This window comes from Ostrea edulis, chromosome 9 (genome assembly GCF_947568905.1).
Source record: "Ostrea edulis chromosome 9, xbOstEdul1.1, whole genome shotgun sequence".
Taxonomy (NCBI): domain Eukaryota; kingdom Metazoa; phylum Mollusca; class Bivalvia; order Ostreida; family Ostreidae; genus Ostrea; species Ostrea edulis.
This window is the reverse complement of record NC_079172.1, coordinates 38,598,070-38,742,248: the sequence shown is the minus strand read 5'-3', so window position 1 is coordinate 38,742,248 and position 144,179 is coordinate 38,598,070. Positions and strand designations below refer to the sequence as shown.

The 144,179-nt window shown below is 35.0% G+C and overlaps 2 protein-coding genes and 5 long non-coding RNA genes across 8 annotated transcripts in view; 2 read left to right on the top strand and 5 right to left on the bottom strand.

Annotated features, from left to right (window-relative positions):
• Nucleotides 1-8,180, top strand: part of LOC125658404 (uncharacterized) — a 12,520-nt gene extending 4,340 nt beyond the window's left edge. Inside the window, exons 2-8 of the mRNA XM_056150731.1 lie at nt 1,695-1,736; nt 2,878-2,925; nt 4,522-5,552; nt 5,637-6,029; nt 6,138-6,549; nt 6,631-6,801; nt 7,078-8,180. Of these exons, the coding sequence (XP_056006706.1) occupies nt 1,695-1,736; nt 2,878-2,925; nt 4,522-5,552; nt 5,637-6,029; nt 6,138-6,549; nt 6,631-6,801; nt 7,078-8,180 (3,200 nt within the window). The remainder of the gene's footprint in view (nt 1-1,694; nt 1,737-2,877; nt 2,926-4,521; nt 5,553-5,636; nt 6,030-6,137; nt 6,550-6,630; nt 6,802-7,077) is intronic.
• A 21,220-nt stretch (nt 8,181-29,400) lies between these two features.
• Nucleotides 29,401-42,461, bottom strand: LOC130050134 (uncharacterized). The gene is made up of 3 exons (XR_008798551.1): nt 42,221-42,461; nt 29,638-29,724; nt 29,401-29,445 (listed from the first exon to the last, which is right to left on the bottom strand). It is a non-coding gene; the product is annotated as an uncharacterized LOC130050134 (long non-coding RNA).
• An 8,845-nt stretch (nt 42,462-51,306) lies between these two features.
• Nucleotides 51,307-113,891, top strand: LOC130050130 (uncharacterized). Of its 2 annotated transcripts, XM_056149148.1 has the most exons (8): nt 51,307-51,460; nt 54,334-54,963; nt 58,056-58,097; nt 60,637-60,678; nt 67,208-67,249; nt 73,997-74,038; nt 77,179-77,226; nt 110,479-113,891. In XM_056149148.1, exons 2-8 carry the CDS (start codon nt 54,345-54,347, stop codon nt 113,460-113,462), a joined length of 3,819 nt encoding a protein of 1,272 aa, XP_056005123.1. In that variant the 5' UTR covers nt 51,307-51,460; nt 54,334-54,344; the 3' UTR covers nt 113,463-113,891. The 2 variants fall into 2 exon arrangements, with proteins under 2 accessions (XP_056005123.1, XP_056005124.1); XM_056149149.1 differs by lacking the exon at nt 73,997-74,038.
• LOC130050135 (uncharacterized) lies at nt 81,346-81,970 on the bottom strand. The gene is made up of 2 exons (XR_008798552.1): nt 81,927-81,970; nt 81,346-81,757 (listed from the first exon to the last, which is right to left on the bottom strand). It is a non-coding gene; the product is annotated as an uncharacterized LOC130050135 (long non-coding RNA).
• Nucleotides 83,509-84,846, bottom strand: LOC130050132 (uncharacterized). The gene is made up of 2 exons (XR_008798547.1): nt 84,658-84,846; nt 83,509-83,593 (listed from the first exon to the last, which is right to left on the bottom strand). It is a non-coding gene; the product is annotated as an uncharacterized LOC130050132 (long non-coding RNA).
• LOC130046649 (uncharacterized) lies at nt 89,028-95,718 on the bottom strand. The gene is made up of 4 exons (XR_008798550.1): nt 95,320-95,718; nt 91,809-91,892; nt 91,143-91,199; nt 89,028-89,181 (listed from the first exon to the last, which is right to left on the bottom strand). It is a non-coding gene; the product is annotated as an uncharacterized LOC130046649 (long non-coding RNA).
• A 22,789-nt stretch (nt 113,892-136,680) lies between the features above and the next one.
• LOC130050133 (uncharacterized) lies at nt 136,681-137,935 on the bottom strand. The gene is made up of 2 exons (XR_008798549.1): nt 137,622-137,935; nt 136,681-137,331 (listed from the first exon to the last, which is right to left on the bottom strand). It is a non-coding gene; the product is annotated as an uncharacterized LOC130050133 (long non-coding RNA).
• Nucleotides 137,936-144,179: the final 6,244 nt, after the last annotated feature.

The following is a 144,179-nucleotide window of genomic DNA, read 5'->3' as shown; positions in this document are numbered from 1 at the left end:
TATTTTAAGAAGCGGTTAAGCCTATAGATCAATTGAAGCCATTTTGTATCACATCTTTTCTTGGCCTCATTATCCCGGCTTAATTTTTTTGTCGTCCAATCAAAGGCCTAGATTTTTCTCTGCAGTAGCTGGGCATACTTACACTGTAAATGTTTGTATGTTGATAAGATGTACAGAATATACTTCTATGTTTGTATGTTGTACAGTATATACTTATATGTTTGTATGTTATACAGTGTATACTTATATGTTTGCATGTTGTACATTGTATACTTATATGATTGTATGTTGTACAGTATATATACTTATATGATTGTATGTTGTACAGTGTATACTTATATGTTTGTATGTTGTACAGTGTATACTTATATGTTTGTATGTTGTACAGTGTATACTTATATGTTTCTGTGTTGTACAGTATATATATACTTATATGTTTGTATGTTGTACAGTATATACTTTTATGTTTGTATGTTGTACAGTGTATACTTATATGTTTGTATGATGTGCAGTGTATACTGATATGCTTGTATGTTGTACAGTATATATACTTATATGATTGTATGTTGTACAGTATATACTTATATGATTGTATGTTGTACAGTATATATACTTATATGCTTGTATGTTGTACAGTATATATACTGATATGCTTGTATGTTGTACAGTATATATACTTTTATGTTTGTATGTTGTACATGATATACTTATTATTATATGTTTGTAAGTTGTACAGTATATACTTATATGTTCAGTGATTTTTTGGGGGCCAAAATGTCACCGATATTCGGCTGTTTCCCCTCACTAAAATTAGCTATTTTTTCCCATTTATATATATATGTTTTTCCCAATTTCAAATCTAGGGAAATTAGGCGATTTAAAAAAAAGGTTACCGTATATTGCTGACAAAGTAAATATGTTTTTTTCTTCAGTTTTATTCCCCAAACCACTGTACATGCAAAAGGTTTTGTAAAGAATATGTAAATCAATAGAGGCATCCATATAAGCAGATATGCAGCGAAGTATATAGTTTCCAGATACACATTAAGCCATATTGTTGACAATTTAGTTTGACCGCCATTATATTTAGGGTCAGGCTATTAAGAGGAAGTGGCCAACAGTATAGGGTTTTACTAAAATCTGAAAAATACAAACAGGAGAGACATTCTGGAAACTTGATTATTTAAATAATATTTACAAGATTATGGGTACAAATGCTGGTGAATTAATAATTTATTATTTTCTGTATGAAATTAGACAATAAGTATTTCTTAGAAAAAGTAAATAATATTATATACAAGGTGTGACTTCCAATACATATTTAATGTTAAATAATGATTTCTTTTGTGATTTTAAATCAGATCTGAAATAAACCTCAAACAAAAAAATTGTTATTTGATTATTTTATGCATCTTTACCATTTCAATTTACTATGAATGATTTTTCCCAATTTGAGGAAAATGTCGCTATTTTTCCCATTTCAAAAGCTGAAAGGTAGTTTGAAAAATGAAAAAAATCACTGATGTTTGTATGTTGATAAGATGTACAATATATAATTTGGAATGAGAAAAGTACTACACTTTATATATTTTTAAAACAGTGAGAATGTTTTAACTTTATAGTGAATTTAGAAAGATCAGTGGCACCCCAGACTACTTGTTTCTTTGTAATTATTTGTCATCATGTCTTTACAGGGAGGATAGAAGACACATCAGAGAGAGTGGAGAAATTGGATGGTACAGTATATAACTTTATGTTTGTTGTTAAACTAAACACTGAATATACACATCATACACTAAAATTAATGGCACCATTATTATCTGATCCAACATATCAAACGTCATGATGTCTGGACTAATTCATTGTAATTAACGATCAACAGCACAACAACCATATCTTCCCCAGTTAACTTTCTGTTAATAATCCATATCTTGTATTTGTGTCAAAGAATTCAATAAGTGAAGAAAAAGTCATTATTTACTCTCAATTCATTCTCTTATTCTTAGCTTTTACGTACATAAAGGTGATTTCAAGGTCACAGAATAGCTTTCAAATTACCGTTGAGCATACCATGAATTTAAAAACTGGAGATCTTAGACAATATCAAAATAAACAAAATATGAACATCAGACAGCCATGCTCATGTTTGTATATAGCTTAAAGCTTCTTAGCAGTACCGAAAGATGTTGGTTGTTTGTTTTTACATCCTGTGAAGATTTTTTCCCTCATATTGAGACATCACTTTGAAGTACCACAAATGTAGACCTATGCTTAGTGCTTACGGCCATAGCAGTGAGGGTTCTTTATCATGCCAGCACATGACACGACATGAAATCTACATTTTATGTTTATATCTAAAAGACCTGTGATTCTCACTTCTAAATGCCGAGCATTTAAGAAGGAGGAATCACTACCTGTGTTTATGCCTTGGGTTTGATGCAGCTATGACACGAGTGGGGCTCGAACTCGGAACCTCCCAGTTACGAAGCGAAAGCTCTACCACTGAGCTACTACCAGTCCAGCACTGAATGAAATATTAATAATTTATGATGAACTACACAATAAATGAACACCTGACAGTCATGTTCATATACATGTGTAACTTTTAAAAAGCTTTAAAGCTGTACAGAATGAAATATGACATTTTTCCTGAGATACAGAAACTGGACATTGACATTGAACCTACTTAAAGAGTAGAAACATATAATGGACAAGTACTGCACTTTATATTTATACAAACACTCATCTGATATAGTACCTATCAATGTACATGTACTATTTCATTTAGATGATTGGTGTTTATTAAAACATGGCATAAATATGTTTGATAGAATATATTGTGATTTAAGAAAATCAGTATGTTTTTTTTTGTTATAGATAAAATGGAGAAGATAACAAAGTCCCCCATCCCCCCAAATGTGAGAGGTATGTCAATAAAAAAGCAATCATTTACACAGAGCAGTTTATTAGGTCTCCTGATTCATTTAGGTGACATATTGCAATTAGTCTGCGGCGGCCGTCGTGCCTTAACAATTGAACATTTTAATTGAAATGCATAGTTTTGTAGAGCAGGAAGGCCTTTACCAAAATAGTGTATTTCATGATCCCCAGGGTAGAGGTTCTGACTCTGGGGCAGGGCCACATTAGGTACATGTGTATAGTGTATTTCATGATCCTCGGGGTAGAAGTTCTGACTCTGGGGCAGGGCCACATTAGGTACATGTGTATTTCATGATCCTCGGGGTAGAGGTTCTGACTCTGGGGCAGGGCCACACTAGGTACCTGTGTATATTCATGTAGAAAATGTTTAAATAATTTCTTTAATGATATTGGTAATAGATTGAAAGTAAATGGATATTTAGAAGGAACAGGTAGCCTTTTACCAAAATTTTAAATTTCATGATCCAGGGTTTGGGGTTTTGGTACCAGGGTGAAGCCAAAATGGTCCGTAATTAAATGTGTGTAACATTTCAACAGATTTAACTAATGTTTGACATTCCAATTCTTTTCAAATTTGGTATGAAGCATCTTTGGGACAGGGGGAGGGGGATGAATTACTCCTGCACCTATGGCCTTAGAAGATTGGCAACAATTGACCATTTTCAAAATATATTCTTTACTACTACACATCAGAAAGAAAACTAAATCCGTAGTCATGTAGGTCAGGAAAATCTAGCTCTACCAAATTTGTAAATTTCAAGATCCCTTGGGTAGAGGCTTTAACTCCAGGACAGAGGCAAACTTGGCGTAAGAGTTTATGTTTAAAACATTTAAAATGGATCTTCTTTAATGCAATTGATACAAAAGGAACAGACACCCCTCTACCAAATTTGTAAATTTCATGATTCTATGGTTAGGGATTTTTCTTTCAGGGTGGGGCCACAATGGTCATGTGTGTGTCAACAATTGAACATTTTAAACTTCTTTTAACTACACTTCCAGTCCTTTCCAAATTTGGTGCAAATTGATTATCTTTTGGAGAAAGAGGACGTAAATTGTAAATTTCAGGACCAGGGCAGCACCGCATGACCCTCAGGACGGGGCAAAATCTTCCAAAAATTTATCAATCTCCAAAATCTTTACAACTGCTTATCTGTAAGAAAAACTAAAAGGGCTATTCGTGTAGAGGAGGAAGGCCTCTACATTGTAAATTTCATGATCCTTTGGGTAGAGGTTCCAACTCCAGTGCAGGGGCCAAACCAGAATTTAGATATTTTCCAATTTTATTCAAATTTGGTATACAGGTGTGCTGAGATATTTCAAACTCAAATGTAATTTGTTGTGATTTGTTATCAAAGGTTTTCTTTTTCACAAATTCTCATATGTGATGTAAAACGACAAAAATAAACAAAAACAAGGATATAGTGTTGAAATACGCGTTTATAACACATTATTAATTAGAATTCATTTTCACTGTGGCCTATTGAATGGTAGTCCTATTATAGTATTTTATGTACTTCATTCTAACACATCTAGTGTACATTAATTATCAAATAAAACATTATCAATATGTAATTTCAGAGCAATACGATGTTGATGTTCAGAAATGGAGAGAGGAAGACAAGCTTTACTATGAAACCCACAGCTTTCCATCAGTGATGGAGAAAGTCAGGAACCAACCTTACATAACGTTTGTTGGTGTGCCTGGGTCCGGGAAGTCTGCCACGGCTCACCACATCGCCCTCAAGCTCCAGGAGGAAGGTTACGAGGTTGTACCAACCAGAGACGTCAAGAAGATGGAGGACTATGGTGACCCCAGGAATCCGCAGGTTTTTGTTATTGATGATGTGGTGGGTGTCTTTGGCCTCCAGAAAACTAATTTAGATGTATTGACTAATTATGAACAGAAAATAACGCAGCCTTGCATGGTTAAGTCTAGAACTTTGATGACATGTAGAGAGGCTGTGTTCAATGAGACACTACCTTACAAACCATTCCTTACCAAAGAAGAGGCTGTGATTACGTTACACAGTTCTGATCATGCATTAAATGACAAAGACAAAAAACAGATTCTCAAGAAGTATGGTATAAATGTAGATTTAATGTCGCCTGCATTGCTGACATCAACATCTCGCATGTTTCCTCTTCTCTGTAAATTGTTCTCAAAGGAAACAAAATTCAAAGCTCTTGGTTCAAAGTTTTTTTTTAATCCAGTCCCATGTATCATTGATGAACTTGATGATATGCAAAGACATAACAAGCTGAATTATGCAACACTTGTTTTGTGTATGCTAAATGAAAACAGCCTCTCAAAATACATTTTAAGGGATAGAAAAAATGAACATTTCATGAAATTCAATATGAAAAGTGACACTTTGGAAAATTGTGAATTAGAAAGTCATACTAATACATTCAAATTTGTGAAAGCCATGTCAGCAATGGAGGGGACATACATGAAACAGTGTGGTGTACAATACACATTTATACATGACTCCATGTTTGAAATCTGTGCTTATCACTATGGCAAACAGTTTCCTGACCAAATGTTACTGTATATGAGTAGTAGTTATATTGCTAATCATGTCAAACCACAGACAAGTGAATCAGGTATTGTTAACAAAATGAAAGTGAAACATAGTGATTCTCAATCTAGTAAGGGGGGTAAGAGTAGTGATGATAATGATGTAAAAAAGAAGGAGAGCAATGATAAAAACAATGAGAGGGAGGAATCGTCTGATCTGTGTATAAGGTTACATGAGGATCAGTACCCACTGTTAGCAGAGAGATTGTACAGAGATATACAGAACATGAAGTTGTATGATGTTTTCAGGAATCAGGTTTTAAAACAACCCCAGGTGTGTCAGGCTTTTATTGGTGTGTTAGAGACAAAGTCATATACAGAATTAAAATCCGTATTTCTGTCCAGTGACGGAGAGGTAGATAAGATAGCAATTAAAGGACAGCGTGTGGAGAAGGAGGGGAATGAGTGGGAGAGACAGGTGGTGCTGGTGGATCAGAGGAAGAAACAAGATGATAAGGAGGAAAAATTATTGTATGAATACACACACAATGTGAGGGTGATCAGCTGGGTGATTTACTATGGACACTATCAGATAATAGAGTACATAGTACAACAGACAGAACAACACAATGAAATAAGTGAATTATTTAGGATTACATGAAATTCTCCACATCAGTCTAAATCTGGGATAGATACATGTAATAAACGGGAAAGTGAAATCAATAGGCTAGTAAAAGAGTGTAGATTACTTGTATTGAGTTGTTATAGTGGTGATGTACAGACAGTCAGAGTTCTGCTTCCCGTCTGTAAGAAAGCAATCAATGGGATAGGTAAGGTCAGTAAAAGTCTTCTTTGGTATTGTTCACCTCTTACTGCAGCATGTGAGGGAGGGCATTTATGTATAGTGAAGGAGCTGCTGGAGGCTGGTGCTGATGTCAAGCTACAGACTAACAATATACTGAAGAATAATACACCACTGACAACTGCATGTGAGAGAGGACATGTGAGTGTGGTGAAGGAGCTGGTAAAGGCGGCGGCTGATGTCAATCTACAGGGTAATTACAGGAATACACCACTGATAGCTGCATGTAAGAGAGGACATGTGAGTGTGGTGAAGGCGGGGGCTGATGTCAATCTACAGAGTAATTACAGGAATACATCACTGATAGCTGCATGTAAGAGAGGACATGTGAGTGTGGTGAAGGAGCTGGTGAAGGCGGGGGCTGATGTCAATCTACAGGGTAATTACAGGAATACATCACTGATAGCTGCATGTAAGAGAGGACATGTGAGTGTGGTGAAGGAGCTGGTGAAGGCGGGGGCTGATGTCAATCTACAGGGTAATTACAGGAATACACCACTGACAGCTGCATGTAAGAGAGGACATGTGAGTGTGGTGAAGGAGCTGGTGAAGGCGGGGGCTGATGTCAATCTACAGGGTAATTACAGGAATACACCACTGATATCTGCATGTAAGAGAGGACATGTGAGTGTGGTGAAGGAGCTGGTGAAGGCGGGGGCTGATGTCAATCTACAGGGTAATTACAGGAATACACCACTGACAGCTGCATGTAATGGAGGACATGTGAGTGTGGTGAAGGAGCTGGTGAAGGCAGGGGCTGATGTCAATCTACAGACTAACAGTATACTGGAAAAAACACCACTGATAACTGCATGTAAGGGAGGGCATGTGAGTGTGGTGAAGGAGCTGGTGAAGGCGGGGGCTGATGTGAATCTACAGGATAGAGAAGGGAATACACCACTGATAGCTGCATGTGAGGGAGGACATGTGAGTGTGGTGAAGGAGCTGGTGAAGGCGGCGGCTGATGTCAATCTACGGAATAAGTACAGTGATACACCACTGATAGCTGCATGTAAGCAAGGACATGCGAGTGTGGTGGAGGAGCTGGTTAAGTCGGGGGCTGATGTCAATCTGCAGAAGAGAGGGCGGAATAGAGAGGGGGATACACCACTGATAGCTACAGTAAGACAGGGTTCTTTATCAACAGTGAAATATCTAGTGCAACATGGAGCTGACTTGGATACTCAGGTTGTTGATATTAATGTGTCAGCAGTATATACAGCATTAATACTGAACAAACCAGATATAGTGAAATATCTCATACAGGAACAAAACAAAATCACTCCAGGTCAGTTTAATGGAAATGCACACCTATTTAACTGTCTGGTGTACATCAGACACGCTGGAGTTAAAACAGACAGTAGGGATGATGTGGTAGTGACAGACAGATCAGTGTGGTGTATGTATAGATGGGGAGATTTGTGGAGGACAATCTTTAAGGGAGACTGTGATGCACTGAGACGTCTGATGTGTCTGGGTCTGGATGTCAATCAGTCGATACAGTTGTATGATATATTCCACAGTAAGTCTGATGTGAGACCTCTGTTGTATACACTGATTAATGAGGAACATATTTATGTTCTTCATAGAATGGAGAAGGTAAGGATGCTGCTGGGGGCAGGGGTGGACGTCAATGTCAGGGTGAGGTATAGTGAGTATGACTCTGTGTTAGACAGGGTGAGGTATAGAAAGTATCACTCTGTGTTAGACAGGGAGGGTGTGTCTGTTCTAGAGAGGACGAGGCGACTGGTGTCTGAGTGCAGTAAGAGTGAATATTCATTGTACAGAGACAGATTGCCAGAGTACAAGAGATTGATGTGTGAGATAAAGGAACATGTCAGAAGACACTCTGTATAGTCCCTGATAGAATTGTAGAGAGATGTTGTTACTGAGTACAAGAGATAAAGAAACATGTCAGAACACACTCTGTATAGTCCCTGATAGAATTGTAGAGAGATGTTGTTAATGAATACACGAGAGAGATGTGTTAGATAAACAAACATGTCAGAATACACTCTGTGTAGTTCCTGATAGAATTGTAGAGAGATGTTGTTACTGAGTACAAGAGAGTGATGTGTGAGACAAAGAAACATGTCAGAAGACACTCTGTATAGTCCCTGATATATACTCAGTAGATGTACTCAGTATAAAACCCGATCAGATTGGCCTTATAAACTGAAACTTAAAGCCAATAGTGGACCAAAACTTAAGGAGGAATGCTACTATAATGAAACAATTTTCAATGTTGTTGCAATTTTCAATGAGATATATTTGTAAGCTGTAAGTCTACACATTAGCTATATGTGTGTTAGTTCGAACAAATGTCGATGATGGGTCACTGTTATAAATATTTTCTGATTTAGTCAGCTTAATTTCTCAAGAAATGGCCAGCACGGTTAGTATCCATTTATGAAATCATTTTGACCAAAGGTTAACTATGTATAAATTATATACAATAGGTGGTGTGTGTTTTATAGTGGCAAATATATATAGATAAGAACACGGGATAGCCAATGCCAGACCAGGTCAAGAGGTCAATTGTTGGAATACATCAGTAATCTAAAAGTAAAATGTAACAATATGCAACACCCAGGATCTTTATCCCCTGGCAGGCATTTTCACCTGTCAGTTCCAGTGGCTGGTCTACGGCACCAAATGTAACAGGAAGGGAGAAGATGCAACGAACGGGGATTCGAACCCGGGTCCCCTGAGTCTCTAGTCAGGTGCTCTACCAACTGAGCTAACTGGCCATCAGCGATCGAATCCGGCTGATCGCTATACAAATAAGGAATTTTGGAAACAGATCAGTGATGCGATTGTGTAAGTAAGTGTAGTGGTCAGCCGGGTTCGATCGCCAGTGGCCAGATAGCTCAGTTGGTAGAGCACACCTGACTACAGATTCAGGGGCATTTTCTCCTTTCCTGTTACATAAGTAAGGAATTTATTTCCAATTTTGGGCCCAGACGGCATACAACGAATACAAAGTCCATATTCATAAATCATAAAAGAGTGATTATCCAGAAGCTAGATAAAGAAATAAAATTTACAAGTTCATGATAAATCAACTTTTCTTAGTAATGAACAGCTATATATGTAATTGGCAAATTTTTCAATAATATTGTTACAGATACATTTTTCTCTATTACACAGGTTTATAAAATTCTTGCACAAAATGTTCATGGACTCTGAATGGTTTTCTAAGGTGTTTGTGTGCTATACAGTCAAACACAAAATGGAATTTACCTTCTACACAGTCATACTTGCAGACAGTACATTTTCTCTCATTTACATGTGTTTGTGTGTAACGTCCAGTTTCAATAACCAAAGAATAAGGACTGATTCTGAAATTTGTGAAACATTGCAAAACATGAGGATTATGAATTGCTGAAAAATATTTTTCTCTACAGAATCTTGTTTCGAATAATGCATAGCTTCTGTGGAAAGTTAGTCAGTGGTATTTATGCCTGGCTAACTCACAACTCGCATTGGTTTTATATTTCTTTTAGGTAAGTCTTGCGCATTACATTCAGATTTATCATATTGAACATAATAAGTGTTGTAAAGATGTTTACAATATATTCTATTATAAATTGTATTTTGTTTATTGTATTAAGAAGTGATTCGTAATTCTATGTTTAATGAATAAAGAGTGACCAGTATTTGTACCTGGCTAACTCACAACTCGCATTGGTTTTACATTTCATTAAGGTGGGGTTTTCATCACTCACCCCATACCTGGATATACGTCAAGGAGGTCAGGGGACATCAGTAAGCAGAGTATTTATGTTTAATAGGGGAAAAAGTCCATGGATGTATAGACGATTCTCATAAAACGAAGGAATTCAATCGGTCCTGGTGAGTGTATATGGCATAACAGACCTAGAGTATCACGATTCTAACATACTCAGGTATCCCTGATATTTGAGGTCCAGTTGTAATCAAGGTTGGAGTCTGTGGTAGTGCTAGCTCTGGGATGGTACACAAGGACATGTGTTAGCGAACTGTGTGATACCTCTCGCTTCTGTCGCCCATCCCAATTCTAATCTATTTATGATAATATTACACCAGAGAAATTTGATGTGGATGAAATGTGGAGTCTAAGCATACAACAATATTTTGAAATAGAAAACTTTCAAACTTACTTATTAGTCCCCTACCGACAAAGTCGAAGGGGACTTTAGGTTTGCGCTCCGTCCGTCTGTCTGTCCGTCCATCAGATCAGTTTTCCGCACTTTTTTTCTCTGTTCTTGCAGACATTTATTTGATATTTGGAACATTGCTTTGCCATAACAAGTTACAGATCAAGTTCGAATTCCGTCTAGGTCCGCTGATTTTTCACATAGTTATGGCCCTTGGACTTAGAAAAATAGCCTGAAATGTCAGTTTTCCGCACTTTTTTTCTCTGGTCTTGCAGATATTGATTTGGTATTTAATACATTGCTTTTCCATAACAAGTTACAAATCAACTTCGAATTTCATCTTGGTCCGTTGATTTTTCATTAAGTTATGGCTCTTGCACTTAAACAAAAATAGCATGAATTGTTAGTTTACATCCGAGTTTCTTATATCTGTAGATATTAAAGAGTACTACACTTATTAAAACTTCTAGCATAGTAATTATTCATGATCACCTACATGTCACAGTTTATTGACATGGTTATTACATATTCCCTGGGATTGTCGTGTTTCGTATACGGGATATAGTGATGGCTGACTGAGTGGAATTCAGTTGTATCTTGTTTTCACTTTCACCACTCGTGTTAAGAGTCCTATTTTTCTTTTTCTCTCGATTTTGTCTTCTCTTTATTTTGTCCAATTACAAAGCATTATGAAAAAGTCGTTGAGCGATGCTTCAATGAACCAATAAAACCGAATAAACACACACACAAAAAAACTACAGTCCAAAAAATTTTAAGACTCTCACGAATGCATAGACGTATATCATTGTAAACTTTTCACATTTTCATCTTCTTTTCCAGAACCACTCGGCCAATTCCAACCACTCTTGGCACAAAGCATTCTTGGATGAAGGGAATTAAGTTTGTTCAAATGATGGGCAATGCTCTTCTCCAAGGGGAGATAATAGTAAAATAGTGAAAATACATTAACGATTTTTAAAACTCTCCTTCTCCAGTTAATTTCAATCAAACTTAGCACAAAGCATCCTTGGGGAATGGGAATTTCAGCTTGTTCAAATGAAGGGGCACATCCTTCTCCTAGGGGAGATAATAGTGAAAATCCATTAACGACTTTTAACATTCTTCTTCTCCAGAACCAGTGGGCCAATTTCAACAAAACTTGGCACAAAGCATCCTTTGGTGAAGGAAATTCAAGTTTGTTCAAATTAAGGGTCACACCCCTTTTCAAGGGGAGATGATAGCGAAATAATGAAAATAGATTGGCAATTTTTAAAAATTGTCTTCCCCAGAAGCACTGGGCTAATTTCAACCAAATTTGACACAAAACATCTATGGGTGAAGGGGATTCAATTTTGTTCAAACAAAGGGACATGCCCCCTTCAAAGGGGAGATAATCACAAAAATAGTGTGGGGTCATTTAAAAATCTTAAGAACAACTGGGTCAAAAGAGCTGAAATTTACACGAAAGCCTCTTGACATAGTGCAGATTCAAGTTTGTTAAAATCATGGCCCACGAGGGTATTGAGTAAGTATATATGTAATATCTTTGAAAGTCTTCTCAAGAACCACTGCGCCAGAAAAGTTTACATTTACATGAAAGCTTCTTAACACAGTGCAGGTTCGAGTTTGTTAAAATCATGACCCCCAGGGAAAGGTTGGGACCACAATGGGGTGTCAATGTTTTACATACAAACATATAGGAGGAAATGTTTTAAAAATCTTCTTCTGAAGAACCACTGGGCCAGGAACGTACAAATCTACATGAAAACTTCCTGACATAGCGCAGATTCAAAATGGTTAAAATCATGATCCCCAGGGGATCAAAGTTTTAATACATACCAAGATATAGAGAAAATCTTTAAACATGTGCCAAGGTGACTCAGGTGAGCGATGTGGCCCATGGACCTCTTGTTTCTAAATCCGCCACTGAATGTGATTGACAATTGGTTATTTCAGACACTGTAATTCATCGTAATTCATCAGAATCGGTCTCGCATACATCTACATAACGAATGTTGAAATGATTCTATCAATCACTCAAGTCTGTCCGCCAGTCCGTTAGCTTTAAACAGGACACTTCTTCTTTAGAACCAAACTCCGGTCAGCTCATTATGTTCCGTTACGTTAAAATTCCAATATCAGTATTCGTAGGGGAAAGGAATTTCAGCTAAACCTGTCTCAATGACATGCTTAAGTAAAGATGATCTAAGTTTGTTTCAATGAAGTGTCAGGCTCCTTTTAAAGTGTAGATAATTAAGAATTAGTAAAAAATTTGTGGCATTTTTAAAAATTGTTTTCAAGAACTACTGGACTAATTTCCAATTAAAACTTGGCACAAATCATTCTTGCATAAAGGGGATTCAATTTTGTTGAAATGAAGGATCAAGCTCCCTCCAAAGGAGAGATAATCAAGAAAAGGGATCATCTAAAACATCTTCTCAAGAACCACTGGGATAAAAAAGTGGCTCCCAGACATAGAGCAGATTCAACTTTGTTCAAATCATGGCCCCATGGGTAGAGTGGGACCAAAATAAGGGATCAATATTTTACTCCTCCTAGGCACCTGATCTCTTCTCTGGTATATCCAGGGCTCCGTGTTTGCCCAACTCTCTATTATGTATTCATTATAGGAGTTATGAGATTGATCACTGTTCGTTATCTTCACTTAATTTTCATGATGACATATCTAGGATAAATCTTTTAAAATCTTCTCAAGAAGAACAGGGTCATGAATATTCATTTCATTATACAAGCATTGCCAGGTAGGAAAAATTCAAATTTGTTCAGATTGTGGTCCCCGGAGGTACCTCTCACAATAGGGGATCAAAATTTTACATTGGAATCTTTTTTCTAAATGACGGCTGGGCATTTGTGTGTGTGCGCGCGTACATCACCAGGTAGTGCCGATTGCAGGGGCGGATCCAGGAATTGCAGTTACGGGGGGCACTTTATGAGGCAGAGGGGTCTGGGGGCACCTTGAGGCCCCAATTGGGTCCAGAGCAAAGCCCTGAGGAGGGCCCAGGGGTCAAAGCCCCCCGTAAGCTCCGGAATTTTACAGATTTTATAGGGCTTGAAATATTTCTCCTATTTAGTCGTTTGTACTATTTTCTATCATTTCTAATAAGGTAAAATTAATAAAAATACGCAAATTTTAAGGGTTTCTGGAACAAAATTAAGTTCTCCCAATACAGTGATGCAAGAAATCAAAAGATTTTGTCATTTTATTTCTCCGGGAGTGGAAGAAATTATTGCTTCTTTTATCGTTTAGTACATTTTTCTAAACAAGATACCCCAATTTACCTTAAATTTGAAAATTTTAGGGGGGGGGGCGCCGGCTTCGCCCCAGCACCCCTTAAATTCGCCACTGGATTGAAGTTTGTTAAGATATTGTAACCCCCAGGGATAGGATGGTGCCAAAATTGTGGATCAAAGTTTCATATGAGAATATGTAGGGAAACATCTTTAAAGAGCGAAGTCATGATTACTCATTAATATATACATGCAAGTATTCCTTGGTAGTGCAGAGTTTTATAGGTTCGAAATGAAAATGTGAAAAATTCATAAATAACTTGATTGTGACTTTTTCCGGAAAATAGTTTTCCCCTATGTAGGTCTTTACTTTCGTTATCTTTAATTGCCCTTTTGTTCCACTTGTGGTCCCCGGGTTAGCGTGAGGCCACGATAGGGAATCAAAATTTACATGTGAATGTTAAGGAAAGATTTTCTCAATAACAACAGGGCCATGAATAAGCATGTTAATTTGAAAACGTGAATATAACGAACAGTGATCAATCTCAATAACATCAGGAAGCATACCCTGGTAGTGCATATTGAAGTTTGTTCAAATGATGACGTTCCCGGGAGTACGATTGAGCCACAGTTGGGAATCAAACTTTGATATGGAAACATCTTTTATAAAATTATTCTCAAGAACGGCAAGACCATGCTTAGTTATATTGATATAGGGCTCACGACTTGTGTGACCGGTCGACAGGGGATGCTTACTCCTCCTAGGTACCTTATCAAACCTCTGGTATACACGGGGGTCGGTGTTTGCCCAACTCTCTATCTGCATATAGCTTATAGGAGTTATGAGATTAATCACTGTTCGCAATCTCCACCTTTCAGACAAGCACATTCCGGTAGTGATTGTTACGGTGGAGCATTACTAGGACATCAAAGTTTTATATTGGAATATATAGGAAATTGATTCTATCAAATTATTTTCAAGATTAGCAGGGTCACACTAAATCATATCAAAATGCAAACGTTCCTAAGTTGTATCAATCCAAGATTTTTTTATGTCCCCGCGACTAATTTAAGAGGGGGGGGGGTGGGGTGCATATTGTTTTTGTCCTCTCTGCCTGTCTGTCTTAAAGAACTTTGTTTTTAACTTATGAATGATGAGAGGAGAGATATGGGTCTCATATTTCATAATTGTTTTCTTTGTGATAAGGGCTTTCTTTTGGTATCAAAATATTTTGCCCATGTGACCTTGGCCTTTGAGTTTGATCTACGTTTAAGAAAATCTAACCTAAACCATATCTCGTGAACTATTGAAGGTAGGGCTTTCATATTTAGTATATATATTTCTTCTGGCAATAAATGTAATTTGATGTCGTATTTGACCTTCTGACATTGCCCCTGGAGTTTTCATATATATTTCATGTTTGCATTCTTTGTGACCATACCTTTTTTCGGTATCAAAGTTTTTGACCTTGTGACTCTGATGTCAGATTTTGAACTACTTTTAATAAAAGTTAACCTAGGCAACATCCTTCAAACTTTGTAAGATTTTTATATGTTGGATATAGATTTCTTATGGAAGGACCTTGAATTTCATACCATGATATTTTTTTTAGCTTGTGACCTTGTATCATGGTTACATGTATGTTGTGACCCTCTGGGATTGAGGCCACAGTATTCGGTCATGCATTTTTTTTTATGGAAATAAAGATTGGATAAAATCTTTTTAAACTCACAACAGCTGAACAACGGCAGGGCTTAGATGACTCATGTGAGGGATGTGGGCCATGGACCTCTTGTTATTAGTTGATAGGACCAGTCACGGTAGCTAAGTGGTAGAGCGTTTGCTTCGTAACCGGGAGGTCACGAGTTCGAGCCCCGCTTGTACCACGGCCGCGTCAAACCTAAGAGGTAAATATAGGGAGTGATTGTTCAATGTTCGGCATTCAGGTGTATATTTGCGGTACTTCGCCTACAACTGGTGACGTCTCAATATGAGTGAACAATTCTCGACGGGATATAAAACAAACAAATAGCAGTTGTATCGAATTGGTGAACTCATTGTTTTCAACACAACTCAGTTGCATTCTTGATGACAATTAATTCACTTACATGATTTATCTTAAGAATGATTTTGAAATTAATCGCTGTTCGTTATTTTCGTCATTTCATTCTTATAAAGGGTTTATTCACCGCAGCAGTGTCAGGTTACTTCGTAAATTTGGTACATGTCCCTTCATAAATCTGTTATTATGTCGCTACATAAGTGTTCATTACTTAGACAAACTGAGACATACATATTATCTAAAGGAAATGTGAAGATAACGAACAATGATCAATCTCATAACTTCTAAAGGAAAGGTGGAGATAACGAACAGTGATCAATCTCATACAAGTTTTACTTATAAAGAAAAGGTGAGGATAACGAACAGTGATCAATCTAATAACTCTTATAAGCAAAGTAAGCATTCCCTTGTAATAAATAGCTTCGGTACAAGTGAAAGATTTAATAAATTGAAATATAAATCAGTTAGATAACAGATATGAACTATGGATTTTGGAGTACAAAATCTGTAGACCCCTACTTTACAGTTTTGCTATTTTAAAGACGATTCATGGCACATTTTATTTTTAGACGTCTTTAACTACAAGAAAGACGCTTTTATTTCTTTTCCCTATCAAGTTTAGATTTTCTATTCAAGATTGGAGTTTGCGTATTTTTCACCTTTGTGCATGCTGCTCTCTGTTTAATTACCCCTTTGTTCTCCCAATCGTTCCATTCGAACAGTTCATGAATTCAAATACAACGTTAACTGTCCATTGGAAGTTATTACGACACTGGAGATTGATTTGGATAATTTGTTATGGATCAACCTCATTCAAACATTAGTTTCGCTTAACGTTGTAGTTCAAGTTGGGGTATTTTGCGGTTCTCTCTATTTTAGTGCAATTTATTAATGCTATTATTTTGATATTTGTCATGAGAAAGCATTTAAAGACAATGAATGCACTAATGCATGTAAATAAAGGGACAGGGGTCATGAACTATTTACGCTTATTGAAAGTTGCCATATTGTTAGGAATAGCTTTTTATCTTAAAGAACTTCTTCCCGCCATCTTTTTGAGTATCCTAACGCTACAGTCGTTCCTCGGAGTTGACCAACATTAATGCGACCATGTCGTGTACGTGTCGGCATCCTCTGCTTTCACTAAGCCTTTATTATATATCATTATCTATGCTTCTCAAAGTATTTTATCTTAACTTTTTCTTGATTATCTTTCCTTTGGAGGGAGTAAGATATTTTGTCATAAATAAGGTCGTCCCTCTTTAATTCAACTTCAAGTAAGGTTAATGATTACTTCATAAACAGTGTCTATCCGGAAATAGCATCTCCTATTACGCACTTTAGCATACATTTCTTGCCCATCTGGTAGAACACCTCAGTGGTGGAGCGTACGCTTCATAACCGGGAAGGTGTGAATTCGATCCTCGCTAGGGCCATGGGCGCATCAAACTTAAGATGTAAAAACGCTCGGCATTCAGAAGTGAGAATAATGGAATTTTATAGTATGATCTTAAAAACGGAACTCCCGGCAGGCGATGGTATGTTAAAGAACCCCCACTGCTACGACCGTAAGCGCTACGCATATGTCGCAATTTGTGGTACTTCACCTACAACTGGTGACGTCTCAATATGAGTGAAAGATTCTCGACGGAACGTAATCAAACCAACAGATATTGTGTAAGTAACCAAATTTAAAAAAAAAAAACATTTGAAGTTCATTTTCAAAGTTGATTTAAATCAGGACTGACAATTCGATTTTTAGATTAGATAGCTAAATGACCTTTTTTCTTATCTTTATTTCAAGTTTGGTTGTCAATCGCAAGACTAGTTCCCAAGAAAAATATATTTCATTTTGGAAGACATTTGAGATCGATTCAGGATTTAGAGGGGCGGGATGAATTCAAGTTAGTATTGACAACGGCTTGAGGTTTACAAGTGCATGCTATTAAAATTAAAATATCTAATTTTTGATAGGGTAATATTTGTGTTTTAGATATACAAATACAAATGAATTTAGATCAATTAAGAAACAGAAACGAGGAAATGGAATTTCATAAAGATTGATAATTTGTCGAGCGCCAATGGGATTCCATATATACTTACAAATTTCCACATATCTATAGCATCCATACGGTGCAGGTTTTACTCCATATAATAATTTTAAAAAAAAAGGGAATTAAATAATACCTAAGAATGAAAGGTGAAGATAACGATCAAAGATCAATCTCATACTCCTATAAGGAATACAAAATAAAGATTTGGGCACACGCGACCCCTGGACATACCAGAGGTGGGGTCAGGTGTCTAGAGATGTATCAGCAGTGGTGACGTCACCATATGAGTGAAATATTCTCGAGAGGGACGTTCAACAATATACAATCAATCAATATTCGCATATCCATCGATACAGAAGCGATAAGTTGTATAACACTGAAAATAGGGTGCCACCCTTCTTTTTTCCATCAATGTTATTTCAAGGTTAAATTCTTTACCTACCAAAGGACCTTGAAAACTAATTAGATCAGACACGAATTGTATAAGCTTGTGATTCTTTACAAAATAAACACTGGCAACTCAAAATTGGTGTTAGGTAGACTAAATTTCCTGTGATATTTTTATCAGGTTGGTCGTTATCGTTATTGAAAATATGTATTTGCTAACACTGGTGTTAGGAGGTATGTGATGGCATTCAATAAAGTAGGGGTATCGGAAATGATTTCCATATCCCCATTATAAACAAATTAGGGGAAGGGCATAGAAAATGTCCCAAGAGGAGTACCCAGTTCCAGACATCATACAAAACTACAGTCTGCTACTTTTGTCAATTTCGATTTATTCCTATGGTTTTGAATTATTTTTTTCTTGCTGTAATTGTGCTACTGGCGAGTGGCGACAAATATCATTATTTTCAAAATTATCAAATGTGCAAATAAGGTGATACTTATTACGCCGTTGATTCCAATGAAATCATAGTTCTCTCCAATTCAAGTTCTCCAAACCCCATCTTTTAGTGTTAAATGCTACAATGCTAAGAGGGGATTAATATGGTGTGGCTTTATGATTCATATGTTTCATAATTGAAAGATGTGCATGCAGATATGGCGCATATCATCAAAATTGCCTTAATTATGAAAACAAACATCCGTAAGTTAAGTGTGAAGAAATTACAGAAGATTGTTTCCAGTTACAAAAGAACGAACAGTTTTTGCAGTCTCACGAATATCACGAGTTTCCTTTTTTCACAGTCTCACGAATGTAACGCAGTTTTTTATTCATAGTCTCGCGAATACTCTGTTCATCTTACTAGAAGTTATTGGAAATGGCAGGTTCCAGGGAGCCAGGAGCTCTCTCTCTCTCTCTCTCTCTCTCTCTCTCTCTCTCTCTGTGTGTGTGTGTGTGTGTGTGTGTGTGTGTTCATGTACATGAAGATACTAAAGTCTTAGATTGTGTTCATGTACATGAAGATACTAAATGCCCTCTTAAAATTTACCTTTCCTCCAATTTCCTGAAATGTTTAACGTAATCAACATATTATAGGCTATTTTGTTAATATCCTATTAACCTCATTTGATTGGGTGTAGTAACATTTTCATATCCATAAGAATGATAGTAGACTAAACCTTTAATGAGGTGTGACACACTTTCAATATCTTTTTTATATAGAAAGTGGGTATTTCGAACAATAAATAAATCCTACAAAGAAACGGATCCCTGAACACACCAGAGATAACGAACAGTGATCAATCTATAAGCAATTAAAAATAGAGAGTTGGGTAAACACGGACACCTGAATATACCAGAGGTACCATAATACGCTCAAGAAAATGCTTACCTAGGGTGTTTTTCTTCAGCAATAATTTGTAGAACTTTTCTTCAGGTAGTATTAGCCATCATCCTTTCTTTGCATAATATAAATAAAAGGTTTTAGCTTAAAACTGTGACAGGACTTAGATAGACAAATCAAGAGTTTTGTGTGTAAAATATTTCCTCAAATGACCAAGTTCAACAATATTCAATATTCAAAATGACAACCAAAAAAATCAAAAATCAAAAACTGTTGAGAATCAAAATCCTTGCACTATGCACACCTTTAAGTTATTTCCAAGTACCATAGCTTCTAAATTCTAAGAGGAATTTTAAGGATAAACCATGTCCTTTATCTAATATAATATTTCCTCAAAATAGACAAAGTTCAGCAACCTGTAATTTTCTTTAAAAATAAAGAAAATCAAAATCCTTGCCACATGCACATCTTTCATACCCATACCAATACTCTGTATCATACGAAGGTTCTCACTTGAAAATTGTGGAAAGAAAAATGAAAGACAAAGGGGGTGCTTACTCCTCGGCATCTGATCCCACCTCTGGTGTGTCCAGGGGTCCGTGTTTGCCCAAGTATCTATTTTGTATTGTTTATGGGATTTATGAGATTGATCACTGTTCGTTATTTTCACCTTTTATCATATACTCTCTATGCAACTTTTCCTAAAATTGCCAAATTCAACAACCTGTAATGTTCTTTATAATTGAAGGAAACAAGAATCCTTGGCGCATGCACATCTTCCATACACAGAAAAAATATTCTGTTAAATAAAGATGGCCCCTAATAGAAAACTGTGGATGAAAAAACTGACAAATCAAGTACTCTCTATGCAATAATTCCTCAAAACTGACTAAGTTCAATAACCTGTAAATTTCTGTTTTAAAAAATCCTGAAGAAAATCAAAATCCTTTCCACATGCACACCTATAAACACTCTGTTAAATAAGAAGGTTCTCACTTGAAAAATCGTGCCAATTTTATTCTATTGATTGATTGTATATTGATTAACGTCACTCTCGAGAATTTTTCACTAATATGAAGACGTCACCATTGTCGGTGAAGGGCTGCAAAATTTAAAGGCCGAGGTTTTCAACCGGTCGGTTTTCCTTAGGTAAGTTTAGTGGGGGCGGGGGTAATTTTAGGTAGGTGTGAAACCCTGAGGGATACATGGTAGCTTGTGTATACCTTCCTGAATACACGGGATGTTATCTACGTTACCTGTACGTTTTCGTAAGATAAATCATACGTGTAGTAATTTTTCTTGTGCAGGTTATTCGAAAAATTGATGAATAATTTAATGAATCAAAGACGTTAAAGCACGATAAACGCACCGCCTACACCAACAGTCGGGACATTCAGATCTTCCAGTAGTTCCCTCAATAGTTGGTCCAGACGAAGAGAGTACTCCATTAGATATAATATATTCTTCCTCGGCATCCCAATCCCAATCATTATATGCAAAAAAGGTCCTTACAGCGGCTAATTTCTCTTCTGATAGAGTTGCAGTAACTTCTGTTGCCATGTTTCGCCGTAAAATGACGCTGGTAAAATTTCAACTAGATATAAACGGGATTTCAATGACGTATTTACTCGTAATTAAAATTTTTGATAATAATACATAAGCACCCGACATTTCCAATGAGAGTCGGTATAGTCTCTTTAGCATAAAATCCATGTCCGTGTAAATTATCTATCGCACCTATTCCTAACCACAGCCCATCATAATTTATTATAATTGATGTAATTGTATTTAATATTTTCTATTCTAGACATCTTATTTTGTGACTTAATTATATGTAATAATTATGTATTACAAAGCCATAATTTTCCTATCAAAACTTTCTTCATCGAGCTGGCATACTACGCGGTAAGCATCAAAAGATTTCACGGACGCCTCGATCGAGAGACGAGGTCGACAAGGTATACACACGGATTAGTAACTAAATGTCCATCAATTTCTAGCATCCAACTGAGGCTAATTTTGTCCTGATTGACAGGGGTTCACAGACCAAGTACATTTGAAGGCGGAGCTTATTTTTTCGGTCTTTAAGCCTATGCTCAGCGCTTACGGCCTTTCAGCAGGGAGGGAACTTAATCGTGCCATACCTGCTGTGACACGGGACCTCGGTTTTTGCGGTCTCACCCGAAGGACCGCCCCATTTAGTTGCCTCTTACGACAAGCAAGGGGGTACTAAGGACCTATTCTATACCAGATCCCCATGGAATTTGAACAGTTTCTAAAATTTAAATTGCATAACATCATTTAAAACTTGTATCCAGTAGTAAATTCATGGCAAAGATTACGATTAGCTTTCTTAGTTTACTTCTTTTTCTTCATTTAAATTGTGATTTGAACGATTTTGACTTTTCTAAATTAATCAAATTACATGCCATTAACATTTTGAACAGAGGATTAAATTTGTGGTGTTTTTTTGTTGTTGTTGTAAGATAAACAGAACGACTACGCTATACATGTATATATTAGCATTATCGATTACATGTATATTTTTTTGTTATAATGAAAGGTGAAGATAACGAACAGTGATCAATCTCACATATCCCATAAGCAATACAAAATAGATAGTTGGGAAAACACGGACCCCTGGAAATACCAGAGACGATCAGGTGCCTAGGAGGAGTAAGCATCCCCTGTCGATCGGTTACACCTGCCACGATCCCTATATCTTAATCAGGTAAACGGAGTTATCCGCAGTCAAAATCAGCGTGCTACGAACGGTCAAACAATAGGTATGAAACACGTCAGACTGCATTTGACCCAAAGATTGTATTGGCAAACTAGATCGTTATAACGACCATAAAATTTACAAAATGTTTACTTTAAACGAGACTGTTGAAACGCCTGTACCATCAACTTGTTTGTGAGTAGCTTGCCCCGATTTAAAAACTGACCATACGCAGAACAAGCACATGCGTATCGAATCAGTTGAGAGATATAAACAATATATGCGGGTGATAATGGAATATTGCTGCATAAATATGGAAAGTTGACGATGGAGAAGCTGAAATCATACTGTTTGTCATTAGGCTGAGTTGTTAGTTTGTCAATAATATCTACGTTTAATAAAATATTTAAGTATGAAACAGAAGTGGACGAATCTGTGGTGTCCTTTATTTCGAGCTCGCAGGGGTACATCGAATCGACATATGAATGAAAATTATAATTGTTAATAGATAAAACGTCGTCGATATATCTATATGTCGTAAAGTGTTGAAAAGTCATAGTTTTTTATGTTGTTGATCTGAGAAAGGTTTTGTGATTTCAAGTTTACTAAAGGTTCTTTAGAATGTTTTAGAATTCACATTTGATTTACACCACTTCTGGCAAATGTAGGAAGTTTGAAGTTTCCCCTTCACAGCTGTTAATATTTTCGTCAGGAGCAAAGATACGGGCTTGGTAGAGCACTTACTGGGTCCAGCGATGTATTTTCGTTTGTAAGGGTTTTTATGTAGTTTAGGAATTCAGTATAGGTACGGTAACTCATATTCATTTGACCCACCGACTGGGATACCATATGTGCCTAAAACTGAAGAATTTCATCTTTTGACAGGGCAGTTGGAGTATAAGTACGATTACCAAAAGTGGAATTAATGCCAAGTTCGTTTAAAATACAGTTGTAATAATGAGCCTTACAAACAAAGACAATGTTGGTACAAGCTTTGTCAGCTGAAACCATAACATATTCCTCATGTAACTTATCTAAATTTTTTTTATCACTTCTGGGTTACCAAACAAAGAAACGTAGATGGTACATGTACGTACTTTTGTTTTAATATGTCTTATGCGGGATTTTAATATTCCTCTTAAACTTTTAATCCATTCTGACAATGCATCAAGTTCTTCTTTTTCATATTTAGTCCATCGTCTGTCATAATCTTCGACAGAATTCATAATAGAGATGAAGTTCTGTCACCAAGTGAAAGACCGAGGTTCTCTGTATTTAGGACCTTTTAGAATAAATGATTTGAAATCCTCATTTTCAACTACATTAATATCACCAGTAATGACATGTCCAGCTGGACTATAGTTGACAGAAGTGAAAAACAGAAAAACGTAGATGGATTACGTATAAGATGGTCTATATCTAGGCACTGCAAAGTTTGTTTATAATTAAAAGTTTGGATGCAATAGTAGAAGTATACTTGTAGGAAACCCTGGGTGGAGACTTGAACTTGAAATAAGTTGGAATACACGACTGAACTTTTTTATGACGAAGAATGTTTCTTATGTTGACGGTATCTATTCCTTTGTTTGTAAATTTGAGCTTAAGGAACTGGTGGCAGGATTTGGAAGGAATATCATCCATGACACGTGGTGGTTTAAAGAGCCTGTGATTGGCAACATCCAAAATCATCGAGTTCAGTCTATATTCAGGTGTTGGAAAATCCAAGTATAGACTAACTGTGGCTTCTTCAAATAGCGTTTGTAAAACTCTCAATGGAACAGAATAAAGTTTTGTACGAATATGATGTGGACCTTATCGTCTGTTGACGTAAGGTAAAAGTGAATCAAACGTGACATCATTTATACTTGGTCTTTTATATGAACGATGTCCATGACTGCGTTTCCGTCTTTGAGTATCAGGAAAGAGTCCCATCATCATTATCATTGCATCCATATGGAATTGCAGTACCTAGAATCCTGATCCAGTGATCTCGTTGTCTACGAAAAGGGGTACTTTTAAAAAATTTTTTTTAGCATTGTCCATTGTACAAATAGAAATTAAGTGCATCAAATTATGTACTTCACCATATATTATATTATAGATCTTTGTATATATTATATTATTATATATATTATATATTATATACATGTATATTATATTATTATTATATATCTTCACCTTGCATACTTTTATAGGTAAGATGTACAATGGATATATAATCACTCATACCAACCATTCATACTCCACTCATACATTTCAAAATTAGCTGAAATTATATCCAAAAAATAATTATTGAGGTTGCTATAATAGTATTAAAAAATATAAATTTATACAAAATATGCAGTAAAAATATATTATTCAGTGGGTTCATATATATTGTTCCACAAATTGAATTGTTTTTTCAAAAAATAATTGATTGGAATTGTAAATAGATATACACCTTTCAATATTGTATTTTATCTTCAAATGGTTCCGAAGACTTAAAATATTTAGAGTTTTACCTTGTAATGAGGTATTGAAAATATACTGTTTAGTATACAAAATAATAAAGTTAATTTTCATTTTGTCTTTAGTAAGTGATAATTCTCCTAAAATAATATTCTTAACATTAAAACCAATCTTTTTTAAGTAGTCCTGTAAATATGCAAACTTAAAGCTCTCCAAAGATACAATACCTCATAACAACTCACAAACATATGTAAAATAGTTTCTGTTTGCTTTTTACACAAGTTACAAACATCTGATGTTTTGATTTGAATGTCTTTGAGATAGTAGCAGACAGGAAGAATTCTGTGAAGAAGTCGATACTGTAGCCACTGTACAGAGGACATTTGAAATATAAAGTGAAGATAACGAACAGTAATCAATCTCATAACTCCTATAAGCAATACAAAATAGATAGTTGGGCAAACATGGACCCCTGGACACACCAGAGATGGGATCAGGTGCCTAGGAGGAGTAAGCATCCCTTGTTGACCGGTCACACCGGCCGTGAGCCCTATATCCTGATCAGGTAAACGGAGTTATCCGCAGTCAAAATTAGTGTGCCAAGAACGGCTTAACAATCGGTATGAAACAGGTCAGACAGCATTTGACTCAATGATAGGTTGTATTGACGAACTAGATCGTTATAACGACCATAGAATTTCCGAAATGCTGACTTCAATCGAGACTGTTGAAACCCCTGTACCATCAATTTGTTTGTCAGTAGCTTACCTCGATTTAAAAACTGACTATATGAATCCCCAAAATTCAAAAGGTTTTTCAAAACAACATTTCCATTAATGGCAAAAAATATATATAACCATGGTTTATCATTAGTAGTTACCAGTCTTTTCATCCAAGAACATTTAAGTGATTTGATGAAGGTATCAATGTTCACCATCTTTAAACTCCCAGAGAGAGGGTCCTGTGTAACTACAAATCATTTTACCTTATCACGCTTTGATTTCCATATAATTAAAAAATCTCTTTACACAACAAAGAAATTTTTTTCTGTATTGAGAGTAGGAAGAAAAGTAAATATATTGTTAAATTTAGGTAAAATAAGAGTTTTCACAACAGTGACTCGACCAATAGGGGTCAATATTCTTCGTTTCCATTGTTGAATTATAGACTTACTGTGTATTGAATACCAAGTAAAGAAAAATTCGTTGATCCCCAATCTAGCTTCCATCTTGGATGGTTAAAGACTTAGTTTGAAATTTTTTAAAGATCCAATCCAAACATTTTTTGTTTTAGAACTGTTTATATTCAACCCAGATAATTTTGAAAAGAAATCTAAAGTATCTAGAGCAGCAAACAATGATAGTCAAGTTCCATAAAGTTACAAAATATTTTTACATAAAACAACACAATATGACACATCATTTATATTTACCCTCTTTCTTTGTTTTCAAAGGTGAATTTTCTGAAATTAAAAAAAATTCTTCCATTATTGTTCTCTGCCATTACTGGCCTCAAAGTGCATATAAATGACACTGCACCTTCCTTACATTATATCCATGCACACTGTAGTCAATGAATATATTTATATAAACAATATATCATATCAAAAACACTATCAGTAAATTATGTTTTTACTACTGAAAATACTTTTTTTCAGATTAAGTCACAAGTAAAAATTATCTTAAACAAATTTCCAATCATATTTTCATAACCAACTCTCAACTTTTACAAATGCAATTGAAATACAATAAAATATGTAACTGAAACTGAAAATTTACTCAGTGTTGTTTTTAACTTTAATTTCTCTTTATCAAAACATTTGACTTTCAAGAAACAATAACATCCACTAAGATAATTTTTCACTTTAATTTTACCCTCTGGGTCATTCAGTACAGGTGCAGGGTTTGCTGAAAAGGTTTAAAATATATAATTGTTAGTGCAAATACTCAACTTCGAGGTTATAAAAATAATTTTGCACTGAATTCGTTTAGAAGATTGAATACATGACCATGCCATGCATTTATATAGATTTTATTACTTTAATTAAATATCACACCTACTTTTTGAAGAAGAGCCTGGTATTTCCAAGGTAATTCTTTTGGCTATTATAAAAATCGAAGATAACAAACAATGGTAAGTATACACATAAAAATTTCTTAAATCCTATACAAGAGGCCCACAGGCCTTATCAGTCACCCGAGTACTAGTGAAAAGTATCACTACTCCCAAGGGCTACATTCTAATGTTCAGCAACAGTATAAAACAAGATGTGTTCTTAAAACTTCAATGCCCTAAAAAAAGCATACACTATAATAGGTGTATTAACATTAAAAGATATGATTACTTTGGACCCATCCTAGAGTCAAAACCCTGGGTTGTAAAATTACCATTTTTTGTACATCCTTTTCTGCTATTCCTAAGTATGCAATTAGACTTTATACAGAATCAGCAAACTTACAGATAAATACTGTATACTAAGTTTAGCCCCACCCTGGGGTCAGAAATCCTACCACCACTGGTATTAAACTGATGTACGTAACTGCAGCTACGTACATCCCAAGATGGCGGAAGAAGAAACAGGTAAATTAGAATAGCGATGTTTTTGTCTTTCAGAAAGCAAAGTGAAATACACTTCACGAAAGAGGATGTCTATTTATATCAATAGTTCACAATTGTACCGAGAGTCCTCATGATACTGTCCCGAATTTGCTGCAATCGGTATTTGAAATACGTAGATTGATGTACGTAACTTTCACAATATGATGTACGTAACTTTCCGATTTGCACATAAAAGATGTACGTAACTCAAAAGATCTCCATTAAACTTTTATTCATTTGTTCATTCAAAAAGCCCAATAGAATGCCTTCATTAATAAAAATCACATGTTAAATAATGCTACCAACATGCCATCAAATCAAACTTTCAATTTAAGCTCTTTTAAGAAAATTTAGGAACATTTCTTTCATATCTTATGATGTAGTACCTATAATACTATAAGTTAAAGAGCAATCAATCAAAAAAATGGCACATAAGAAATATGAAAATTTCGACATGTTACAACACTTATGTATATCATGCATATGCAGACGAGAACGCGTGAAATGATATTAAAATAATATATTGAAGGTAATTAATTGGTATTAGTTGTACTTGGATAAAACAGACTCTGGAGCTCTGAAAATCACATGAAAAATTTTCACGAGAGTTAATTCCAGCAGAGTAATTGAGTCTACGTAGTATTGCAGCAAAAGAATACCAAACAAATCATGTTTGTCAATGTATCCTAAAGAAATACCTGGTAAAAACATCCCTCAAATATCTATGCACATTTTTACCCCCCCCCCCCAATAATAATCAAGAATTACTGAAAATCTACATACCTGAAAAATATAAATTAAACATCTTAAAATCAAGATCTTCTAAGCTTGTGAAACATTCATACAAGTTAATGATAATGATGTAAATTTCTCCTTTAAATGTTTAACCCCTTCAAAATACCAAGAAAACCAACCCCAAAACATCCATTTTACCTACCCCCCCCCCCCCTTCTCCCCCGACAGAAATACAATGGTTTTGTTGGATCTCCAAAAGACACCAAAATTTGTCCTCCCAAGAATAGGCATAGTCTTTAAATTGTACAAAATTTGGAGTAATACCCCCCCCCCCCTTTTTTCCCCTGTGTGCAGCATCTGTTCGTATCAAATATCTCAAGAGGTTATAGAATGAGGGTTTTTTTGGGTTGTTTTTTTTTTTTTTTTTTTATAGCTAATGACATTCTTTCTCTGCCACAAAGTATGTGCATTACTTCTCTTGTTTAGCTGCTTATAAAGCAAGCTTTAGGCATTGTCGAACTACGAGTGAATTGCAGTTACGTACATCATATAGGAAAATTACGTACATCAACCAAAATATCTTAATGAGTTAAGTACATCACGTGTGTTTTTACACAGGAGTTTAACTCGTCCATTCAGGAGAAACAAATGGATTTTACCATTCTGAACGATAAAGCGTAAAGAAATAAACAAACTTGACTAATTAATATCACTGAATAGTTGATAGGATAAGATATAATCTAAATTGAAAAATTACCTGTTTTTTCTTCTGCCATCTTGGGATGTACGTAACTGCAGTTACGTACATCAGTTTAATACCAGTGTACCACGGGGATCATCAAATTTACAATTTTAGAAAAGGACTACCTGCTCTTTCTAAATATCCATTTACTTTTCAATTTAGTATCAATAACAGTCAAGATTAAGTGTTTTACACATAAACACTATATAGTAAGTTTGGCCCCGCCCTGGTGTCAGAACCCCTATCCCGGGGATGAAATTAACAATTTTGGTAGAGGCCTTCCTGCTCTACATCACTATGCATTTAGTTTTTCTTAAACATGTGCGGCTGTAGAGAAGAAGATGTTAGAAAATTGGTCAATTTTGGACAGTTTTTGCCCCGCCTCTAAGGCCCCAGAAATCCTGAAATTTACAATGTATGCCCCCCTTCTTCCAAAGATATTTCATACCAAATTTGAAAAGAATTGGAATGATAGTTATCAAGTAGTTCAAAATGTCTATTGTTCACACCTTTCATAACTGACCATTTTGGCCCCACCCTGATACCAAAACCCCTATCCCTGGGATCATATAATTTACAATTTATACTTGCCCTTGGCCCAAGGACTCAGCATGCCTGAGGAGTTAAGTTTATCCTTGACATCTAAATAGTAAATTGAAGAAAACATAAGAACATAAATGTACATAAATCATTAAGTAAAACGCATATATGCATGGACTCTGCAGTGTTTTCAAGATAAATACATAATAGGTATCAATTTATCAAACTTACATGTAATATAAGTGTGGTATGATATGTGAAATATCAAAAGCACTAAAATATTATCTTTGTTACCATTTCTTTTGCAGACAGCAGCTCCACAGTTTCCACAAAATTTATTTGTGGGAAGCAACCTCTCTCCACAATCCACACAAAACATGACTGTGAAATAAAATCATTACATCATTATATTTCCTTTTAGGAGTGACATGAGATTATTATCATTAATCACCGTTTGCTATCTTCACCTTTTCATACAATATTCAATAAGATTACAATCAACTGTAACTTTAGTCACAAAATGAATGAATATAAAACTCATCAGCCCGACCCTTATGTGATTGTATAATTATAATTGCTGATATGCATTCTGGGCACCTTAAAGGAAGTGAAAATGAAAAAAATATTTGTTGCATAATAAACTTAAAAGACCTCCTGAAACTAAATAGTGTGGCCTGAATCTAATTTGCTTGTTTCTATTACGAGATTTGATCAATTAAACACTCCAAGTTAAAGGTTTATGGAGGTCATCCATTATTTCCCAGTATGCATCTGTGTTCTGACGTAGATGAGACACATTGCTGTTGTTGACTGGGTCACTATTATAGAGCGGAAATTTATGGATTCATATCAGAATTGATGGATAAGGTTTTGGAGCAAAAAGAATTGAAATCAAATCTAATTACAATGCATTAAGAAAAAGAAGAAAACACTCCCACAAAATATCTCCAGCTCCTCCAACTTCTGAACTTACTCAGCAGCACTGGTACTGTTATATTTCAAGATTCCAAATCAATTAATTTTATTAGATTTTAAAATATTTGGAGATAATTAAGGTGACTGTGTCATAAAAGTACTGCAATATAGGCATATAATTTATATATTTTATAATAATTGATGTACATGGACCACAGATAAATTTCGGAGATGCAATTTACATAACGATCTAGTTCGTCAATACAACCTCGCATTGGGTCAAATGCTGTCTGACGTGTTTCATACCGATTGTTAAGCCGTTCTTGGCACACTGATTTGACTGCGGATAACTCCGTTTACCTGATCAGGATATGGGGCTCACGGCGGGTGTGACCAGTCAACAGGGGGTGCTTGCTCCTTCTGGGCGCCTGATCCCACCTCTGGTGTGTCCAGGGGTCCGTGTTTGCCCGGCTGTCTATTTTGTATTGCTTGTGGGAGTTGTGAGATTGATCACTGTTCGTTATCTTCACCTTGCATTTATATTATTTATTTACACTAATAAAAATTACTTATTCGGGATCTGTATCAAAGTCTGAGGTTTCAAGAAATCCTTTATAATTGCAGTGTTCTTTAGGAAATGCTCCCTTAATTTATGTCACAACAAATGAGGGAAAAACTACTTTGACCCCCCCCCCCCCCCCCAAGAGGCGGGGCAGCGTCTGACCTAGTTGATAAACTGTCTGTAGGCCATAAATCTTGATAGCATGCCTGCAACAGAATTGTTACTGTATTCTATCACGTGTGTGTGTGTAATTGGAAATATTTACACACAAATGCCATGTTGTGTTTAGATTTTAATACATTTGAATACAGAAGGTATTTTTCATTTTCGTGTTTTTCTTACTTGTTTAACAAGTTGTTAATTCCAAGTCCTCTGAGACCCTTCCTCTCTGGATACATAAATCCATGGATAAATGTAAGCTGTATTAATTATAACAGGACTTAGACACACCATGTCAAAATATGGGTGTAGAGAACCGCACTTTATGTGTATATCCATGTAATCTGACACAAAATGTTCAAACTCATGACAACAAAGACACGTACCCCTTGAATGTACATAATTCCTCTGTCATTAAAATCAATTGCTGGTAAAGAAGAATTATTCTGAGAAGCAATTTCTTCCTCTGTAACATCAGGTTCAAACTGATATCCCATATTTAATTCACTTTCTGCTGATGACATTTTAACGTTGATGCTTACAATGTGCCAAAAATACACAATGTGTCCTACTAACATCAGTGTTGCCTCTAGTGGATGCTAAGAGATAACCCAGCAGAAAGATAATAATTTTTTCAGTATGGCAGCCCCCAAGGATTGAAAAAATTAGTTAATCTTTATGAAATATCTCTCCCTACTAAAGAAAGCTTCATCTTAATGATTTTAAGAATTCATTATATACATCAAAATGACAAATTTAAACCCTTTGTCACATTTTCATGTTCACTTCCTTTAAAGATATTTTAATCTAGCAAGAACCTAATACTGGAGGTGAACCTAATAATATCCCGATTATTACACACACACACACACAAACAAACAAGTACACATGCACAAACGCCTCTTGAAGAGAAAGAAACAAGTTGTACTCAGTCTGAGTCACAGAGCTCCAGATAAGGTGTGTATCAGCGTAAATACTCATTAAATTTTACCAAATACGCATTAAAGTTTAAAATCAGGCGTACAATTACGCATTCGTGAATGTAAATACGCTTTACACTCCTAAAGTAATGCGTAGAGGTAACTCAATACACAACTGTATAAGCCTACCGGGTAATTATTATACTTCTTTCTTAAATAAACAGGTAGGGTGCGATCGAAAGCAGATGAAAACTTATATCATAAATCGTAAACGATTGATTGGTGGCGCAGAAAATGGTACAGGACAAACGATATATATTTCTTCTGTTAAACTTTCGAAGTTTTTACTGAAATGTCGCTCCTGCAGCATTGTCTCGCTAACTATTTGAAAGTATTTGCAAGAATGGGAGTCGCGCATTTATTTACCGACTTCTGTCACACATGCACTCGTTTTACACAGATGGAGGAAAACCAATTCTTGGTTAACGGTACAAGGTTAGGGGAATCCGGGGAGAGTAATTTGCAGTGAAAACAAGGTGCAAAAATATATATGGGCAGAATTAGGTTCGTCTAAATTTTAAAAAATGCTATAGAAAGTCACAAAAACTTTAGACTTTGAAACTGATATGTTTTGGGTTAAAATGATTTTAGTTTCTCGGTTACAACACTTTAATTTACAATATGACAACTAGTTTTGTTGTTTGTTTGGTGCTTATGAAATTTTTTCAATACTGTACAAACAATCACAGGGGATTCTTATCCATTTTGTTCTCAATTTATATGCTATATATAAATTATATATAGATTGAGAACAAAATGAATAAGAAGACCCTGTGGTACAATAAATGATTGTATGTTTACGGGTGTAAATTCTCTGTAGTTCTTTTTATCATAAAGTCCAAGGGTCTTCATTAACATTGCGATTTTGAAATTTATTGTTGAGGTATTAAATTTTAAAATGCCAGACACACAGTCATATGATATCTGATTATATTTAGACTAAGTTATAAAATTCTGTATTAGTGGCAAACAGTAAATATAATCAGTAAATTAACAAAATACTCTTTTGACTTTTCTGAAAAGCAAAATACTCAATGATTTGAAAATCAGGGGGTAAATACTCTTTGTGGTAAAAAAAATTATCTGGAGCTCTGCTCAGTCTCCAGGATTTTTCATTACATAGTCTCTACCAACTGCGTAGATTTTTGTATATATTAAGACAGGGATTTATCCAGCTTTTACCAGTGTCACTAAGGTACCCATTTCATACTGGGAATTATTGAGTATCAGGGATCAGCTCCCAGGGGGAAGGATTCAGATTACAATATCTTGGAACACATATATAACTGACCAATCTCTGATCATTACCTAAATACATTGAAATACAAGATACTGGTATATTATATATAAAGGATTTCTGTTAACAATTCATATTCAATCATATGTATAGGATATTTCTCCTATTTAAGATATATAAAATATTCAGTTCTTATCAAAAGGAAAAGATACCCTTTACCGATAGTAAACAGAGCTTTGATAAATTCCTGTCTGGTATATATACACACACAAACACACAGTTAGTTCATTAAAAAATCTGCTGTAAAGAGACTCAGTTTCAAAGGTAAATGTATGTCACTTCATACAAACTGAAAGATATTTCTTCAATATGACTGTCGTATCATTCAATATGTTACTGTCGATTCATTAGAATTCGTGGTGGCTCAATTTTCGTGGAATTGGTGGGTACCCCTCACCCACGAATTTACATCCTCAACGAATAAAGACATTCCAAAGTTATCTTTCTAACAAATATAAAAGTCCACGAAATTACGTCCTCACGAACCCGTAAAAATTCAGCAATCCACGAAAATTGGCCCCACGAATTCAAATGATTCTACAGTATATAGTTTCATGTTATATTATATGATCTCTTTATTACTTAATTTGTATATTATGGGTTTACATGATTTTTATTAATGTGTTGTCAAATAAATTTATTATATTCTTTCATTCTAAAACATTACTCGTATTATTTTATACAATATAATTGAACTTCACATCGTCTGATGGTAATTAAATTTAAAGGAAAAAAACTTCATAAGAACATAATTTTAATCAGCACCACCATATTCTAATAGTTACAGTCACTGAATCTGTTCTCTTATATTTCTTTTGAAATTGACTCTGCTTTCATCATACCATGAATACATGTTTATTTTAACTAGTTTTATCCAGTACGCAGACCAATAGTGACAAGTCACCTGAGCGACTCAGGTGACCTAAAAAGTTAGGCTGATTTCAAAATTAGAGTACACAAAATCCATATTCACATCCATGGAAAATGACATTCATTTCACACACCTATAAATACTAAACTATAGAGTATATTATGTAAAACATTAATTTTTTTATCCTAACCATTTCGTTTTAAGTTTATGTTTATAAATTCTGTTCATGTTTTGATATACAGACAATATCAGAAACATCCACAAAGAGAAGCAAAACTGAAATTGTACAATATATTTAATAAAAAACATTGCTTAATTACAAAAACGTATGATCAATTATACGACACTTTGTAACTTAATGAATACATAGATATCCATGACCTGAACTTATTTTAAAATTGGGGAATTGTACATCTACATCCATGTAATACATTTTTAAGCAACTATGTGCCCATAACTTTTTAAAAGAGTTCAGTTATCCTTGATAAATAGTTTCATTATCAATTAAATGTACATATATCCATTGACAAATTTTGTTATACATTACTATTTACTACACACTTCACTAATATATATAGTTATTACTTCTCAATTTACTAGCGATAAACTGGTTCACTTAAACAAACTCTCACAAATGAAATCATCTTAAACAATGATGCGGGCAATAAAGGAACAGTTTCTATGAATTTGTTTTTTGTTTGCAACAATGAGGTTTTTAATAACCTCACAAAAATTTCTTGCACAAAAATAAAACTAAGTTTTATTATTAATTGGTTTTCAGTGGCTTAAATGCAAAATATTTTATCAAATCATTTTATAACTAATAAAAATCATTACATACCATATCTTCAATCTATCCTCTCGATTATGTCTAATACAGTGGGTAACATAAAGGTTTCATTATACTTCATATGTCACAATAAGTCATAAGAGTTGAAACTCTCCTCACTCAATTACAAACGGGTAATTTGTACTCGAGTACATTTGTATGAACCGAAGTCTCCATTACAATTTACCTCTCAACATGGGTGAAAAATTCCCGAGAGGGACGTAAACAATATACATGAGGCCCATGGGCCACATCACTCACCTTGGCCCATATGTAAAGATTTTCCCTATATATATTCAAATGTAATGATCCCCTATTCTGACCCCATCACATCCCCGGGGGCCATGGTGTTAACAAACTTGATTCTGCACTTTATCAGGAAGCTTTCATGTAAATGAAAACTTCTTTGGCCAAGTTATTCTTCAGAAGATTTTCAATAATTTTACCCTCTATATTTTTGCATGTAAAACTTTGATCCCCATTTGTGGCCCCATCCTACCCCCGGGGTCATGATTTGAACAAACTTGAATTTGCACTATGTCAGGAAGTTTTCATGTAAATTTGTATTTTTATAGCCCAGTGCTTCTTAAGAAGATTTTTAAAGATTTTACCTATATATTTGTATGTAAAATGTTGATCCCCTATTGTGGCCCCATCCTACTCTCAGGGGTCATGATTTGAACAAACTTGAATCTGTACTATGCAAGGTGAAGATAACGAACAGAGATCAATCTCATAACTCCTACAAGCAATACAAAATAGATAGTTGGGCAAACACGGACCCCTGGACACACCAGAGGTGGGATCAGGTGCCTAGGAGGAGTAAGCATCCCCTGCTAGCTTTCACGTAAATTTCAACTCTTCTGGCTTAGTTGTTCTTGAGAAGCATTTTTGTAATTATCTTCCCTCTGAAGGGGACATGGCCCTTCATTTGAAGAAACTGGGAAGCCCTTCACCCAAGGATGCTTTTGGCCAAATTTGGTTGAAATTGCCCCGTGGTTCTGGAGAAGTTTAAAATTACAGACAGATGGACAACAGGCGATCAGAAAAGCTCACTTGAGCTTTCAACTCAGGTGAGCTAAAAATGACACAAAGTTCAACAACATGTAAATTTTGTGAAAAAGGTCTATGCACTTTCAAAAAAACATATACACATCTTAAATGCATCCATAACAATTGTATAAAGTTTGAGGAATGCAGTTGATTACACAAAATAGGTACCATGTATTCAAGACATGCATAAAAATGACAAAGTTCAAGTACATGTAAATGTCTGATCACTTTCAAAATGACACAAGCACATCTTCAATGAATAACAATGCCATCTACAAATCTGAAAATGTAGTATACTCTTTGCATAAAATAACACTCTTAATTTGACCCCTACAGACATTTGTTTTACTCCCTACACTGTCAAAAAACTTCACTTTCACTCTTATGTTTACATCAACAAGGGTTTGGACAGATTGCAATCCATCAATCCCAAAAAAGACATTGTCTCCACAAATATTCACAGCAATGGTATATATTACATCCTTTCTCGATTGTGAAGTGTTTGGAAAAATTACAGGAAATTCACAGACATCTGTTAAATCTTCAAGTATCTTAGATTTCAACATACACGCATCCGAGGTAAGAGTAATATTTACAAGTAAGGAACAGTTTTTGGCACCAAACAGAACAACTCCTTTAAATTTCATATCAGAATGAACAGAAAATGACAGTCGGTCACCATTTAACAAGTCACTCTCCCATGTATTATGGGGACTTCTTACATGAAATCTATCTACAACAATATCATTTGTTGAAATACATTTCCTACTAAGGTAAACATTGCCAATGACATTTGATTTGGTTGTTAAAGATGTAAGAAACAGAATAATTTTCATTGCATAGTCATTTTCTAATATGTTCTTGTACACAACATTTTCAATAAAGAAATCAATTGACATTCTGCCAAACCGAATGTAGGGAACTAGTGTTTTCCAACTAGTTTGTCTGTCTTCATTTAAAACCCATGTGTATATATATCGGAAGGGTTTCTCTTCATGAATGCAAATTGTATCTCTCTTTATCAAGAGAATCAAAAGATCTGTTGGAAAGGTGCAGAACAAATCACTATTTCCTCTGATGGACATTATGTTCTCAAAATTGTCATCAACATATGATAAAGCAGCGGTCAAAACACTGGGTACATGAAATACAAAAGACATTTTCAAAATCATAAAAACATTTTCACATGAAATTGAAGACATCAAAAAATCAACACATCTCTCCTTTAAACCAGGAATTATATAGAAATCTGCAGCTTGCAGGATTTCTTTAACATTCTCCAAACAAATCTCTACACGTTTGTACAAATCAGTTATGATGTCCCTAGTAAGTCCTGGATCAAAATCTGCGCAGGTTATCTCAAAGACTTTACCAACACTCCAGTTCTCATTTAATAAAGTTTTAAAATATTCACTGCCTAATATCAATACTAGTCTGTGTGCCTCTACGAAACTTCCATCAGGAAAGGTGATGCGGACATCACAACGTTCTTGATCTTGAAAAGCCTGAATAATTTTTTGACCAAGTCCAGCCATTCTGATAAAAATATAATTTGTTTTCGTTAAAACCAAATGTCTACCCATCTCCCCAATTGAACGTGCTACGAAGTACAACTTCTTCCCCTCAATGTACTGCATGGCATGGAGGAGAATGCATGAGCGGGAACATAGACATTATGAACTACACTTTGTGCACTGACGATATGATATGATACGATATGATATATAAACAACAATCATAATTAAATCAATTAAAGTTATTCATATGAGGAGGGGGAGGGGGGACTGAACCCTGTCTTGATCAGTGATTTTTCAAGGCCCATTTGGGGTCCGAATTTCGGCCCTTTCCCCTCTTAAAAATTGCCAATTTCCCCCCAATTTAGCTTGCATTTTTCCCCTTGATAAAATTATGAAAGGAAAACGTAATTGGAAAAAATAAACATTCGATGTGAATTATATACATAAGACTTAACAAAGAGTTATGGGAATGATGATTTGGATAAAATGGTTGAAAATTTTAGAAGGTTAAAGAGAATTAGATGTGTAAAATAAATGTAATGTTTGATATGATTTTAAAACTTGTTTACGATCAAATTGATTTTTCCCAATTTGACAAATTTCGACAATTTTTCCCAATTCGAAAACCATAGGACCCTTGTAAAAAATGTAGAAAAATCACTGCTTGATGTAATTGTTGTTTCTCATTTAGTACTTCTTAAGGAAAGTCCGTGCTTTTACGTATCCGGTTTTAAATTTTAAACACCGACTAGAAAGTTCCAGTTATAACTTCTTTGTCTGATGTTTGTAGTTTACGAAAACTGTACGAGTCAAATTTAGCATTCAGATGTGAATCTTAGATATATTTACTATGAATTATTAAAGTGTCAAGTCCTCACTAGCTCCAATGGTACAAAGCAATGTAATATCTACACTGATCTCTAAAAGGCTCATAGCTTGCAATCTAAGCCTGAACAAGTTAAAAATCATACATAGGCGTGACCCTCACAGTGGAATTCAAACTGTTTTTAGTGAGTTTGTGTTTGGTTCAAAGAAACCCAGAATTATAAATCCTCAGAAAATCATCAGTAAAGTTGTTGAATATTTGAACTCTTCTTCACAAGTATTTTCAAGATACAAAATTATTTGTACATGAGCTGTACATGTTACACTATATTTATTTTTTCTATAAGTATGAGATAGCATGTAGGTATTGTTATGTATGGTATGATTGATAGCCAAATAAAAAAAGAATGACACACACACCAAAAAAAAATTGTGAGAAAAGGGAAGGGGTGGGGTGCCCCCCCCCCCCTTGTGTTCTAATTGTCTGGTAGGACAAAATTTTCAATATGTTTTACAAGTGTGCAAAGAATAATTGTAAAACTTAAATTTAAAAATGCAGGTTTACGTATTCAAGAGACCATTTTGCAAAATACCTCTGGTCAACTATGGTAAAATATGTTTTTTTTTTGTTAACCTTAGATATAATTCTAAATATTTTTAAAGAAAAACTGGCATGTAAACAATTTAGATTTTGAGAGAATTTTTCAAAATTGCGATATTCTGTGATTTTTTCCTGAAGAATGTGAGCAGATTAAACAGCAATTGTGTATGTTTTCAATTGAATATCTTTAAAAATTCTCTCAGTAAATGAATAGCTATTGGTTTTTATATATTATAGCTTAATATGATGTGCTTTGGTGCATATTTTTAATAAAACATGAGATCATGCATTCTTGTGTTAAAATTTGGCTTTTGCATTTGGGGGTCTATGTACTCTGTAGCACATAGTATAAAAATAAACCCTCAAAGGTATGTCTAATATGGGTATTTTAGTTAGTTTATGAGTTGTTAAAGTTATTTAAATGAAAAAAAAATTTATTGACAGAAATTTCTAATAGTATTTACCTACCTTAAGTTACTATGCAAATATGTCATATGTCGGTCTAAATGCTCCCTAGAACTAATGTTTCCTAGTTGTATTGACATGTTGATTTAAAAATAAAGCTTATTTTTAACCCAAGCACAAGTGGCAATTACGTCCCTCGGCCTCCCACCCCCGCTTGAACACAGTTAGGATTAATGCCGTGTTCCGATATAACGATAGATTTATCAGAGTAATATTTCCACTTAAATCCAACTCGAGAGGGTTGGAGTAATTTTAAATAATATTAGCGAGTGCAGCGAGCCAGCGCTTTGCGCTGGCTCGTACTGCGAGCTCTAATTACTAGAGCTCGGGAAATAATCCGAGCTAAATCTAAACCTCTAACAAGGAAAATTTTTTGACGCCAATCCCAGAAGTCCCTTGTCAAAAATGGCTGAGATCTCGCAAAGTCAAACCTTGGAATATGATTGTGAACTTACGTGGATTATCATCCAAATCTTGTGGCCTCCTAGCTCCAAAATTCAGTGCACCATTAGGAGAAATGTTTAACGAAGTGCAATGTTTATGAAAGGCAGGCTCAAACTCCCCGTCGAGGCCTCATTACGTCACCTACGAATAGACCTCTCCTATGTGACGCACCACAATATACAGATTTGTATATTGTGAGTCCGCGATTATCACGCAGACAAATTACACTAAAGAAGTAGTTCGCAGTTAAAAGTTTGAAGATATTAATATTAAGAGCATTAATATAAAAGTATGGATTTTATTTTAAACATAAAATGATCAAAATATCATTAAAAAGTAGGGAGACTCTGTTCGCATTATTGTGTAAAGTAATGAACTTGATGTTTACGTTCTTGTTTTGAAAGTTATTTACGTTTGACGTTATGTTTTTTCGTCATTCTACAGTGACGTCACAGTATACGCGGCCTAAGAAATCGCTATCCCATAATGCCTAAGTGGAAGAGTTTGGTTTGTGAGCAAACGAACTCTGGTGGAAGTTTGAGGCAGGCTAAGATGATGTGTGACGTCATGTCTACGTTTTGACGTACGTCATAATAAGACTGACAGTGGTGGATCTAAATACGTACTTGTTATTTCCATTTGTAAAAGTCATATTACCGGGACAATATTGAATATACGTTTACAAACATTATAGGCATAGTAATATGGCATCGAATACAAATTGTGTATAATCGACTGCAAACCACAAATCTGATTAAAATACTAAATTCTCAATAGGAATTTATTATTCTAACAAGAAAAAAGGGAGACTAACTTTTATTATCGAACTCTGCTGCATTCATATACTGCTTTCCGAATAGTTTATAAACATATTTTCACTTTTAACACTATCATCTAGCTTTTAGTTTTTAGGTTCTGTTTATTACATTATCATATTTTCCGATAATTTCTTTTATCATCAACTAAAATTAGACGGTTTTCATAGGAATATATAGGAAATAGCACAAATATACAGAACTTCATATCTTTGTAAATAACTGCCTCCGTTGACATTGTGTGCATTTTATGATCAAAAGACAACCTAATGTAAATTATGTTTACTTTTCAGTCACTTTTAAAGTAAATCATCAGATATGACTATGCCACTTTTTTTTCGATTTTGCATGATTCTTATAGAGACTAGTACTTAAATTGTTAGAATATGTGAGGGAGCACAGGTACTGATTTAGTGCTATTTAAAACATTACCAAAAAAATCGATGGAATTCGGTCGGATTGAAAACATTTTTTAAAAATCTTTGGGGTTTTTTTGGACTAAAAATGATGAGTGCTTGAATCCATTTCCTTTTAATATGTTCGGTAATGCAAAGCACGATGACCCCCCCCCCCCCCCCCCCCCATGATAACCAACCATGCCACTTGCTATTAACTACTGAAAAATCATTAATTAATTCTAGTTTTGTGAATTAATCTTAATTAATGTATCCACACAACAACATTGGAGAGGGGCTTAAATCAATGATGTTGCAATTTTATTCAATGATTATATGTGAATGCTAAAATATTTCATCACTGTGTCACAACTAGGATTATGTACAATATTATAAATATTGTTCTAATTTTCTCTTTTGGAACATACCATTGCTACAAGGGGATTATCATATGAATTTCATTTTTTTTTTTAAATTAAATAGGTGCACATGGTGGTGGTGGTGGTGGGGGGGGGGGGGGGGTTAAATTATCATTATATTGAAATGCATTTTATGTTCAAAGGCAGTGCTGTTTAAACCCAATTTTACAAACTTGAAAGGTTTGGGCATTTTTATCATACAATTCGTAACTTGAAAAGATTGAGAATTAAAAAAAAAAAGAAATACGTAGAGACAGTCGACTGCTGAGAGCGTACAGTCCAGAGCAGTGCCGTGCATCAAAGGTTAAGCAAATCATAGTGAAGGCAGTAGAAATAAAATGTATATATAGCATAAAAATATTTCAGTCACATTCATGTACATACATGTATTAATGATTTTTTATATAAAACCCTGAGAGAAAATTCATGTCATAAGTATTTGGCAAATAGATATTGTTTAAATTGAACCTGATCAAAGCATGAACATTACAAAATATGTACATACAAGAAGCTGCGCTCGCTCAAACGGTAGCACCGTCAACATATTATAAAATTATGAGATGAGCGAATTTGGTTTTGACTCGAATTTCCTCGATAGGCACACATACATTATATATATTTTTCTTTCAGAGAGTAGCGTAATGGTTAATCAAATACATTTAAGGCGAAAGCGATGTAGAAACATAATGACTTGATCTATATAACTGGAAGAAAAACACAAACCACCCACCTTGTTATCACAATAACTTCTGAGTCTTCAGTGCAGCGGCATGCAGCATGTGCAGATAGAAGGATGTAATCTAAGTCCTTGAAAATCTTGGCCTAATAAATCTTCATCACCAAAAATCTTGGGTAATAAATCTTGGCGACGCTTGGGAAATCTTGACAGCGTTTTTTTGTTTGAATAATTCCAACATGCAACTTGGCCAGGCCAATCTTGGCGACGCTTGAGAAATCTTGACTGCGTTTGGAAGGCATATATCCTGGCGCAATGCAATCCTGACTTGGCCAGGATTGAAAATCATGACCGACCAGATTATCAATCCTGACTTGGCCATGTTTGAAATCATGACCGACCAGGATTGAATGGTCAGGTTATCCTGACTTGGCCAGGATTGAAAATCATGACCAGGATTGGATGGCCAGGTTATCAATCCTGGCTTGGTTATGTTTGAAATCATGACCGACCAGGTTTGGGTGGCCAGGTGGGGATTGGATGACCATGTTATTGGCCAGGATTGAAATCGTAACCTGACCGGCCAGGATGTGCCCGGATTGAAAATCATGGCTGGTCATGTTTGCAATCCTGACTTGGCCAGGATAACATATCCTGGCCGGCCAGGATTGATTTACAATGAAATATATAGAACATGACCTGGGGGTCCCCTATGACTTTCCATAGCTTACTCCTCCTAGGCACCCATTGGCATGTTCATGAAGCTATCTTAAGACTAAGTGTCTCAAACTGATCGTGTGACAGAACCTCTTAACTTATGATACATTTTAAGAATTGTTTTCACTTTCAGACATTCATTTTCGCTAGCTAAGGGATTTGGTCCACTTCCACGAAAGTGAAAGATGTCTTATTCTACTTAAGAGCAAATATGATGGCTGAATCCACCTCTGTGTTTCCCAGTAGCCCGTGTTTGTAACCTTCCGGTTATGTTAGAGGGGTAGTTGATGTGCAAGATCGGCTCGCAAGAAAAAAGTTTTCTAAATCTACAATTATATTTAGTCTCGCTTAGTACCCAAATTTCTTTTGGATCATCAAAATCGATTTTCAAAACCAACAATGTGAAATGGGACGTGTGAAACTTGACGAGTTTAAAAGATATTCTACAATTTGTTCTGCTGCGTTATGTGACATGTGACCAGTATAGATTCATGGCGGGGGCCTCCGTGACCGAGTGGTGAGACCATCGCAAACAACATCACACGGCCTCTCACCTCTGTCGCCGCGGGTTCGACTCCCGCTCGCGCCGGTAAGTGAGAAAGGTTCCCAATTTACTTTCGGAAGGTCGGTCGTCTATTCCCAGGTACATTTTATCTGGGTTCTCTCTTCCACCAATAAAAACTGGGCGCCACCATATGACTGAAAAATTGTTGGGTATGGCGGAAAACACCAATCAATCATTCATGGTGGAGCTTATCCATTGCCGGTATTTAAGTTACTAGTGTTTCTAACAGTGTGATATTGTAACTTTTTGTAGTATCATATGTAAATTCCTGACCATGACAGAGGCGACAGTTTCAGATTGATTGATTTATTGGGGTTTTACGCCGTTTTGACAATATTTCAGCCATTTTACGGCGGTTAACAAATTCAATTATGTTTGGTTGTGAGTGTTTGAGTTTCCCTGACGGCCCCCAGTGATCCTACTCTTTTCCGAACATCAGGGAATCGATGTTTTGCGTGCCAAGGGGTTTTGATCCTTGACACGGGACACCCTTTAACGTCCCATCCGACGAACATAGGGCAGTTTGAGAGATTTTATCTGAAAGTCATTAACTTATTTACCGGTATGGTAATGTTGATGGTAATCTTGAAAGTACTTGGGACAAAGAAGTTTCGCTCGAGACAATTCATGAACTGCTTGTGCGAATTGATATCAAACTTACAAGATAGAATTAAACAATGTATCATTTGAAAAACGATTAAGTGTGATTGAAGACAAAATGTCTTGTTTAAACAAAGTCACCGAAAATGTGACAAACTTAGAAACCAAAGTGAATGATTTTGATACAGAGATGCACCAAATGCAACAAACTGTGCAAGAATTCAAAAACAGTGCCAGATCGATAAGCGAAATGTTTGATGATGTGTCGTCAAGAGCTAAGAAAGATTTGGACGCCGTCATAAAGAAACATGAAGAAATTGAGAACTCGGTGATTGACTTGAAAAGCAGATCCATGCGAGATAACTTAATCTTTACTGGCATAGCAGAGGGCAGAAACGAAGATTGTGCGGAGGTAAAATTCTGTGCATGTTTATTTTAAAGATATACAAATTAGATCTGTTCTCCTTAACACACAACTTCAAATTCATATTCATGTCTATATTTCACTATGTTTATTTGTTTACCTACATACATACTTGTTTTGATATTTGTCTGTATTGTATCACATGTGCCATTTCCATTGTGGTTTGAGCGAATAAAATGAATGAATGAATGTCCTACTTTCAATATTGTATTCTTTATATGATTGCTGGGCTTGATCACTGTTCGTTATCTTCACTCTTCCGTAATATATACATTAATAAGGTTTACATTTAATTATCTACGTGGTTTTGTTTCGCATTGTAACATAATTTTATTCTTCACAATCAGAATTTAGATCCATGAGAATACCATTAGTATGACTAAACAGTAATTGTTTAAAACACAGTTTTACTTAATGAAAAACTGACAGTAGCGAGCAGAGATCAATGTCATAAACACCCTTTGTGAGTCCTCTACCTTGATCGGGTAAACGGAGAAATCCGTCGTCAAAATCAGCATGTATAGAAAGGTCTTACAACTTGTATGAAACATGCCAGACAACATTCAACCCAATGCAGAAAACATCAATATCATCGGCGTCCAATCTAGTGGTGATTTCTTAGAACGTGCATGCGGCAATGAAAACGTATCATTATTGATTCTGTAGAATGTAAAACTTATATGGTACCAATTTTGATGCACCAGACCCGTAGGAAAGTTCTGAATAAAAAAAAATAAGGTTTGGATATCAATTATAGGTCTTATTTGCTTATATTAATAAGTTGTTTTTTATGATTAGTCGTTTAAAAGTAATGATAAATTTAATACAAATTAAAACGCGAGAGTATGAACTGCGATGCTTCACACCGGCGCAGACATCATCAACCGTTATACTTTCAGTTTTGTCGGATTTCCCAGCCGCTGAAATTGGCGTACCAAATTAACATGTAGAAAGATTCATCCGCGCATTTTATACAACTCTGACACTTTCATGACGACTTGGCTATCATTACAATTGGTATACTAGACATCAAAGGTACAAACATTAGGAAAATAAATATATTTATATTGACAAGATATCTTTCTCATGATATTGCTGATATATCTTTCTCGTGATATTGAAAAGATATCTTTCTCATGATATTGACAAGATATCTTTCTCGTGATATTGCTAAGACATCTTTCTCATGATATTGACAAGATATCTTTCTCATGATAATGACAAGATATCTTTCTCATGATATTGAAAAGATATCTTTCTCAATGATAACGATGACATACATATTTGCATCTATGTCTATTTTGTATTTACACATAAAAAGAAATTTGAAAAAGAAAACGTTACGAAGACTTTTCTCAAGATTCACAAGAGTAGTTTTCAACAAGAATTTTCATATACAAGCTTCTATCTGAGAAGAAAAAATATCTTGCTGTGGTCTTCAATTCGACATTTAGATATATCGACGATGTTTTGTCTATCAAAGTAATTCCATCCTCCTGTGATGTCATCAGATTTTTCAAAATCAATGATTCATTCAGATTTATGCATGATAGGTATATAAATTTTGTTGGAATCTTTTCTGATACGTATTGTAAAAAATCTTGTTAAAATAAACTATTTCAAAAGTCTTTAGGTACTAATGAATAATCTATGATAAGTTTCAAAATATTGAACCCAAGGGCAATAACTGTGTTGTTATTTATCTATTTATCAAGTCTATTATGCGATAGATTTTCTTTATTTTTACGAACATTTTATATATTTTTGTGAAGGTACGGTTTCATGAAATTGTTATGAATGCTATTTCTGTTTGTGTACGTCTCGCATCTTAAAAAGTGGCATTTTATTTGCTAATTTGTTAGTTTTAACTCTAGTGAAGGGAAATAAATACAATTTTTAAACTTGTATCAGATAAAACTGCGAGTATGGAGTTGCCTTAACAACAATAACATTCATTCATATGTCGATTCGATATATCCCTCGTGAGTTCGAGATAAAAGACACCGCAAAGTCGTCCACTTCTGCTTCATACTTCGATATTTTTTTTAAAATAGATATTAACGGAAAACTAACAACTCAGCTTTATGACAAACGGGATGATTTCAGCTTCTCCATCGTCAACTTCCCATATTTATGTAGCAATATTTCATTACCACCTACATATGGTGTTTATAACTTTATATCTCTCAACTGATTCGATACGCAAGAGCTTGCTCTGTGTATGGTCAGTTTTTAAATCGAGGTAAACTACTGACAAACAAGTTGATGGTGCAGGGGTTTCAACAGTCTTGTTTAAATTCAGCATTTCGCAAATTCTATGGTCTCTATAACAATCTAGTTTACCAATACAACCTATCATTGGGTCAAATGCTGTCTGACGTGCTTCATACCGATTAATTTGTTAGACCATTCTTGGCACACTGATTTTGACTACGGATAATTCCGTTTACCTGATACCTAAATGACCTGCCATGGGTGTTTCGTGACCAAACTCATGGTGTTCCTACGATATATCACTGGGACTACTATCTGGTGAACGACCCGCCATACCTCATCTGGTGAGGCATCAGGTGGTCGCCATTTTTGCATAAGGATCCCTTCGTTGGTATAGAAACACCCTCCAACTTTGGCGGCCTCTTCTGGTGGAAGTGCCCTCTTGCTCCGTTGAATAATATCAGGACCCTTATTTTGCTCGGACAGTAGCTGCTCTCTACTCAGGGTGCCCTTCTCCTGGTCTAACTGTATATTGGGACCATCATCGTCACTGGCTTTCAGTGGTGACTCACTGTTATATAGCTGTCTGTTTTCATTTTAACTGCCATCGAGGTCAAACAGGAAAGTGCCACTGAGATGAACCAGCTGTGTTGAGTGGTTGAACATGATCAGACTCGACTTCGTTTCTTCTGGTCATCGATCTAGTAACAGCACAAGCTGGATATAGGTCGTCGTCTTCATCACCGGGCGCGACATTGGAAGTGATTTTCTCACAAACTATAGGATCTGGTATAACTTTGCCACCAGGTAAATCGTTGCCTAGCAACAAGGAAACGCCTTGAACAGGAAGGGTAGGTCGAACACCTACGATAACTGGTCCAGCAAGTAAATCTGATTTCAGATAAATTCTATGTAAGGAAACATCAATGACGCCCAGCTCAACACCCTGTAATAAAACCTACCCACCAGCAAAACATTCTCTAACAACAAAGTCTGTGCAGAACCAGTATCTCTCAAAATCTGAACAGGTTAAACTTCACTAGAGCCATTGGGTGATCAAATCCCTGAGACAAAAAGGGTTTATAATCCTTCATAGAATTAATAGAACTGGACTTTGAACCCTGAACATCAGGAGTGTCAGAACAAAACGAAACAAATTCTTTCCTATCATTTCTAAATGCTGCACAAGCATGTGACTGTGGTTTCTCAATGTCATTTTTTTCTCTTAAGTTTAAAGCATTCATTAATCAGGTGACTTTTTTTTTTCTTACAATAAATACAAGTAGGAAGCGATCCTACACCAGAGGAACCTTCAGAACGTCCTGACCTTGGACTGGACGTAGAACCACTGTGAGGTGGTGACTGGGAACTAGATTGAAACTCTGAAGCACTCTTTTTATCTGAGTCTACACTTTTTGTTGAACTACTAGCTTGAGATTTTGCTACAAATTTTTCTTATGAGAGAGAGTATAAGTATCTGAAATAACTACGGCTTCCTCAAGAGTTCTCACATTCTTATCTTCTAAATGTGTTCTCAAAATTTGATGAACACACTCCTTAAACTCTTCTACTAAGATTTTTGTCTGCACGCTTCGGGTACTAATTCATAAGCTTTTAAGATCGTGACTTTGACCTTGTTATAATCTGCACTATCAGCTATGGAGAGCGCCGAGTAAATATCAGCTGCTTTGCCAATCAGTACACTTTGTAACATAACCGACCAAACATCTCGCGGTCATTTCAAATTTTCTGCAACTTTTTCAAAATGTCGAAAATATTTATACACTGATTTTTCTTCAGATTTCGGAACCAACCTGATATTTTTAGCTGCATCGAATTCATTTCTGACAGGTTTCTGTTGTAATATTAATTTTTCTAATTCAAATTGTTGATCTTTTCCTCTCTCTCAGCTCTTTCATTTTCGCTTTCTCTCTATGGTCTTTCCTTGTCTCGTTCCACTCTTTCCTTTTCTTTTTCTATTCTGTCATTTTATTTTTCACTCTCTGCACGTTCTTCTCTTTCATTTTCTAGATTAATTTCCTCATCTTATATTTTCTGACTTTGTCTTTCTCTTTCTAATTTTAATTTTTCTAATTCTAACTGAAATTCAAATTCCGACATTTTTGCTGATTCAATTGATTGTTCTGGAAAATCGTATGACTAGAAAATATTTCTTCAACAAGTTTTTTAGCGACCGTAACTTTAATACCTTGTTTACTCTCTAACCCGAAGTGTACAGCTAAACTAATCAACTCATCTTTTTTAAGACATCGAACACCAGAATATTTGGCGAGTCAAGAAAATATGTGACCGAAGACATGGTAAATCCTGCTGTCTATGAAATTAAATTATTCAGAAAAAAATAAATTGAAATCTTGAAAAAATGCGATATATTTTTTTTTCTTATCCTGGACGAGAGCTCAATTATGTTATGGATCAGATTGATCGATTGATTAATTATTTTCCGCCACACTCAACAATTTTTCAGTTATCTGGTGGCGCCCAGTTTTTATTGGTGGAAGAGATAACCCAGATACAATGTACCTGGGAAGAGACCACCGACCTTCCAAAAGTAAACTGGAAAACTTTCTCGCTTACCGGCGCGAACGGTATTCGAACCCGCGCCGACATATTTAATTGAGCGCGATGCTCTAACCACTCAGCTCTGTGGTATGGGTCAGAACAAACCCTTGATATAGCGCAGCAGAATTTACAAACAAAAGACAAGCAATTATTAAGATTTATTTACAATTGTGTAACAATAGCAAAATATCAACTTACGGTAGTTGAACACTAAATCCGAACAGAATCTACACACATAAAAATAGTATTCCAAACTTATTGAGATCTATGTCACAAATAAGTGTACAGATGCATACACATACATACATTAAAGGAAGAGGGCGATAGAAAAAAGAGGAGTAGGAAGACAGAAAGACTGGTGGAGATAGACAAAGAGGTGTGGTGAAAGAGAGAGAAAGTAATATGATATCATTTGATATTAGTATGGTATTGGGGTAAAATCAATCATAGCTAGGTTGTGTTGATATAAAAGAGCAAGATCAAAATATAAAGTAAATATAGATAATGATAGGTGTATTTGCCAATTAGAGTCTGTCCAAGAAAAAAAACCCAATGAATACATGGTCATTAGAATTGTTTATGATCTTACTTTTGAAGAGACATAACATAACATAAGTTATGCGTAAGTTGATGACTTTAGAGTGTACTAATTCTCAATCTCAGGAGCATCTGGTGCAAATCTACATAAAATCAATCTCCATCAGTACTTTCAGTACTTTGATTATAGTTATTCCTTTTTGTGAAATTGAGTTTTTTAAGGTGCGTTGTTGTACATGAATTACATCCCTGAATATGTCATACCTTTTCATATAAAACGGGGAGTAATGTAGTGAAACGTGTTTTATATTATATGAATACTCATGTTAAATGACCCTTGAACCTGATCTGTCCTATCCCTAATCCCTGACCTGGAGCTCCAGATCAAACAGCCTTGTCCACCTACACGGTATTGTAGCGGACAGTATAAGGGGGAACATATAAGTACATGTATAGAAGTATAAGTATAAATACTGCCTCACTAGTAAGCTAGCTTTTCTAGTGATTTGGTAGAGTCTCTTTCTTGATCACGTAAGTTCAGCAACGGCAAGAGTGATCAGCAATTGGCTGGGTGACCGCTACACGTTACAAGTTGGTGGCAGCATAGTGATTGGTGTTTCGCGGGAGACCTGTTTCGAGTAGTCTCTTCGGGGCAGTGGGTCTACTATACGAAACCTGTCAAGATTTACCTGTTCTATTTGATGTTGTATGCCCTTTAATTGAAGCCTTAGTAAGGCATCATATGCCTTTAACTGGGTTTATCATTATGTGTAGGCCAGGGGCGGATCAAGGAATTTCGGTTACAGGGCGCACAACTTTATGAGGCAGGGGGTCTGGACTCCTGGATTTTACAGATTTTATAGGGCTTGAAATATGTCTCCTATTTAGTCATTTGTACCATTTTCTATCATCATATTAAGATGAAATTAATAAAATGACGATAATTTTAAGGGTTTTTGGAAATAATTGATTTCTTTCAAGAAATCAAAGATATTGTCATTTATTTCTCCGGGGGTGGAAGAAATTATTGCTTCTTTTATCGTTTAGTACATTTTTCTATACAAGAGATATGGGATTTACCTTAAATTTGACAAAATTTAATGGGGGGGGGGGGGGGGGGGGGCGCCGACTGCCCCCTCTAAATCCGCCACTGTAGGAGGATCCCATCTTCGCAAGCCAAATGTCCAATTCGCTTACTCTCATCTCCAAAGGGAAGATGAGAGTAAGCGAATCGGACACTTGGCTTGCGAAGATGGGCGGATCCAAGAATTTGTGAAAGTGGGGTCTATCACTTGTTCTTTTAGGTGCTTTTCACAACCTCCACCTTACCCCCCCCCCCCCCCCCCCCCAATTTACACCTTTTACTTGCGTACATAGCATTGTGGGGTCTGGAGACAGTATATATATGAAAATGCTTAGTTTATTTACTACTTGGACGCATGATTATTCATGTCTAATGGATAAAGAAGATATCGCCGAAAACAGGTTAACCCGGAACTATTTTTAACACCCACCCGTCAATATTTACCTGGTAACGCGAACGCAGATCAGACAAGGAACTGAGATATATTTGTCGTCGATCAGCACTTTGTGAAGAGCACAGGGAACTGACTGTTTATGACAAAAATACAGTTATCAAAGACGACACAATCAGGTAAATATATTCCTATCAATGAATGAAAAGAGCGAAATACGAATTCTACTTTCGGTTTGATTTTTTTTTTTATTAATGTCCCTTAGTCGATTCGTCCCATTACCGATCCGTCCCTAGACTATCCGTCGACTAGTTAATACGTCCCCTAGTCGATCCGGCCCCCAAAAATAATTACTCTTTTTCCAAGTGCTATTCATCTGCGTATTTCATCTTCATGGTGTGTGTGCCGCTGATATCTTCTGTCATCAGGTAGCCATCCTTTAATATGCTCTATGGTATTTATGGCTTCATTGAGACTAATTAACCTTGATCACTCTTTTCTTTTTCTCTTTATTCCTGTTGGCTCCAGGTGGAGCATAGGGCTGCAACAACACCACGCCCACGGACTCTGTTATGAGCTGCTCTCTTCAGTTGAGTCCACGCCATTCCGGCCGAAGGCTTTCATCAGCACGCGTCATGGTCCTTCCCGTCCAGGCAGTTGTTGGGTTGTAGTTGTCGTTGTTGCAGTTTCTGTAGCCTACTTTTTTTTACGGGGTGGGGTTGCTAGCCCCATGCCCAAACCTCCTCCTTTTTCAGCCGGGCTTGGGACCGTCCTAGGCGGAGTTGAAAACCTTGATCACACGTAATGTATATTAATCTTCTTGAAACTGTTTATCACAACAAATATTTCGCAAGAAAAACATACTTTGCCAAAGCATTTAAGGTATTTCTTCCTCCATATTGAAATAAGCTTTCGGTATTTCCGAAAAAGAAGAGATGTTTTGATATTTGACAGCTTTTTCTAATATCATTATAGGCCTACACACCAAAAATGTGTTGTACTATTCTGCTGATATACGGATTAGATAAGCTTTAGTACTAATTTGAAAACGTTAAAAATTGAAATTTCCGCCATCTATAGAGGCAGCATGTCATGATGTGGATCTCTTTTGTATTCAATGATTTTGACGTCACACCATTTGTTCCGGTTTTGATGAGATTCTAAGATCATCAAAGAAGTGCATGTGGTAAATTTTACGAATGAATAGGTTGATACCTTCCTGTCAAGCAGTTAATTACACTAATGCAAAGGGAAGGTGTGGAGAAGATGTTTTTTTTTTTCGAAATTCCTGACTCAACCACAGTATCTGAAAAGAAAAGACTATGTAAACTGTAGATCCATCATTTGCGTAATGACAAGTTGAGGTTCGGGACAATTGTATGAAGAAATGTGATTTGATTTGATTTGATTTGAACATATTTTATTGTAAGAATATACAAAAGGATTGGTTACAAGTTCTAGCAACTTAGACAACCTCTCCCGAAGAAATGTATACCGTCTGCATGGTCTGCGACTCGATTGAATGCCTTTTTAGCCGAGTTGCAACGAAGTTGAACTCGGCTATTGGTTTGGTGATGCGGGCGGGCGGCTGGGCGGGCGGTTGGGCATCAACAATTGGAATCCGGATGATAACTCGAAAAGTTTACAATCTAATCAAATGAAACTTTGATATATTGTTGAGTATCAGGTAAGGAAGACCCCTCTTAATTTTGGAGAAAAATGGTCAAAAGGTCAAGGTCACAGTGACCGAAAATAGAATGAAAATTTCAGAAAAATTTGGTTTCCGGATGATAACTCAGAAAGTTTAAATCCGAATCAAATGATGCTTAAAGATATTGTTATGTACCAGGTAAGGAAGACCCCTATTGATATTTGGAGAAAATGGGTCAAAGGTCAAGGTCACAGTGACCGAAAATAGATTTAAAATTCCAAAAAAAAAATTGGTTTCAGGAGGATAACACGAACAATTTTGATTTGAATCAAATGAAACTTGGATATATTGTTGGATACCAGCAAAGCAAGGCCCCTGTTGATTTTAGAGGGAAAAGGTCAAAGGTCAATGTCACAGTAACCGAAAATAGATTGAAAACTTCAGACAAATATCAATGGTTTCTGGACAGTAACTCGAAAAGTTTAAAACTGAATCAAATGAAACTGGGTTATATTGTTGGATAGCAGGTTAGGAAGACCCCCTATTGATTTTGGAGAAAAATAGGTCAAGGTCACAGTCCTGAAAAAGATTGAAAATTTTAGAAATATCTGGATCTGCATGATAGCTCTAAAAGTTTAAATCCGAATCATCACAATTATAAATATGCCACATCATTCCTGACTTTACAATGTATCCCATGCAACTCGGCTCATGCACCCCTGGGTGCATATATTGATTTTTTAAATTTCTTCTTTCGAAAATATGGGCTCAAATCTATACGGCTCCAAACGTAACTGTTCGTGACTTGTCATGTTTACCAACAGTGCTGCTGATGAAATAAACCGAAACTGACAGTGTGACTTATAGATTAAATTTCAGTGGCCGCTCTCTTAGCGGCGGGTAATGTAAAATATATGATAGTCTAGATTAATATTAATTTAATCGTTAAGCAAGGATTTTTGTTGTTAAAGACTGTCATTTACGATATCAGTAAGTAATACTTTATTCATAAAAGCAACAATGTGGTTAGGGTTGCCTTTCCCTTTTATTATCAAAGTTAAGACTTACTGTAAATGTAATTCATATATGGTATCATCATTATGTATCGCATATCGTTTCTCTGTGTTGCGATATATATCGTATTGAAATTTTCCAAACGATACCCAGCCTTAGGTAACCCTTGCTCAGTTTTATAATGTGCAACATAATTCTTTCTCGGGTAAACCTGACTCAGCTGGCATTTAAACCTGGCTTAAGTGATCCGCAAATCAGCCGCTGAGCCATTCTTACTTGATCCAGAGATACACAACTGACCATTATAAGATTAAAATCCTAAATAAAGTTCTGTTAATAGATAGAAAATCACATATTACACTAATTCATGTTTTCATTTCTCCACAGATTAGAATACAATGACAAGCTCTGTGTATTCATCAACACCAGAGACAACGAATGCTAACAGAGCTTGCCGTGCTGTACTCGGGCCCTGTACAGATGGACTCCGGGACACACTGCGTTACTGCGTCCCGCCACACACATTCCCTCATGTTGTCAAACTAAATAAACTCAATCTTCCTCGATCACTGACGGCAGTTCAGCGAAACCTCATTTTACCAAAAGTTGGAAATTATACAGGACGATATGATGACATGGACATCTCATTATTGTATATCTTATTGAGAAACATAACCAACATATCTCCTCACTCCAAAGGCTGGGGCAACGATCCCGAACCCCGTGACTCGAGTCTATCGGCCAACATTGAGAGAATTCGATTGGTCCGGAATCGTTGTGTTCACTCATGTGATCCATCCATGTCCAACTCAGACTTTAACTCCATCTGGTCCACCATTAGATCAGTTATGGTGGATCTGGATGCCTTCCTTGTGAATGGAAACAAATATGAAAAGGAGGTAGATTTCCTACGTCACGAGTCGATGGACCCTGAAAATGACCTACATTACGAAGAAGAACTGAGGAAGCAGGTGGAGGAAGATACCAAGACGAGGGAAATGGTGGTCAACCTTGAGAGTAAGTCAAGATTCTGTAAATCAGTTATGAATTATCAGAATATTGATACTGCAGTTCAATATAAACGCTTAATTTTCGATTCGATATTACGTTTATTACAAACTGGTTCAGTAAAATGTATCATGCAGGCTTGATCCGTACTTTAATATTATCTAACATACCTGCATGAGAGACAAACTAGAGTTCAATAACGTTCAGATTGTTGTTTGCCATGAGTGTGACGAAAACGATAATATACGGTTAATGAACTTATATTGGTGAATATTGGCACGAGTTGGCTGTTAAAATGCACGAACTTGCGAGTGCATTTTGACAGACGAGTGGCAACATTCACCTATATAAGATCAATGACCCTTTTATTATATAGCTAAAGTATTTAGTTGTTAAATTATATCCTTTTTCACTCAAAATACTCCAAAATAGACCAGAATTCATCAATATTGGCATCTAAGGTGAAGGTGTGCAATATAAGCATGCATTTCTTAACTGTTCAATATTTAACCCGTCATTAATGCATGAAGCAAACTGATTTTGTGAATGGGGACATCATAATTTATGTACAGTAAAACATTTTGCTTAAGTAAATATCGAATACCGGCTCTGTCAGATTCGGAGAACCGTCGTCTGCCATTTTGGCTTGTTTACGTCGTTACGGTAACGTCAATATTGAACGCTCATATTCGGAATGTTTCGGGCGCATACAATTTACGCAATGCAAAGTTAGCGTTCAATAAATTCTCAGGATATTGAACGCTAACATTCTCTAGATTTTACGCAGACTTTATAATGTACTATTTATTAGCTATATAATAATGAACTTTATCGGTTTAAACTACAGAGTACAGAGCCAACAGGCATCTTACCGTGTGGCAGTTTGGAAACACTTTGCTTTTAAAATGATGATTGTGAATGTTGGTAATTTTTCGTCAATGTTATTCTTGGTTTCTTCTGTATATTGTATTGCATTGAAAGTATTAAATCGCTGCATAAGCATTGCAATATGTATCGTATCGTGAAGGGAGTGTATCGTTTCAGCCCTACGAATTGTATTCTTTATTTTGCTTTTTCTGCGGTTGCATTATACCTTTAAGTATATACCTATTATATATTACGATTGTAATTTTGCGGATTTTTCCTATCCACGAATTTCCACTAAAAAATTTATAGACAAGGTTTCGCAGAAAGTACCCTCATACAGTATTACTCTTTATGACTATGTGATTGAATAATTTATATATGGTCACAGAACAGTGCTGTCAATGTGCAAGTTAGGATGAGGGGCCCCATTTTGACCTCTTTATGTATTAAATTTCGAATTTAAAAGTACAGTAATAAGTCCATGCACACAAAGTTGGAACGTACATATAAAAACAATTAGTTTGTCTGCCTCATATGTTTGATAAACTCCCACCCCTTCCTTCTATACCCTGTGTATTACAAGCCAAAACATTGTTAAAATGTATACAAGACTGGTACAGACAGACAGGGTGTCACTTTTAATTTTCTTTAGATTTTATTTCTTTTTAGCTCAAGTGAATTTTTCTCATTGAAATTTATCCGTTGTCCATCGTCGTTATCATCTGCATATTCGTAAACTTTCCACATTTTCATCTTCTTCTCCAGATCCACTGGGCCAATCTTAAAGCAAACTTGACACAAAACATCCTTGGGTGAAGGGAATTGAAGTTAGTTGAAATGAAGGGCCTTGCCCATTCAAAGGGGAGATTATCACAAAAGTAGGGTGTGGTCATACATAAAAATCTTCTGAAGAACCACTGGGCCAGAAGAGCTGAAATTCATATATATATGAAAGCTTCCTGACATAGTGCAGATTCAATTTTGCTATTAAAACCATTGCTCCGGGTAGGGTGGGGCGACAATAGGGGATCAAAGATTTACAGGGAAATATATAGGGAAAATCTTTAAAAATCTGCTCAAGAACCACTGGGTAGAAAAGTTTACATTGACACGGAAGCTTCCTGATATAATGCAGATTCAAGTTTGTTAAAACCATTGCCCCCGGGGGTATGGTGGGGACACCATAGGGGATCAAAGTTTTACATAGAAAAATATAAGTGGAATATTTAAAAAAAAAACTTCTTCTCAAGAACAACTGGGCCAGGAAAGTTTATATTTACATATTATATGTACATGAAAACTTCCTGACATAGTACAGATTCAAATTTGTAAAAATTATTGTCTGCAGGAGTAGGGTTGGGCCACAATATGGCATCAACGTTTTACATAGAAATGTTTGAGAAAAATCTTCTATTGGGCCAGAGAAGTTTACATTTACGTAAAAGCTTCTAGACATAGTGCAGATTGAAGTTTGTAAACATCACGACCCCCGCTGTAGGGTGGGGCCACAATAGGGGATCAAAGTTTTACATACAAATCTATAGTGAAAATGTTTAAAAATCTTCTTAAGAACCACTGGGTCAGAAAAGTTTAAATTTACATGAAAGCTTTAAAAATTCTGACATATAGAACAATATAAACTCAAATTTGTAAAAATCATGCCCCTCTCCCCCGTGTGTTGGGGTCACAGTAGGGATCAAAGTTTCACATGTGAATATGTAGGGAAAATCTTTAAATATGGGCCAAGGTGACTCAGGTGAGCCATGTGGCCCATGTACCTCTTGTTAACAACCCCACAACCCCACAGCTAAGACTATTTTTGTCATGTCTGTTTGTCGAAAACTTTAATCTTCCTTCTGTACTTTTTCACAATGGTGTTAGTATTTTTGGTTTTTATTTATCTATTCATTGCATAAGGACGATTTCTTTTCAACTTTTGAATACAAAATTTTCATTCTTCAAAATAAAGTAATTGACACATTGGACGAATTTGGCTCCACTTTTTTGGCACGCTGTTTTTGGCTATATTTAGCTCCAAAACTTCATAGTTATTTCGGATTTCAAACATTTCGGTTGAGCATCACTGAAGAGACATTATTTGTCGAAATGCGCATCTGGTGCATCAAAATTGGTACCGTATAAATCTTACATTGTTAATATCCGATGGATTTGTACCTTCAAATGTTGTCCATGTTAGTTAGGTGACATTTAAGTTTCTCATTATCTCTTTACAGGTAGGATAGAAGAAACTGTCGTGGAAGCCAGGAAATTGGATGGTAGAGTCTCTCACGCATAGCTCTTATCCTTAAACGAATTTGACTCCACTTTTTGGCACACTTTTTTCCCTATCATAGCTCTAAAACTTCATTGTTATTTCGGATTTCAAACATTTCGGTTGAGCATCACTGAAGAGCCATAATTTGTCGAAATGCGCATCTAGTGCATCAAAATTGGTACCGTATAAGTTTTACATATACCTATATGTTTGTTTGTATGTACAGTGTATGTTGTACAGTATATTATTACTGGGCAAGAGGAGCTGAAAGTTACATGAAAGCTTCTTTACATAGTGCAGAATCAGGTTTGTTAAAATCATGGCCCCTGGGGTTAGGACGGGGCCACATTATGGGATCAAAGTTTTACATGCAAATATCTATGGAAAATATTTTGATATGAGCCAAGGTGACTCAGGTGAGTGATGTGGCCCATGGATGGACCCTACAACCCCCACAGCAAAGACTGTATTTTTCCTGTCTGTTTGTTTGTCTTAAACAAAAATCTTCCTTCTATAATCTTGGTGTTAGTATTTTTTTTGTTTTGAGCTAAAAGCTCAAGTGAGCTTTTCTGATCACCCGTATTCCGGCGTCCGTCCGTCTGTCCGTCTGTAAATTTTTAACATTTTTGACTTCTTCTCAAAACCCACTGGGCCAATTTCAACCAAAGTTGGTACAAATTATCCTTAAGTAAAGGGAATTCTAAATTGTTAAAATAAAGGGCCAGATCACCTTCCAGGGGAGATAATCAAGAAAAGGTAAAAATAGAGTAGGGTCATTAAAAAATCTTCTTCTCAAAAACCACTGGGCCAGAAAAGGTGAAATTTATAGATAAGCTTTATTAGGTAGTGCAGATTCTAAATTGTTAAAATCATGGCCCACGGGGGTTGGATGGGACCACAAGGAGGGATCAAAGTTTTACATACAAATATATAGGAAAAATCTTTAAAAATCTTCTTTTCAAGAACCACTGAGGCAGAAAAGCTGAGATTTATAGGAAAGCTTCCTGATATAATGCATATTCTAAATTGTTAAAATCCTGGCCCCCGGGGATCGGATGGGGCCACAATAGGGGATCAAAGTTTTACATACAAATATATAGGAAAAATCTTTAAAAATCTTCTCAAGAACCACTAAACCGGAAAAGCTTATATTTACATGAAAGCTTTCTGACATAATGCAGATTCAAGTTTGTTAAAATCCTGGCCCGGGGGTCAGATGGGGCCACAATAGGGGATCAAAGTTTTACATACAAAAATATAGGGACAATCTTTAAAAATCTTCTTCTCAAGAACCACTGAGCCAGAAAAGCTTATATTTACATGAAAGCTTCCTGATATAGTGCAAATTCAAGTTTGTTAAAATGATGGCCCCCGGGGATAGGATTGGGCCACAATAGGGGATCAAAGTTTTACATACAAATATATAGAGAAAATCTTTAAAACTCTTCTCAAGAACCACTGAGCCAGAAAAGTTGAGATTTACATGAAAGCTTTCTGACATAGTGCAGATTCAAGTTTGTTCAAATCATGGCCCCTGGGGGTAGGATGGCACCACAAGAGGGATCAAAGTTTTACATACAAATATATATAGGAACATTTTTTAAAAATCTTCTCAAGAACCATTGGGCCAAAGAAGTTCACATTTACATGAAAGCTTTCTGACATAGTGTAGATTCAAGTTTGCAAAAACCATGGCCTCCAGGAATAGGTTGGGGCCATAATAGGGACTATGGTTTTACATGCAAATATATATGGAAAGTCTTCTGATATGGACCAAGGTGACTCAGGTGAGCGATGTGGCCCATGGGTCTCTTGTTTCTTTATTCATTGCATAAGGACGATTTGTTTCATCTTTTGAATACAAAATTTTCATTCTTCAAAATAAGTAATTAACACATTGTAATATTCGATGGCTCTGTCCCTTGAAATGTACATGTTGTTCATGTTTGTTAGGCGACATTTAAGGTAATTCTACCCTTCTAGAATTATAGGTTCAATCTTATATTTGATTGTTTATTCTTCATAGAATATATATTGGTAACAAATAAAAATGATAAAATAAGTATGTTGTGGTATTAATAATTTTTTTATCAATTAGCACAATATACCTGTTATCAACGTCATAAAATTGCAATTTTTCTTAAACAGCATCGTCAAAATTACACAAAAAATGGTTGTAACGATGTAATAGTATTCATAACAATTTCAAGAAACTGTTTCTTTAAAAAAAAATATACAAAATATTTGTGAAAAATAAAGGAAATCTACCACATAATTGACTTGATAAATAATTTAATGAAAACAGAGTTATTGCCCTTGGATTCAATATTTTGAAACATATAATTGATAATTTATATAAAACTTAGACTTTTGAAATAGTTTATGATTATAACGAGATCTTTTACAAAAACTATTGAAAAAGATTTCAAAAAAATCTATGTTCCTGTCATGCATAAATCTTTTTAAATCATTGACTTTGCGAAATCTTATGACGTCACAGGAGGATGAACTATGTTAAGTTTTTCATTATCTCTTTACAGGTAGGATAGAAGAAACTGTCGAGGAAGCCAAGAGATTGGATGGTACAGTATATACCTATATGTTTGTATTTATGTTTGTATGTTGTACGGTATATTCTATCAGTTATATATATATATATGGATAAATTCTTGCAATCAAAAAGTGGGGAAGGGGGTGATTGTCTTTTTTGTTTTAACGATTGCATTTAATATGAGAAATTAGTTATAAATATGTAGGCCTTTACACATATTAGCCTAAACCCAAATGATGACTCAGCAGCTGTGACGTCACTCGCAGTAAACTTGTTGATCTCCATTCATGGAGTAACAGTTATGCATCTATGTTTAAATTGTAAATTCCTGCAAAGATGGAACATTTAGAAGTCACTGCTGGATAAAAGATGAGACGGATTTGTGACCAGTAACACACATCTGGTAAACATCGGTATTACGTCACGAGCACACTATTCTTATTATCACTTAAAGTAAAGAAATGTAATCTTACAATAAAAAATAAAATTTCTGAAAATGCTAAACCCAAAAAGATAGATAGAATGTATAATATATATTTTAAGTAATGTTTATTTTAGGAAGCGGTTAAGCCTATAGATCAATTGAAGCCATTTTGTATCACATCTATTCTTGGCAGGGTATATGGCCCCATTATCCCGGCTTATTTTTTTGTCGTCCAATCAAAGGCCTAGATTTTTCTCTGCAGTAGCTGGACATACTTACACTGTAAATGTTTCTATGTTGATAAGATGAACAGAATATACTTCTATGTTTGTATGTTGTACAGTGTATACTTATATGTTTGTATGTTGTACAGTATATACTTAAAAGTTTGTATGTTGTACAGTATATAGTTATATGTTTGCATGTTGTACAGTATATACTTATATGTTTGTATGTTGTACAGTGTATACTTATATGTGTGTATGATGTACAGTATATACTTAAAAGTTTGTATGTTGTACAGTATATACTTAAAAGTTTGTATGTTGTACAGTATATACTTATATGTTTGCATGTTGTACAGTATATACTTATATGTTTGTATGTTGTACAGTGTATACTTATATGTTTGTATGTTGTATAGTGTATACTTATATGTTTGTATGTTGTACAATAGATATACTATTATATTTGTATGTTGTATGGTGTATACTTATATGTTTGTATGTTGTACAGTATATACTTAAAAGTTTGTATGTTGTACAGTATATACTTATATGTTTGCATGTTGTACAGTATATACTTATATGTTTGTATGTTGTATAGTGTATACTTCTATGTTTGTATGTTGTACAGTATATACTTCTATGTTTGTATGTTGTACAGTATATACTTCTATGTTTGTATGTTCTACAGTATATACTTATATGTTTGTATGTTGTACAGTATATATACTTATTTGTTTGTATGTTGTACAGTATATACTTACATGTTTGTATGTTGTACAGTATATACTTATATGTTTGTATGTTGTACAGTGTATACTTATATGTTTGTATGTTGTACAGTATATACTTATATGTTTGTATGTTGTACAGTATATACTTATATGTTTGTATGTTGTACAGTGTATACTTATATGTTTGTATGTTGTACAGTGTATATACTTATATGTTTGTATGTTGTATAGTGTATACTTATACGTTTGTATGTTGTACAGTATATACTTATATGTTTGTATGTTGTATAGTGTATACTTATATATTTGTATGTTGTACAGTATATAGCTATATGTTTGTATGTTGTACAGTGTATACTCATGTGTTAGTATGTTGTATAGTGTATACTTATATGTTTGTATGTTGTACAATATATAGTTATATGTTTGTATGTTGTACAGTATATATAGTATTATGTTTGTATGTTGTACAGTATATACTTCTATGTGTGTATGTTGTACAGTGTATACTTATATGTTTGTATGTTGTATAGTGTATACTTATATGTTTGTATGTTGTACAATAGATATACTATTATATTTGTATGTTGTATGGTGTATACTTATATGTTTGTATGTTGTACAGTATATACTTATATGTTTGTATGTTGTACAGTATATAGTTATATGTTTGTATGTTGTACAGTATATACTTATATGTTTGTATGTTGTACAGTATATATATTTATATGTTTCTATGTTGTATAGTGTATACTTATACATTTGTATGTTGTACAGTATATATATACTTATATGTTTGTATGTTGTACAGTGTATATACTTATATGTTTGTATGTTGTACAGTGTATATACTTATATGTTTCTATGTTGTATAGTGTATACTTATACGTTTGTATGTTGTACAGTATATATACTTCTATATTTGTATGTTGTACAGTATATAGCTATATGTTTGTATGTTGTACAGTGTATACTCATGTGTTTGTATGTTGTACAGTATATACTTATATGTTTGTATGTTGTACAATATATAGTTATATGTTTGTATATTGTACAGTATATAGTTATATGTTTGTATATTGTACAGTATATACTTATATGTTTGCATGGTGTACAGTATATACTTAAATGTTTGCATGTTGTACAGTGTATACTTATATGTTTGTATGTTGTACAGTATATATACTTATATGTTTGCATGGTGTACAGTATATACTTATATGTTTGTATGTTGTACAGTATATACTATTTTGTTTGTATATTGTACAGTATATAGTTATATGTTTGTATGTTGTACAGTATATAGTTATATGTTTGCATGTTGTACAGTATATACTTATATGTTGTACAGTATATACTTGTATGTTTGTATGTAGTACAGTATATATTATTATCTGTTTGTATGTTGTACAGTATACAGTTATATGATTCTATGTTGTACAGTATATACTTATATGTTTGTATGTTGTACAATATATGCTTATATGTTTGTATGTTGTACAGTGTATATACTTATATGTTTGTATGTTGTACAGTATATATACTTATATGTTTGTATGTTGTACAGTATATACTTATATGTTTGTATGTTGTACAATATATACTTATATGTTTGTATGTTGTACAATATATAGTTATATGTTTGTATGTTGTACAGTGTATACTTATATGTTTGTATGTTGTACAGTATATACTTATTTGTTTGTATCGTGTACATTATATATACTTATATGTTTGTATGTTGTACAGTGTCTACTGATGTGTTTGCATGTTGTACAGTATATACTTATATGTTTGTATGTTGTACAGTATATACTTATTTGTTTGTATCGTGTACAGTATATATATACTTATATGTTCGTATGTTGTACAGTATATATACTTATATGTTCGTATGTTGTACAGTATATACTTCTATGTTTGTATGTTGTACAGTATATACTTATATGTTTGTATGTTGTACAATATATAGTTATATGTTTGTATATTGTACAGTATATAGTTATATGTTTGTATATTGTACAGTATATACTTATATGTTTGCATGCTGTACAGTATATACTTATATGTTTGTACGTTGTACAGTATATACTTATTTGTTTTTATATTGTACAGTATATAGTTATTTGTTTGTATGTTGTACAGTATATACTTAAATGTTTGCATGTTGTACAGTGTATACTTATATGTTTGTATGTTGTACAGTATATATACTTATATGTTTGCATGGTGTACAGTATATACTTATATGTTTGTATGTTGTACAGTATATACTATTTTGTTTGTATATTGTACAGTATATAGTTATATGTTTGTATGTTGTACAGTATATACTTATATGTTTGCATGTTGTACAGTGTATACTTATATGTTTGTATGTTGTACAGTATATACTTATAAGTTTGTATGTTGTACAGTATATAGTTATATGTTTGCATGTTGTACAGTATATACTTATATGTTGTACAGTATATACTTGTATGTTTGTATGTAGTACAGTATATATTATTATCTGTTTGTATGTTGTACAGTATATAGTTATATGATTCTATGTTGTACAGTATATACTTATATGTTTGTATGTTGTACAATATATGCTTATATGTTTGTATGTTGTACAGTGTATATACTTATATGTTTGTATGTTGTACAGTATATATACTTATATGTTTGTATGTTGTACAGTATATAGTTATATGATTCTATGTTGTACAGTATATACTTATATGTTTGTATGTTGTACAATATATGCTTATATGTTTGTATGTTGTACAATATATAGTTATATGTTTGTATGTTGTACAGTGTATACTTATATGTTTGTATGTTGTACAGTATATACTTATTTGTTTGTATCGTGTACAGTATATATACTTATATGTTTGTATGTTGTACAGTGTCTACTGATGTGTTTGCATGTTGTACAGTATATACTTATGTGTTTGTATGTTGTACAGTATATTTAAGGAATGACTTTAATTATGGGGCACGTTATACGAGTATAACCTGGTTTGGGTCAGTTTACGCTTTATAATCCGTGAAGCAGATTATAAAAAAGCGTAAACTGACCCAAACCAGGTTATACTCGTATAACTTTCCCCAGAATTAAAGTCATTCCTTATAATTTAATGCAAGAGACAGCGATGCTAACCTTCGCTTATCAAAATGTACATAAACTCGAAAAAATACAAGTCAACCAAGCCGCGCAATGATTTACTTAACAACAGCGACACGAAGCGTCTAGCTGCGAAGCCAAAGGTCGCCATCTTAGTTCTACGGAGCCTAGCCATTTATCAAAATATTGTATCGAAAGTGAAGTTTATCATGATAGAAAATATGTGTAGACTATCCATGTAATGCGTATTTCGCTGCCCTTTAGAGATAGAGATCGACTTTGAAGTCGCTCATCTCCGACAGATTGAGAAAATACGGGAAATTGCATTGTTTAGGTCTATGGAGCGCCAAATTAACATAAACTCAAATAATTGAAGATATATTCAATTATTTGAAGATATCATCAATTCATTTGATGCGCGCAACAATTGAATTAAAGATCTCTTCAAATAATTAATGATATCTTCAATTCTGAATTATTGCGCGCATTAATTGAATTGATGAGAGCATTGATTCTTCAGATGATTTGATGCGCGTTTTAATTGAATTAATGATCTATTCAAATGAATTAATGATATCAACAATTGAATTGATGCGCGCTACAATTCAATTGAAAAGAACAATAATTGATATAATGCGTGCATTAAATCAATTGATGAGAGCAATAATTGAATTGATGCGCGCATTAATTCAATTAATGAGAGCAATAATAGATTTGAATACGTCAGTTTCGAGATACGAACTCTTCTGTATAGGAGGTGCATTTAGTGGAACTTTGAATGCCTAAGTGGGACAGAGTGGATATACAGCCAACGAGGAAGACGATGAAATGTATTAAAAGCGGCTTCTCTTTAAATATGTAAATGTGGGAAATACTAAATACTATCGAAAGAAATGTTTTACCGAAGTGGAAACATACAAACAATGTCATATTTGCAAGAAATATCTTGGATATGGTACTTATTACCAGCGAAATAACGTGATAGGATAAGAATTCTATGTATTTAATTACTCCCTAAATACTTATCACTTACTTTGTTTGTGTATCAATCGAATTCGGGTTATCAAACAGCGTGTGAAAAACTTGCTGAGTACATTCACTTACGCTGTGATGAATATCTGCCCCACCCCCGCGTGTAAACAAATTCTTTCGCGCCTTACTATGTACGAGAGTTCTCCAAAGGGAAATAACTCGGACGTATCTCGAAACCGACGTATTGAAGAGAGCAGTAATTGAATTAATGCGCGCATTAAATCAATTATTGCTCTCATTAATTCAATTGATGCGCGCATTAACTCAATTGATGAGAGCAATAATTGAATTGAAGTTGAAATTGACCAATCAGAGACAAGGATAAAAAGAATTAAATTATAGTTATATGTTTGTATGTTGTACAGTATATAGTTATATGTCTGTATGTTGTACAGTATATATACTTATATGTTTGTATGTTGTACAGTGTATACTTATATGTTTGTATGTTGTACAGTATATACTTATATGTTTGTATGTTGTACAGTATATAGTTATATGTTTGTATGTTGATAAAATGTACAGTATATAATTTGGAATGATTATATCTTGCGTAAAGCCTCGCTTGAGAATTTTTCACTCATATGGAGACATCACCAAGACCGGTGATGGGCTTCAAATTTAGGCCTATGCTCGGCGCTTATGGCAATTGAGCAGTGAAGGTTCTTTTGCGTGCCACACCTACTGTGACAAGGGTCATCCGTTTTTAAGGTCATCTCCGAAGACCCGTGACATTCACACCTAATGCCGAGCATTTGGCGATGGAACTGCCACTACCTTTTTTAACGACTTAGGTCTGTCGCGGCCGGGATTCGAACCCCGGGCCTTCCGCATGCGGGGCGAACGCTCCATCCACTCGACCACCGCAGCGGTGAGAAAAACACTACAGTTTATATATTTTTAAAACTGAGAATGTTTTAACTTTCTAGTGAATTTAGAAAGATCATGCAGTGGCACCCCTGGGCACAGTATTGTACAGTAATCACAGACTACTTGTTTCTTTGTAATTATTTGTCATCATGTCTTTACAGGGAGGATAGAAGACACATCAGAGAGAGTGGAGAAGTTGGATGGTACAGTATATAACTTTATGTTTGTTGATACAGTAAACTGAACATTAAAATATACACATCATATACTAAAATTCATGACACCATTATTATTTGATCAACATATCAAACGTCATCATGTCTGGACTCATTCATTGTAATTAACGATCAACAGCACAACAACCATACCTTCCCAAGTAAACTTTCTGTGAATAATCACAATCTTGTCTTTGTGTCAAAGAATTCAATCAGTGAAGAAAAAGTCGTTATTTACACTCAATTCATTCTCTTATTCTTATAGTCAAGTCATTCTACTGTTTTACCTCAAACTAATTGCAACAGAAATGGTTTTTGCGAAACTTGTAGTGGAATGTGATCATATAAAAAATCGAGAAAAATCGAGAGAGGGGAAAGTCGTCGATTTGCTCATTTAAATTAGCACATTTTCATAGCATAAACTTTGTTACGGCATGGCTTCCATAAACGCTGAAGAGTTTACAAGGGAGATAATTGAAGTTATGTAGACGCTCTTTGTAGTAACTGCATATATATTGGTAAGTCAATTTTATCCTCAAAAATGCTAGTTTGTTTCAGGCATGTGCTATTTTGTGACCACTAATTACATTTTCTATATACGAAAAAAATTGACTTTGTATAAAAAGCTAATTAATGAAGTTCAACTTTATACGATATTCTATGTATAGATGTACTATCCATATTATGTCTGATTCTTACAGACATCAGTTCCAAAACATCTAAAACCAATCAAATAAATACAATTTGAAAAATATATAATATTGGAGTGTAACTTCTCTCCAAAACAAAAATATGATATCAATATGTAAGCCTTCGATAACAACAAACAAAAAAGGGGAAGTTTCTAGTATACCGGTCCCCAGAAGCACGCGACTGTGCATGAACAGTTATTTCCCTTGCCGTTGCTAAGCGGAATGTAAACACGCCGCCATTTGCATTTTCGCCTCGGGTGCTGAGCAATGAAAAGAGTGCGATAAAAATAAAAGCCCAACGGTGTTTGAGTATACTAAGCGGGGGCTTGGGGACGGCAGCCCCCGACAAGTCATATATAGTTAAAATTGTCTAACCTTACAACATAAAATCATCTATAAGCTGTTGTTTGCATTAATCAGATCGAGGGGTTGAAAAACTAGTCGTTGTTTGACAATCAAGGGTTCCGAAGTAAGGTTGGGTACGAGTATCGAGGGGGTCATGTACAGATTTAATGAGTTCTAGAAGTTCAAGGAATGGATCTTGGCAGTCTGTAAGATATTTTTTCCGGATGCAGTACTGACTAAAATAAGTATCGTACAGAGATTAATATAATAAATTTAACTGAACATCACAAATGAAGTCATTATCTGAATCTTTAAATTCTAAAGAAAATATATTATAATAGGTTACTATTGTGTGACACTGTTGATTTCAGAACAAGTTGCTTCATAACTATAAGAAGTAGTGGCTAGTACATGTAAAAGTAAATCAACTATTAAGTTATGTTTAAATAAAGATATTAAAACAAATTTTAGAACCGAAAATTAATTTTCCACGATCATTTCAAAATATCTAAGATCTTTACTTGCACTATGAAGATGTACGTGGTATACTTCCAATTATAGAATAGAAACGGGGCGATACAAAGGAGAAGAATTAGAAGACAGAATATTTACACTGTGTTCTTTAGATTGTGTTCCCGTGGGGGAAGAAATGGGGCGGCCCTTCGGATGAGACCGAAAAAATTGAGGCCCGTGTCACAACAGGTGTGGCATGATAAAGATCCCTCCGTGCTCAAAGGCCATAAGCGCCGAGTATATAGGCCTAAATGTTGCAGCCCTTCACCGGCAATGGTGATGTATCCATATGAGTGAAATATTCTCGATACAATCAATCACTTTTAATAGATTGTGTAGAAGATGAGATTCACGTTTTATTACCTTGTATTGCATACTTAAATCTCAGAACAGATTTTTTTACTACTTGTACCCCACATTGTGTATGTCAACTTAGATTGTATTATTTTTTATTAACAAATTTTCCTCGGCAAACCACCCAGTTTGTACATTCCTCTTATATTTACAAACATTCTTTGATTTACAGAAAACACTATGCGTAATTATTGTCTTTGTATCTTCTGAGCCGAAGGCTCAAAGAGCTAATGCTATGGCCATTTGTGCGGTGTGCGGTGTGCGTAAACTTTTTAGAAAAAGGACTATAACTCAAGAACCTCTTGGCCAATTTTTTTCAAATTTGTTACAGGGTATTATTGGCCCAAGGGCTTTCATACATACTAAATAGAGGGATGTGACACTTTAACAAGGGGAGATAATCAGGAAAATACAAACAAAAGTAGTGGTTGCTAAAAAAATCTTCTTCTCAAGAACCACTGGGCAGATTATCACCAAACTTACACATAAGGATGAGGATATGTTGTAGATTAAAAATTGTTCAAGGCATTACCCTGGGGCAAAGGGCGTGGTCTCAAGGTCACTTCAAAGTTGACCTAAATTTATATTTCCTTAAATTTTTGATATTTTAGTCATTATAAGGACTAGGATCATCAAATTTTGACAGTTGATGCATCTTAGGACCTTGTGTCAAGTTGTCTCAAAAGTAGGTCACGGTGACCTACTTTTTGAATTTTGCAGATATTTATTTTAAAATTAATTTTGATGCATATCTTGGACACTTTGAAGCCTATGATCATCAAAACTTGTCAGTTGGTGGATCATGGGACCTTGAAATGCGTCAACTGAAAAATAGGTCACCGTGACCTACTTTCTGAATTTTATGGCTTATCATTTATAGATATATTTTAAGTTGTTATTTCAAATACCGAGAGGTTTAGAATCATCAAATCTTGTAAGTTGATGCATCTTGAGGCCTTGAAACATATTTATAAAAAAAGTAGGTCACAGTGACCTACTTTTTGAATTTTGCAGATATTCAAATTTCACATTTTCAATTTTAGATGCATATTTTGGGCACTGTAAAACCTAGGATTCTCAAACTTTGTCAGTTGATGCGTCTTCAGTCTTCGGTTTGTGTCGACCAAAAAGTAGGTCACCGTGACCTACTTTTGGTATTTGACAGCTAAATTACTATATTTCAGACACTATTTGACCTACAATCATCAAACTTTGTCAGTTGATGCATCTTGAGTCTTCGGAGTGTATCGACCAAAAAGTAGGTCACTGTGACCTACTTTTGGCATTGGAAAGTTATATTTATATATTTCAGTCACTAATTGACCTACAATCATCAAACTTTGACAGTTGATGCATCTTGAGTCTACGGAGTGTGTCGACCAAAAAGTAGGTCACCTTGACCTACTTTTGGAATTTGACGGCTATATTGATATATTTCAGATACTATTTGACCTACAGTCATCAAACTTTGTCAGTTGATGGGTCTTGCATGTTCGAAGGGTTTCGACCAAAAAGTAGGTCACCTTGACCTACTTTTGGAATTTGACGGCTATATTTATATATTTCAGATACTATTTGACCTACAGTCATCAAACTTTGTCAGTTGTTGGGTCTTGCATGTTCGAAGGGTTTCGACCAAAAAGTAGGTCAACTTGACCTACTTTTGGAATTGGACGGCTATATTTATATATTGCAGATACTATTTGACCTACAGTCATCAAACTTTGTCAGTTGATGCGTCTTGCATGTTCAAAGGGTGTCAACCAAAAAGTAGGTCACCTTGACCTACTTTTGGAATTGGACAGCTATATTTATATAATTCAGATACTATTTGACCTACAGTCATCAAACTTTGTCAGTTGTTGGGTCTTGCATGTTTGAAGGGTGTTGACGAAAAAGTAGGTCACGTTGACATACTTTTGGAATTTGACGGCTATATTTATATATTTCAGATACTATTTGACTTATGGTCATCAAACTTTGTCAGTTGATGGGTCTTGCATGTTCGGAGTTCGCTGAGTAAAAATTAGGACACCATGACCTACGATTGGAATTTGACAGCTATATTTCAATATTCAGATACTAATTGGCTTAAAATCATCAAACTTTGTCAGTTGATATTTCTTGGGTTCTCAAAATGTGTAAACCAAAAAGTAGGTCACATTGACCTACTTTTTTTGAATTCTTAGGATTTAACTAAAGATTTAGAATACTAAGAGGCTAAGAATAGAAATGGTGGGGTTGTACAATTTATCAGAAGAGCGATTCTAGGCCCTTGGGCCTCTTGTTTCTTTATCACAGTGACATATAGATCCGATGGATTGGATGTTTTTGAAGGTATGATGTATGTCATAATTACTGACTTGCTGTAACAATGCGTGGCAACAGAGTGCATCAAAAATGTCTCCGTGACTACACTAATCCCAACACAATAATTTTTTTTTTTTAAAAAGGTCTAAATCTACAAGTCTTAATCATGAATGATCAAGTCGCGGTCTTCGCTCAACAACACCTACTTTTTACTTCGACAAAAACTGTATATTTTGTGCAAATTTTCTGATAGGAAACGTGGCGTTAATGGTTTTTCTATCCGAATTGTAGATTTCTCAAAGAAACTTATAAATATTTGTAGAGAAAGAAATGAGGAATGGTCAAAAACAATACCCTCGTTCCGACTAATTTGTATGCACCCTATTCAATTTGTTACTAAACATGTAGCATGAATTTTATAACTCGTAAGCAAATCCCAATACCCTAAGCAAGCCTTTTTCCAAGGTCACGAAAACTAGGTCAATCATCAAGGTCACAATGTCAAAATGTTTGGTACCATCTAAAGGTTTGTCACAAAGAATACACGTATATTAAATATGAAAATACTGTCCTTTACCATTCAAATGTTATGGCCAAAGTTAAACATTTTGCGGACTGACAAACAAACGAACAGAGCAAACACGATTACGGGATCATACACAGGGGCGGATCCAGTAATTGCGGTTAGGCGGGGAGGGGGGGGCAAATTTATGAGACAGGGGGTCTAGGGGCCGTCTTGAACTCCTGCATGGATTTTACAGATTGTGTAGGGCTTGAAATATGTCTCCTACGTAGTTATTTTTACTATTTTCTGTCATTTTAGGATAAAAGTGAAATTAATAAAATGACGCAAATTCTAAGGGGTTTTTTTTGGGGGGGGGGATGCACTTCTCCCGATAAAAGTAATTGAATAAATCAAAACATTTTGTCATTTATTTCTCCAAGATTGGAAGAAAGTATTGCTTCTTTTATCGTTTACAATTTTTAAACAAAAGACCATGATTTACCTTAATTTTGAAAATTTTAGGGGGGGGGGGCGGCTATGCCCCCTTAAATCCGCCCCTGATACACTCATGATGGTAAAATCTCAAACTGTTAATTAATTTTTATGAATTAATTATCACTTCTTTAACTGTATCATATAAATAGTATCTCATTTTGTGCCAGAATCAACGTTTACGCGTTTCATATTAACTCTTCTCATTTTCATCGATTTTTCTTCCAAAATAAGGCTCTACGCCTCATAAAAAATCATTCATTTGAAATTTTGGTATGAATAAAGTAGTTTGTGAATGTTAACACCGTTCCCGATGATTATAGCAATTATGTTTCTTTTATTTCTTTCATGTGTGAAAATAAATTATAAATCCCGGTTTTCGGTGATTTTTTATCAAAATGTACGATTTTGCCCCCAAAATACACGTTTCCCCTTTGTTTTGTGCTCTCGATTTTTTATATATGCTAGAGCATCCCTTGACTCACCGTTTGAAAACAAAAACATTTCTATTGCAATTAGTTTGAGGTTACGCTATATTTTTGGCTAGAATGACTGGACTATTACCCTTTATGAACATAAGGGTGACTTCAAGGTCACAGAATAGTATTCAAATAACCGTTGAACATACCATAAATTTAAAAACTCGAGATCTAGACAATATCAAAATAAACAAAATATGAACATCAGACAGCCATGCTCATGTTCATATATAGCTTAAAGGGACTGGTTCACGATTTTTGATAAAAATATTTTTTCATTTTTTATGTTAAACTTTAAAAACATAACTCATTTAATGTTGACAGCCAAAATTTTGACCTTCGGAATGCAAGAATGAAAGCAACATATTAGCCTTAAATCTGTGTTATGTAAACAAAGACTCGAGTCTTTATATGAATACAAACAAACAAGTGAAATATTGATTTTGTAATATCAAACATCTTAATTTTGCATCGTGACAAATTTTTACTTTTAGATAACACATTTTACCCCAAAAAATGTTTGAAATGTGAAAGATATAATAAACTTAGATCGATATCCATTTCTTTTGAAAGTTTCATAAACAATAGCATACCGCAATCTTTGTTTACAAAACAAATAATACACTCTCTATAATGAGCTTCTGTGATAATGTATAACCTTAATTTTCATGTGAAATCTTTCAAACACAAAGACAGTAGATTTTGATCATTAAAAGTGAAAAACAAAATTTGGGGGAAAATCGTGAATCAGTCTCTTTAAAGCTTCTTAGCAGTACTGAAAGATGTTGGTTGTTTGTTTTTACATCCTGTCAAGATTTTTTCCCTCTTATTGAGACATCACCAGTTGTATGTGAAGTACCACAGGGGCTAAGCCCGTTTTGACCAGAAACTCATTGTAACCATAAATATATGGTTACAATGAGTTTCGGGTCAAAACGGGCTTAGCCCCTGTGTGAAATACCACAAATTAAGACCTTTGTTAAGTGCTTACGGCCATTGCTTAAAATGCTTGTTTCCTAAGACTTATTTTTCTATATGTTTACAGGTAAGATAGAAGAAACTGTCGAAGAAGCCAGGAGATTGTATGGTACAGTATATACTTAATATATGTTTGTATTTTGACAAGATGGTACATACTGTACTTATTTATATGGAATGGGAAAAGTTCTACACTTTATATATTTTTAAAAACAGTGAGCATGTATTAACTTTCTAGTGAATTTAGAAAGATCAGTGGCACCCCTGGGCACAGTATTGTATTTTTAGCTCTTCTAAGCCGAAGGCTCAAAGAGCTAATCATATGGCCATATGTGTGGCGTGCGGTGTGCATCAACTTTTTGGGAAAAGGGCTATATCTCAAGAACCCCTTGGCCATTTTTTGTCAAATTTGTCACAGGGTATCCTTGTCCCAAGGTCTTTTATTTGTACTAAAACTAGGGTTGTGACCCTTTAACAAATGGAGATAATTAGGAAAATGCAAACAAAAGTAGTGGTTGCTATAAAATTCTTCTTCTCAAGAACCACTGGGCAAATTATCACCAAACTGATGCATAAGGATGAGGATAGGTTGTAGATAAAAAAAAAATTGTTCAAGGCATAATCCTGGGGCAAAGGGTGTGGTCTCAAGGCCACTTCAAAGTTGACCTTAAATTTTGTTTTGTTAAAACTTTAATATTTTGCTTAGTATAAGAACTAGGATCATCAAATTGTGTCAGTTGATGCATCTTAGGACCTAATATCATGTTGTCTCAAAAGTAGGTCATGGTGACCTACTTTTTGAATTTCGCAGGTAATTATTATTAAATGGATTTTGATGCATATATTAGACACTTTTGAGCCTATGATCATCAAAAGTTGTCAGTTGATGGATCATGGGACCTTGAAGTGCGTCATGTAAAAAGTATGTCACCATGACCTACTTTCTGAATTTTATGGCTAATCATTTATGAATACATTTTAGGTTGTTATTTCAGATACCGAGAGGTTTAGAATCCTCAAACCTTGTAAGTTGATGTGTCTAGAGGCCTCAAAACATATTTGTTAAAAAAGTAGGTCACATTGACCAACTTTTTGAATTTTGCAGACATTCAAATTTCACATTTTCAATTTTAGATGCATATGTTGGACACTATGAAAGCTAGGATCATCAAACTCTGTCAGTTGATGCATCTTGAGTCTTCATAGTTTGTTGACCAAAAAGTAGGTCACCGTGACTTACTTTTGGAATTTGACGGCTATATTTTAATATTTCAGATACTATTTGACTTCCAATTATCAAACTTTGTCAGTTGATGCATGTTGAGTCTTCAGAGTGTGTTGACTAAAACGTAGGTCACCGTGACATATTTTTGGATTTTGACGGCTATATTTGAATATTTCAGATACTATTTGACTTACAATCATCAAACTTTGTCAGTTGATGGGTCTTGAGTCTTCAGAGTGTGCCGACCAAAAAGTAGGTCACTGCGACCTACTTTTTGGAATTTGACGTTTATATCTGAATATTTCAGATACTATTTGACTTCAATTATCAAACTTTGTCGGTTGATGCATCTTGAGTCTTTGGAGTGTGTCGACCAAAAAGTAGGTCACTGTGGCCTTCTTTTGGAATTTGACGGCTATATTTGAATACTATTTGACTTGTCAGTTGATGCATCTTGAGTCTTCAGTGTGTCGACCAAATGTAGTCACCGCGACCTTCTTTTAGATAGTTACATTTAAATTTTCAGGTACTATTTGACTTTTTGAACTTCGCATCATCAAACTGTCAGTTGAAGCATCTTGAGTCCTCGGAGTGTGCAGACTATAAATTAGGTCACCTTGATCTACTTTTTTAACTTCAAAGCTTCAAAAATTCTTGTAGAAGAGAAATATGTACTACCCAGATATGCACGTAGGTTAAGTAACTTCATTTTGTAGTTATTTTGATTGCCTAATCTAATAGTGTACTGTATGATATCCCCTTCATACACTAAAACCTTGTTAATTGATGAATTTTGGTTAGTGAGAATATTTGCCTGTTCTACAATGTATCAGAAGAGCAATTCTAGGCCCATGGGCCTCTTGTTAGTATTTGTACTAATTAACGATCAACAGCATAACAACCATACCTTCTCCAGTAAACTTTCTGTGAATAATCACAATCTTGTTTTTATGTCAAAGAATTCAATCAGTGAATATTCTTCATCTTGTCTTTGTGTCAAAGAATTCAATCAGTGAATATTCTTCATCTTGTCGTTGTGTCAAAGAATTCAATCAGTGAATATTCTTCATCTTGTCTTTGTGTCAAAGAATTCAATCAGTGAAGAAAAAGTTGTTATTTACACTCAATTCATTCTCTTATTCTCACCTTTTACGTACATAAGGGTGATTTCAAGGTCACAGAATAGTATTCAAATTACCATTGAGCATACCATGAATTTAAAAACTGGAGATCTTAGACAATATCAAAATAAACAAAATATGAACATCAGACAGCCATGCTCATATTCGTATATAGCTTAAAGCTGCTTAGCAGTACTGAAAGATGTTGGTTGTTTGTTTTTACATTTCCCTCTTATTGAGATGTCACTTTGAAGTACCACAAATGTAGACCTATACTTAGTGCTTACGGCGATAGCAGTAAGGGTTCTTTATCGTGCCAACACGTGCCACGACATGAAATCTACATTTTATGTTTATATCTAAAAGTCCTGTGATTCTCACTTCTAAATGCCAAGCATTTGAGAAGGAGGAATCACTACCTGTGTTTATGCCTTGGGTTTGATGCAGCTATGACACGAGTGGGGCTCGAACTCAGAACCTCCCAGTTACGAAGCGAAAGCTCTACACTGAGCTACTACCAGTCCAGCACTGAATGAAATATTAATAATTTATGATGAACTACACAATAAATGAACACCTGACAGTCATGTTCATATACATGTGTAACTTAAAGCTTTATAGCTGTACAGAATGAAATATGACATTTTCCCTGAAATACAGAAACTGGACATTGACAATGGACCTATACTTAAGCGTAAAAACATATAATGGATAAGTACTGCACTCTGTATTTATATAAACACTTATCTGATATAATATGTATTTATATAAACATTCATCTGATATAATATCTATCAACGTACTATTGCATTTCGATAACTGGTGTTTATTTAAACATGACATGAATATGTTTGATAGGATATATTATGATTTAAGTAAATCAGTATGGTTTTTTTGTTATAGATAAAATGGAGAAGATAACAAAGTCCCCCATCCCCCCAAATGTGAGAGGTATGTCAATAAAAAAGCGATCATTTACACAGAACATTTTATTAGATCTCCTGATTCACTTAGGTGACATATTGCAATTAGTCTGCGGCGTCCGTCCTACGTTACCAATTGAACATTTTAATTGAAATGCATAGTTTTGTAGAGCAGGAAGGCCTTTACCAAAATAGTGTATTTCATGATTCTCAGGGTAGAGGTTCTGACTCTGGGGCAGTACACTAGGTACATGTATATAGTGTTCATGTAGAAAATGTTTAAATAACTTCTTTAATGATATTGATAATAGATTGAAAGTAAATGGATATTTAGAAGAGCAGGTAGCCTTTTATCAAAATTTTAAATTTCATAATCCCAGGATTAGGGGTTTTCGTACCAGTGTGAGGCCAAAATGGTCAGTAATTAAATGTGTATAACATTTGAACAGATTTAACTAATGCTTGATAACTACCTTTCCAATTCTTTTCAAATTTAGTATGAAGCATCTTTGGGACGGGAGGAGGGGTGGGGCATAAATTATAGATTTCAGGACTCCTGCACTCATGGCCTTAGAAGCATGGCAACAATTGATCAAATATCAAAAAATATTCTTTACTACTACACATCTGAAAGAAAACTAAATCCGTAGTCATGTAGGCCAGGAAAATCTAGCTCTACCAAAGTTGTAAATTTCATGATCCCTTGGGTAGAGGCTCTGACTCCAGGGCAGAGGCAAACTTGGCATAAGAGTTTATGTTTAAAATGCAATTGATATAAAAGGACCAGACACCCCTCTACCAAATTTGTAAATTTCATGACTCTATATGGTTAGGGATTTTTATGCCCTCCTTCAAAGAAGAGGGTCATATTGATTTGCACCTGTCAGTTGGTCGGTAGGCCACATGTTGTCCGCTCAATATTTTGAGAACCAATCACTTGATCATGATGATATTTGATATGTGGCTTGGTTATGAATAGAAGAGGACCCCTATTGTTTTTCAGGTCAAAAGTCAAGGGTCAATCTACTCTGGACATAGGAATATACTGTCCACTCGATCAATATCTTGAAAACCCTTTGCTTGACAGACATCAAACTTGGTACACTTGTACATCCTAAGAAGAAGATGACCCCTATTGATTTTGAGGTCACATAGTCAAGGGTCAAACTGGGCATAGGAATATACTGTCCCAATCTAATGAAAATCAGATCCTAGGATACGCTCAGAATCGATATAATAGGATCTGACATAACCCCATTGGGGTCATGTCCACATGACCTTTTGCTTAGAATTTTCATGAGAACTATCAGCCAGTCAGATTGCGCCATACAGACAGTGATGGCTAATCAGGCGGTTCCTGGCAATTCGTAAACAAATTTTATTGCACACTATAAAATTGTTCTCACGTAAGGAATCCTAGACTTTCGCAATAATGCCGAATTTATTTCGTTCATACAAACAACAAAACGTATGATATAAAATACACCCAAATTAAATTAATTGTGAATTAAGATTTATATATGAATATGGGGATGGGTATGATTTGAATAGTTTCAAGATGGTTTACTTAATTAATTAACGCTAGGAATATAACGCCAGTCCACGTAAACGCTGCATTGTGACGTCACCTCTAGCTGCGATGTTTTTTCCCAAACCAAACAATCGCAGCATTTTTACTTTAATTGTGAACGTCGACAACTTCATAGGCGACGCGCTGATTGGCTAACATATAGTTCACATGAACATGACCCCTAATCTGGTTATGTCAGATCTTCTTATGCAAAGTATAGGGCGCGGATCTAAGAAGTCTAATTTTAATTAGATTGATACTGTCCACACAGTGTCTAGAGAATCCTTTGCTTGACAGACATCAAACTTGGTACACTGGTATACCTGTAGAAGAAGATGACCCCTATTGATTTTGAGGTCACGTGGTCAAGGGTCAAACTGGATATAGATGTATACTGTCCGCTCAATATCTTGAGAACCCTTTGCTTGACAGACATCAAAACTTGGTACACTGGTACATCTTCAGGAGAAGATGGCCTCTGTTGATTTTGAGGTCACATGGTCAAGGGTCAAACTGGACATTTGAATATATTTTTTACTCAATATCTTGATAATCCTTTCAACTTTGTACACTGGTACATCTTCAGGAGAAAATGACCCCTATTGATTTTGAAGTCACATGGTCAAAGGTCAAGGGTCAAACTGGACATAGGAATATACTGTCCGTTCAATATTTTGAGAACCCTTTGCTTGACAGGCATCAAACTTAGTACACTGGTACATCTTTAGGAGAAGATGACCCCTATCTATTTTGAGGTCACATGGTGAAAGGTCAAGGGTTGAACTGGACATAGTAATATATTGTCTTCTATATTTTAAAGGGATTGGTTCAGGATTTTTAATTTAATTTTTTTTTTATGTTAAACATTAAAAGTATAACTCATTTAATATTGACAACCAAAATGTTGACCTTCTGAATGCAAGAATAAAAGCTACCGGTATATTCTAGACTTACATCTGTGTTATATATACAAAAAAAAAAAAAAACAAGTGAAATATTAATTATGTAATATATAGCATCTTAATTCTGCATAGTCACAAATTTTAAATCTTATATGCAACATTTTACACAAAGAATGCTTGAAATGTGAAAGATATATAATAATCGTAGATTGATATCCATTTCTTTTGAAAATTTCGTAAACAATAACATACCGCAATATTTGGTTACAAACAAATAATGAACACTCTAAAATGAGATTGATCTGTGATAATGTATAGTCTTAATTTTTATGTGACTACATGTTAGACAGTAGATTTGGATCATTAAAAGTGAAAAATAAAATTTTGTGTAAAATCATGAATCAATCCCTTACTTTAAGAATTATTTGCTTGATTGACACCAAACTTGGCACACTGGTGCAGCATAAGGAGTAGATGACCCCTATTGATTTTTAGGCCACATGGTCAATCTATTCTTGACATTGGAAGATATTGATTGCTCAGTATTTTGAATTGATGATACTACTTTCAATTAAATGATGTGTGTTTATAACCCTTATCAATTTTGCATATGGGGGCATATGCTTTCAGGGTTGGGCCAAAATGATCATGTGTGTCACCTATTGAACATTTTAAATTTCTTTTAACTATACTTCCAATCCTTTTCAATTTTGATACGAATCGATTATCTTTTGGACAAAGAGGACAAATTGTAAATTCCAGGACTGGGTTGCTCAAAACCTTGGTTAAGCTTTACCAGTGGTTAAATCCCTTGTCCACCGGTTAACCTTTAGCCAATGGTTACATTCTGTTGCTCAAAAGTTAACCAGTGGTTAAATTGCCTAACCAATGGTTAAATATTGACCAAAGTTAACCAATCTGCAGAGGTGGGTTAAGTCATTTAACCAGTGGTTAAACATGACTGCTTGCTTTTTTATGTAAACATGAGCAAATAACACAAGAAACGGGGAGTTTGGAGACATTTTAATCATGATTTCACTGAAATAGGTAAAAAGAAAGTTAAAATTTTTCTAACGAATCAGTCAGGTACATCACAGATCTCGTAGAGCCCCAGCTTTGCCGTCTCGCCATGTTTTCATTGTAAGGTATTTGGTTTCCTACAACATTAAGAAAAGTTATAATTATCATGTAATTCAATGCATCTCTTTAACATGAATGAAATTTTAAGATTTAAAAAATTCATAAACAGGATACATAGGTGAAATCACCGGGATAGGGGAGGGGGGTCACAGGGGGAGTAAATTGAGTCCCTTTATCCCCAAGTTTGCTGCCGGAGTGCACGAATTCCTAACCATGCCTTTATGTTTGTAACACAACACCCCCATACGCTAAAGTCAGCTGTTTATTTATATACCCATTTCATTCAGCTTAAAAGTAAAACTTATACGGTACCAATTTCGATGCAACAGATGCGCATTTCGACAAATAATGTCTCTTCAATGATGCTCAAGCCGAAATTTTGGAAATTCGAAACATCAATAAACTTGTGACATGACCGGCAATGTTTTTCTTTGAAGTTGACAGTACAATAACTAAAATACAGAACACTGTTCAGTGGGCGTTCCCTATGCAAATGACCCAAACTATACAACAACTAAAATAAAGAACACTTGAATCAGGGAACATTCAATTTATTTTTAGAAATAAACAAAAAGGAAATGACTAGATTTTTATTTCATAGCAATATAAAAACTGAAAAAACGCAGAAAACAGCTTCTTTATGCCGTTGAGAGACAACCTGAGCGTAATTCACTTCATAGAGAAAGTAAAATTACACATATTGAACACTGCTAGAAAGGAACTTAAATCCTTGAAAGGCTCACGCTTTGCAGACTCGTTCTGGGTTTCTTTGCACATGGGTTCGCTGAAACCTGACAGGTCATCACCGTGGAAGTGCTTGTAAGACCGCTCATCATTTTCAGGGTCCAACGACCTCTTCACGGAACTCCGTAGCGGATCTAGAACTTGCGACACCTTTTTTCAACATAGCCGAACTGCAATCTTTATACTTCCGCACTGCCTCTGACCTTTCAGATAAACATCAAAGAAATCAATTATGCATCTCTCCCCTAAAATGAAAATAGCCATTAATCAGCGAGCCAAATTTAGCCAATATAAACATGAGAGAGAGAGAGAGAGAGAGAGAGAGAGAGAGAGAGAGAGAGAGAGAGAGAGAGAGAGAGAATTTCAACTTACCAGGATCAGAGTAGTATTTGATGTTCTTATTCTGAACATTTACTGGCCTAATCCCCCTTTATAAGTTTTGGAAGATCGCCCCACAAACTTTATGTAATTTCCACACTCGTCCGCGCCAATGAAAAATTGTTCAGCTGTCAAACTATGATCCTCGTCACATCCTCTGAGGCCAAATAATTTGCTAGCATAAAAAAACATCGTCAACTGCAATTGCTCTCCGTTTTCTTCCATTCTTTCACCATCCAAATGATACTGACACAATTCGCGCTCGCGCAAAATACAATGTAAATTGATTGGTCACTTTGTCAACTTAACCTTTAACTTTGATTTATATTCAGATTAGTTATCATTGCAACATCTGATTCGCTGTGAAAATCATACAGATACAGAATCTTCAAAATCTAAAAATAGCTGAACTGTCATGTCACAAGTCATTTAGAATACTCGTTCCCTATTGTATGAGAGATACAGGGCGGGGCCCGGCTCGAGCTATCGCTCTCGCCTCAAGCCCCGCCCTGTATCTCTCATACACCAGGGAACTCGTACTCTAAATATTACTTGTAGGAAAACTAGAGTGCCAAAAACTGGAGACAAATTCGTCCAAGGATAAGAGCTATGCAGGAGGAAGATAATTCTTAATTTTGAAATGAATTTTTAAATTTTATAACAGCAATTAAATATACATCCGTATTTTCAAGCTAGTAACGAAGTACTTAGCTACTGGGCTGTAGAGACGCTCGGGGACTAACAGTCCACCAGCAGAATCCTCGACCCAGGGGTCGTCATATTGTTATTTGTTTATTTTCAAAAAATAAGTACAACTTTAAAAACTACACAATTTTTGATAAATTGATAATTAAATTAATTTAAGTTAAATCCTGGAGTTATTAATCATGTACACACATATTTTGTATTGTACAGAAATATTTACTTATTTTTTCTATTCCATTTATATTTGCATTGTATTTATGCGTTTAAATTAACTGAAAGCAAATAAATAGTCTTCGTAGATTAAAAACAGGTTATGCACTTGTGATCACAAAGTTACATGTAGGTGTAAAAAACACAATGTTGACAGGTGGAGTTGAGAATTTCAAGTCGCTGTCTAAATTAAAGTAAACTTTAAATATGAAAAAGAATGTAATAATTATCAATCCTGTCACAATCCCCAGGAATGAATTTTACTTCTGTGAAAAAAAAAAACCCCGAAAAAACAAAAACAAATCAGCTAGCCTACTTGTTATAAAATAACAGTTAAATACATGTATATGCAAGTTGAAGATAACGAACAGTGATCAATCTCATAACTCCTATAAACAATACAAAATGGATAGTTGGGCAAACACGGACCCCTGGACACACCAGAGGTGGGATCAGGTGCCTAGGAGGAGTAAGCATCCCCTGTTGACCGATCACACCCGCCGTGAGCCCTATATCCTGATCAGGTAAACGGAGTTATCAAAATTAGTATGCCAAGAACGGCTTAACAATCGGTATGAAACACGTCATACAGCATTTCACCCAATGATAGGTTGTATTGACTGTCACAGGATGGACGCCAGGCATTAAACGAGGAAGACGAGTTTATACCAATTTAATACACTCAAGTTATACACAAATGTTCATCCTTTACTGTTCTTCAAAAAGGAGTCAAATGAAGAAGGTATCTGTAACGATAAAATTTGTAAAAACAATTTAGATACAGATATACTGTTACAATACACATACAACACTTACTTTACTTCACTTTAGACGGACTGCATTTTGCTGCAGGCACATTTTACACATTGCATTTTACTGCATACTTCACTATACTATACTTAATAGCAATTTACTGAATATACACATTACACACTGCAATTTACTGCATATACACATTACACACTGCAATTTACTGCATATACACATTACACACTGCATTTTACTGCATACTCTGGCGTTTCCCAATACTCTGACATGAACAGTACACCGTACATATACGTTTAGGTAAATACTTCTGGTTCATACTTAGATATTTTATTGAAAGTAGACATTAACGGCAAACTGACAACTCAACTGTATGACAAACGGGATGGTTTCAGCTTCTCCATCGTCAACTTCCCACATTTACATGTATGTAGCAATATTCCATTATCACCTGCATATGGTGTTTATATATCTCAACTGATTCGATATGCAAGAGCTTGTTCTGGGTATAGTCAGTTTTTAAATCGAGGTAAACTACTGACAAACACGTTGATGGTACAGGGATTTCAACAGTCTCGATTGAAGTCGGCATTTCGCAAATTCTATGGTCGTTATAACGATCTAGTTCGTCAATACAACCTCGCATTGGGTCAAATGCTGTCTGACGTGTTTCATACCGATTGTTAAGCCGTTCTTGGCACACTGATTTTGACTGCGGATAACTCCGTTTACCTGATCAGGATATGGGGCTCACGGCGGGTGTGACCGGTCAACAGGGGATGCTTTCTCCTCCTAGACACCTGATCCCACCTCTGGTGTGTCCAGGGGTCCGTGTTTGCCCAACTATCCATTTTGTATTGCTTGTAGGAGTTATGAGATTGATCACTGTTCGTTACCTTCACCTTGCATACATTTGAAATAAATTAGCATATGAATGTATTGTACACTCACAACAACTATCACAGTAAATTCTAATATAAATTGTACGTTGGCCATTTTAGGAATAAATGTGGAATAAGAATATTGAAGTAATGAGTAAACTTACCTCAGAAGTAGTGGACTCTGGTCACAAGGTATCAAAACTTGATGACTATTACTAGATAAAATACATGAATATTAATGTGGATAAACACGTCCGCACCCGGCAATTGCTACACCCAAACTAACTGCACGGGATTTAAATGTACAAGCATACTTGGTGAACGATTCACATACTATGGAAACACATTGAGATATTTAATTTAACATGATAAAGATCCCAACATCTATGGAGCTATAATCGGGAAATGTATACATTAATTGTGACACACCTTCCCCTTCTAAGAAGTATGACATACTTTCAAAACACAAACAATTAATGTACTGTAATACAACTGACGGAAAAATAGGGCTTTTTTCTGTTTTTATAAAAGTTAAGATAAAACATCGAAACAGTAAATATATATACATTCACCGACAATATCTCACTGTCTACTCAAATAGTCCGCTCCAACATTGTCCTTTCCTTTGATCGCGATAATGCGGAATTTGTAAGGCTGTAAAGACAATGCCCTGGCTTCTCAATGAAAACATCCCGGAAGCTCCTAAAGAGTCCTTTCATGATTTGTATTTCTTCCCCATCAAGATCATGGTTGACATCTACATCCTTGTAACTCTCTACATTACTGCTTACCTCAACATATCCTTCCTGATCATCTTCAGAATCTGAATTGTCAATTTCCTCTGAGGTCACAATGGACATTAGAAAATTTACCTCTGTCTCCTTGACGCCCTTTCAAGATTCTGATGTGCTAACTCACAGGTTGACTCTAGTCGATCTCTAAGATCAAACACGTACTGATAAGTATATTTTACCTCTTGATCCTTTATATCGTTTGTCCAGAGTTCTTTCAAGATTGCTATGGGTCCGCGAATTGTACGACCATAAACTAACTCAAATGGCGAGAAACCCAAAGTTTCCTGTGGTACCTCACGATAGGCGAGAAGAATGGCGGGTAAATATTTGTCCCAGTCCTTTGGTCGCTCCGAACACATTCTCTTCAGCATCTGTTTAAGTGTGCCATTAAAACGTTCTTCGAGACCATTGCACATCGGGTGGTAGGGCGTAGTTGTAAGTTGCTTCATCGAAATAAGCCTACTAACTTCCATCATTAGACCTGATGTGAATTGGCTACCCATATCAGTGAGTATCTCCTGTGGAATTCCAATACGGGAGAACATTTCCAATAAAGCCTCAGCTACACCCTCCGTATCTATTCCTGACAAAGCAATCGCTTCTGGATATATTGTGGCATAATCGACTAGTGTTAGTATGAAACGATTACCTTTGTCCATTCGAGGATGTAATGGGCCAACAATGTCTACAGCTACCCTCTTGAATGGCTCATCTATCAATGGCATCTTGTCTAAAGGGACTTTCCTGACTTTACCTTTTGATATCGTTCTCTGGCACACATCACAGGACTGTACAAATCGTCTTAATATCTGAATTAATACCTGACCAGTAGAACTCTGGCTGAATATTGGCTGTTGTCCTGCTGACAGCTAGATGTCCTGACATGATTGATTCATGTGCTAACTTCATGACCGTATCCCGGTACTTTGAAGGGACAATTAGTTGAGAAAACGTCTTCCCTCCGTCTTTCTCGGATGACTTATACACCCCTACTAACGTTATTGTTATTTAAATTTACACCACGTGGGTTTTTTACCCATTAAAAGGTTAGAGGTGAGGTCAAATTCCGCAGTGAAGGAAACCGGAAATAAATCTGGCAAAGCTATAGTAATTTTTTATATACATATACTGTAATAGACATGTATCATCAATGCAAATGCATATTACGTAGAAAATTCAATTAAGTACTGTCATACCAGCGATGATTGTGAAATAGTGAAAAGCCCAGGAAGTCATTTAAAGATCTAGATTGTAGTTTAACCGATATTTAGTCTTACTGTCGTGTCATGAGGGGGGGGGGGGTCTTTTCTTCTTTTGGTTGGGGGGGGGGGGGCGGTAATAATTCCATTTTTATAACATATGCAAATAAAGAAATCGGGGTGACTGCTTTCTTCCATTTTCATTTATAGTGGTATATAGGGTAAAGACAGAACTGCAAGCATGTATTTGTCAAGGAGTGAATTTGTATATTTTACTTTTCCTTTGATGTTTTAGCATCTGTGTTACATTTCTCAAATTGACATCTCTCCCCCTCCTGTCCCACGGTTTCAATGACAGTGTTATAAGATTAACATTCATCGCAAAGATAAAAGGTTTAGCCTTATCAAAGCATTTCCTGTCTTGAGAATTCTTCACAAATTAATGTCAACCAGCTTTCTGTTGATGTTGCAATTTCAGTTTCGAACTCTTTAATTTGTTATCTTCAGAAAAGTGGGAGGAGTTAAGGGAGATGAGATGAGTCAATGTGATGAGTTTGTAGGGAGTCTTAGAGTTTTAGTTGTAGTGTTGACTTGTCATAATTTGAATTCCCTAATAAATTTGGATATAACTAAAAAGTAGTGACGAGTTATTCGAAGGAAAATCATAATCGCAACATATTGATGGAGAATTTGTATAAAAAGTTTATCTTTGGTAGTAAGTTTTTAACAAACACCCCCACCGAATAAAAAAATCAAGAATTTTTTCGAACTTAGGAGAAAAGTTCCCCTTCCCCGATTTAGGATTTTGTAGAGTGGGCAAGTCACAGGACGAAAGAATTTTTTTTCTCTTGTCAAGGATTTTTAACAAATTAAGATTTCTTCGGCATTGGTTACAAAAAGAGAATATATTGCATTGAAAATAAAATTAGTGAAGAAAATGTGCGATTCCTCCCTTACAGTATAATTGCGACTCATATAAACTGCACAAAATAATATATCACATTATAAGTAAATTATCAACGTCACATAAAAAATGAAATTGATGTTATTGTAAGATACTATTACTACACTTCTATAGCATGCTCTTTAAAGATATCTCATAAATTTTATAAGATATCTTATAAAACTTACGATAAAAGATGATAAAATATGTTATATAATTTATAAGATATCTTCTAAAACATATATCTTATGTCTTTTAAGATATCTCAAACTTAATAAGATATTTTATAACATATCTCAAAAATGAATTTTTATAATGTATCATACGAATTTACTTTTATAAAATATATCATAAAACATATAAGATATATTGCATATATATTATAAAATATATCAAAGTTTGAGCTATATTTTTTTTTAAAAATTGTTTGAGATATCTTATAAGATATGTAAGATAACTTATAAAGCTTGTGAGAAATCTTATAAAACATTTAAGATATCTTTTGTTTTATAAGATATCATTAAAATAAGTTTAAGATACCTTCTATTTTTATAAAATATCTGTTAAACATGATACCATTTGATATACAAGATATCTTATAAAGCTTAGGAGATATCTTTCATTTTTATTAGAGCAAGATTTATTAGATATCTTATCAGAAGTAGAAGATATTTCATAAATTATATACGAAATCCTTAAAGGAATACCTGGTAGATATAAATATGGCGTGCCATACACCTCACTTAGGAAGAAGCTAGATTAGCAGGATTTATACAAATTATATGAATATATACAGATTTTCTATATATCTTAAGAAATATCTGTGAAAAGCCTAATACGCATTTTCATAAATTTAAAACTTAACGTACCAATTTTACTCTTTATGCTAAAGCAATTCATCAGCAAATGTGAATTATTACTACGGATGTGCTCTGCAATGCATGCAAGCAGGTAGTTATAGTTATACAGTATCAAAGTTGGTTAAGAAGTACTATGTACAAGTTACTGCTCATAAATGGAAATTCAATGGTTGAAAATTTTCCACATTTATTGAAATATACATAGTTTTCTTATCTATATGTATTGATCAGAAAGTAAGACAATGCTACACCACTGTATCTGCATAAAAGTTTTTTTAAATCTTAAATATTAAAGAAATTGAACCTATAGAGTGGAAAATCTTTACAAAATGTCTATATATATATATATATATATATATATATATATATATATATATATCCAAATTGTGTTTTTTTTAAAAAATCACAGTGTCCGGTATAAAATATTAAAAGAAATAGAATAAACAGTACACAAAGTTAAAAATTTAACGCAAGCGCTTTCATTTTATAATCCTCAGGCGTTACATTTTAAAATAGTTTTAAAACTATTTTAAAATGTAACGCCTGAGGATTATAAAATGAAAGCGCTTGCGTTAAATTTTTAACTTTGTGTACTGTTTATTCTATTTCTTTTAATATATATATATATATATATATATATATATATATATATATAATCAGATGCTGACATTTTATAAAATTTAATTCAATATCAGTATATATACATACATTTTAAAGTTATAACAATTTCTTTAAAATTCTTGCAATTGGAAGTTATTTTTATAACTTTAGTCCGTGACATGCACTTTAGAGCATCCCAGATTACAGGATTTGAAGGTAGATCCTTAATGTAAACTGATGAATTCATTTAGGAATGTGCACTGCACACCAGCTATTTCCTCAAAATAAATTTCTGAAACAAAAAAAAATCACAATGATCAATATAAGCTATCTAAATTTTATTTTCCAGTATGAAATATGAATACTGATTGATTGTCTTAATTACTCCTAGATAATAGCATTAAAGACAAGAGGCCCATGGACCACATTGCTCACATGAGTTACCTTGGCCCATATTTAAAGATTGTTCTTGTATATTTGCATGTAAAGCTTTGATCCCTATTATGGCCCCAACTTACCCCCGAAACCGTGATTATTACAAAATTGAATCTGCACTATGTCAGGAAGTTTTCATGTAAATGTAAATTTCGTTGTCCCAATCGTTTCTTGAGAAAAAGATTTGTATGTTAAACTTTGATCCCCTATTGTGGCCACACCCTTCCCCTGGGGGGGCATAATTTTAACAAACTTACTTAACAAACTTAAATCTGCACTATGTCAGGAAGCTTTGACATAAATGTAAGACTTTCTGGCCCAGTGATTCTTTAAAATAAAGATAAAAGATTTTCCTTATATATTTGTATGTAAAATTTTGATCCCCTATTGTGGCCCCATCCTACCCCTGGGAGATATGGTTTTAACAAACTTGAATCTGCACTATGTCAGGGAGCTTTCATGTAAATATAAACTTTTGTCTTACTTTCTGGTCCATGGGTTCTTGAGAAGATGTTATATTTTCCCTATATATTTGTATGTAAAACTTTGATCCCCAATTGTTGCCCCATCCTACCCCCAGGGATCATGATGTTATCAAACTTGAATCTGCACTATGTCAGGAAGCTTTCTTGTAAATTTGTGCTTTCCTGGCCCAGTGGTTCTTGAGAAGATTTTTAAAAGATTTCCCCTATACCTTTCCATGTAAAACTTTGATCCCCTATTGTGGACCCATCCTATCCCTTGGGGTCATGATTTTAATAAACCTGAATCTACACTATGCCAGGTAGCTTGCTTGTAAATTTCAACTCTTCTGGCCCTGTGGTTCTTGAGAAGACTTTTAATGACCCCACTCTATTTTGTGATCATCTCCCCTGTGAAGGATGGCAAGTTAGGCTGAAATCAACATTATGGTTCTGGAGAAGAAGTTTAAAAGGTTGTACAGATGGACTGATGACAGCAAAAAGTTATCAGAATTGCTCTTTCAAGCTTTCAGCTCATGTGAGCCAAAATCGATTTGGAATTTTTCTTTGCTATGTGATTTATTTCTATGTACACTGCATATACACTATGCCTATTTTACCAGAAAGAAAAATTTTAATTAAAACTTTACACATATATTTTATGATTTTTTTCAAAATAGATATTTAATATAATTAACATTTTATAGAAGAGAAACAAAAATACCATAATCACAAATTGAAACTAAAGATTGTTTATTAGGAAATACAAATTTAATGTCTCCCTGAGCTCCCCAAATTGGAAGTTCTCCAAATGAAACTGCCCCTTATTGTACTGTATTGTATGGAGGAGAAAGCATGAGCAGAAGCATATAAGCATTTATGAACTCCGATAAGCCATATAGAAGTGTTCACAAATTATTTTATACCCTCCAACCCTCAGATTTTAAGAAAACAATTGGATCCTCATATCCCTACAATATATGCCAATCTGCAAATGGCATTGAAGTATTGTGAAAAGTTTAAGTCTAGCTCTGATAATCCATATCAGAGGAGAAGCATTAACAAGCTATTTAAACATCTTCCACCCCTCTTAGATCCACTATAACTTTTAGGAAAACAATTGGATCCTCCCGTCCCAACAATATGCACATCCACATATTGCAATGAAGCATTGTACAAAGTTTCAAGCCATATAGGAGGAAAAGCGTTCACAAGAATTTGTGACAGACAGATGGACAGACAAAAAATACAAAAACAATGTATCGATCCCCTTGGAAGAGGGGAGACATATAATAAACTAACTGTAACATCATGCTTCAAAATACATACGATTTATACTAAGACACTGAATACTTACAATTTACACAAAGACACTGTACTATTTGATGGGCAGCAATTAAAACATATATGGCTTCTAAAAGGAAAAAAAAACATGCAGTTATTTAGTTTGTAACAAAAAATGTAATATTATGAAATTATACGATGTGTCAGTATTTAAGATTCAGTATTCCATGAAACAGTGTGTGTCACTTGCAAGTGTACTATATTCTCAACCAAGACAGAAATACAGGCAAAGTGATAGCATAAGCAATAATGTATCTCTTCATGAAAATATTTCTAAGATCTGCTACATGTATAATTATCAGCTTAATTCTTATACTCTTATTTTCTTTACTTGTATCTGATGAATGTTTTGAGGTAGAAATTGTGTCTGTGCCTTTGTATGCATGCATGTACATATAATTTGTAAATGTAGTTGTTCTCTTAAGTAGATTTTACATAATAAAACACTGAACACATATACTTCATAAGTTCTGTTACATGTACATATACATACAACCATGCATAAAAAGATGTTTAAATACTATAACATTTTTTTAAGAAACATAATTATCTCCATGCAGTGTATAGCTTGGTTAAAAATTTAAGGACAGATAAAAAGATCTCGCTTTGTAGACAGAATAATCTCCTTTAACATCTTGAAAGCATAATCATTACATTCAATTATAGGAAGATGTGATACCTTGAAAATCTAGGATTCCTTTGAGGATCTCAAAATACATTTGTTCAAAGGGTGGTGAATCACTCAAAGTCCCCAAAAAGTACACTGAAAGCAGACACATTGATCACTGTTCGTTATCTTCACCATGCACAAATATGTATTGTGATTTGAAATTTAGGCTAAAAATATAGATTGCTGTGCAAGTCAAAATAATGGCAAGAGAAAAAGAATCCCACATCTCTATGACTTAACACTTCCTTGTATTGAGGTGTACCGAAGACGAGTCGCATAAACTAGTCTAATTTTAATTAAGATTGGGATATATAATTCGTATCTTTTTTCTTTAACTGTAAACAAATAAGTTTTAATATTCTGATCACAATCTCCATTTAAACAAATTAATTATGCTTTATTGAACTTATTTTCACTTGTCAATGAAATTTTTAGATTTAGTTTGATTAAAATTACTTATTATAGATAAAATTGAATTACAGATGTCAAGTCTCCCAAACACTGTTTCTTCATTGATCTATTCAACAATATATGTTTATTTTAAAAACTAGGGTTAGTGTGTTTAATTTAGGGTCAGAAACACAATTTTTATTTGACACCTTAATTTATGCTTTTAAATGTTCAAAACTCCATTAACATGCAATATAATAAATATTTTGATCAGTTACAATATTGTATTTAATTCACAAATCTTTTTACAAGGCAATTCAGTTATATATATATAGCACAAACTAAAACATGTAAAATAATTAACATTGCACAGGAAAAAGTTATGATGTATATCCATGTATATTGTCCCGTCCCATTAATATATGTGTTAATGATTAATATATATCATAAATGCTTGCATAAATAAACATTAGTAATACATGTGTGTGGTTACAGAAACTGAGACCTGCACCACTCAGGAATTTTAAATGTTTTCTACTATGATTTTATATAAATCAAAGACTGATATTTTGCTACATATAAGGAGATTGATGCATGATCTGATAAAATTCTTTTAATTAATGCATTGTCCACCGGTGTCTAATATGCACATTTTTTACCAGATTTAATATACATGTTATAAATGACAATTACAATCCTGCATTAGATACAGGGAGGATCCTGTTAAATATAATGCACTGTCCCCTGATGTCCTTTGCAGTTTTGTGATCAACTTTTAAAATTATCACTGGTACATTATATACTTTGGTAATGGTTACTACATATATATACATGTATATATATATGTATATGTATATGCCTGTCTGTCTGTCTGTCTGTCTGTCTATCTATATATAATTCAATAAAAAAGCAGGAAAATATACAGTTCCAAAATATATTTAAATCACTAGCGCTTTCTGGATTTTAACATCCATCCTCAGGTGAATACAAATTAATAATTCAATTAATTAATTAAGGTTAATACAAATTATATATAGCACAAACTAAATCATGTAAATTAATTAACATTGCATAGTCAGCTTTTCATTAAAGAGAGCTTATAATTACAAACTTCTTTACTTTAGGTTAAATAATACTCAGTACACACTATGATCCTAACATTTCTTGTTACACATCTTTCCTAACAATATATTATTATGGCACATTATTAATTTGTATTCACCTGAGGATGGATGTTAAAATCCAGAAAGCGCTAGTGATTTAAATATATTTTGGAAGTGTATATTTTCCTGCTTTTTTTATTGAATTATTTTGACTGTGTGTGATATCAACTCTTTCTATTTGGATTTATATATATATATATATATATATATATATATATATATATATATATATATACATTTTAATGCACCGGACCACTCCATCTTGTCCATGAGGGTAAGGATTTTAGAAAAAATTTACCATCACACAAACAATCCTACATTAAGCACCCCTTCTCGTAGACAACGAGAAGATCACTGGATCAGGACCCTAGGCACTGCATTTCCATATGGATGCAATGATAATGTATATGATGTGGGAAATTTGACTAGTCCACAAGGAAATAACGTTAATGTGATGGGACTCTTTCCCAATACCCAAAGACGAAAACGCAGTCACGGACATCGTTCATATAAAAGACCAAGTATAAATGATGTCACGTTTGATTCACTTTTGCCTCACGTCAACAGACAATTGGGTCCACATCATATTCGTACAAAACTTTACTCTATTCCATTGAGGGTTTTACATACGTTATTTGAAGAAGCTATGGCTAGTCTATACTTGGATTTTTCAACACCTGAATATAGACTGAACTCTATGATTATGGATGTTGCCTACCACAGGCTCTATAAACCAGCACGGACCATGGATGATATTCCTTCCAAATCATGCCGTCAGTTCCTTAAGCTCAAATTTACAAACAAAGGAATAGATGCCGTCAACATAAGCAAAATTCTTCGTCATAAAAGGGTTCAGTCGTGTATTCCAACTTATTTCAAGTTCAAGTCTACACCCTGTATTTCCTACAGCTATACTTTTACTATTGCATCCAAACTTTTTAATTATAAACAAACTTTGCAGTGCATAGATATATACCAACTTATACGTAATCCACCACAATGTTCTTGTTCTTCGTCTTCTTTCAACTACAGTCCAGCTGGACATGTCATTACTGGTGATGTTGATATAGTTGAAAATGAGGACCTCAAATCACTTATTCTTAAAGGTCCTAAATACAGAGAACCTTGGTCTTTTAATTGGCGACAGAACTTCATCTCTATTATGAGTTCTGTCGAAGATTATGCCAGACGATGGGCTATGAACTTGATACATTGTCAGAATGGGTTAAAAGCATAAGAGGGATATTAAAATCCCGCATTAGACACATGAAAACAAAAGTACGTACCATCTATCCTTCTGTGTTTAGTAAACCAGAAGTGATAAAAGAATTAGATAGGTTACATGAGGAATATGTTTTGGTTCCAGCTGACAAAGCTAGTAACAACACTGTCTTTGTTTGTAAGGCTCATTATTACAACTGTATTTTAAACGAACTTGGCATTAATTCCACTTTTGGTAATCATACTTATACTCCAACTGCTCTTTCAAAAGACGAAATTCTTCAAAACCATGCTTCAGTTTTAGACACATTTAATATTCCAGTCAATGGGTTGAATGAATATGAGTTACCGTACCTATACTGGAATCCTAAACTACATAAAAACCCTTACAAAGATACATTGCTGGATCCAGTAATTGCTCTACCAAGCCCCTATCTTTGCTCCTCATGAAAATGTTAATAGCTGTGAAGGAGAAACTTCAAACTTACTGTGCGACTACATATGCCAGAAGTGGTGTTAATCAAATGTGGATTCTAAAAAATTCTAAAGAACTTTTAGTAAACTTGAAATCACAGAATTTCCCCCAAATCAATAGCATTAAAACCTATGACTTTTCAACACTATACACGACGATTCCTCACGATAAATTAAAGACTAGACTTTTTGACATCATAGACAGTTGCTTCTTCAATAAAAACGGAAAACGGAAATATTCATATCTAGTGATCAGTCATTCAAAAACTTACTTTGTTAAACACCACTCTGATTCCACGCACAAGTACTCTGAAGTTGAAATAAAAAATATGCTAGAGTTCCTCATTGACAATATCTTCGTGGTCTTTGGTGATCAGGTCTTCCAACAGTCTGTTGGAATTCCCTTGGGCACGAATTGTGCTCCTTTGTTAGCTGACCTGTTTTTATATTCATATGAAGCAGAATTTATTCAAAAACTTCTACGTGAGAAGAAAAAATCTCTCGCTGTGACCTTCAATTCGACTTTTAGATATATTGATGACGTTTTGTCTATTAACAATGATAGCTTTCATTCATATGTCGATTTGATATATCCCTGTGAGCTCGAAATAAAGGACACCACAGAGTCGTCCACTTCTGCTTCATACTTAGATATTTTATTGAAAGTAGACATTAACGGCAAACTGACAACTCAACTGTATGACAAACGAGATGTTTCAGCTTCTCCATCGTCAACTTCCCACATTTATGTAGCAATATTCCATTATCACCTGCATATGGTGTTTATATATCTCAACTGATTCGATATGCAAGAGCTTGTTCTGGGTATAGTCAGTTTTTAAATCGAGGTAAGCTACTGACAAACAAGTTGATGGTACAGGGATTTCAACAGTCTCGATTGAAGTCAGCATTTCGCAAATTCTTTGGTCGTTATAACGATCTAGTTCGTCAATACAACCTCGCATTGGGTCAAATGCTGTCTGACGTGTTTCATACCGATTGTTAAGCCGTTCTTGGCACACTGATTTGACTGCGGATAACTCCGTTTACCTGATCATGATATGGGGCTCACGGCGGGTGTGACCGGTCAACAGGGGATGCTTACTCCTCCTAGGCACCTGATCCCACCTCTGGTGTGTCCAGGGGTCCGTGTTTGCCCCAACTATCTATTTTGTATTGGTTATAGGAGTTATGAGATTGATCACTGTTCGTTATCTTCACTTTGCATATCTATATATATATATATATTCAAAAAATTCTTTTTTCTTGGTATCGGGGTAGAATAAAGTCAAAAAATAAAATCCAGTACTCAAACTTTTATCTATAGCGCTTTCGCCCTGCGGGCTCGTCAGTAGATTTTTTCTTACATTGTTTAAAAATCTACTGACGAGCCCGCAGGGCGAAAGCGCTGTAGATAAAAGTTTGAGTACTGGATTTTATTTTTTGACTTATATAACTGTAGTACATCTTGTCATATTCTAATTTCTATTTATTGTTGTTATCCCTCCACTTAAAAACAATCCATAATTGGTCACCTTTGAGCGTACATAGTGTATGAAAAGGGTGCTATATAAATATGGTATTATTATCATTAAATCATATCATATAAGGAAAAGTTGGAATTTTTCATTTACACATGTACCAAATGATAATCATACAAGTACATGTCATGTACTTTTCATTCATTCTAATTTCCTTAGGTGTGCTGCATGCATCAATGAGTTTAATTATTAAAATCTTTTCATATCAAAAAAATTATGAATGGGTAGTACACCCCTGCATGGTCACCACAGTAGATCCAATCAATAAAATTTACTTTCTTCATAAAATAAATTCATTTTATCTATACTGCTAAATTAGGAAAATGAGTATGTTTCCTCCAAAGAAATATAAAGTTTAGAAGTTTTAAGATATTTGCAATGCAGCTTTCTCTTCTTGTAACATGCACATTCACAGATACATGTACATATATACCTCAAACATGAAACAGACTATAGTATTTTCTGCGTGAAAATGGAAAATTGTATGCAACATTTCAGTGTTTGATAAATTGAACACAATCCCTATGCAACATTAAAATTTAATTATGGCACTTTGAAATAGAAAAATGCCCTCTCAATATTTTTTTTCATGATAATCAAGAGTTCTTTCAAAGTTGGCCTAGGTCCAAATCTAAGGACGATAACTCTTTCTTACCATTTCTTATTCAAGCTTTATTAGCTGATGGCATTAGGACAATAATGCATTGATACGTAGATCTATATCCTGCAAAAACAAATAAAGCACAATATACCATAATTTCTAATTGATACTTACACTAACACTGGAATTCCTTAAAGCATATCCATATCCGGTAGAAAATTCACCGGGTCTCAGGTAGCTCGCGTTGGAGTCTCGGAGCAACGAGATTATATTTCATTCGATAGTCTTTGATTTTATGCTTTACTTAACACCGATAAAGAATATGTTCCGAACACGTTAGTAGGAGTGTGTACTCCCGATATATTAAGCCTCTATTTGTAAACCACCTTACCTTCGCATGATGTCCTACCCTCTTGGGCATACTTTCGTGCTTTTTCGAGAGTTGCGTCTTTCTGTTATTTGCACTTCAGGTCATCAGGCTTTGTCCTCTTTGATAATATCTGGAACCTTAAGAGGTTTGTATGGTTTCTTCTTATCCTTGACTTGTTGTCGAGTCTCAACTGCTAGCACACTCTTTGGCTTGCACTAGTGATTTGGTTCATGAGGTTTTCTAGCATTACTTACCTCCCCTATAATTAAATCAAATAATGGGTTGTCCATACACCATACTTCGAATTCACCTGTGACATATGGAGTATCAATATGAACCTTTGCAACCGGAACTGTTCTCTTTGTACTGTCCGATAAAATACAAGTTTCATACTTGCCTGTTAATTTCTCATATTTTACTAAGCTTCTCCTGACAACAATATTTTGACACCCTGAATCTCGCAACAAGGTCACCGGTTGGACATCAACGTAGCCAGCTGAAAGTGGCATGGGCTTCTGAGTCGTGTGGCATGCAGATGATGAAATTGTGCTCTTATCACTTGCTTGAGAATACAAAGACGACGCATTTTGATTTACAATTAGTGCGCTACAGTGTTCTGGAGTGCATCTCGATGAATCATCAGTACCCGAAACTACTGTACTGGATATCTTACCTTTATCACGAGATATATGACATTGTGACGTAATATGACCTAGTTTGTTACATAAGTAACATTTCCTCTCTGTGAAGGGGACATACTTAGACTTTTCTTTTTGTACTTGGGGCTGTTTATGAACTTCCTTAGATTTCTCAGGTGTCTTATGCTTACCTTCCTCACTAGGTTTCTTGATTACCTTTGAGCACAAATTTGTAGCAGATGTATTTAGTGCTTCCCTAAATTGATCAGCGAGCCTACAGAGTTCTTCTGCTCTCCGAGGAACATTCTGCTTTAGAAACACCAACAAGTCATAATTACAAACATGCAAAATCTTATCTCTAAGCATCAAATCAAAAAGATCTTTAAAAGTTTCAGAAATTTTTGACATTTCTATCCAGCGTGTTAAATATGAAGCTAGTCTTACAGAGAACTGATAGAAACTTTCACCAATCTCAGAGCGAGTTGCACGAAACTTTCGTTTGAACCCATCATCTGTCATATCATATCTCCGCAACAATGCCGCTTTAAGAACATCATAATCACTTGCTTGACGAACGGGCATTAACGAGAATACATCTAAAGCTCTGCCCTTCAACAAAGCACTCAAAGGAGTTGCCCACTTAGATTTGTCCCATTTCATAGTCAATGCATACCTTTCGAATCGCCGTAAGAAGCTATCTATTTCGTCCTTTGTCTCGTCAAATGGAGGGATTTTGGGCATACCAGGCTTGAATGAACCATCACTCACCCTTTCCTGATTTTGAATTTCTGCCCTACTTAGTTCGAGATAGTCCGACATTTCCTTAAAATTTCAGTTCCTGGACCATACGTTCCATTTCTAACTTGAAATCGCGTTCTTCTTTCTCGATCTGCCTTGCCGCTGTTCTCTCTTCCCGCTGTAGTTTCTGCTGTTCACTAACATACTTTTGTACATCTTCTCCTACATAACCTAGTTCTTTACCAGCAGCTATCAAGTCATTCAAACTCTCTTGAGACATTCTCACTTTACTAAGTTGTACAATGAAATCAACAGATAATTCACATTTATCTAGTACATTACTGACATAACCTGCTTATGTGAATTTGGGTGACACAATTCTTTACATCAGTACTCAGAATTGACTTACACTCACTGTAACCTTATTGTGACCAGTCTCCACACTCTGGGTAATCGGATCAATAATTTTGAATTCCGGATCCCAAATGACCAATGGACTTGACCTACAATCACAAATACAATAGTGAACTAATCAACAAAATACGTAAAAAAAAAAAAAAAAAAAAAAAAAAAAAAAACGTCAAAAGAAACAAACAAAAACAAAATTCGAAAAGCAAAAAAATTCAGCAGTGTATGTAGTTATCTGGTTTGAAGCAGAATTTCTTTTCTCTTAAGTTTCAAAAATTTGATTTACAAGTTTTATACGACATTTAACTTAAGATTTGAACAAAACTCAGTTTTAATTATGTTGAAATTGTCCATATTGCACATTGTTTAGTTCCGTTGTCTCATAGGTGGTGTCCTCCAGTCAATTCACACGAGATTCCATTTCACTGGACCCAGTACGTAGTTGAAGTTGTCAAATTGCTCTCTGTATGACGTTGGTGAACTTCAGATGTAACAAATGAGCATCATCAAATGGATAATGGATAACTGGATCAATACCAAGAGTTTCTGGATCCCTATACTTGGTTTCCGAATCCTTACAGTGATCCTGACTTCTGACTTCCCAAACTCGGCTCCTGGATTCATATAATGGGCTTCTGTAATCCATACAATGGGCATCGATATCCATACAATGGGCCTCGAAATCCCTATCATGGGCCTCTGGATCCCACTTCTGACACCAATTGTCACAGGATGGACGCCAGGCATTAAATGAGGACGTTTATACCATTTTAATACACTCAAGTTATACACAAATGTTCATCCTTTACTGTTCTTCAAAAAGGAGTCAAATGAAGAAGGTATCTGTAACGATAAAATTTGTAAAAACAATTTAGATACAGATATATACTGTTACAATACACATACAACACTTACTTTACTTCACTTTACACGGACTGCATTTTGCTGCAGACACATTTTACACATTGTATTTTACTGCATATTTCACAATACTATACTATGCAAGGCGAAGATAACGAACAGTGATCAATCTCATAACTCCTACAAGCAATACAAAATAGATAGTTGGGACAAACACGGACCCCTGGACACACCAGAGGTGGGATCAGGTGCCTAGGAGGAGTAAGCATCCCCTGTTGACCGGTCACACCCGCCGTGAGCCCCATATCATGATCAGGTAAACGGAGTTATCCGCAGTCAAATCAGTGTGCCAAGAACGGCTTAACAATCGGTATGAAACACGTCAGACAGCATTTGACCCAATGCGAGGTTGTATTGACGAACTAGATCGTTATAACGACCCTAGAATTTGCGAAATGCTGACTTCAATCGAGACTGTTGAAATCCCTGTACCATCAACTTGTTTGTCAGTAGCTTATCTCGATTTAAAAACTGACTATACCCAGAACAAGCTCTTGCATATCGAATCAGTTGAGATATATAAACACCATATGCAGGTGATAATGGAATATTGCTACATAAATGTGGGAAGTTGACGATGGAGAAGCTGAAATCATCCCGTTTGTCATACAGTTGAGTTGTCAGTTTGCCGTTAATGTCTACTTTCAATAAAATATCTAAGTATGAAGCAGAAGTGGACGACTCTGTGGTGTCCTTTATTTCGAGCTCACAGAGATATATCAAATCGACATATGAATGAAAGCTATCATTGTTAATAGACAAAACGTCATCGATATATCTAAAAGTCGAATTGAAGGTCACAGCGAGAGATTTTTTCTTCTCACGTAGAAGTTTTTGAATAAATTCTGCTTCATATGAATATAAAAACAGGTCAGCTAACAAAGGAGCACAATTCGTGCCCAAGGGAATTCCAACAGATTGTTGGAAGACCTGATCACCAAAGACCACGAAGATATTGTCAATGAGGAACTCTAGCATATTTTTTATTTCAACTTCAGAGTACTTGTGCGTGGAATCAGAGTGGTGTTTAACAAAGTAAGTTTTTGAATGACTGATCACTAGATATGAATATTTCCGTTTTCCGTTTTTGTTGAAGAAGCAACTGTCTATGATGTCAAAAAGTCTAGTCTTTAATTTATCGTGAGGAATGGTCGTGTATAGTGTTGAAAAGTCATAGGTTTTAATGCTATTGATTTGGGGGAAATTCTGTGATTTCAAGTTTATTAAAAGTTCTTTAGAATTTTTTAGAATCCACATTTGATTAACACCACTTCTGGCATATGTAGTCGCACAGTAAGTTTGAAGTTTCTCCTTCACAGCTGTTAACATTTTCGTGAGGAGCAAAGATAGGGGCTTGGTAGAGCACTTACTGGATCCAGCAATGTATCTTTGTTTGTAAGGGTTTTTATGTAGTTTAGGATTCCAGTATAGGTACGGTAACTCATATTCATTCGACCCATTGACTGGAATATTAAATGTGTCTAAAACTGAAGCATGGTTTTGAAGAATTTCGTCTTTTGAAGGGCAGTTGGAGTATAAGTATGATTACCAAAAGTGGAATTAATGCCAAGTTCGTTTAAAATACAGTTGTAATAATGAGCCTTACAAACAAAGACAGTGTTGTTACTAGCTTTGTCAGCTGGAACCAAAACATATTCCTCATGTAACCTATCTAATTCTTTTATCACTTCTGGTTTACTAAACACAGAAGGATAGATGGTACGTACTTTTGTTTTCATGTGTCTAATGCGGGATTTTAATATCCCTCTTATGCTTTTAACCCATTCTGACAATGTATCAAGTTCATAGCCCATCGTCTGGCATAATCTTCGACAGAACTCATAATAGAGATGAAGTTCTGTCGCCAATTAAAAGACCAAGGTTCTCTGTATTTAGGACCTTTAAGAATAAGTGATTTGAGGTCCTCATTTTCAACTATATCAACATCACCAGTAATGACATGTCCAGCTGGACTGTAGTTGAAAGAAGACGAAGAACAAGAACATTGTGGTGGATTACGTATAAGTTGGTATATATCTATGCACTGCAAAGTTTGTTTATAATTAAAAAGTTTGGATGCAATAGTAAAAGTATAGCTGTAGGAAATACAGGGTGTAGACTTGAACTTGAAATAAGTTGGAATACACGACTGAACCCTTTTATGACGAAGAATTTTGCTTATGTTGACGGCATCTATTCCTTTGTTTGTAAATTTGAGCTTAAGGAACTGACGGCATGATTTGGAAGGAATATCATCCATGGTCCGTGCTGGTTTATAGAGCCTGTGGTAGGCAACATCCATAATCATAGAGTTCAGTCTATATTCAGGTGTTGAAAAATCCAAGTATAGACTAGCCATAGCTTCTTCAAATAACGTATGTAAAACCCTCAATGGAATAGAGTAAAGTTTTGTACGAATATGATGTGGACCCAATTGTCTGTTGACGTGAGGCAAAAGTGAATCAAACGTGACATCATTTATACTTGGTCTTTTATATGAACGATGTCCGTGACTGCGTTTTCGTCTTTGGGTATTGGGAAAGAGTCCCATCACATTAACGTTATTTCCTTGTGGACTAGTCAAATTTCCCACATCATATACATTATCATTGCATCCATATGGAAATGCAGTGCCTAGGGTCCTGATCCAGTGATCTTCTCGTTGTCTACGAGAAGGGGTGCTTAATGTAGGATTGTTTGTGTGATGGTAAAGTTTTTCTAAAATCCTTACCCTCATGGACAAGATGGAGTGGTCCGGTGCATTAAAATGCTTGTATATATATACTATATACTATACTTAATAGCATTTTACTGAATATACACATTACACACTGCAATTTACCGCATATACACATTACACACTGCATTTTACTGCACATACACTTTACACACTGCATTTTACTGCATATACACTTTACACACTGCATTTTACTGCACATACACTTTACACACTGCATTTTACTGCATATACACTTTACACATTGCATTTTACTGCGTACTCTGGGCGTTTCCCAATACTCTGACATGAACACTACATCGTACATATATGTTTAGGTAAATACATATACATTTGAAATAAAATAGCATATGAATGTATTGTATACTCACAAGAACTATTACAGTAAATTCTAATATAAATTGTAAAGAACTTTGTACGTTGGCCATTTTAGGAATAAATGTGGAATAAAAACATTGAAGTAATGAGTAAACTTACCTCAGAAGTAGTAGACTCTGGTCACAAGGTATCAAAACTTGATCACTATTACTAGATAAAATACATGAATATCAATGCGAATAAACACGTCCGCACCCGACAATTGCTACACCCAAACTAACTGCACGGGATTTAAATGTACAAGCATACCTGGTGAACGATTCGCATACTATGGAAACACATTGAGATATTTAATTTAACATGATTAAGATCCTAACATCTATGGAGCTATAATCGGGAAATATATACATTAATTGTGACATTGACGAACTAGATCGTTATTACGACCCTAGAATTTGCGAAATGCTGACTTCAATCGAGACTGTTGAAACCCCTGCATCATCAACTTATTTGTCAGTAGCTTACCTCGATTTAAAAACTGACTATACGCATAACAAGCTCTTGCATATCGAATCAGTTTAGATAAATAAACACCATATGCAGGTGATAATGGAATATTGCTACTTAAATGTGGGAAGTTGACGATGGAGAAGCTGAAATCATCCCGTTTGCCATACAGTTGAGTTGTCAGTTTTCCGTTAATGTCTACTTTCAATAAAATATCTAAGTATGAAGCAGAAGTGGACGACTCTGTGGTGTCCTTTATTTCGAGCTCACAGGGATATATCAAATCGACATATGAATGAAAGTTATTATTGTTAATAGACAAAACGTCATTGATATATCGAAATGTCGAATTGAAGGCCACAGCGAGAGATTTTTTCTTCTCACGTAGAAGTTTTTGAATAAATTCTGCTTCCTATGAATATAGAAACAGGTCAGCTAACAAAGGAGCACAATTCGTGCCCATGGGAATTCCAACAGATTGTTGGAAGAACTGATCACCATGATGTGCATGTAATTATTTCTTTAAATGATGATCAAAGAGGTAAGGGAACAGTACAATAGTATTTTTAATTTATTATGTTTATATTGCAAAATTATCTATGGGGTCAAAAGTGGTGGGGGCAATATTTTCTCTGAAGAATATTTATTGCATCTATATTATATCAAGTTGAAATAATTAATTTGGATTGAAGTTAAAAACATCGAATTCAGTCTATTAACATTTATGGAAATTATTTTGCTACTGTCGAGATTGAATCAATTGTATGAGGACCCAAATTCCATAGATTACAATGACTTTCACATTGTGGGTAGGTCTAAGAATAGATCGACTTGTTTTAGCTATATTCCAACATTATCATGTACTTGTGCAGATTATTTTAATTATGCCTACTTTATGTGATGCCTTCACTGTAATTTATATCGTCGGATTAAAATTTACTACTTAGTGTTATGTGTAACGGGGAGGGGGATTAGAAGCCTGTTTGCAGACGAACTAATTCAATTCTCAGTTTTTCTATTAAAGAAATTGCAGTTTTAGTTTACTTTAGTGTAAATAATACAAAAACTGTAAGCCTACAATGAATATCGAGGCCACATCCTCAACTCCTCCTGAAATCCAGATGAATTAAAGTCACTGATTCCCGGTAGATCTAAATAATTTTCCATGAGACAGGGTCGAGTGAAAAAGGAGGTGGACCCCCTCCAGTCTATATTCAGTGAGTTTTCTGCATACAGTTTCTTCTCCTTTTGCTTTCGAACAAGTCTTCCTGTACATCTCTTTCAAATTCTCAACTGTTTACCCCCCCCCCCCTTATTTTTCCTTTTCGAGTTTATGGCCTTGGTTGACTTCAGAATATAACTTGTACAACTAAGAATAGTGTCTCATTTGGTGAAACATTCTCTGTCCGCTTCATTAACATTTGCAGCAGCCATTATTGCTTACATGTTCAGACGACCGTTGTTGAATTATGGGATACTAACCACTGGTTAAATGTACTTAACTGTTGGTGAGTAAGCCCTAAGGCTAAATTCACTTTGGGCAACATAATTTTTACCACTGGTTAGTTACCCAGTGGAAAGCAAATTTAACCAATGGTTAAATTTAACCAAGGTTTAGAGCAACCCAGTCCAGGTCTCCTGCACTGCATAGCCCTTAGGACGGGGCAAAATCTGCCAGAAATTGATCAATCTCCAAATCTTCTTTACAACTGCTTATCTGTAAGAAAAACTAAAGGGATATATGTGTGGAGCAGGGAGGCCTCTACATTGTAAATGTCATGATCCTTTAGGTAGAGGTTCCAGTGCAGGGGCCAAACTTAGCCTATAGTCTTTATGTGTAAAACATTTAAATAAGATCCTCTTAAAAGCTACTGGCACTAAATTAGAAGTATGTAGATATTTAGAATGAACAGGTAGCCCTTTACCAAAATTGTAAATTTCATGATTCCCAAGGTAGGGGTTTTGATATCAGGGCGGGGTCAAAATTACCAAAAGTAACTACTTCCTCTATCATTTGAAAGCCTTCAAACTTTTCTGATCACATTTTGTCCAACGTTGTCTATCCATCTGTACATTTTTAATATTTTCGACTTCTCCAGAACCACTGGGCCAATAAAGCCATAAAGCGTCCTTGGGTAGAGGGAATTCAAGTTCAAGTGGTGAGATAATTAAAAGTGAGATAATCAAGAAAAAAGGGTTGAGTCATTTAAAAATCTTCTCAAGGACCATTGGGCCAGAAAAGTGGAAATATAATGAAAGCTTCCTCATATACTGTAGATTCAAGTTTGTTCAAATTATGGTCCCCAGTGGTATGGTGTGGCCATAACAAGAGATTAAAGTTTTACATGCGTTATGAAGGAAAAATCGTCTCTCCAAAAACCATTGGCTCCATAAAGTTGAAATTCACATGAAGAATTCATGACATAAAGCACATTCAAGTTTGTTCAAATAATGATCCCTGGGGGTAGTGTGGGGTCACAATAGGGGATCAAAATTTTGCATGCAAACCTGTAGGGAAATTCTTTTAAAATTTCTCAATAACTACTAATCCAGTGAAGTTCAAATCCTATCATAGAGTAATTTCAAGTTTGTTCCCATTATGGCCTGAGGGGATAGAGTGGGGCCACAATAGGGGATCAAAGTTTCACATTGGGATAGATAAAAATATTTTCTAAATCTTCCGCTCAATAACCACTGGCCCATTAAAGTTGAAATTAGCATGAAGGCTTCGTGAAATAAAGCAAATTAAAGTTTGTTCAAATCATGGCTTCCAGGGGTTGGGAGGGGCCACAATAATGGATCGAAGTTTTGCATGCAAATATAAAGAAAAAACTCTTCTTCTCAAAATAACAGGACCATGAATAGTCTTTTTGATATGCAAGTTCTCCATGATATAACAGATTCTACTTTATTAAATGCATTTTCCCTATAATAGGGGTTAGTTGAAGGGTCAAAGTTTTGCATAAGAATTTATAAAAATATTCACCCCAACAACAGAAGGGCCATGATTAGTTATACTGATATGCAAGATCTGCAGGTAGTTCAAATTCATGTTCGGTTGTGTCATGCCCCTTTGGGGCTAGATTGGGGCCACAATATGGGGTCAATTTTTTTATGGAAATAGAGATTTTAAAAAATCACATCAGCTCAACTACATCAGAGTCAAGGTGATGCAGGTGAGCGATGTGACCCATGAGTCTCTTATCTGATACTCTATAAAAACTAAATGCATATTTAGGGGAAAATGAAGAGGATGTACCCAAATTTGTAATTTACATGTGGCAACTGCAGGATTCTGACTCGAGGGCGGGTCCAAAATAGTCAAGTAGTTTCAAGGATTCGAAATTCAGTGCTTCTGCACATAGAGCCATGTATATACCTTGAATAAGACTGTCGTACATACATAATTATGTATGTACAATGAAATAAAAGAAAATTTACACCCTTTTGATATTTGAAAAACTTTACTTATAAAACAAATACAGTTTATATCATGAATATTCTTATTGATATTAATTATTACTTTATAAACGTTAACGATTTACGACATGCACTACAAGTCTGTTCATCGATAAAAGGTAAATTCATATCTTAAAAAACATTTGACCATATAGTAAATGACAAGAAAATATCACTATAACCTGTATTGAATCAACAACATGGTTGTTTTCAAAAAGAGCGCATCTGTGTAGGAGGTGCATGTAGTAGAACTTTGAATGCCTAAGTGGGACAGGGTGGACCTACAGTCAGTGAGGAAGACGATAAAATTCATCAAAGGCGGCTTCTCTTTAAATATGTAAAATGTAGGAAGTACAAAATACTATCGAAAGAAATATTTCACGAAAGTGGAAACATAAAAGAATGTCATATTTGCGAATACTTTTTTGGATATGATACGTATACGTACAAGCAACGAAATAGCGTGGTTTCATAAGAATTACATGAATTCAAAGGTGAAGATAATGGACAGTGATCAATCTCGTAATCCTATAAACAATACAAAACAAATACATGTATATGTAAGGAATTTATCATCGCATAATTTCACGTGAAACATCACTCGCAAATTAGAATTACTCGCTATTCTTTTTATATTGCTAAAATATTTGTAAGATTCTTGATCAACATAGCACTGGCGAATTTATGTTCTCCTGGTTTATTGTATAAAAATCATTTCGCGATATGAAATACTCGCGTAAAATAAGCAATCTACAGTACTCTCTGAACATTTTTAGTTTGTGTCTCAGTCAAATTCTGGTGATGAAACTGCGTATGAGAAACTTACTGAGCGCATTCATTTATGCAGTGATGAATATTTGTCCCATTTCCAAATGTAGAAGAATTGTTTCGTGCCTTACTTTGTACAAGAGTTCTCTGAAAGGAAATAACTCAGACGTATCTCGAAACTGGCATATTGATTTTCAGCACAGATATTATAAATTCACAAACGATCATGAACTTGAGAGTCTTTCTATCCTTACATATGAATATCCATTTGAAGACAGTTTTACATCAAACCTTGGTGAATTAAACCTCTTCATTTTATATGCCTGTCTTTAAATGGAACATTGGTACATTGATGTCTATACATCTGTCTTTCTGTCCATCAGTGAACTTTTAATGTTTTGACTTCTTCTCCAGAATCACAGGGCTAATTTGATGCAAACTTGCCACATAGCATGTTTAGGTAAAGAGAGTTCAAATTTCCTCAAACAAAGTGTCAAGCCTTTTTCGAAGTGGAGATTATAAAGATTTAGTAAAACAGAATTTAGATATTTTCCAATTTTATTCAAATTTGATATACAGGTGTGCTGTGATATTTCAAACTCAAATGTAATTTGTTGTGATTTGTAATCGATCCAAGGCTTTCTTTTTCATAAATTCTGATGTAAAACGACAAAAATATACGCGTTATTAGAATTAGAATTCATTGTCTGTGAGGCCTATATAGCAGTAGTCCCATTATGGGTTTTTTTGGTTTGATATTGGGAGGTTGGTTAACTACAAGTATATATGACTGTATTATCAACTATGATATGATCCATCTCATTGCGATCCAGCGTCAAGCTTCAACACCTCTTAAATGAACCAACATACCCCCAGTAGTGAAATTAAGGTGTATCGAAGTAACATTCATATTGGTAATATCATTGGATCCCATTAGCTGTGCAACTCGTTGGATTACATTAGCTGTATGACTCGTATTGTTTTTAAATCGAAGCAAGCTACCGAAGAACAAGTTGATGGTACAGAGGTTTCAACAGTCTCGATTGAAGTCAGCATTTCGTAAATTCTATGGTCATTATAACGATCTAGTTCGTCAATACAACCTATCATTTGGGTCAACTGCTGTTTCATGCCGATTGTTAGGCCGTTCTTGGCATACTGATTTTGACTACGAATAACTTCGTTTACCTTATCAAGATAAAGGGCTCACGGCGGGTGTGATCGGTCGACAGGGGATGCTTACTCCTCCTAGGCACCTGATCCCACCTCTGGTGTGTCTAGGGGTCCGTGTTTGCCCAACTATCTATTTTGTATGGCTTATAGGAGTTATGAGATTGATCACTGTTCGTTATCTTCACCTTTCATTGGTAACATTATTGGATTACATTAGCTAGCTGTGTGACTCGTATTGGTAACATTATTGAATTACTTTAGCTAGCTGTGTGACTCGTATTGGTAACATTATTGAATTACATTAGCTAGCTGTGTGACTCGTATTGGTAACATTATTGAATTACATTTGCTAGCTGTGTGACTCGTATTGGTAACATTATTGAATTACATTAGCTAGCTGTGTGACTCGTATTGGTAACATTATTGAATTACATTAGCTAGCTAACAGGAGATGCTTACTCCTCCTAGGCACCTGATCCCACCTCTGGTGTGTCCAGGGGTCCGTGTTTGCCCAACTATCTATTTTGTATTGCTTGTAGGAGTTATGAGATTGATCACTGTTCGTTGTCTTCACCTTGCATTAGCTAGCTGTGTGACTCGTATTGGTAATATTATTGAATTACATTAGCTGGCGGGAATTACATTAGTCAGTATCAGTTTCTGAAAGTACATTGATGAGCATGTCTTTCAGAAGCCCCTTTTCAAAGGTTTTTTGTCAAGTTTGGTACATGTGATGAGCTGAGTAAGTCCAAAGTAATAATGTTGGACTCATGGGATTGGACAAAGAAGCTATCCAGTTTGATTTACTTAAATTCTACTTTGTCAATTTTCAAGAGCTCGATATTTGAATTCAAAGTCACCGGTCTGTTGGATATGACCTTCAAAAAACGGAGGTACTTGTCACAGTAGGCGTTGGCAGAATAAAGAATCCTCACTGCTACGGTTGACTTGTAAGCGTCATGCATGGATGGAAGATTGTTGCACTTCGTCTATTTAAAGCTGATGATATATAATACGTGAGTTATAAAATTCTCAAATGTGATATAAAATGACAAAAACGAACAAAAACCAGGATATAGTGTTGAGATACGCGTGTATAGCACATTATTAGAATTAGAATCCATTTTCACTGTGGCCTGTTGAGTGTTAGTCCTATTATAGTATTTTGTGTACTTCATTCTAACACCTCTAGTGTACATTATGAAATAAAGCATCATTGGTATTGAGCTGTTTCATTAATATGCAATTACAGAGCAATACGATGTTGATGTTCAGAAATGGAGAAAGAAAGACAAGCTTTACTATGAAACCCACAACTTTCCGTCAGTGATGGAGACGGTGAGAAACCAACCTCACACAACGTTTGTTGGTGTGCCCGGGTCTGGGAAATCTGCCACGGCTCACCACATTGCCCTCAAGCTCCAGGAGGAAGGTTACGAGGTAGTACCAACCAAAGACATCAGGAAGATGGAAGACTATGGTGATCCCAGGAATCCGCAGGTTTTCGTTATTGATGATATGGTGGGTGTCTTTGGCCTACAGAAAACTATGTTAGATGTGTTGATTAATTATGAACAGAAAATAAAAGATCTTTGCATGATGGAGTCTAAAACTTTGATGACATGTAGAGAGACTGTGTTCAATGAGACACTACCTTACAAACCATTCCTTACCAAAGAAGAGGCTGTGATTAAGTTACACAGTTCTAATAATGCATTGAATGACAATGACAAAAAACAGATTCTCAAGAAGTATGGTATAAGTGTAGATCTAATGTCGCCTGCATTGCTGACATCAACATCTGACATGTTTCCTCTTCTCTGTAAATTGTTTTCAAAGGAAACAAAATTTAAAGCCCTTGGTTCAAAGTTTTTCTTGAATCCAGCCCCATGTATCATTGATGAACTTAATGATATGCAAAGACATAACAAACTGAATTATGCAACACTTGTTTTGTGTATGCTAAATGAAAATATTCTCTCAAACGACATCTTAAAAGATAGAGAAGATGAACATTTCATAAAAATGAAAAATAACACTTTGGAAAATTGTGAATTAGAAAGCCAGACTGATGCATTCAAGTTTGTGAAAGCCTTGTCAGCAATGGAGGGGACATACACAAAACAATCTGGTGCTCAATACACATTTATACAGGACTCCATGTTTGAAATATGTGCTCATCAATATGGCAAACAGTTTCCTGACCAAATGTTGCTGTATATGAGTAGTAATTATATTGCTAATCATGTCAAACCGCAGACTAGTGAACCAGGTATTGTTAACAAAATGAAAGTGAAAATGAATGATTCTCAATCTAGTAAGGGGGGTGAGAGTAGCGATTATAGTGATATCAAAAAGAAGAAAAGTGATGATAAAAGCAATGAGAGAGAGGAATCATTTGATCTGTGTATAAGGTTACGTGAGGATCAGTACCCACTGTTAGCAGAGAGATTGTACAGAGACATACGGAACATGGATCTATATGATGTTTTCAGGAATCGGGTTTTAAAACACCCCCAGGTGTGTCAGGCTTTTATTGGTGTGTTAGAGACAAAATCATACACAGAATTAAAATATGTATTTCTGTCCAGTCAGCGAGAGGTAGATAAGATAGAGAGTGTAGAGGAGGGGAGTGAGTGGGAGAGTAAACAAGAGTGTGTGGAGGAGGATAGTGAGGAGGGGAGTGAGTGGGATGAGTTGGAGAGACAGAAGGTGCTGGTGGATGAGAGGTATAAACAAGGAATACATTATGAATACACGTACAATGTGAAGGTGATCAGCTGGGTGATTTACTATGGACATTATCAGATATTAGAGTACATAGTACAACAGACAGAACTACACAATGAAATAAGTGAATTATTTGGGATAACAGGAAATTCCCCACATCAATCTAACTCTGGGATAGATACAAGTAATAAACAGGAAAGTGAAATCAATAGGCTAGTAGAAGAGTGTAGGTTACTTGTATTGAGTTGTTATAGTGGAAATGTACAGACAGTCAGAGTTCTGCTTCCCATCTGTAAGAAAACAATCAATGGGATAGATAAGATCAGTAAAGGTATACAGTGGTCTTGTTTACCTCTTAATGCAGCATGTAAGGGAGGACATGTGAGTGTGGTGAAAGAGCTGGTGAAGGTGGGAGCTGATGTCAATCTACAGGATAGAGAAGGGAATACACCACTGACAGCTGCATGTTATAGAGGACATTTGTGTGTGGTGAAGGAGCTGGTGAAGGCGGGGGCTGATGTCAATCTACAGGATTATTTCGGGAATACACCACTGATAGCTGCATGTGATGGAGGACATGTGAGTGTGGTGAAGGAGCTGTTAAAGGCAGGGGCTACTATCATTCTACAGGGTATAACATGGAATACACCAATGATAGCTGCATGTAAAGGAGGACATGTGAGTGTGGTGAAGGAGCTGGTGAAGGCAGGGGCTGATGTCAATCTACAGATTAACAATATACCGAGGAATACACCACTGATAGCAGCAGTAAGAGAGGGTTCTTTATCAACAGTGAAATTTCTAGTGGAACATGGAGCTGACTGGGTTACTCAGGTTGTTGATATCGATGTGTCAACAGTATATAAAGCATTAATATGGAACAAACCAGATATAGTGAAATATCTCATACAGGAACAAAATAAAATTATTCCAGGTAAATATAATGGAAATGTACACCTATTTAACTGTCTGCTGGACATCAGACATGCTGGAGTTAAAACAGACAGTAGGGATGATGTGGTGGTGACAGACAGATCAGTGTGGTGTATGTGTGAATTGGGAGATTTGTGGAGTACAATATATAGAGGAGACTGTGATGTGCTGAGACGTCTGTTGTGTGTGGGTCTGGATGTCAATCAGTCAATACAGTTGTATGATGTGTTCCATTTTAAGTCTGATGTGAGACCTCTGTTGTATAAACTGCTTGATGAGCATTTTATTTATGAAATTATTCATAGAATGGAGAAGGTGAGGATGCTGCTGGGGGCGGGGGTAGACGTCAATGTCAGGGTGAGGTATAGTGAGTATGACTCTGTGTTAGACATGGAGGGAGATTGTGAGGATGACTCTGTGTTAGACAAAGAGGGCGTGTCTGTTGTAGAGAGGATGAGGCGACTGGTGTGTAAGTACAGTGATAGTGAAGATTGGTTAAACAGAGGCAGGGTGCCAGAGTACAAGAGAGTGATGTGTGATATAAGGAAACATGTTAGAAGACACTCTGTATAGCCCCTGATATAAAAGTAGAGATATGTCGTTACTGAATACAAGAGAAAGAAACATGTCAGAAGACACCCTGTATAGTCCCTGATATATACTCAGTAGATGTACTCAGTATAAAACCCGATAAGTTACCAGTATCTTTGTACATAATGCTACTTAATGGATTGCCCCGCAAATCTCTCTCGTTACTTTTCCACTCATCTGTGTACAATGATAAAGCGTTTAACATATTCTGCGATATATGTCAAAAGCAAATATATGTTTAACATTAAATGTTTGTAGAATTCAGTTATTTTCTATGATATCATTGTCTAACTCGTTGATTATAATTAGGTGTACTGTTTATATTGCTTAAGGTTTCTGTTTATGTACTATACATGTTTATTTACCATACAATCAGTATCTAGTTCTTCTGGTACAGTATATTGGACGATTGAAATAAATAATTAGAAACTTTACATGTGTGTATTTGTTCCAAGATTTTCTTTTCTTCATGTCTCGTTCACACAGATTTATTTCTATGCGATTGAAGATTAGCCCCCTCCAGAAAGGGTTCTATAGTGGGATATCCTGGCCTGCGGGCGAGGGGGAGGTGGATTGCTAGCAAAGCATAGAAAGTCAGTATTGCAGAAGATTTTAGCTCATCTGAGCTGAAAGCTCAAGTGAGCTTTTCTGATCACCTGTTGTTCGTCGTCTGTCCGTTTGTCTGTAAACATTTTACATTTTCGACTTCTTCTCCAGAACCACTGGGTCAAATATAACGAAACTTAGACAAAAGCATCCTTGGCTAAAGGGCTTTCACGTTTGTTCAAATGAAGGGTCATGTCTCCTTCAAAGGGAAGATAATCGCAAAAATAGGATGGGGTCATTTAAAAATCTTCTTCTCAAGAACAGTGGGCCAGAAGAGCTGAAATGTAGATGAAAGCTTCCTGACATAGTGTAGATTCACGTTTGTTAAAATCATGGCCCCGGGGAGTAGGATGCAAGGTGAAGATAACGAACAGTGATCAATCTCATAACTCCTACAAGCAATACAAAATAGATAGTTGGGCAAACACGGACCCCTAGACACACCAGAGGTGGGATCAGGTGCCTAGGAGGAGTAAGCATCACCTGTTGACCGGTCACACCCGCCGTGAGCCCCATATCCTGATCAGGTAAACGGAGTTATCCGCAGTCAAATCAGAGTGCCAAGAACGGCTTAACAATCGGTATGAAACACGTCAGACAGCATTTGACCCAATGTGAGGTTGTATTGAGAACTAGATCGTTATAACGACCATAGAATTTGCAAAATGCTGACTTCAATCGAGACTGTTGAAATCCCTGTACCATCAACTTGTTTGTCAGTAGCTTATCTCGATTTAAAAACTGACTATACCCAGGATGAGGCGACAATAGGGGATCAAAGTTTTGCATACAAATATACAGGGAAAATCTTCTCAAAAACTACTGGGCCTGGAAAGTGGAAATTTATATGAAAGCTTCCTGACATAGTGCAGATTCAAGTGTGTTAAAATCATGACCCCCTGGGTTACGATGAGGCGACTATTGGGGATCAAAGTTTTACATACAAGTATATAGGGAAAATACTGAAAAATCTTCTCAAAAACCACTGAGCCAAAAAAGCTGAGATTAATAGAATCCTTTATTAGTACGAGTGTGGGATAGGGAAATTCCACCGAGGGGACAAGATTCGCAGTCTAGGACGAGGCTTTGCCGAGTCCTAGACAGCGAATCTTGTTCCAGAGGTGGAATTTCCCTATCCCACACGAGTAAATAATGAAGGATTATTTTTCTCACATTTTATCTACAGTTTAGTGCATAAATTTGGGCTTTGAGAAAATTCTAAATTATCAAAATCCTCATTTCAACTTCGATGCAAAAATTAATTAGATAGACAGAAAGAGCATACCCGAAAATGGTTTACACTGTAAGTGTAAACTAAAAAACCCAAGGTTGTCCAACAGAAGGCTATACACATTGAAATTTAAAGATAACAAAGCAAAATATTTTTACTTCACTGTGTAACGTAAATATTCACCATGTAACGTAAATCATAGAAAATATATGACGTCACAATCAAATGACGTCGCAGCAGTGTGAGACAGAAAAATCTCACATGGCTGTCTCACATGGGCAAAGTCGATCTCACACTGGTGATAATGTGAGAAATACATGTCAGCTTCCTGGCATAGTGCAGATTCAAGTTTGTTAAACTCATGACCCCTAGGGATAGGATGGGGTCATAATTGGGGATCAAAGTTTTATATAACTAATAAATAGAAAAAAAATCTTTTTTAAAAATTCTCCTTAAGAACCATTGGGCCAAAGAAGTTTAAATTTGCATGAAAGGTTCCTGACATAGTACATATTCAAGCATACAAATATATAGGAAGAATATTTAAATATGAGCCAAGGTGGCTCAGGTGAGCGATGTGGCCCATGGGACTCTGGTTGTATAACGCCAGAACAACGCACCGGCTAAACTCGTCAGTGCGCAAACGTGTTCAAACTCCGTCATTTTGTCAGTATACGTGTATATACAAGCAGTACTTGTAAATACATTCTATAGCTAATACAAACTAAAACCTGGAAACTGCTAAATGAGGGTTGTACTAATTACACATATATGGGTATATTCGAGATTGTGGTTGGGTTATTTTATAAGGTGGAAATTGAGTAACATTCTATTAGAGCGACCTCTAACATGTGCCCGTTCTCCAGGGATATCTATGGTACAGAACTCAGTTCTTGATTTGAAGGAACCCCCCCCCCCTTTCGTGTCTAGTGTCAGTTGTATGTCCGGTTTATCTATATTATTTAACAATGCTACATCCGTTATTGATACCACACAGATTCTGTTAGGTTACAGACTACTAATTACTAATAGAGGTTTTTTCTTTAAAATTCTTGGAGATGTATATGGGGTGGAATTGTGTTATTCTAGGGCATAGATGGAAATTTTGCTCTTAAGTGCATAGTAGGAAGGGTGTAAATAGGTCTTTGTTTACCTGCTTCTCAAAGTGAAATGGAAATATGTAGGTAGGGGTTATTTGCAGTGTCATAACAGGACTTGAGTGCTATGGATTTTCCTGAGATTCGCAAATATTTTTACATTAATTTTCATGTTATAAAGGAATGTATAACAAAATAAATGGTAGCCTGTGTCCTAACTAACATTAATCTACTTTGCAGACATTTTCATATATGAGGGGACTAATAATGATTAATGATGAGAATTTGAATCCAAATAAATTAATTTTGAATAATACCTGGGAGAAAAGTTATGAAAGGGGGGGGCTACTGTTTTCAGTGCATGAACTGTTTGACCTCCTTTATGCAAATGAGATAGGTCGTTAAAAGGTTGACGTAAGATTTGGCCTTGGTCTAGTGTATTTTCATCGGCGGTATACTTTCATTTTCTGAACATGGAAGCTTTTCTTGCCAAGTATCTAGAGAGGGTGCACTCGGGCTCTGCCCCTGATTTGAATGGACATTTTCGTATTTGGACAGGGACTAGAAGCAGCAACAACAAGTATGGTGTTGTGTGCTACAAGCATCCGATAAAGAACAGCTGGCAGACGATGCATGTGCATAGACTCAGTGTCATGTTACATCATCGTCACCATGAGTTAGATACATCAATTGTTGCATCCCACTTGTGCCACAACACACTGTGTGTTGTGCCAGAGCATACTGCTCTGTAGTCGCATGGTACATGTATCAATAACCAGCGATAGACCTGCAAATTCGGGGGCACCCACCTCCCTATCCTCCCTGTCACCTGGAGCTACATATGGATATCAACAATCTTGCTAAGTTTATCACATTTATCACTATGTTACACCGCTGAAGATGGGAGAGGCATGTGTCACTCCTCACAAAGTTATATTAAGTTATTATCCTATTAATTGCTAATTAGAGTTCGTAGCAACTCAATCAGTCACTCTCTTCAATGGGGTGGCCTGATATAATACCGCAATCCTCTTCTCTTGTGGTATGGATGATCACGGGCGGCATGTGCAGGTGAGTTAAAGTCAAGTTGGCCTTTGCAGTAGTCTGAAGTTCCTCTATGTTTGTTCTCTCACGTATTATTGTACACCCTGGGCATATAATAAACTGACAGAAAGATAACCAAAACAAGGTCCAGATTTATCCCGTGCCAGTATGTTGTAAAAGACTAAAAGACAAATTGTAACAATCGTAAGTACAGCATTTGAATACAGAAATTAATTTGACGTCACGAATTGCGTTCCATACTTTTGAAATTTGAACATCATTCTAGAGTAAGAAAATTATGCAATAAAATATCTAATTCCTATCAAATGTCTATAGTTATTTTGCTTAAACAATCATCAAGTATAATGTTATTACATAATACTAACTATTCACTAAATATACATTTTTGAAACACAGAGGCTTAGAGAAGACAAACAAACGACGCGCCATACATCTACATGTGGCTAACAAATTGCATCAGTGTCTGTCAGCTAACATCCCTGACTGTACTCGTCAATGCTGGTACCGGACATCCATCACTGTACCTGCACACTAATGTACAAGTCGGAATGTCAGAGCAAGATTTTCCGAAATGTTCAACCTATAGTAAATATGTTAATAATTACGGATGGTTTTTGAATGAAACATACCCCATGTGTAAATATCAAGAAAAGAAAGCTGATTTCTAATAAATCTACTGTATAGAAAGCTGTGATCGCCAAAAGGTAATATTTACTGGTGGGTGAAAATATCGAGGAAAATGTATCATAGACGCTAGACAAAGAGAATAAATGTAATTTCTATGCATAAATCCATTGTATAGATCGCTACAATCGCTAAAAGTAACATTTACGACAGTAGTCAAAACACACAGGTAAACCAGATATTATCCAAGTTTCTTTTATCATTACGAAAAAACAGGAAATTGACATCAGGGTCTACATTATCCATCTCTGTACGCTACTTCTCCTGAAATCAAAAGATATTTTTCATCCATGAGTGTACATTGTGAGTGTACCTCAATTACAAAATCTACGACTATACCTGTCCTGTATTCACAACGTATCCTCCATCCATGACAGTACCTGTGCCTGACTAACAACATCCACGACTGTACCTGTCCTGTATACACAAGATATTCTACATCCATGACTGTACTTGTGCCTAATTAACAACATCCACGACTGTACCTGTCCTGTATACACAAGATAGTCTACATCTGTGACTGTACCTGTGCCTGATTAACAACATCCACGACTGTACCTGTCCTGTATACACAAGATAGTCTACATCCGTGACTGTACCTGTGCCTGATTAAAAACATCCAGGACTGTACCTGTCCTGTATACACAAGATATTCTACATCCATGACTGTACCTGTGCCTGATTAACAACATCCACGACTCTACCTGTCCTGTATACACAAGATATTCTACATCCATGACTGTACCTGTACCTGATTAACAACATCCACGACTGTACCTGTGCCTGATTAACAACATCCATGACTGTACCTGTCCGGAATACACAATATATTCTGCATCCATGCCTATACCTGTCCTGTATACACAAGATATTCTACATCCATGACTGTACCTGTGCCTGATTAACAACATCCACGACTGTACCTGTCCTGTATACTCAAGATAGTATGTATCCGTGACTGTACCTGTGCCTGATTAACAACATCCATGACTGTACCTGTACCTTATTAACAACATCCATGACTGTACCTGTGCATGATTAACAACATCCATGACTGTACCTGTCCTGTATACACAATATATTCTGCATCCGTGATTGTACCTGTCCTGTATATACAAGATATTCTACATCCATGACTGTACCTGTCCTGTATACACAAGATATTCTACATCCATGACTGTACCTGTGCCTGATTAACAACATCCACGACTGTACCTGTCCTGTATACTCAAGATAGTCTGTATCCGTGACTGTACCTGTGCCTGATTAACAACATCCATGACTGTACCTGTACCTTATTAACAACATCCATGACTGTACCTGTGCATGATTAACAACATCCATGACTGTACCTGTCCTGTATACACAATATATTCTGCATTAGTGACTGTACCTATCCTGTATATACAAGATATTCTACATCCATGACTGTACCTGTCCTGTATACACAAGATATTCTACATGCATGAATATACCTGTGACTGATCAACAACATCCATGACTGTACCTGTCCTGTATGCACAATATATTTTATATCCATAATTGTACCTGTCCTATATACACAAGATATTCTACATCCATGACTGTACATGTGCCTGATTAACAACATCCTTGACTGTACCTGTCCTGTATACACAAGATATTCTACATCCGTGACTGTACCTGTGCCTGATTAACAACATACACGACTGTACCTGTCCTGTATACACAAGAAAGTTTACATCCGTGACTGTACCTGTGCCTGATTAACAACATCCACGACTGTACCTGTCCTATATACACAATATATTCTACATCCATGACTGTACCTGTGCCTGATTAACAACATCCATGACTGTACCTGTGCCTGATTAACAACATCCATGACTGTACCTGTCCTGTATACACAAGATATTCTACATCCATGACTGTACCTGTCCTGTATACACAAGAGATTCTACATCCATGACTGTACCTGTCCTGTATACACAAAATATTCTAAATCCATGACTGTACCTGTGCCTGATTAACAACATCCACGACTCTACCTGTCCTGTATACACAAGATATTCTACATCCATGACTGTACCTGTGCCTGATTAACAACATCCACGACTGTACCTGTGCCTGATTAACAACATTCATGACTGTACCTGTCCTGTATACACAATATATTCTACATCCATGACTGTACCTGTCCTGTATACACAAGATATTCTACATCCATGACTGTACCTGTGCCTGACTAACAACATCCATGAGTGTACCTGAGAAAGAGAGAGAGAGAGAGAGAGAGAGAGAGAGAGAGAGAGAGAGAGAGAGAAAGAAAGAGAGAGAACCTTTTGGGGTTTAGGTCTCAAATCGTATGTTTTCCCCTGTAACATAGAAAAAAGAATTACAAGTTATTACTATCTTTTGAAATATGCAGTAGCAGAAGTATTGATAAATTTTCGACATAAATGAAGAAACAGAAATTACAACGTGTGAGGAAGGAAGGGATTTGTTTTCTTTTTTCTTCTTTGGGTATCCACTGATTTCTGAAGAGACCGAGTCTGCTTTTTCCTGAAAAAAAAAAAACAGTGGAAAATTTAACAATTCGTATGTATAATGTGGGAGAAGAGTTCAATGTTCAGCAAAAAGTGTAAAAGATCGATTTCTTAAAAAAATGTATTTGCCATCTCTGTCATTTCCATTGCTTGATCTGTACTCATTGTTCCTTTCAAGGAGCCATCTTTCATCTTCGGCAATAAAATACAAATATTATATGATAGAACAAATCAAAACACATTTTAACTTCACATGTTAGCGTTTGTTCCATGCTATTAAATTTTGAAGGTGCAAAATATCCTTTTTATGTGGATTATATCTAACTGAAATTCATTTATACTCTTTTGATTACCAAATGAGAATAAAGCAAAAGAGAGTAACATTTTGATTTGTTAACATAAAGTAAACCCCATATGAAAGTAATTTAGAGATAACTCGTTGCAGATGTACCTTATTCGTAAACAATGTTTCCTCGCTTGGTTTAAAAACAAAGTGGACTGCCCCTGGTGTTTCGCAGTTTTCACGAACAATGAGTCCCATTTCTTGCGTGTTCAAATATCTTGGTTGCGATTTCTTAGAATCCATAAGCAAAAATCCCCCATTCATTTCTTTGATTGATACCCAGTGTTGTTGGTGAGAGGGTTTAATTATCATTCTGACGTTCCCGTAAGAAGTTTCCAAAGTATTTGCAATAATTTGTCCAACATGGGTGGATGTGAGTCCAATAATGCTTTGTGGGTTCAGGGTGATCATTTCAAACCCCTTACTTCCCAGAGCTGATCGAAGAACTTCAACACTGTAAAACCCTTCTCTATCACGCATAGGTTCTCCCTTTTGACTAAGTCCGTAAGAAGGGTTGATCAACATATTTATCCAGAGTGCATCAGCATTTCTGTTTAAATCATCAATGGCGAAAGATGCTGAGAAATCTCGTATGACATTGTTAACTGCACACAAACCGCAAAAGTTTGAAAATCCTTGTGTTTCAAAAGGACCATATTTGGTATGAACGGTTCCTACTTCAGATTTCCGTACCTTAGTTGGTTCTTCAAATAAAACTTCTTTGACATAATTTAGATTAGCGATCAATGCATTTTTCATTATCTGGCATCTCTTCAATAGTTTGCAATGCGTTTTGTATTGAATCGCAGAGCTATCGCCATTGCGGAAACATTTCATTTGGACAGACCTTACTCTGCAAAATGCGCATTGCGTCAAGTTGAGGGTTTCTTGGTTGTTGTGCATTGGTTGTCATTGCTTGATCACCTGTGGAGATCAGAACTTCTGGATCATAAGACGCCATTTCGTCATCCTCTAGAACATCTGAAATGCTCGACGTATGGATTGGCAATTCTGGGCTATCATCTTCATTACTTTGCATTATGCAATCATTTTCTCGAGATGTGTATTTAACTGGTATATCACCTGTTGCAGGTTGAAAATTTGTTGACATTTCTTCTGAATCGGTCGGTCCGGAATTGTAGCTGTTGTTTGATATGACATCCACTCCTCCACATATTTGTCCATAAACATTCTGTTGGAGTATCCCAAACACTTCAAGTTGTCTCTTGTTAACTAAAAAGTTCTTTTTTTTATTGCGAAGGTGACAAATTAGTCTGAACACAAATACGTGATTAGTTGGACTCAGGTTGTTTATAAAGTATAAGTCCTTCTTACAAGAGCTAAAAAGTTGTTCCACAGCTTGAGTGTCAACCAATCCAGATATCTCAGATACAAGCGAAGATTTTCTCAGCACTTCTTCCCTTTTCCGTCAGTTATCCTGGTGAAACCAGTCAAAAAGTGAGAAGTGTGACTTCGAACCTGTGATTGGATTGCTGTTGCTGTTGGAATCTTCTGTTGTATAATCGCCTCCCTTCTCTACCAAACATGCAATGTTAATCATACGTTTTTCTTCTGCGTCTTTAATATTTTCATCTGTGAGAGGGACAATTCTGCCTTCGTTTGGATGATAAAATGAAGGTATCGTTTTGTTCCCATGCTTGGCCATTAAATGTGCAACATCTGAGATGGAAACTGTTGGCCTGTGTTTAAATCCTCTCTCCATGTCTACATAATCTCTCGGAGATTCACAACGAAGCAAATTTTTAATACAATATACAACTCCGTGTCTACAGCATCCAACTGCCCAACCACCTTTAAGAATAATTTTCAATTTTGTAATTTGTAAAAATTTGCTTGCTTAATACGTTCAACAGAGAGCTGTCGTAGAGTCTTTATACGACAATCCCAAATGATTCAACAAAAATAGTAGCTAAAAATTGATTTTATTTACCTGTGCAACCAAAAACTTTTTCATACGCCAAATAAAATCGTGATCTGTTTACTGAGAGGTTTCTCAGTTTTAGAATCATGTCGACAGATGATCCGTCTGGTTTCAATCCTAGTTCTCTACACACCCTTTTAATTGCCGATGCCTGAAAATTAAACAACAATGTTTTGAAATTAGACACTTCATTATTTTCACATTTTTCATTTAATTACATTTCTATTGAAGAAGCTTTCGTTAATTTGTTATGAATTATGATTCGATACGCAAGGGCATGTACTGCATACGATCATTTTGTAAACCGAGGCAAGTTATACTGACAAAACCTACTGTCCTTAACATGATCAACTTTGCCAATACAGGCTATCATTGGGTCGAATGCTGTCAGACGTGTTTCATAAATATTGTTAGGCCATTTTTCATACCGATTTTTACTACGGATTGCTCCATTTTTAAAAACTAAGACAGAGGGCTTACGGCGGATGTGACCGGTCAGCAGGGGATGTTTACGCCTGTGTGGCACCTTATCCCACCATCAGTGTTTGTCCTGTTGCTGTTATCGATTTCGTATTGTTTGTATGATTATGAGATTGAATAGTTGAATGGTAATGAGATTGAACATTGATCATCATTTTATTTTCACCCTTTTCAATTTAAGTAGCAATACATACTCTTTTGTGATTACACAGAAAAAACACATATTGGTCAATCTACGAAGCCTAAAAGAACGACGAATTCTAAGACCTTTTAGATAAATGCAAAATCTGAATTTCAAAAGGCTTTGAGTTAGAAAAACGCATTAACCATTTACAAGAAAAAATATTTCAAATAATAATGTTATGAAAGCTATAGTAAATAAACAAAATTGTAATCTTTCCATTTCATGACAACAACAAAACCCGACCTCGTAGTAGATCCAAGGAAGTTATCTAAATGTAGGATACAAGTGCCTTTTCGTGCAACAGTAAATGAACAAGAATTTCTTCTGGTATACATTCATCTATGTCATCATGAGAATACGATGGGCATTTTTTGAATTCAGTATTGTACATAAGATCGTCTTTTCTTGTATATTGTCCAATCCAAGTACTCCAGAAACCGTAATTGGGTATAATCTCATCTTGTTTTGCAAGATCTGCAATTAAAGATCACCGCCTAACTGAAGTCAAATTCAAAGTAGACAACTAAAACTCGTACAAATCAAACAGACCAATGATAAAGCCTATGTATGTATCAATTGCTACTCCTTATTAAGTAAAGGTTTTCTTCCTAACCCTTTTCTATCCCTCGTTTGACAACACAGCTCTCTACTTGTTGCCAGAAGTTTTTCAAGTTCACTCTTTCACTGCTTTCCTCATTAGATGGTGGCAAATCTGAAACTAAATACATAATTGTTTTCGCATAAACTAAAACCACGCTACTTGTAGAATATACGTATGCCTTCCTTCTATATCAGAAAACCTTACTGTAGCTGTCTTGCAATTTATTCGAAAAAAAAATCTCTTTTCTTTTTATTATCATTATTATTTTTGTTCTGATTTCCTTATAGATTACAGCGACATCTTCTTCAAAAAGATTTTTATTTTAAAAATAGAGACAATACACTTTTGGAAAGTAAAATAGACAATATCACTTATTTTCAAACTAAAAATACACGTAGAGTTCCTGCAATATGTATACGCAACCTCGATAAAAAAAAAATTGAGTCGAAGAACAACTTGCAAATGTGGTGCCTGACTTGCTTTTCATTCAATTTATTACACACGAAGAATTTCACTCTAAACTACATACACATGCATAATTACAAATGTATTTGATAAAGTTTTGAGGACTAAAATGGCATGTTACATGAATGCGCATGTTGATTTAGTCATAACAGAAGAACCTACATATGAAGAGACCAAAACATGACAATTATGCATTATTTGAACTTTCTATAATTTCTGATTACTAAAAGTGTACTAACCTACATGCCTAAATGATGCCTTCCGAAAAGTGTCCCAAATGATAATCGCTGGATGGTATCCGCAAAGTACGCAATGGAAGTCATACTCTCTGTCAGTCATTGCTTCAAAATGTAAGTAAACCTTTTCCATTTCCATCACATTCAGATTTGTTCCTATCATCTCTTGTAGAATGGCTAGCGTACGACCCATAGAAACATGATTCTTAAAAAGGTAAATTTATCTTACAATATCTAACATAATGGAATATTCTAATTTCATATCATTGCTTTGGTACGATTATTATTTTTACTTACTAATAAACCTGCTCTTATGAAAAGGCAAACGTCTAATCCTATAAACAAACTATCATTAAAGTTATGAATCCCATGACTTCAATCTTGATATCGGTATATCGTATTACAGCGAGGACAAATTTTGTGGTAAACGGCAACATCTGAAATTATTGATTATTGAAATTAGTTTCATGCCAAATTCTGTTTTAATTATTCTAATAATTATATAACATTTTTAATGAAATTATATTAAATTTACCTGGTATAATTTTGTTTAGGTGTACTATTTTTTATTTGAGTTTCGCCAGTTCAGATGCCAACCCACCATTGCAGTGGTGACACGTATCTTCTGTTGGATGAAGTTTCCGACTGGATGAACTGAGCCAATTATATTGTTGATTTGTTTCTTCGCATACCTCTTTTGGTATGATTTCTGGGATTTTTTGGTCGTAAAAATGTATTCAAATATGCGGAGCTGATTTGGATCGCTGTTTGAAGACTCTTCGTCGCGCTGCTCTCGAGTTTGGCATGAAGACATGAGATGTGGTACTTCTTGGCAAGCAAACCATTTTCCTACTGCCTTATGACTACAGTACTTGCTTTGCTTAGAGCATTGACAAGAAAATGATTTTTGCTGTTTGTCGATGGTCACCACTGTTCTCCCTGTCTTGCACCAATATCGTTTTTGACCTGTTGCAATCGATAAATAGATATATCTGTCAGACTGCAAATTGGGAGAAGGTAGCTCAACTAGAAATGGTGATCCATCGTTCGTTGTCTCCATATATTTTCGCAACTGATCGCATCTCTCTTTCGACATAAAGTTTTCCGTCTGCATTCTGTTAAGGGATTCTCCACCAAGATCTATAGATTTTCCCTTTACGGCATATGCTGTAGACCGCACGTGAGAACATTCAAAAGCTGGGTTTCCTCCTCTTCTAGCCGTGTCCTTCATGTCTATACAGGTGTTGTTATCACAAAAAGAGTCTTGGAGGACACCAATCGTCCTCTTGATAGCATGGACAGGATGTGGTGGTCCACTGAGATTGATTGCTGAACAAAATATTCCTCTCTCGGGATCAACCAGGGCTGTAAAATGGTGTCTATTTTCATTAATCTCATCTTTTTTCTTCTTGTGGATTTTTAGATGGTTTTTCAACCAACGTTAGTGGAAAAACTTCTTGCAAATCGGACAAGGTTTTTTTGCAATAGAAGATTTGTCTTGTGGCTCTTTGGCTGGTCTAGAATAAGAATGTTCAAAATGGTCATTTTGTTTGTCTTGTGCCACATCAGCTTTTACTCTTCCACTGTCATCTCTTTTCGTCTCCGAACATTTTGCTACATGCAACCTCGCATTTTCTTTCCTTTTTATAATCTTCTCACAGCTTGGGCAGTGGAAATGACCACCTGAAGTTCCATGGTCTTGATGACAAACCACGGCAATTTCCCTAAAATAATTATTCATGAATATCTTCATCAAGAAATGCATTGAAATAGGCAATTATGACAGACATCCGGATATATAAGAAATGTTTTTAATGTGTAGAATAAATTTTCTTAATATTTATACAAGATAAAAGAGGGTGCTTTACAGAAGAGATAAAGTTCTCCCATTTGCGACTTCGTATAGGATATTTGATACATGATTTCTTGAAGACAATCATTGAGATTCCTAACTCTTAAATTGTACATTTGATATTCATAAAGTTCATCAATACAAAATGAGAGATACTGTTTTTCCTATGACTATGTAGTTCAAGATGCGACAATATTAAGTCAAAAATTAAAAATATCTCCAATTGAACAACATGTATCTTTTTGATTGAAACGGTTTGTATAAATAATGAGACAAAGGCTTATTCTATGAGTGGAATCGGATTATTGTTTGTCTTAAACTTGTTTGCCTTTCAATTTGCAGCACATTGAAATACACATGTAATGAATATTGATATTCAAATTACTTTGTTTTCAATGCTAGGCAAAACTAAGTAGACCTTACTATATTATATCGATAATCAAATAAAAATCAATATATCCACCCAGGGGTGCATAAGCCGAGTTGCATGGGATACATTGTAAAGTCAGGAATGATGTTGCATATTTATAATTGTGAAGAACTAATTTCAGTTTTAAACTTTTCGAGTTACTATCCAGAAACCATATATGTCTGAAGTTTTCAATCTATTTTTGGTCACTGTGACCTTGACCTTTGACATTTTTTCTCCAAAATCAATAGCGGCCTTGCTTTGCTGGTATCCAACAATATATCCAAGTTTCATTTGATTCAAATTAACAATTTTTGAGTTATCCTCCGGAAACCAATTTTTTTTTTTATTTTAAATCTATTTTCGGTCACTGTGACTTTGACCTTTGACCTATTTTTTTAAAAAAAATCAATAGGGGTCTGTCTTACTTGGTACCCAACAATATATCAAAGTTTCATTTGATTCTGATTTAAACTTTCTGAGTTATCATCCGGAAACCAAATTTTTCTGAAATTTTCATTCTATATTCGGTCACTGTGACCTTGACCTTTGACCATTTTTCTCCAAAATCGATGGGGGTCTTCCTTACCTGGTACCCAATAATATATCAAAGTTTCATTTGATTAGATTGTAAAAGTTTCGAGTTATCATCCGGAAACCAATTATTGACGCCCAACCGCCCGCGCGCCCGCATCACCAAACCAATAGCCGAGTTCAACTTCGTTGCAACTCGGCTAATAATGGAAAGGTCGTTGCAACCCGTACAATAATATTCCTTAATTAGTAATATGACATTCATTACCTTCTTTTGTTTCCAATCTTGTTCGCCAGTGGACTTCTAAATGCCGTTTAACTTTGGAGACCTGGCGTGGCTTATATTTGCTGACAGGGCATAGGGGACAGTGGTAGGACAAATAATCACCGGCACAGCATTCGACACATCTTCTGGTTAGCTCTAACAATTCCTCGAAAGATCTATATACGGGCATTCCCATATCACTGAGAAGGAATGAAAGATTGATACAATCGTACATTTACAGTATGCACCACTCTACCGTATCAGTGTACATCTATAACTTTATTCTTTTTCGAGAATAAGAAGAAAGTCCTTCATTCCCTCAATAGAACAATTTGCAATGGATAGTTTGCTTTCGTTCTATTTAACCAAAGTAAATTGTTTGATATTTTAGTACTATATATAGAGCAGTTAAACAAACGCAGAACTTTTTTTATCATTCTAGTATACCTTCATAATGAATATCAAAATTCAATATTTCACTGCCTTGCTAGAATTACTTGGAGCCAATAAAACTTTAGTCCCTCTCTCAAAAGATAGGACGGTTTTCGCCGGTTAAGATAGGTTCAACCCTCTGCGTGGTTCTCAAGAAGTCGGAACTGTAAAACGTTTACAACAACAATCACAATAACGACAATCGAGGAACAAATTGCAATCTACTTATATATTCCTGACTCTAGTTTGAATCAACATCTACACCTGATGAGTGTTTTCATATGTACTAGCTGTGGTTCAGATGGTATAATGGATTCACTTAAATTCAAAGAAAACATAACTTTTTCAGCACATTACTATTTCATGGATTCAATTTTCTGCATACAGTGCCTTCTTGCCTATTACAAAAGATACAAAAATGTTTTGGAATAAATACGGAAAGCCGACAGGTGCTAACGTACAGCATTGATATTCATTTAACTGGTGGTCGCCACTTAATTTATTTGGCAGGCCGCAACTGCCACTTAATCTAACTGGCGATCGCCACTTATTTTATCTGGCGGCCGCCACTTAATCTATGTGGCGGCCGCCACTTAATTTATACATGGCTGCTGCCTGTTTAAAAAACAATTTTAACTCAAATTACTGAGTGATTATTATGGAAAGATTTAGAATAGTACAAACACGTAGGATCGTTTTTCAAAGTGTAGGGAGAACCGGAGGAGAAATGTCTTCTACAATTGTTGACAAGCAGAAAAGGAACCTAAAGATTGCTCTTTTGCCTATACATCATACTCCTAAATTGGATGGAAGGGGGCTCCGTTCGTCCTTCAATTCATCACTTCATTCATTATTACATTTTTACTATTCATTACTACCACCAAAATAATGGGATGGAGGCCAGTCCGCCAATTAATCTTATTTCACATGTGAAAAGAACTTTTGGATATGAATTACTAAATACCCGATAGACTTAAAATCTCAAATACCTTAAAACTTATCAAAACATTATTCTTGTGATATTGCACTTAGAGAAGGAAATTGAACATTATTTCTTGGCTTTTTTAACTTTTTGTTTTTGTTTATTCTATTTCATTTAGATTATTATTACCCATTTTCCCCTTCTTTAAAGTTTTAGACATTTCGGGTATTTAGTGTATTCATTAAAATGGCAGCTCTTGTCAACAGTTGACGCTGCTGAAGAAAAATAAGTCGTGTAACGTCTACACGAAGAACATTATTAAAATATGAGGAAGTAAGTAGCGTATAATTGATGTGAAATTTTAATTGACAGGTCCGAAATCTTCCATACTAGTCTGAATTTCGCTGCTGTCATAGGCGAGAAACGACTCCGTGACCTGGACCGGTAAATGTCCTAGTAAAAATATACAAGTGAAATCGAGAGAACGATGACGTATATCTTTGTTATTTTAAGAACCAGTGACTTGAAATTTGGCATGCAAGTAGTTAAAACATTAATCTATGCAAGGAAAACGACAAATTACGCATAGCTTACCTAGTTTAAGATTTTTTAGGCATTTGAAGCGAGTGGTTAGTTTTTTTTATCTGTGTCAGAGTTAGACCCCTTTCTATATTTATGGTATCACAGAGTTCGGGCCCAAAACGGGCTTAGCCCCTGTGGCATGTACAAATGAAGATTTGCTCGTGCGCGAATCTGTCGACATTTGATATCGTGAACATATATAGCTGTAAATTAAAAGCACAATCGAAAAAAAAATAATGCTCTTAATTGTATATCACATACAAATTACTAAGTATTGGAGAGGGAGATTACAGGGATTGCACCCCTTTGATTTTGATTTTGAGAGAGAGAGAGAGAGAGAGTTAATTAATGAACTGGCGGCCGCCACAGAAATTAAATGGCGGCCGCCAGTTAAATCAAGTAGCGGCAGCCAGTTAAATCAAGTAGCGGCCGTCAGTTAAATAAAAAGCGGCCGTCAGATGATAAGTGAATTAAGTGGTCAGTGGCGTATCCAGGAATTGCGGTTACGGGGGGTGCCACCTTATGAGGCAGGGGGTGAAATTAGTAAAATGACGCAAATTTTAAGGGTTTTTGGAAAAAAATTAAGTTCTCCCAATAAAGCAATTCAAGAAAATCAAAAGATTTTGTCATTTATTCCTCCGGGAGTAGAAGAAATCATTGCTTCTTTTATCGTTTAGTACATTTTCCTAAACAAAATACCACAATTTACCTTAAATTTTGAAAATTTTAGGGGGAGGGGACGGCTGTGCCCCCCTTTAAATCCGCCACTGGTGGCGACCGCCAGTTAAAACGAATATTAATTCTATAACCTGGCAACTATCGGCTTCCGTAAATAAATAAATAAATAATATATATAAATATATATCAATTAATGATATCTCTAGAATATTTGAAATTACGACGGTGTATTCGTGCCAATTTACCTAGCAGAAAAAATAAAAATAAATCGTTTCTACGATTTATTAAATCGTAGAAACGATTTAAAAAAGATCGGTAAAGTTGGCTACTAGTAACCAGCTACTAGTAACTGGCTACTTAAAAAGAGAAAAGTTGACTACTAGTAGCCAGCTACTTGAACCAGGAAAAGTTAGCTACTAGTAGCCAGTTACTAGTAGCCAGCTACTAAAAGTAAGAAAAGTTAGCTACTCGTAGCCAACTACTACAAAATATAAAAGTTATAATTACTGATAGCTCGCTACCAGATAAAGGTTAATGAGTTTGAAAATTATTATCTATCAGATTTATTTCTAAAGAGGACGAGGAGTCGTATGAAATCTCATGCTCAATTATCCCCAATTACATAACGTTGCAATGCAAAATACGAATACACTTTTTCAACTGAGTGTTTACTTTAAAAGTGATACGGATTGAATTCAGACCTTCAATCATTTGATATACCATCCATTTTGAAATATCTGCTACTTTTACAATTTGATTCGAGTTACCCTGAAATTTCAACATAAGTGTGAATACCGAAAGAAACTTTATGTTTGTATTAGATATCTGACGAATTTACGACTATACATATGGCAAGAAGTGATAGATGGTGTTTTAGTACGCCACGAATTTTCAGATATCGCTCTTTAGGAAATCAGTTACTTATACATTTTGATTACCGGTAAAATGAAATTTCAAGATCCGTGTGAATACCATAAGGAACTCCGTATTTATATCATATATTTAACTAACTTACAACGATACGTATGGCGAGTAGTGATATTTGGGGTACCGTGATATGTCATCAATTTTCAGATATCACGCTTAAGGAAGTCAGCTACATATATCTTTTGATGGCAGGTAAACTGAAATTTCAAGTTTTTCGCAAATATCTTAAGGAACTCTGAGTTTATATTAGATATCTGACTAATATACAATTATCAAAGTGAAGAACAGTGATATTAGATATCTTGACATGCCATAAATTTCCAGATATCACGCTTAAGGAAGTCAGCTACTTATACCTTTTGATTCCTGGTATCCTGAAATTTCAAGTTTTTCAAAAAATCTTAAAGAACTCCTTCTTTGTATTAGATATCTGACTAATTTCCAACTATCCATGTGAAGTAGGATGGTATTAGGTATCTTGATATGCCATCGATTTTCAGATATCTTGCTTAAGGAAGTCAGCTACTTATACCTTTTGATTCTAGGCAAGCTGAAATTTCAAGTTTTTCCTAAATATCTTAAAGAACTCCTTCTTTGTATTATATATCTGACTAATTTACAACTATCCATGTGAAGTGGAATGGTATTAGGTATCTTAATATGCCATCAATTTTCAGATATCACCCTTAAGCAAGTCAGTTACTTATACCTTTTGATTCCAGGTAACCTGAAATTTCAAATTTTTCATAAATATCTTAAAGAACTCTGTGTTTGTATTAGATATCTGACTAGTTTACAACTATCCATGTGAAGTGGAATGGTACTAGGTATCTTGATATGCCATCAATTTTCAGATATCACCTTTAAGGAAGTCAGCTACTTATACATTTTGATTTCAGGTAACCTGAAATTTCAAATTTTTCATAAATATCTTAAAGAACTCCTTCTTTGTATTAGATATCTGACTAATTTTTAACTATCCATGTGAAGTGGGATGGTATTAGATATCTTGATATGCCATCGATTTTCAGATATCTTGCTTAAGGAAGTCAGCTACTTATACATTTTGATTGCAGGTAACCTGAAATTTCAAATTTTTCATAAATATCTTAAAGAACTTCTTCTTTGTATTAGATATCTGACTAATTTTTAACTATCCATGTGAAGTGGGATGGTATTAGATATCTTGATATGCCATCGATTTTCAGATATCTTGCTTAAGGAAGTCAGCTACTTATACATTTTGATTGCAGGTAACCTGAAATTTCAAGTTTTTCATAAATATCTTAAAGAACTCCTTGTTTGTATTAGATATCTGACTAATTTTTAACTATCCATGTGAAGTGGGATGGTATTAGGTATCTTGATATGCCATCAATTTTCAGATATCTTGCTTAAGGAAGTCAGCTACTTATACATTTTGATTGCAGGTAACCTGAAATTTCAAGTTTTTCATAAATATCTTAAAGAACTCCTTGTTTGTATTAGATATCTGACTAATTTTTAACTATTCATGTGAAGTGGGATGGTATTAGGTATCTTGATATGCCATCGATTTTCAGATATCTTGCTTAAGGAAGTCAGCTACTTATACCTTTTGATTTTAGGTAACCTGAAATTTCAAGTTTTTCATAAATATCTTAAAGAACTCCTTGTTTGTATTAGATATCTGACTAATTTTCAACTATCCATGTGAAGTGGGATGGTATTAGGTATCTTGATATGCCATCAATTTTCAGATATCACCCTTAAGCAAGTCAGCTACTTATACCTTTTGATTCCAGGTAACCTGAAATTTCAAATTTTTCATAAATATCTTAAAGAACTCCTTGCTTGTATTAGATATCTGACTAATTTAGAACGATCAATGTGAAGTGGAATGGTATTAGGTATCTTGATATGCCATCGATTTTTAGATATCTTGCTAAAGGAAGTCAGCTACTTATACCTTTTGATTACAGGTAACCTGAAATTTCAAGTTTTTCATAAATATCTTAAGGAACTCTGTGTTTGTATTAGATATCTGACTAATTTACAAATATCCACGTGAATAGGAATAGTAGTTATATTGATATGCCATCAATTTTCAGATATCAACCTAAAGGAAGTCAGCTACTTATACCTTTTGATTACGTGTAGCCTAAAATTTCAGGCTTTTCGCAAATATCTTAAGGAACTCTGTCTTTGTTTTATAAATCTCATTAATTTACCATCTTACATACGACAAGGAGTGAGATTAAGTATCTCAATTTTCAGATATCACGCTTAAGAAAGTCAGCTACTTATACCTTTTGATTCCAAGAAGCATAAAATTTAAAGGTTTTAGCAAATATTCTAAGGAAGTCTGTGTTTGTATTAGATATCGTATTAAAATATCAGTAAACATATGACAAGGAGTTGCATTAGGTATCTTGATATGCCATCAATTTAGAGATATCACGCTTAAGGAAGTCAGCTATTTATACCTTTTGATTGCAAGTAACCTAAAATTTCAATTTTTTCGTTAATATCTTAAGAAACTGTGCGTTTGTATTCGATATCTGACTAAGTTCCAACTATCCACGTGAAGAGGAGTGATATTAGGGATCCTGATATGCCATGACTTTTCAGATATCACAATTTAGGAAGTCAGCTACTTATACCTTTTAATTCCTCGACACCTGAAATTTTAACTTTTTCATAAATATCTTAAGTAATTCTGCTTTTGTATTAGATATCTGACTAACTTACAACTATCCACATAAAAAATAGTGATATTACGTATCTTGATATACAATTGATTTTCAGATATCACCCTTAAGGAAGTCAGCTACTTATACTTTTTGATTCTAAGTAACTTGAAATTTGAAGTTTTCGGTAAATATCTTGAGGAACTCTGCATTTGTATGAGATATCTGACTAACTTACAACCATCTACGTGAAGAGGAGTGATATTAGGTATCTTGATACCTATTATCATACCTCTTCACGTGGATAGTAGTTTACTAGTCAGATATCTAAGAGAAACACAGAGTTCCTTCAGCTATATACAAAACACATTAAATTTCAGGATGTCTGGAATAAAAAGCTATCAGTAGCTGACTTCGTCCAACATGATATCTGAAAATTGATTGCATATCAAGACACGTCATATTAAGCCCTGTAATATCGGCAAAGATAAATTAGTCAGATATCTAACATATCTATCTAAAAATTGATGGCATATCAATATACCCAGTACCACTCCACTTCACATGGATAGTTGTAAACTAGTCAGATATCTAATACAAACACAGAGTTCTTTAAGATATTTATGAAAAACTTGAAATTTCAGCTTTCCAGGAACAAAAGGTATAAGTAGCTGACTTCCTTAAGCGTGATATCTGGAAATTGATGGCATGTCAAGATACCTAATATCACCCTTCTTCACTTAGATAATTGTAAATTAGTCAGATATCTAATATGAACAAGGAGTTCCTTAAAATATTGGTAGAAAACTTGAAATTTCATGTTACTTGGAATCAAAAATTATAAGTAGCTGACTTCCTTAAGGGTAATATCTGAAAATTGATGGCATATCAAGATACCTAATACCATTCCACTTCACATGGATAGTTGAAAATTAGTCAGATATCTAATACAAACATAGAGATCTTTAAGATATTTAATAAAAACTTGAAATGTCAGGTTACCTGCAATCTAAAGGTATAAGTAGCTGACTTCGTTAAGCGTGATGTCTGAAAATTGATGGCATATCAAGATACCTAATATCATTCCACTTCACATGGAGAGTTGTTTAGTCACATATCTTAAAGAACAAGGAGTTCTTTAAGATATTTATGAAAAACTTGAAATTTCAGGTTACCTGCAATCAAAAGGCATAAGTAGCTGACTTCCTTCAGGGTGATATCTGGAAATTGATGGCATATCAAGATACCTAATACCATTCCACTTCACATGGATAGTTGTAAAATTAGTCAGATATCTAATACAAACAAGGAGTTCTTTAAGATATTTATGAAAAAACTTGAAATTTCAAGTTAGCTGCAATCAAAATGTATAAGTAGCGGACTTCCTTAAGGGTGATATCTGAAAATTGATGGCATATCAAGATACCTAGTACCACTCCACTTCACATGGATAGTTGTAAACTAGTCAGATATCTAATACAAACAAGGAGTTCTTTAAGATATTTATGAAAAACTTGAAATTTCAGGTTAGCTGTAATCAAAAGGTATAAGTAGCTGACCTCCTTAAGGGTGATATCTGAAAATTGATGGCATATCAAGATACCTTGCACCACTTCACTTCAAATGGATAATTGTAAATTAGTCAGATATCTAATATAAAGTCAAAGTTCTTAAAGATATTTATGAAAAACTTGAATTTTCAGGTCAGCTGCAATCAAAAGGCATAAGTAGTTGACTTCCTTAAGGGTGATATCTGGAAATTTATGGCATGTCAAGATACCTAATATCACTCTTCTTCATTTTGATAATTGTAAACTAGTCAAATATCTAATACAAACAAGGAGTTTTTTAAGATATTTGCAAAAAACTTGAAATTTCAGTTTACCTGCCATCAAAATGTAGATGTAGTTGACTTACTTAAGTGTGATATCTGAAAATTGATGGCATATCAAGATAGCTAATATCAGTCTTCTTCATGTGGATAGTTGTAAATTAGTCAGATATCTAGTACAAACTCAGAGTTCTTTAAGATATTTATGAAAAACTTGAATTTTCAGGTCAGCTGGAATCAAAAGGTATAAGTAGCTGACTTCCTTAACCCTTTCTCTACCGGCACATTTTTGAGGTTTTTAAAGACTAAATGACAATATTTTTAAATCAATTTAAATCTGCATGGATAACGATTTGGGGTAGGCATATGACATGTAATTTTGTTAGGAATTGGACAGGGAACAATTTCTTATAAAATTTGTCAATGTATCCCATGACCTCAAATAGATCTACGGGGTCAAAGGTCATATAAGTGCACATTTTTGCAATCTTTTTTCTCTGAAATATATATATTACGACCCCTCTCACTAGATTAGAGTCAAAAATAGGAAATTCTAAATGTATGAGCTAATGTACCTTTTAATATACTACAAAAAGAACAAAATCAAACTAATCAATTTTATTCACAAACAAATATTTTTGGTTGCTAAGTAACAACACTCATAGTACAATTTTGACCATAATTTGCCTTTCTGCATCCATTCAACACAATTTAAACGTAATTACAATCCATGATGATTAGTAAATGTCACATTATTTTAAAAATATAATCTTTAAATAGATCTTAATCATTTTAAAAGGTTTTTAACAATAATATGATGAAGAGAATTAAGGTCAAAGGTCATCAAATGGAAACTTCGTACTTTATATACTTGTCCATCATTTTCTAATAATATGACGTTTTGCCATTATGTTCCATTAAATAGAATAAGTATTGCAACATTAAAACAAAGATCTTTCAATTATTGTTAATCTAAAACAATCTATTTTTTTTTATTCAATTATATTTGGTTGCTAAGCAACAACACCTTATCAAATGTTATCAAAAAGTACTAACCATTTTTCCTCTCCAAGTTCAACATATACGAATGTTCAGGTACTTGCTTTCAATCACTAGATTTAAATGTACTTGCATCATATTTAACAAAAATGTTCTTGTATTCAACCTCTTGAAACCTATTTCTAGACATAATTCTTGATAATGAGTTGTTCCGACAGTGGCATGCGTTGACCTATATCTGTCTATCGACTGGAACTTCACAGCAGGCGTGTATAAGATAATGCACAAAAATCTGGAAAAAAAGTATTTCTTAATACTTAGTCCTAAATACTAATGTATTGTCAAAGCTTTTGAATACTCAATTGGCTCTGTAAATGTTTTCGATAATCAAGGCCCTCTGAAAAGTATGCATTTAATTACTTATGAAATTTTATCAGAGGTAATTGTAGTACACATTTAATAAATGAGTTACATTCACAGCCAGATTAATTTTGGTAAAGGTAATCTTTTTACTATGCATTTTATTATTCTTTTTAAACTGGAAATCACCGCCACAATATCGGTTTTTAAAACTAGTAATACCTGTACAGTTCCTCTTCAGTGAGAGGCTGCAAACTTCCTTGGGAAGTATATGGCAACCCTTCCCCCTAGATATGACCATCTCAGCATAATGGTTGGTGGCAACACAGATGGAGAAAACCAAATCTTCTGTCAAAGACAGCTTCATAAAATCTGAAGTTCTCCGAATAATAGGGTCCCATATCTGAAAGAAAATTGCAAATAAAATCAGTATTGGCCACCATACCTTAAAACGTGTCATATCTTATAATTAGAAACTAATTAGAAATTGTTTTGTCTCATTTTGTATGTATACGATCCCTAGTTATGCAGCAAAAAACAAACAAACAAATAAACCATTAAAATGATACACACATATCAGTGTACCATAATGCCATGATTCCAATTGTGAATGTATTATCAGGATTTATTTGAATGTTAATCAAATTTATACTGATTTAACCCTATATTCAACCTCAAAGAGTCATACCAACTGAAAGCCAGGTTGTCACCCCGAATGAAATGCCACAGTTCTGGGATCAGGTGTTCCTGTGTCCTCACATCAGCATCCTTCCAATGCATGTCTGGATTTGCCAGTAGACTGTCGCTAGCGGATGATACCTGGGAACTTCCCACTAAATATTGGGATGCCAATACCCTTTTTAAAAAAGAAAAGAAATTACAATTAAGAATTGTTGGTTTATGTTTAAAAAGCAAAATCTAAGTTTCACGGTAGCATGGAACAGTTTCGCACTTAAATTTATTTACTCAGATTTATTTAAAGATAAGGTAAGGAATTACATACATGTGTTAGAAATGAATCGAATATTTTATTATACATTGCGAGAGTAGCAGAGTGGGTAATGAAAAAAAAAAATGTATCATGTAGGTATTGCATTATGCCGAGCATATATTATACACGAGGGCAAATACTGAAGAAATTCAGGTTAAAACCTACAGGGTCCAGCGAAAATACTGAAACTCTGAGGGAAAGTGAATGACCCCAGATATAAAAGTTGAATTGAATTGCTTCTTAATGGTACCCAGTGTCTAAATCCCCTTGTATGGTACTCTGATGGGCTGTGGATTTAGTCGAAATTAGAGAAAATCTAGGCAAGAACGGGATTGATTGATTGATGTTTTCTGCCAAACTCAACAATTTTTCAGTTATCTGGTGGCACCCAGTTTTTTTTATTGGTGGAAGAGAGAACCCAGATACCTGGGGAGAGACCACCGATCTTTTGAAAGTAAACTGGGAAAACCTTCTCACTTACCGGCGCGAATGGGATTCGAACCCGCGCCGACAGAGGTGAGAGGCCGTGTGATTTTGAGCGCAATGCTCTAACCATTAGGCCACGGAGGAGGCCGGCAAGAAGGGGACACGTGTCCATCAGCTCATAGCATACAAGTACCAACATGTATGGATCACATGTAATTTATGGTCATAAGCTACTAAGTGTATATAAAATACATGCATTTGGATAAAAGAGAAATCAATATGATTTTCATTAGCCTGTCATAATCAGACTTTGATTGATGTTAACCCACCCCCATTTTGGCCCAAACACACATTTTGTTTTTATTTCTGTTACAGAATAAAGAAAATAATTCAAATTATGATAATAAATTCTATCATTACAATAATGCAAAGTGTGTTTTCCTAACAGATTGTGTTTTCTTTTCATAGAAAGATAATTTCTTTTATAAACATGGAAAAAACTTGGAAAATAGCCTTCTCACCAGCGGTCGTGAATGCCCAGTCTGATTAAAACCACCCCATCCCATTATACACTAAATACACCCCCTTCTTACACTCGCGCGTCAGGTAAGGAGATATTTTTGGGAAAAGGGGGGGGGGGGTGTTAATCAAACTGCCGGACCCAGACAGGGTGTTATTCACTTGGTTTAGGTATCATAAAATATAAATATTTTCTTTCATGAAACGACAAATCATGGCATCAAATCGCGGTTAATTAATCGTGAATTTTTCATAACATGACAAAACCGCATTTTTTTTCTTTTTAGTCGGCCTATGTGGCTACATCAACTTACATGTACGTATTTATACTGAATGCATGATCGTTTGGGTCATCCTGCAACAGGAGATCCAGGGCATCTTCTTCTGACATTAGGTCGTTTTAAAGATGTAAAATACTTGTAAGCGTTCGCTGTGACAGTCACGGTGAAGCTGTGTTGTTTTCGTTGAAACGGAAACACGTGTGTTCTCCGTGCACACTTTCAGAAAACCCCGCGATCCGGATCACGGAAAAATAAAAGTATACAGGCTATATATAGGCGAACTTCTTTTTTCTTTTCTTTTTTTCGAAGAGAAAAAAATTATTACTATTCCGAACAAATATAACGTTTATATCTGAATTTGAAGTACTTTATTTATCTGTTTTTAAATTCAATCTGCCGATGTAACATTCTCAATAGGTGTTTTATGAAGTTACATGTAGGTTGTGTAACTGTTATAAACCAATATTGGTTTTATGCTTTTTAAAAATAGCAGAGATACCTGGTTGATTATTTCATACATGTATGTATGTTGTTTTAGTGTATCAACAGGTACTGAATTTACTAAAAGAGGACAATACAAATAGTTTTCACCACTTTATTGTGCGACGCGCGTCGATTGCTGTTAGCGACGTCGATTTGTCGCTAATTTTTAAGAAAACCGCGCAGCATGTCCCAATTTCATTTTATCGTAATATAAAAACTACCGAGAATTATAATATGAATAAGGGTCCATCAAAAAGAACATTTCCTCTACTTTTACAGGATGTATTTACTTTTCCCTATTTCCATATATAAATATAGATAAAACGCCGATCTGTTTAAACATTGAGAAATAAAATCGTAAAACAACGTATATGTGCAAAAAATTGCTATTTTCTTATAACTTTGCCAGGCATTAAATATAATTTTTATATGTACTGAAAGCAGGGAATATATGCTTTTCAAAAATATAAAAAATATTGCATTCGTAGGGAAAATAAAAAAAATCATAGCGAAGGGGAAATGGCCTTGCGACAAAGCGTTGCGTCATATTTAGACGAAGTCATCTTTCATTTTAAATGCTTTTTTTTAATTTAATGGCTTTATTTATTCAATTGATTTTTGCATAGTTAAGAAATATAAAAAATTTCCAAAAATATGATATATAAAACATATATATTACGTCCGTAGTTTCAAAGATTTATAGACACTCCTTTTGCGTAGCCCTGTTTTTACGCGCTATCGGTCATATTGACCGATACGGTAGAGAAAGGGTTAAGGGTGATATCTGGAAACTTATGGCATATCAAGATACCTAATATCAGTCTTCTTCACTTTGATAATTGTAAATTAGTCAGATATCTAATACAAACAAGGAGCTCCTTAAAATATTGGTAGAAAACCTGGAATTTCATGTTACTTGCAATCGAAAGGTTAAGTAGTTGACTTCCTTAAGGGTGGTAACTGAAAATAGATGGCATATCAAGATACCTAATACCATTCCACTTCACATGGATAGTTGTAAATTAGTCAGATATCTAACACAAACAAGGAGTTCTTTAAGATATTTATGAAAAACTTGAAATTTCAGCTTTCCAGGAACAAAAGGTATAAGTAACTGACTTCTTTAAGCGTAATATCTGGAAATTTATGGCATGTCAATATACCTAATATCACTCTTCTTCACTTTGATAATTGTAAATTAGTCAGATATCTAATACAAACTCAGAGTTCCTTAAGATATTTGCGAAAAACTTGAAATTTCAGTTTACCTGCCATTAAAAGATATATGTAGCTGACTTCCTTAAGCGTGAAATCTGAAAATTGATGACATATCGCGATACCCAATATCACTACTCGCCATACGTATCGTAGTAAGTTAGTTAAATATATGATATAAACACAGAGTTCCTTATGGTATTCACACGGATCTTGAAATTTCATTTTACCGGTAATCAAAATGTATATGTAACTGATTTCCTAAAGAGCGATATCTGAAAATTCGTGGCGTACCAAAACACCATCTATCACTTCTTGCCATATGTATAGCGATCGTAAATTCGTCAGATATCTAATACAAACATAAAGTTTCTTACGGTATTCACACTTATGTTGAAATTTCAGGGTAACTCGAATCAAATTGTAAACGTAGCAGATATCTCAAAGTGGATGTATATCAAATGATTGAACGTCTGAATTCAATCCGTATCACTTTTAAAGTAAACACTCAGTTGAAAAAGTTTATTCGTATTTTGCATTACAACGTTATGTAACTGGGGACAATTGAACATGAAATATCATACGACTCCTCGTCCTCTTTAGAAATAAATCTGATAGATAATAATTTTCAAACTCATTAACCTTTATCTGGTAGCGAGCTATCAGTAATTATAACTTTTATATTTTGTAGTAGTTGGCTACGAGTAGCTAACTTTTCTTACTTTTAGTAGCTGGCTACTAGTAACTGGCTACTAGTAGCTAACTTTTCCTGGTTCAAGTAGCTGGCTACTAGTATCCAACTTTTCTCTTTTTAAGTAGCCAGTTACTAGTAGCTGGTTACTAGTAGCCAACTTCACCGATCTATTTAAAAAGTCGTTTCTTAGATTTTGAAAGTCGTTTCTACGATTTAGAAAATCGTTTCTACGATTTAAAAAGTCGTTTCTAAGATTTTGAAAGTCGTTTCTACGATTTAGAAAATCGTTTCTACGATTTAAAAAGTCGTTTCTACGATTTAGAAAGTCGTTTCTACGATTTAGAAAATCGTAGAAACGATTTAAAAAGTCGTTTCTACGATTCAGAAAATCGTAGAAACGATTTAAAAAGTCGTTTCTACGATTTAGAAAATCGTAGAAACGATTTAAAAAGTCGTTTCTACGATTTAAAAAGTCGTTTCTACGATTTAGAAAGTTGTTTCTACGATTTAAAAAGTCGTTTCTACGATTTTGAAAGTCGTTTCTACGATTTAGAAAATCGTTTATACGATTTTTAGGTATCGGGTGATATATTGCAATTGGTAGTCGTCCGTTATCGTGCGTTAACAATTGAACATTTTTTAACTTCTTCTTGAGCTTCTTTGGGACAATGTGTGAATTAAAGAAGAGGCATGATGTTGATTTAGACTTGTTTATATATGTGAATATGTACATATGAGTTATGATATATTAAAATATCTGTCTTAAGTAATTAATGAGACCTATGTAACTCTTGAAATTTACCATTTATGTCCCCTTTGTCCCAAAGATGCTTCATACCGAATTTGAAAGTAATTGGAATGATCATACTTATCAAGAAGTTAAAAATGTTCAATTGTTAACGCACGATGACAGACGACAACCAATTGCAATGTCACCCGAGACCTAAAAATCGTAGAAAGGACTTTTTAAATCGTTTCTACGATTTAATAAATCGTAGAAACGACTTTCTAAATCGTAGAAACGATTTTTTAAATCGTAGAAACTACTTTCTAAATCGTAGAAACGACTTTTTAAATCGTTTCTACGATTTAATAAATCGTAGAAACGACTTTCTAAATCGTAGAAACGACTTTTTAAATAGTAGAAACGATTTAATAAATCGTAGAAACGACTTCCTAAATCGTAGAAACGACTTTCTAAATCGTAGAAACGACTTTCTAAATCGTAGAAACGACTTTTTAAATCGTTTCTATGATTTAATAAATCGTAGAAACGACTTTCTAAATCGTAGAAACGATTTAATAAATCGTAGAAACGACTTTCTAAATCGTAGAAACGATTTAATAAATCGAGTCGTAGAAACGACTTTCTAAATCGTAGAAACGACTTTTTAAATCGTTTCTACGATTTGATAAATCGTAGAATCGATCTATTTTTATTTTTTTCTGCTAGGTAAATTGGCACGAATACGCCGTCGTATGAAATGGTGATATGTATACGGACAGAATACAAATGCATCTATTGCTGGTTAAAAAAAATGTCGTTTCAATGTCGTTTATGACTGTTGTTATAATTTATCTGTTGGTAATAATGTTACATACTTGAAATTAAATACCATTTGAATTGTTAGTTTATGATCACTTGTGTCAGAAACAAATAGGACCAAAGGAAGCATGTTAATTTATTTTAATACCTTGGCATAGCATAAAGCGTCCGGGTGACAGAGTTGGTAGAATGGACACGCGTGTGTGATATACGTTCAATATTAATTAAATGGGCTCACTATAAGTTCGATAACAGGATTTTTTGCAATCTAATTAAAATCAAATCCTAAAACAGGCCCACAATCACTAACGCAGAGTATACGGCGCGGATTTAAGAAGTCTGATTTTAATTAGATTGATTATTTTGTAATTAAACAATATAAACAATATAATGTTTAAGGACATATCTAAGGAATGCAAACAAAAAACAAAACAAAAATTAATTTACAGGGTAGGCCAACACGGGATGTTTTCCGCTTATGGTGACGGAGTTTGGGTAGTCGGGGATACGGGGCTACATAAATAAATGTTAATCACATTATACATATTTAACAGTTATAAACCATACATAATGAAAATAATGAAACACAGTTATCTCCCAACAATATGAATAAATACATATTTAA

Excerpts from the sequence above, each read along its gene's own strand:
- LOC130050130 (XM_056149148.1), top strand. The coding sequence starts at position 54,345 with ATGACAAGCTCTGTGTATTCATCAACACCAGAGACAACGAATGCTAAC. Across the intron at positions 67,250-73,996 it reads GAGAGTGGAGAAGTTGGATG|GTAAGATAGAAGAAACTGTC; the intron begins GTACAGTATATA and ends ATATGTTTACAG. Across the intron at positions 74,039-77,178 it reads AGAAGCCAGGAGATTGTATG|ATAAAATGGAGAAGATAACA; the intron begins GTACAGTATATA and ends TTTTTGTTATAG.